The sequence below is a fragment of the Sylvia atricapilla genome, chromosome 7 (assembly GCF_009819655.1).
Source record: "Sylvia atricapilla isolate bSylAtr1 chromosome 7, bSylAtr1.pri, whole genome shotgun sequence".
Classification (NCBI taxonomy): Eukaryota; Metazoa; Chordata; class Aves; order Passeriformes; family Sylviidae; genus Sylvia; species Sylvia atricapilla.
In genome coordinates this window covers 18,003,505-18,147,683 of record NC_089146.1, presented here as the reverse complement: position 1 = coordinate 18,147,683, position 144,179 = coordinate 18,003,505, and the positions used below count along the sequence as shown (strand labels likewise).

General features: G+C 39.0%; 3 protein-coding genes and 2 long non-coding RNA genes across 14 annotated transcripts; 2 read left to right on the top strand and 3 right to left on the bottom strand.

Moving 5' to 3' along the window:
- Positions 1 to 35,022: 35,022 nt before the first annotated feature.
- Positions 35,023 to 80,791, top strand: ITGA6 (integrin subunit alpha 6). Of its 6 annotated transcripts, XM_066322809.1 has the most exons (27): positions 35,023 to 35,128; positions 36,779 to 36,902; positions 38,442 to 38,482; positions 56,633 to 56,760; positions 57,172 to 57,251; positions 59,017 to 59,272; positions 60,718 to 60,849; positions 63,117 to 63,327; positions 63,782 to 63,975; positions 64,110 to 64,198; positions 64,983 to 65,110; positions 66,790 to 66,885; positions 67,335 to 67,396; positions 68,663 to 68,820; positions 69,821 to 69,970; positions 70,353 to 70,468; positions 71,335 to 71,524; positions 71,609 to 71,692; positions 71,895 to 71,974; positions 72,125 to 72,202; positions 72,304 to 72,406; positions 73,371 to 73,544; positions 74,651 to 74,749; positions 75,126 to 75,236; positions 75,319 to 75,417; positions 75,749 to 75,874; positions 78,738 to 80,791. In XM_066322809.1, the coding sequence occupies exons 3-27, from the start codon at positions 38,466 to 38,468 to the stop codon at positions 78,894 to 78,896; spliced, it is 3,120 nt and encodes a 1,039-aa protein (XP_066178906.1). In that variant the 5' UTR covers positions 35,023 to 35,128; positions 36,779 to 36,902; positions 38,442 to 38,465; the 3' UTR covers positions 78,897 to 80,791. The 6 variants fall into 6 exon arrangements, with proteins under 6 accessions (XP_066178906.1, XP_066178907.1, XP_066178908.1 ...); XM_066322810.1 differs by lacking the exon at positions 36,779 to 36,902; XM_066322812.1 differs by lacking the exons at positions 35,023 to 35,128; positions 36,779 to 36,902; positions 38,442 to 38,482 and adding exons at positions 40,330 to 40,540; positions 62,030 to 62,146.
- Positions 41,032 to 41,673, bottom strand: LOC136363507 (uncharacterized). The gene is made up of 2 exons (XR_010744002.1): positions 41,341 to 41,673; positions 41,032 to 41,206 (listed from the first exon to the last, which is right to left on the bottom strand). It is a non-coding gene; the product is annotated as an uncharacterized lncRNA (long non-coding RNA).
- On the bottom strand, positions 63,500 to 90,129 carry LOC136363506 (uncharacterized). Of its 2 annotated transcripts, XR_010744001.1 has the most exons (5): positions 90,048 to 90,129; positions 80,009 to 80,065; positions 78,714 to 78,789; positions 65,535 to 66,278; positions 63,500 to 65,490 (listed from the first exon to the last, which is right to left on the bottom strand). It is a non-coding gene; the product is annotated as an uncharacterized lncRNA (long non-coding RNA). The 2 variants fall into 2 exon arrangements; XR_010744000.1 differs by lacking the exons at positions 63,500 to 65,490; positions 65,535 to 66,278 and having other exon boundaries at positions 77,684 to 78,789.
- On the top strand, positions 80,982 to 103,198 carry PDK1 (pyruvate dehydrogenase kinase 1). 3 transcript variants are annotated; one of them, XM_066322817.1, is made up of 11 exons: positions 80,982 to 81,534; positions 93,571 to 93,712; positions 95,167 to 95,238; positions 95,792 to 95,976; positions 96,276 to 96,365; positions 96,656 to 96,733; positions 97,336 to 97,412; positions 98,092 to 98,190; positions 99,114 to 99,224; positions 100,368 to 100,481; positions 100,609 to 103,198. In XM_066322817.1, exons 1-11 carry the CDS (start codon positions 81,378 to 81,380, stop codon positions 100,747 to 100,749), a joined length of 1,266 nt encoding a protein of 421 aa, XP_066178914.1. In that variant the 5' UTR covers positions 80,982 to 81,377; the 3' UTR covers positions 100,750 to 103,198. The 3 variants fall into 3 exon arrangements, with proteins under 3 accessions (XP_066178914.1, XP_066178916.1, XP_066178917.1); XM_066322819.1 differs by lacking the exon at positions 80,982 to 81,534 and adding an exon at positions 90,120 to 90,474; XM_066322820.1 differs by lacking the exon at positions 80,982 to 81,534 and adding an exon at positions 90,638 to 90,809.
- A 660-nt stretch (positions 103,199 to 103,858) lies between these two features.
- LOC136363501 (neurabin-2-like) lies at positions 103,859 to 143,707 on the bottom strand. Of its 2 annotated transcripts, XM_066322805.1 has the most exons (19): positions 143,614 to 143,707; positions 141,226 to 143,096; positions 130,394 to 130,526; positions 129,876 to 129,996; positions 129,263 to 129,367; positions 128,949 to 129,069; positions 128,369 to 128,518; positions 126,563 to 126,616; positions 124,634 to 124,863; positions 122,887 to 122,983; positions 122,618 to 122,807; positions 121,660 to 121,811; positions 120,568 to 120,901; positions 118,174 to 118,258; positions 117,508 to 117,579; positions 116,817 to 117,012; positions 112,378 to 112,494; positions 106,641 to 106,829; positions 103,859 to 105,258 (listed from the first exon to the last, which is right to left on the bottom strand). In XM_066322805.1, exons 2-19 carry the CDS (start codon positions 142,834 to 142,836, stop codon positions 105,091 to 105,093), a joined length of 4,125 nt encoding a protein of 1,374 aa, XP_066178902.1. In that variant the 5' UTR covers positions 142,837 to 143,096; positions 143,614 to 143,707; the 3' UTR covers positions 103,859 to 105,090. The 2 variants fall into 2 exon arrangements, with proteins under 2 accessions (XP_066178902.1, XP_066178903.1); XM_066322806.1 differs by lacking the exon at positions 112,378 to 112,494.
- Positions 143,708 to 144,179: the final 472 nt, after the last annotated feature.

Below are 144,179 nucleotides of genomic sequence, written 5' to 3'. Positions count from 1 at the left end.
TAAAGAATTGCATTAAACACCTTCACATTACCCATTTGCAGATAGCACCTGCATTGTTGCTGCTGTGACGTTTATGGCAAAGTAGAAAGTAGTTCAGTAAAGTCACCAAAACTCTGGTTTAAAAAGATTTGCCGCATAACATGTCATGTCACCAGACAATGCAATGAAAATTTGGATATTCTGAAGTGTTAAATTTGTCTCAAAATACTGCACTGTATTAAAATGCTGAAATGCAAAAATTTGCAGTATGTCTTGCTCTTAGAAAACTGATGCTGGTGAAAGAAATGTTTTCTGGGTTATTTAGATGCATGATATTGTATCACACACAGTTTAGGACTTTTAATGGAAAATGTAGTTTTTGTTGAGAGGATGTGGAAAAAACCATGGTACACTTTAAAAAGATTATTTTGTATGTGATTTTACAAACTATTTCCTTCAAGAAGAAGCAGGCTTAGGAGATTGTTAAAGAGTCTATTTTATATCCGAGTTGACTCGTAAACTGAGGTGCCATTGACTTTACAAGTGCTGTGCATGCTGTTTCTTTGCGGTCTTCTGCTGTGATAATGAAATAAAGATGAGGTGCCGTGCAGCCCATTGAGGTTGAAATGCCCAGTGCTGTTCTCTGTTTCACATGATATTGGATAATGGCTGCATCAATCCCTGCCATTGGGGAGGTTGTGGGGAGACCTGCACGGCAGTCCCTGTGGGAGCCTGCAAGGCTCAACTCACTGCAGAGCTGAGTGTCCTGGAAGGACACTCCTTCCCTGGATGCTGCAGCTGGCACACTGATTCCCAGGCCCTTGTGTGGAGTGTCTCACAGAGCTGGATAGATCCTGCTAGTAAAAGATTGCAGATCAAAACACAGATTATGCAGTTGTGTCACACAGTGAGCTCTAAAACAAGGATTGTTTCGGCTATTGTCTGACAAGCATATCCTGCAAAGCCAAGATGAGGTGCTGCCTTCTTTTCAGTGCTAGCTTTTATTCCACCTGTATAGAAAGCCATCTCCACTTAGACTAAGTTCTGTTTAAATCATTTGGAGATATGTTGCTACGGGATGTGGACTCCTAACTCCTGGGAGGATTACTGGTGCACGTGCATAGAAAATTATTTCCTTATTACCATAAATAAATAGAAACCCACCATGTATTGTCAGGGGTTGTATGTTAATCACCACATTTCTCAGGTGAATCTGGTCCATGGTGACATATCTATAAAGAAGTATTAAACCTACAGATGAAGACAAGGGCACATTTGATTAATGATGGTAGTGATTCTTTTTGTTTGTGGTTGGGATCTGGAAATGGCACACTGGTAGAAAATTTATGTAATACTCCTATACTTCCCTTCCTTGTCTTAGATGATTTTTCTCTGTTAAGAGGTGAGAAAAGCAGAATATTAAACTTGGGAATATAAGTCTGTGTTCAACACTTGATGTTATTATGGAATATATAGAAATTGGTCTTTGTTTTTTATTGTTTCAGTGGTCAAGTCTAAATTCAAAGCTCTCCACTAGAGATGAGAGATATGACTTACTTTCCCAGCTTTTCTACTGATTTGCCGCTTTGCCATCTGAAAGGTAAAAATAATGATAGTGGTTACCTTGGCGAAGTATTTTGATAATAATGAATGTAAAGAGTTATTGAGAGTTGGGTTTTTATTTTCAGATAACTATTACATTCAAATTATTTTTATTTGTCACTCAATTAATACATTGTATTTGTAAATTTTGCAAGTTTTCTTTCTCTTCTGATGGAATAATTTTCATTTACAGTTTTCAAAAGGTATTTCATTTTAGTAATTAGAATACTCTTTTGGTTTTGTTTTCTTTTTTCTAATTTGCCTCTGGTGCATTCTAGTCAGTACATGTTTTCCTCTACTTATGCTTTTCTTTAAGGAATAACAATGGAGACAGCAGGTGTGGTGATTGATTCTGATGATTGATTGACTAGTTAAGTGCTGATGTCTCTAGGAGGAGTTAAGGCCATTTTTATAAAATTGAAAATGAAAGAAAATTATAAGGGGTGGATTTTTTTAGTGATTGAGACAGCTTTTGCTTTGTATTGTTAGAAAATGAATTTCCTGCACAGTAGCAATTAGATTTCTTGAATTATATTATCATTCTATTCAGTTTAATATTATAGTTGTCACTTACATAATGAGCCTTCTGTATGGAGCTTTGATACACTGAGCCTTGCTATTTCACACAGGGAACGTGAAAGAAACAAGTATCTACCCCTAGGTTTCCCTGCATACCCAGTAGTCTGCACAGTATGTTTTCAGAGCCAAATAATGGCATCGGCATGATTTCTAAATGGTAAAGGATGTCCTTACTGTTGAATACCAGGGAGCAACCCCAGCTCCCTGGTGGCATGTTCTTGTTTTTGCTGCTTTATCTCTACTTAGAAAATTCCACATCCACACTGACTCATACTGGAAAATATCAGTAGTTTTATGCTTTTATTTGCTCAGATATATTTGTGCTTTAGTGCTCATTTTTTAAACTTAGATTGTAGACAAAATATGAATGTACTTCTGTAGCATGAAAATATATGGTCCCACTATGAAAAAAGGGCCATGAGACAGGCTATTATAAGGTAAACGAAAGAGGAGGTTTAGCAAGTGTCTAGTTAGTGCTGTGCTACCTGTGCCTTTAACTGCCTTTCCTATAGGGCAAGCCTCAGATTTGTTGCAGTTAGGAGTTTTTTTTAGCCTCTCAGCCATGTCACGCCATTGAAGGGAAATAAGTCAGTTCCAAATTGGTGCGGGCAGATAGCCCAATTTAATCTCAAAGCCGGATGGAGCTGTGTGCTGTGATACACATGAATTTCCAGGATAGCTGGGATCAGGGAACTGAAACTACCTTAGCAGGATTAGAAACCTTTTGGAAATGCTTTTCCGGAGCAGAACATGTTTGGTGCAATGAATAATGCCAGTGCCACTTGGAAAATTATGAAGAACAAACCTGTACATAGGACCAACCCAAGTCCAGTATCAGTCGTAAGTTGTTGAGGAGTATACCAACTGGCAGTAAAATGATCCCTTGTTCCATCCTCCAGACATTAAAAAAAAAAGGAAAAAAAGTTCCCACAAATGTCAAAGCAAATTTAGTAGTAAATTTGCAATGTAGTAGTTTGACAGAAAACTTCTTTGATAAAAGAAGTGAAAATTATGTACCCTGCGTGAATGACGCTACAATGCTCTCAGCAAGGTATGTGTATCCCCAGTCAGGTGCACTGAGAGGTGTGCATTTGCATGTTTATACTTATTTTTAACCATCCTTTAACTTGAAATATTACTATTTCTGTCTACTTTAGTGGAATAGTGGCATATTTTAAGATATGCATATTTAAGATCTAGATTGTTTCTGATCTGCTTCCCACAAAATAAACCAACCAGTCTCCTTGGTTTGGAGCTTTTTTGGCTATTATGCCATGCTTGCTCAAGGCAATCAGCAATATCCGTGTCTGATGGGTTCCTGACAATAGCTGACTTCCCAGCCAGCTGCAATTTAGGCAGGACTTTGGTGTGTTTCCTGTTATGACAGTGCCTGGTTATTTCCTTTTTGTGCTTATTAGGTCTTGCATGCTTAATGAAATTATGCTCTTTAGAGACTCCAAAATGCATACTAATCTCTATCTGGTATTGTTTCGGATGATCCACAGAGTTTCTCCTTGGTTTGATCCAAATGAAATTGTGCCAATTTTGCATGTCTGCAGTTGTGCAGACCTGGCTGCCCCATGGAGCACCCAAAAAACTTCTGCGTCTCCCCTCTGCAACAGGGGCTCTGTGGGAAAATGGCGATGGGGGGACTTTGCTGCCTGGCAAATATCTGAGAGTCTCTCTTCTCTGTTTGTGTTGTGAGAAGCTGGAGAAATGCTCCCTGAAGCGGCTGTACCTGGCCACTGGCATGTGCCATTGCAGGCACATGGTCTTTCACCAAGGGACACCTTTTCTCCAGCCAGGGGTCCAGTGGTGCTTTGCAAACTTCAGGCACCCACTTGCCCTCCACAAGCTTACCTTGGTTGGTTTCTTCCTCATGCACCAGCCAGATGGCTGGTGCTCAGAGATAAAGGTGAAGGATGAGTTCAGATGGAGCATGAGGGATTTCAGGAAAATCAAGCACTTAGTTTGAGGTTTTGCTTGGGCATTAAAAATAATGGTGTTTGTGCGTGAGGAAATAGGCTTGTTGGCTTCAAAGGCATCTACTTAGTCACATTATCTGCAAAATTATTTCTATGTTTGTATGAAGAGCACATGACTCCTTGGAAGATTGTAGTATTTTTAATAGAGAGTGGGACAGTATATAAATAAAAGGAGTAATTGAAAAGTCCATGGCTTATCTGCCAAATCAAATCAGATTTTTTTTTTCCAGCCATTATCTGAGAATTATTGGTAGATGTGCCTGATGGAGGGACACTATCTTCATGGACATGAGTAATAGTGACCACAAATGGAAGCAAGAGCAAAATGTCCTTCCATAAGTGTGGTGCAGAAATGATTTTCAAATAAAAAGGCCATTCTGTTAAATCAGCTAGTCTGGATATAATATTTCACAGTAGCTTCTTGTTTAGCAGCAGATTCTTTTTATGCTAAAATCATTGCTTCATTCATGACTCCTATCCTTATATGAAAAAACCCTTCCATTTCTCTTCCTTGCCTTGCACCAAAATCAGTTCATATTAGGTTTTTAAATAAATGTCAGCTAAAATGAGTGTTTAATTAAATAATAAGGACCTTGGTTGCTCAGCTGTTAAAGATCAAGCTCCATTTGGCTGCAAAAACTTTCCAAACATTGCTTAGTAAAACATACTTTATTTTTATAAAGGCATCTGGTCTTTCTGGACACAACATTCACTGCTAAATCTAACAGCCAGGGTTTTTTACTGATCTTTTTATTGTCTTTTAAGACATGCTAAGCTACTGCCTGACCTTGATTTATATCAGTAATGAAAACCAGTGGTTTGGAGCAATGTATAATCAGTCACTTTTTCATGCATCCCATGACTAGCCATTATCTATCTTAACTTACTCCCATCATAGATTTCTGAAGCAGTAAATCTGCTGAATGGTCTCTTTTTGAGCAGGTGTTGCCTTTGCAATTTTATCCTTGTTAACAATTAATAATTTTTTACAGTTCTTTCTATAGGTAACAATAGGGTGCATGTTTTTCTTGTTCAGAGTTTTGTGTATGTATGTCCAAGGAAGGAAAAAGGACATGCTTCAAATTTTTAAATGTGTTGTATGTTCTACTTTAGCTCACTGCAAACAAGGAATGATCTTGTAAATTCCCTACATGCAAGGAGCAATGAAAACAAAAAGACAAAAATCAGTTACTCTGTAGGATGGTGCTAAAGGATAGATCTTTTCAGGCAGAAGCATAGTTCTTTTGGTAATAAGACTGCAGTCTGGTTTTTTCCTTTGATCTTCATAAAAAAATTAAGAACTCAATGATGAATCATTGTTGCATAAATGAAATTATATGGTGCTAAGTAATATTAAGAAAATTGTATTTAGTTGGGATTTTTTTACAGGCTTGTGAAAATTAGACTGTAGCTCAGGTCTTTTGTAATTATTTTAGAAGTTAATACCATTCATTTCTGGAAAATATAGAAGTCCTGCAAGATTTGTGTCTCTCTTTAGCTGCCTATACAGAAACCACTTTGAATTCCTGGCATTTGGAGTGGGTGGATTTCAAATCACAAGGTTAGCATAAAAACCTGTACATTTAAGAGGCTTTTTTTGGGATCACAACCCTCATTAAGCACCTCTTGAGAGATGTGTGCCAGACTAGCTGGGTCTGTCTTACAGTCTTAGACTTCCCAAGACTGCTCTTGCTTGTTTTCCTATGTTTGATGAGTGACCTTTCAAAAGAGCTTTTTGAATCCTGTGTTATTTCCTCACTGCTTAAAGGGGTGGATCTTCATGGTCTGGCTGCATGTTTCATGGCTGCTGAACACCTTCTCCCCTAGGTTCTCGCCTCCTTGTGCCCTTCACCTCTCAGAAATTGTGCTTTACCCTGCAGCCCTCCGGGGACACATAGCATAGAGCCTGAAATATTTACAAGATCTTTTGTCTGCAGTTATTACAAGAAACCATGATAGATAGGAGTATTCTTGTTGCCTCAAGTTTGCCTGTTTTTCACTTTTTGCATTTTGTTCTCACACAGCTTCAAGTAAACTATGTATGTTATTAGAATTGTTTACATTCTTCCTCTCTAGGAGGAGAATGATGATTGATGGTGATGGTCACCAACGAGGTCGAAGAGGTGGCTACCTGTGTAGCCAATCTTGGCCTGTCTGTAAATTTGTATATATATGGAGTCAGAAAAATAAAGTAGAAGCTCTCCTGCTTGACCTCCTGCTGGCCTGCGTTGTCCTTTCGTGCTCCTAACAGCAGTCGCAAGTGTGACCCTCCGTCACAAGTGGTGACCCTGACGGTGGGAAAAGAATTCAGCCTTCTGTGTGTCTGACATCACATATTCTCATGCAATTCTCTATTTCAGTATCCTCAGCACTCTTGAGCTTTTTCAGGGCTAAGGTCAGTCTGCTGTTATGACTTGCTTCTTGGTTTTTTTCTGTGGTTGCCATCTGAGTCATGAAACAAGCCTGTGGACCTCACCTATTTTCTGATCTGAACTTCTTTAAAATTAGCCTATGAGACTACTAGACTGAACTTCATGTGATAGCCATGTGGCCAGCATTCTTGTTGAATGGCTGAGATACTTCATCCGGACACTGCTTAATTATCACTTACCTGAAATTCACACCTGAAAGCTTGACTGGTCCTGGATGTCAGTAGATTTACTAACAGATGATCTATTTTGAGTGACTGGCAAGTCTTGGAGTACACTTGTATAAACAGCTTCAGTTGGGCTCAAGCCTGTATCATGCCATTTGTCTTGTATTTCTGTACACACCCACTACACCTGTATGCTCTGAGTTAGACAAGGCAGGTAAGGAAATAATGGGTCGACTCTGCTGCTTAAGGTGTTGTATTCTGAGTTCAGTTTTCTGGCTTCTCATGGGAAGTGCACAGAATTATTTGCTTGGTACAGCTGCAGTGGGGAAAGCAGTTTGAGAAGATGATGGGCTGCCAGCTGAGCCCAGGGAGGAGGGACTGTGCACATTCAGTGCACACCATTAAGCATATTAGCAGGCACACGGGGAATAGCTGGGGAGAGCAAAATCACCCAACAGTAAAGCTGCATTCATAGTGCTGTCTGACACCAACTGGAGAAAGTTCTATTAGTATCACCATGGTATCATATGTTATTGGTATCAAAAGCACACTTTAAAATGAGCTTAAACCCACGGGAAATAAAAGGCATTAAGAACAATTCCAATGACCTTCCTAAAGACTTTGCTTTCTTTTGTGTAATTCACCTTTCTTTCTTAGAACCTGGTAAAGTCCTTGTATTTGTTCTTGGGCAGGTTTGTTTTTTTGTTTTTTTTTTTGGTTTGGTTGTTGTGGTTGTTTTTTTTTTTTTTTTTTTTTTTAACTGCCTTCAAAATCTATTACTGTTTGCTGAAGTATTTTATCTTGAGAGTAATTTAAAAGTCATGATCAGCAGATTACCAGGGACAGTGAATCAAGGACAATCAAGGACAAAAACGCCAACCAGCCCGCCTTTTCTGATAAAGGACTTTATCTGTAGTTCACCTTTCTCTTTCCCAGTTCAGATAACTCACTGCTCAGCTGAGTCATCCTCCAGCACAGCCCATTACCAAGCTGCAACTCGCATATACCCGTAAATCACTCCACCAGCTGCTTTTTGGTTTATCAGGCCCAGGAGTTGCTTTGGACACAAATTTTCAATTTCTTTCCCTGAAGTTGCATTTTGCATGTGTTTCGTTGCTTGAAATCTCATTCATATTACAGGTCTGTGCAAATGTTTGCATGAACATCAGAAAGCTGGTGGTTTTTCATTGCCAAAGCTGGAAACCAAGCCAAGTGGCAAGTTATTAATAGTTTTCCTCACCATTCCCATCTACTCTCCCATTCAAATGCAGGAAAAAAGGCACGGATGGGGAGAGGCAAACAAAACCCAGAAAAGATCCTGGATCTGGTCCTCTAGGAAGTGGAGGTGCTTTGTCAATTCTATTTAAAATGTAGTGTCATTAACTGTTGTTGTAGGGGAAAGTTTAGATTTCATCAGCTGGGGGACTGGGGCAATACAGTGCTTCTGTTAAGCCTTCTTTGCTCTGCTGCTTCTCTAATGCTGTTAGTAAACTCTCAGTACCACACTGGGAAACAATATTCAACTAAACATGGGCCAAATAACTTGTTTGATGATGACGCTCAGCATAACCTTGAGATAAATAGCAGGATGTGCAGCACTTTGCTTACAGCACAGTCTGTTTCACAAACTGTGGAACAAGTTACATCTATTCAGTCAAGATAAGTGGCTAAGTGGACTTATTTTAAAAAATTTAAGGATTTAAAGACAAAAAACCAGTTGAGAGAGTGATAAGCAGCATTCCAAATCTTTGAACTGAAATTTGAATTAAGGTTCTCTTAAAACTCTTCCTTACACAGCCACACCCCTTTCTTTTTTTCTTTTTTCTCCAAGGACTAGTGGGTCATGGGGAAAGCACAATCTTGAAACAGGTTTTCTTAAGTCGGTAGGGCTTTGGAGGACTTCTTTTTGCTGTTCTTGCTGTTGTTATCGGAGAATGCAGAGAATTGCAAATTGTCACAAAGCTCAGATGTGGATACAAACCCTCTCATAGTGTTCAACTAGTAAGATGTTAGACTGTAGTATCCTACTTCACTCTTCTTCAAGCCGCCTTGGAAGGCGTTTCTTTAGCTGACCTTAGTGCTCTAGAGAAGCAGATGTTGTACCAAAAAGGCTATTATCTTTGAAACAAACTTTACAGAAGTGTTTTAGACAAAACCCTAACTATATGGCAGCAGTGCTGCCAAGGTATTGATACATGTAATATGCCAAGATTTGGCTTCATCTGATTGGTGCTTGTTTATCATCTATGCATTTCATTTGTGTTCTGCAAGGAGCTCCTTCATTTCAATGGACTGATGGTCCAGGGTTGTCAGTTAACCTTGGGCTAATGCTTTGATAGCTGAAAAAAAGGAAAATGTTCAGCTAGCTCAAAAGGAAAAGCATGTTAACATAAAAAGAAATGAAAGTTGACTCTTAAAGCTGCATAGCTGAAATCTTTTAATGCAGGAGAGTAGTAGATATTATTTTCATCAAAATTAATACCTCTAGAAAAATACATTCTCTTGAGACTGACTCTTCTGGTTTGGCATTGTTTCAGAATTGCAACATTGTAGAAGAGTATGAAGTGCGCAGCGTTAGAGTGGTATAAACCAGCTTTTTTTATACTAGGGATTGGTTATGTGGATTTTTTTTTCCTGTACAGGGAAGATACTATTAGTTCTAAGAAGCCAAGGCTCTATTTCCATGAAATCAATGGTGAAAATCTCATGTGACTTTCCAGGGGATTAATATGTCACCTCTTGTTTGAGACTGTCCCAAGGAAAGACCAGTGCTTGACTATGTCTTTCTCTCTCTTGCTAACTTCTAACATTATTATCTGTCATGAATGTCATGGAAGATCTGCACTCAACAGAACATCTTTTGTTTCTCACAGCGAAGTATCTTTGTAACAAAGCTCTGGTCTTGGTTTGATGTCACTGTGAATTCTTGTTAATGGTAAATGCCAACATACACAACAGGATAGAAAACCATTATTGTAACATGACAGCATGGATTTTCCGTGCGTTCAATATGACAGAGTCCTGTAGTCTAAGACAGCTTAGAAAAATGTACAATGCCCTCAGTTTGGAACAGTTCAAAGAAAATGTGTGATTTGTGTTCCTTTTTTGCCCCCAGAAATCCATCCATCTTTTGCTGCTTTAGACAGACTTCAACAGTTTTGAACTGTACTTAAACCCAGCTTTGTTTGGTCTTCTGCTTTTTATGCTTCAGCTGCTTCAGGACATTGCCTTTGTTTATGTGTTCTTCACTTAACCTTCTTAGTTGAATACCTTTTTTTGTAAAGCTCCTTGTTTCTGGGTCTCCAACTACAAGGCAAATGTATACGTGGCAATGGAAGTTGAATGTGATTTACTGATACCATAATTTGTTTTGAAATATTTTCAGTAGTGTGTTGACAGTCTTCGCTATTGGTGCACTTACTAGGATTGCAGTTCTACATACAACTCACATAATGATGTTGTATTTAGTCATTCTTGTAGTTTCACAGGGCAGAAACCTTGCTCTTCTCTATGACTGTTGGGTGGGTTGTTCTGTTTTGAGTTTTCCTTCTATATGTATAAATTCGTACTGAAAGACTGCTGAGCCTAAAGCCTTTTGTAAAACAGAAGCTTTTTATTTTAAAGAAACAATCACACAAGTTTTTCACTAAAGGATGGTTTAATTATTCCTCAAGAAAATAATTTATCACTCAAGAGCCTATATTTCTTGGCATCTAAAAGAAATTGTATAGAACACATTAAAGGATATATCTTTATTCTTTTTTAAAATAGGGCTGTGTAAATTTCAAATCAAATACTGGAAAGTGATTGAGAAAGGTCTTGTCCTGATAAATGTTCACAAAGAGGAGTTACTAGGCTATGCTGGTTTCTCATATGCCAGCACCTTTGCATGTGACCTCATCCCTGTGAACTGCATGGGTCAGTGAACATCTCTCAGATGTCTTTTGCTGGTATCTCTGGCAACCTCACATTGGAAAACCCTGTTGTCAGTTAACAGTTCTGCTGAGCCTGGGACACTACATGATTTGATGCTCTCAACTTGGTACTGAATCAGGTTGTGCAAAAAATATTCAACTAGACATTGATGTGCTGTGAGTAAATCCTCACAGTGGCTTTGGTGTTTGATGGGACTCCTAGCACCTGAGCCTCTCTAATTTGGCTGCTCCTGAACACTTACTGTTGTTGTTTGAGGATCTGCCCTTCAAGTGGCACAACAAAAGCCTCTTGGAGAGAATGGGCAATACTTCAGTATGATCACACTGAGCCACAAAGAACAAGTGCACAAACAGGTGTTATTAACAAAATAGATTCTAATGTCTCTAAAGTACCGAACCCTCTTTGGGTAACCACTCCTTTTTTTTTTAGTGCATGGATTTTTGATATGATAAATCTTGACAGCTCCTGCAGAGTGATTATAACCTAATACAAAACCAAATGCTTTTATGCCAAGGCTCCAAAGACTCGTGGCACCAAAAGACTTGGGATGACTTTCTATTAAATATGGTAGTGGCGCGTGTATTTTTAAAATATGACATTTCCTTTTGAACTCCTCTAGCACATATACAGAAGCCACTGTTCTAAAAGTGATTATGCAGTCAGGATATTTTTCCTTTAGCGGCTCAGTCTGTATTCTATGAAAACAATAGTTGGTATTAGAGCCAATCTTGTCAAAGTCGCTTTCAATTTCAAAACTTTCAAAATATTCTAGGATGCTTTAGCATGCATTTTACCTGTTTTACAGTTAAGAAGGCTGAAGTACAAGCTGAATGGTTTGTCTGAGATCATAGAATACAGCAGTGGTAAACCTAGGACAAAAGTAACCATGTTAAAACCTGTTGTTTTCTGGCTTAGCCAATGCATGTTTTCCTGTGGTGCTGTATCTAGAGATTAAAATGCAGAAAATGCTTGTTTGGTTCAGAGATGCAGGACTAAAAAGCAGCATTTAAAACTAATGCTTTTTTTACTATTCTGACTTGACTTTGTACTGATGTCAAACCAAATTGTTCCCCTCTCCTAGCCCCCCAGCCCCCCCATCCCCCATCTCAAAAAAAAAGGTGGCTGGAGTGTTGAGTAAAATGCTGTTGGAGGCCACTCAAAAGAGACATGACTGAAGCTGTTTGGAAAGAGGAAAACAAAAGTTGAAACAACTAATTCTTTTGTGTAGCATTGCAAATAGAGCCCTCATGAGCTGAGAAAGGATTGTAGGACTGGGGGAAGGGAAGCAGCATTTCAGTAAGCAGCTAGGACAGAAGTGTTTCAGCAGATGGTTTTGGGGAGTAGCTGTTTGATGAAGTGCTATTTTACTAGCAACCTTCAAGCAAAACACCTATAAGAATCAACCTCCTACAATAATCAAACCTGTCCCCCTGCCTTCCTTTTTTTTTTTTTTTTTTTTTTTTTTTTTTTTTGATACTTTAATTACTCTTAAATGTAGGTCACTGATTTTGGCAATCTTGGATGTGGGTTTTGTAATTTAAAAATTCTGCACAGCTTGCTCACCAGGCTGCACTGAGTTCACTTGAGTGCATGGAGGAGTTGGATAGTCCAGCAGAAATGAGGAGAGGCAGGAGGGAGTCTCCTGGCGTGGCAAACCCGAGGGAAATGTGCATGGTGTTCCAGCTGGCCTGCTGTTACTGAAGGCAACTTATAGCAGCTGAAATGCTGTTTTCTGCTTTTGTCAAGAAATTGAGATGTTTCTGTTGCGTTTTCTATACTTGACAGTTTGTGAGGTCAGCACAGAGTGCTGCTGTGCTAGTGCTGTGTTCAGATATACAGGTCTGCAGCAAATCTCCTTGTTTTACGTATAGCTCTTGATGTTGTTTTTATGCCTGACATAAGCACTATGCATGAGACTGGGAGCTGCCACTCTCTGAAATTTCTGATCTCTGTGTAATTAAATTATTTGCTGTGATATTGTAATAGCTGTAGCAGGCAGGCATAGCTTTGAATGGGTAAGGATCTCTTGTCAGGTCACAGCATACTGTAGAGTGAGTCTCCAGGATACTTACACCATCAGGCTGTAGGTTTTTCTGGAGCACAGTAAAAAAATGGGATTAATAGGCTGGGATCATGCCACTAAGCTAATGCTCACATGTTCTTCCTCCATCCCAAATGGCTTAAGCTTTCCTAATTGAAGTATTTTCTAATTTGAAATTAATGGCTTCTCTGGATTATTTTCCATCTTTTATATCAGAGTTTAGCAAAATAATATAATGTTTTGTTGGGGTTTTTTTCTGTTAGAAGGGTGTTTTCATGCTCACACCTCAAGAATGGGATACAAGTAGGGACGGGTAGGCATACACTGTCTGTACATGTTACACTATTCAGCTTTTCAGGAGCCCTGCTATTCCCCTGCGGGAGGGTGAGTGTTTAGGAGTAGCTGTGTCAGCTGCTTGGAGCTGCTGGGCATGCTTGTGAGCCCAGGGCTATTTCAGCAGAGTTGACATAATTCTTATGAAGCTCCAGTAGTCAGGTTTTGGGAATAGGAGCTTGCAAATAGCTTTTTACAGGAAGCTGTGACTACTAAGTGGTAGCTTTGTGATACAAATTTAGAAAATACCTCTGTGCAAAAGACTTCTTGGAAGCTCATGCAAAAGATTGCAGAAGAGTGTTATTACCCATTCCAAGGTTTGTAAAGACGTTTGTCTCCAAGAGGTAATTTCTGTTCTTCAATTCCACTTCAAGCTGTAATATTCATTTGGAGTCTGACATGAAAGGTGCATTTCTGCTTTACTGAGCACATGTAAAGCATGAGGGCACAGCCATAGTAAGGACAGCCTTTGGCTATTAAACCCCAAGTATACTTAGTGTGTTTGTTTGGCTTTGCCAAATCTATATACAATAGCGTTTTCAGAGTATGTAACCTGAAGGGGCTTTCCTACATCATGCTGGCTACTGTTTTGATTTGAAAGGAATAGAAACATCAACATGCCTTCTAATTTCCTCTGCTCTGGTTTTCTTTAATATAATTAGCTTACTAAGCAGTAGAAGATAGGGTCATTAGCAGCAACTCCATTCTTTGTCTTGACATGTTAGCTGTCCACTTTTCCTTCAAAATCATCCTTAAAAATCCAGTTCATTTTAAACTATATTATAAGAGCACATTCAAATTTGTGTTTTTCTTCATTATTTCTGCATTGGTGCTCCATTTGAGTCTAGGAGAGTCAGGTGGTGACTGCTTTTGTGCAAGACATTGTCCCCTCAGAGACCTGTGATACTGTTTACATACAAGGGAGGAATAAATACATATTTACATATTTACATACACAAAGAGGGAAATATGGGGTAGATTCTTAAAAAAGCTTATGGGATCTGGAGTGATTAGCTGCAACTCCTAGAGCCTCACCAAATGAGGTGAATGAATAATTAAGTAATGGCAATGTATGAGAAACACCTGGAAATGAACACCTGTGTGATTTGACCCTCTGTTGTGTCAAACAAGAGAGACAGATTACTTGGTAATTTGTATGAAAGTAAGCACCACTTGGCCCATACTCTGGGCCCAGTCTGCATCGGAGTAAACAGGCTTTTTCTACCTAATTTTGCTTACTTATCCCTGCAACTGCACCTAGCGTTTTGGGGGAATGGATTTTGTTTCCAATCAGATTTTTCTTTCTGTGTATACTTTTCATTGCTTTTTCTTTCACAACTAAAAAGCACTGAAAGATGAAAGAAAAAATACCAGTTAGGACTTGTCAAATACTTTTTCCATTCTGTCAGATGTTTTATAAACTGAACTATGTACATAACTGAATTAATTTTCATTATAAATACGGCAGTTGTGTTTATCTGGGAAATACTGTGGTTAAAAATGACTCATGTATACCTTACACAACTATTCCACAGTAAACATTTATTTTCCATATAAGATAAATCCCAAAGGGAGAGTTCTCACTTCAGTCTCTGACTAGAATTTCAGACAGATTGTTTCAAAATAAGAAACCATTTGAATACTCTACATTTTTAGAATATTTCTTTTTTGATAACAGCTGCCTTGTAATGGAGTTTCTGGAGTCTTTGGCATCATCTTTTCTGTGTCAAGTAGAAATTACCACCTCCAAGTAATTTTACTTTTTCTAACCAAATAGTAATTGAAACATTTACATCTTCTATATTACAAAGATTTGCTGAAAATGCCATGTTTATGTAATTAAACAGAGAAATTCCTTGGCATTATGTATTAGGAGACAAAAGGATGTATTATATACCTTCTTATTTTGAAGGTACTCTGCATAGCGCTGTCTGTATTCTGTAAATTAAAGAATGCCTGCTTGTTTCTGTTCTGTTTTAGAACTTAAGTGCAAGTACAGGATGCATTTACTCAGGAAAAAATGATAAAGAATATTTCAGTCTAAACTGGAAGCTTGGAGTGTGGTGGTTTTTTTGAAATTGATGTAAATTGATGCATAATAATAGTATAGTTGTCGGAAGTAAGGTCTGAACCTGGCTATCATGCTTCATTACTCACCTCTGATAGAGAAATCCAGAATGCCTATACCTATATATTTATGAAAGCCTTTTTTTAAGTGACTAAGACTTTTATTCTACATTATGAAAGCTTACATTGTCTTGCATTGAAAACTGTGGTTACTATTGTTAATTTCCTGCTCTTATCTACGCAAAACATTGATTTTGCAAGCAATGATCCTTTTGCAACCTAGGAAAAACAACCAGACTCTTGGTAACTATCTTCTTACTTTCCCCCCCCACCAGCCTCATGACAAATATAGTGCAGATTTACAGCACTGTTTTACTGACTGATGAATGCAAATGTTTTCCTAGGAATTGCATTTCTTCCTATCGTGGCAGCTACTGCCTTATTCTTTAATCTCTTATAAATTAAGGTAACATTTCATCTTCATTAGATAAATAATATAATCTGTATATCTCCAGAGCTGGAACCATATGTGGATGTACTGAACTTAACATGATGCTTAAGAAGGCTTTTCTCAAAACTGTGGTGGGACTCTCCCTAGGAATCGCAATATAAGTGAAGAAGAGACAGGCTAGAAATAAGGTAAATAGATGTCTATACATATGCTTACCTAGCTAATGGTTAAACAAAAAAATTGTTTAAAAGTGACTTAGAAAGAAAGCATATAGTTGCAATTTGCTGTGATATTTAAGGTATAAATGCAGAAATAGTGACAGAAATGGAACTCTGAAGCTCGTTTGTCCTCATTTCCCATTTCCTTCAGTCTTTCAAAGCTGCCTCCTTGTTTTGCAAAAGCTGAGAGGAGGAACTCAGACCCAAATACTGCTGTGAAGAAACTGCTGATGAAGTGAAGGGTGGTGGTGTGTGGTGAGAGGAGTGAGCCATTCTCTACTCTTGGTCTGGGCAGTGTCTGGTCCATGTCTGCTGAGATGCCTTGAGCACTATCCTTCTGCAGGTCTAGTAGAGATGCCAGTGAATCTCTTATAAGGAAAAGATGGGACTGACTGACTATTCACCTCTTCCTAATGTGTGTTGCATGCAGCAACTGATGCATGTCTATAATGTGGATTCTTGCAGTGCCTTCTTGCTACCACAATTAATTTCTTCCTGTGAGTTACACAGGGAGATGTAAATTACCTTTGTCATACGTATTTTTATTAGAACAGCTTTCATGTTTCAACTTTTTGTCATCCAAAAGTATTTTACTTGAGCATCTGGATAAAACTGCTTTTCAGACTTCCCAGACATCCTCTAATTTTCTTCCAGCAGTAACAAGAGGAAGTATTCTTTTATTCTTCTTCACGGATTTGTAGAATGCAGGTATCAGGCAGATATGTGCTAATGAGTTACAGTAGTCTGACTCCAACATTGCTGATAGTTTGGTACAATTAAGTCAGACCTAATCTTAAAATAGGCCTAAATCCTGAATAAATATAGCATTAAGATTGCGATGAATAATTCCTGCTTTTTAAAAACAGTAATTGAATGCACAAATATTAAAGGCAAACCACATGGGGGCCCAGTACGTAAGTTTTCTAATCTACTTACCAGGATCATTTTATATGACTAGATTCAATTAAAAAAGATAAATACATTCAGTTTTCTCAGTGGAGAACCTGTACATACTTTATATTCAATCTAACTCATAGGGTGTAATTTTTAGCATTCACTGTGGCAGTGATTTGAATTTTGTTTTGACCCTCCTGAAAATGAATTTATTGCATTAATAAGAGTTGTGGAAGACCTGTCAAATCTTAAGAGGCAGCTTGACATTTTTCAGTCCAAGGTGTCTGCTCTCCTCTGTGTTTGCATCCTTTGTCAGAGCTGAAGGGAAATGTGTATTTCTGCCTTCCTTCTCTCATCCCCAGATTCCTGCACTTACTTAAGCTGCTGGTGAACGGCTGGGAAGGTGGGGTTAACAATGTTCTAAAGGAGCAGCTGCTGCAAACGCTCAGAGCTCATCTGTCAATGTCCAGAAATTTGTAGAGAATATTTCCTTGTCATGACCCTTCTGGCAGTTGGGTTCGATTTGAGTCCGGGAGATAGTAAGAAGATTCCCAAAACTCTCATACTGATTTAGATTCTAGGTTGTTTGCCTGATCTGGGTTGATGCTCTGGTCTAAAGTGGAAACTTGTCTGCAGAATTTCTGTATGATTACCCATTTGTCTATGATGAACGAGTAGAGTGAGACCATGCTATTAATAATCTAGGACTGCCAATACGAAGGCACTGAGGAACTATTTAACATGATGGTATTACTTAGACTGTAGCTTTGTCTGACCTGTTGTTAGGATTGGATCTGGCTAAAGCCAGAAGCTAGATGACTGAGCAGCATTTCCTGAGATGGCTGTAATTTGTGCAAGGAACCAACCATATACAGTGGTTTATTATCAGCATAGAAAAAATTGACCAGAAAAGTTTGCTCTAAATCTCAGCTTAAATTTTGTGTGTCGTTTATAAAGGTCATTGTGCTCGAGGCTCCTTATTTTCCACTTAATCGACTCCCACTTCCATGGCCCAGTTGCATTTCAGCAAACATAGTTTCAGTGTGCTGTGACACACCCAGAGAATTTGCACAATGTGTGCTTGAAGGAAGCCCTGATCTTTTTACATGTGAGGACAATGATTCAAGTGTTTAAAATTATCTGAATGTTCTGCATATCAATCCAGCATTGTTGTAATGCCTGAGTCTTTCTAAATGTGAAATTAGTAGATTTAAGACCCAGAACTCCCCTGGAGTGTCCCCATAGATAGATTGTAGGTCACAATAACATGAGACAACCTAATTACCATAGTCATTGAAGGGAGTGAATGCACAGTAGGCAACTGGATTATGAATGCTCAGTTCCAAGGAATCCATTCCCTGAATAGTTGCTGCTGGGTCTTTTGCAAGCATGTAGGGTTTTTTATCTGCTTAGGCACAAATTTGTTGTACAACCGTTGTGACAATATTACTACTTTAAAGTATCTGCAAAGCTGTGAAAAGTTAATCAGCAAATACAAAATATATATATGCAAATGCCTAATTATTTTTTTTTTCTTTTCACAATTGGGGCAGGCGGGGGGGAGGGTTGTGGTTGGTGGAATCTGCTGATTCTAGTTTAGATTGTCATGCATGACTCCTCTGTCCCATTTACATTTGTTTTCTGTATTCTATATGACATGGCAAATGTGGGGGGTGGTGCCAGTCGGAAAATCAGCAAAAGTTGAGGACTTCAGATTTTGACTGCATAGCTGAAGGCTTTTTTTGTTTTCTTCTTATTTTTTAATGACTTCTTTTGTTTGTTAATTAATGATAGTAGCTACAACACTGTTTCCATCATTAAAAGAATGGGATCCTGCTTCAAGCTGGGGAACAGGCACCTTTCTTTTTTCAAAAACAGGACCCAGGTTCACTTAGGGAACTGGAGTTCAATCTATTTGCTCTATAGAAAAATTGTTGTGTTCTCTGTTTATGGCCTACATTACTGATGTCTAAAACTGGACTTAGCACTATCTTACTCTCCAACAATATCTGATGTTGCAGTGCTCATTCTTCTCTTTATTTTAAAGTTTAAAAATTTAGAAACTCTTGGGCAGGTTCTGCTTGGCAGCACCCAAGTCAGATGGTCCGCATCCTTTCTACAATACGTTCAAGCTTTCTTCTTGTCACAACATGAGCATGCATGTGAACACTTACAACTCATCATCAGAAGGACCAATTTATGTCACCTGGAGAGACGCTTAGGTGAAAGGAGATTAAAGCAGATTTTTGTGTCACTGTATTGGGTGTATATTGCTAGAAAATCTTCAACGTAGATGGTGCCCTAGAGAGTTTAAGTCTCCATCCACACTCGTTCCCCTGTAGCTCCAGGAGCTGAGTTGGGCAGATTTGGCAGTAAGTTTTTAATGAAAAACTTAATACCTTGCAAGCTTTCGTCTTAAATTGGTTTGGTTACAGAACTGACTGGGACAAGAAGCTGGAAATGTTGATTTTGTTCTGTCATCTACCATTTCACCCCTTTCAAGTACTGCATTGAAATAGTTACACAGAGGCTGGTCTAAGTACCTGCACTTTTGTAGGTCACAAAATAACAACAGCCTTGAATGACAGCATTTTGTTCCAAATATCACTCTTCAGTGCCATGACTCGGTTCACTTCTGCAGCAGGACAAGGGCAGCCTACCTACACTTACCAAATGGAAATGGTTTCCACTTTGTATTTACTGTGGAGTTTAAGAGCAGAAGCTGTGCCCAGAAGTTAAGTGAATTGGGAGTGTCAGTTCTGCTAGCCCCCCAAATACTTTTTCTGGCCAAGCTTAGAGAATTTTAAAGATAGCTTGCACCAGCTCTAAAAGAATGAACCCAGTAGAAATATCTGTGGACTGCATTTTTTGTTAGTTTCTTAGTTTGTTTGATTTGTTGTGGTTTTGGTTTTTTTTTAAATATAAATTTAGAAAGCTGCATTCTGATAAATAATCTACTCTTTGAGCAGTGAAAAGATTCTATTCAATACTGTTTTTTAAAATAATAATTTGATTTACTAGTTAGTAGCATTTTAACTTCTATTATTAATCATCATTTTGGTGAGGGTACAATCTTCAGGGAAATAATGTTGTTAGAGCAAGAATTTAAGTATACAGCCAACACATATAGTACAGTAACACTACAGGGATGTTATATCTTCAATATATACAGGTGCTTAAATATGCAGACAGATAAAAAAGGTACATTTTACAACATGCCTGATCGTTTGAGCATCTAACTTTGATTTTAACATTACCTTTTTTTCAGTGGTAATTAAACTCTTTCCCTGTTTCAGTTCCAAAGGAAATCTCCAAAGAATGAATCAGATTATTTAGGCATGTAAAGATCCTTAAAAATACCATTTTTTCTGAGGACACATCTTCACAGGGAAGCAAAGTTGTTGCTGATGGTATATTTACCATTATGAGTCTCATTGAATTGATTTTTGAATGCAGCTTCACAGTTTGTGGCAAGAGTACTAGAAATAATTTTGTTCCATTACAGAATTTTTCCACGTCAACTACACTAAATGTTTCACATCTGTGTGATAAAAAAGATCAATTCCTCAAACTAGATCTTAAAGAAAGAAATCAAAATATATATTTCAGGACTTCAAGGGAGATCTCTTTATTTTTGAGGCTGTTGAGCTAAAAAACCTGCATCTGGTCTGTAAGGCTGGGAGAATATTTGAGGCAGGGAATGAAGTAGGAATAATTTCACCTTAAAGTCAGCACTTCAGGTGGTAGTAGGTGCCCCTGTATCAGTGGGTGAGGGTGTGAGCTGGTTTTCTGAGGACTCTGCAAAACAAGATGGGCTCAGCCCCAGGCCTTGGGGACAAAGCTGTTGTTATTTGATGCAGGTTTAATGGTGCTTTTTGAAATGAAAGTTGTGGAGGCCTGCATGGCTGTAGTCTTCGCTTTCACTGCGTGTTAACCACAGGGTGAGTAATTGCGTGCTCATCCATGTGTGATCATCTGCACTGCCGCTAGCTCATTATCAGCATTAATGTGCTGAAGTCACCCAAGATTCCGTAATGGTGCTCTATGTGGCCACTGAAAGAAACGCTGCTGTCTTTGTCATTGTCCCAACCAGCCAGCAGTTCCCAGTAGCTGTTAGAAAATCTCAGTTTATAGAATTATTATAATTCCTTTCTGTGCTCGTAAATCTGCAAGCTAGAATCCAGAATCTGCCAAAACCTTGCATGCTTGTGTGACCCAGCAGCTGCCTGCTAGTTGGATGCTGTGGCTCTAATTTTATTTTATTTAGGCAGAGGGCTGGGTGCAGCTGATTAAGCATTGCATAGAATGAGACTATAAAGAAAGAGCAGAGGAATGAAACCCAGAATACTTCATGTGTTATCTCAGGGTTTTCCATGAAACTCCAAGAGCTGTATCTGCTTTGTCCCATGGTGCTAGCAAAGGTGAGTAAGTGGGTGAACACACCTAGTATCAACAGTGAAAACCAGTAGTGAGGACAAAAAGGATATGGTAAAGTGTAGGGCTGCCATGGGGAGAGGTAGCCACTCCCACCTCTGTGAAGACAGGTTTTCCTGAAGATACTCTTGGGAGTTAAGAAAAACTTTTACTGATGTTTTCTACTGTGTTTTGGATCTCTACAAAACCCAGTCATACTTGCTAATGCACTACTCTGGGAAATCAGTGATTTTTGAGATCAACTGGCCCACTTTGATGAGCAATTTCTTGAATGTCCTTATTGCATCACTCCTCAATACCATGTTCGAGATCCTGTGACACAATTCCTACACCACCAGTTTCCTGCCAGTGTAATTTTTGTCCTCATGGCCCATGCCACTCCTTAAAAAGGCTATTCTTCTCTCCCAGAAGCACCCATAAACTCTGCTAAATGCAGTAGTGGGAGGAAAGTGAAACTTTTTAGCTGGAATGGGAATTGGATATTCAGAATGTTGTCTTCTACTGCCCAGGGGATCACTGGCTGCTGAAAGGGGATTGATCTGTGTCAAAGGTGAATGAGAGGATGGAGAAAACATACCAACTTTTTTTACATATTTACACATTTATTTGGAAAGGTGAGGAAAAAAATGTTAGCAACTATTTCAGGCAGCTTTTTTGGGTAAATGACAAAGCATTTTGGTATGCAGGAAACAACTGCTTCCCCTCTAGGTTTTTTGGCACTTGAAAGGAAACAAGCCACTCCAAAACTCTAAAGAGGAAAGCTGTTACAGAGACTGATTATTTGCCCTCTAAAGCTTTTTACAAGTTTCTCTTGCATCAGACAGAATGATGATTCTTCTACATCCCAGTAATATTACTGTGTTTCATTTGCAACAGATAACCTCCATGTGAAAATGGACAGTAATGAAGCTTTATAAAATTAATATATGCTACCAAGAACATTGTATGTGGAATATGCCATGTAATTCAGTCCTCAAAATAGCTAATAAAGTGGCAAAATAATGAAGAAGATTTATTGCAGTTTCATGAGGGGACTTGAAACTCTACTTATGCTTCAGAAAACAGGGAATGTTTTTAGAATGTTGTTGTTCTGTTTTGGAAACAATTTTCCTCTAAATCATTATTAGGTTTGGTTGTTTGTCTGTTGGTTTACAAGGGCCCTTGGCTGAGATGCACGTTTAGTGCATATATAGTGTTATGATTGTGGTTGTGTGCATGTTCTCACAGCCAGACTGCTTTATTCATGCAAACCCTGGCCTCAGAGATGGTCTCTGTAAACTTAGGAAGGAGGCTTTTTGTAAGTCAACTGCTCAGGGACTTCTCTAATGCAGAAAGGGGGAGTGTCAGAGCATCAAGTATGAAGTTATATTTATTGAGTAAGACTGGAGGACAGAGATGCAAAAACCTAAGAGGTTAGAGGGTGAGGTGCTGCTGTGCAAGTGCAATTTCCATTATATGTAAGAGGATGGCTTGAACAGCAAGAAACTTCCCTCTGTCAAATTCTCATACTGCCTAGTTTCTCATCTTGCTGTGGCTGTAGCACGGACCTTGCTAAGTCAGTGGGAATTGTATGCCTGGATGGGGTATTCCTGGAATCAGTGATTGACTGGATGGCTGGAAATAGATCAATTTGAAGGCTGAGTTCGGCCTTTTACAGAAGTCAAAGCAGAGGCATGTGGTTTCACTCTTGTATTTATAAATAGCTTTGTAATAGTGCAGCACAGTTCAACCGTGCAGCCCAGGGTCAGTAGGGATTGCCTCATGCTTTTACCAGCTGTCAGTGTGGCAACTGTGGGGTCCAGGCTGCAGCACCCAATTCCTGTGGATTCTCCCTCCCTAGCTGGTGCAGCTGGGAGCAGTTCCTCCGCTCAGAAGACTGCTATCACCTCTTAGCCACCAACAGGGCACTTAGCAATGAAGATGGGATTTGAGGAATAGGAACTGTTACTTGGCTTTCACTTTCCAGGCATCAAGGCTGCTCGGTCTTGCCTGTACTTCTCTCCTGTTCCATTATCCCTGGTCCACACCGCTTTGCAGACCATGAAGTCAGCATTTGAACTGGTTTCTGTCCCACTGCTCTCCTCCTGCCTTTCAGTATGGGGTATGTGGTGAACAGCTGTGGTGCCAACAGCCCCAAGGTCTTGTGCTGGCATTGGAACAAAGCATCAGGTGTTTTTACATGTGTATTGCTTTTGTATGGGAGGGAATACAAGTGTTGGACACCCTGACCTAAAGGCACAGTGTAGAGAAGGTCAGCAACATGTTGTTGGTATGTGCTGATGGTGGGCTGAATGCTGAGAGAAGTTTCCTGATGCACAGTTATTCAGGGGACTTCTGTACATGCAGAGTCAGTTCCTACTTTGCTCCTGGATTCAGCTCACTCAGGGGCAAAGTGGAGTCCTCAGGAGAGTCCCCAGCCCTTCTGCCACCCCGGAGAGGCACAAACAAGAAAGAAATCTTCAATTACTCTAGTGAAAGAAGTGAAAATTCCCAGTAATTACAGTAGTAAAAGAGGAAAAAGAAGAGCTGGTGATTCCCTTTAGGAAGGGATGTTTGTGTGGGAGGATGCAGAGCAGCTGCAAGGAAGAGGTTTCTCATACGATAAAGGGTCTGGTCGACACTCTAAACACGAGGGGTGAAAAGACCTTGTTTTCTTAGATTGCTAGGAGAATGTGACAGTGTGGGAACCTCACCACTGCCTATGATTAGCGAGTGAAATAAAGAGGAGAAATGGCTGCGTGTCATCTCCCCTCTCTTTTCTCCACTGAGTGCCAACTGGTGTTGAAAACTTTATTTTTAATTAGTTTCATTAGCCAAGCTAGGGGAGTGTTTCTTTTTTGAGCATAGTTACACAGAGAAAATCTGAGGTGGTCTGTGCTGGTTGTTCATGGCCTGGTGGGCTGTTGCTGTGTTTTCTTTAACCTGTACTTGTGACTTTTCGTTTAAATATTAAGAGTTTGAGAATAAACAGAATGGAAATTAGCCTCAGTGCTTTTTTTTTTTTTTTTTTAATATAAAAATTGAAGCCCTATGTACCCCTAATTCACAGCAGTCAAAACAATGTGCTGCTTTATACTTTATAGTTCAGTTTTATGACATGTGAAAACATTTTGTTCTAATTTGTGTCTCTCAGAATTATAAAAAGTTTTATTTATATTACAGCTCTCATTCTAGCTGAAGGTGAAATGATGCCTTTTAAAGTAAAAGTGAGGATGAGATGTAATTTTTGAAAAATTCAGTTCTTATTTTAAAGTAGCGTTTGGGATGCTCACAGTATTTCTGTGTTATCAGGACAGAAAGTAAGGAAACAATAAGCTAAGATCACTTACTTTTCACAATAGAAGGTTGGGGGGTTTTTTTGTATAATGGAAAGATAGTTCTTTTTAGAAGGTCTTCAAATGCATTAATGTGACTTTCAAATGAAGTTGTGGAAACCAAAGGACAATCATTCAGACACTATTCTAGAGATCAGATGACAAAAATGCAAAAATATTGTACTACTGTAAATCCAAACTCAGTCAGATAACAGAATTCAGTAAGGGTAAATCAGAGAGGCAGAAGGATGAATTGGATTCTGATCAAAGAATTGTTAAGTGTAGGCATCTGTTGTAATCCTAAAATAATGGGCCATCACTAACAGGTTAACATTTGAGGGGGTTTCATTGTAGCACCTGTGGAATAATAGTTGTTATGATATAATTTTATTCTGCAGTTTCTGAGGCATAAGTATTTGCAGTTACAACTGAGCAGTAGAGAACCAGGGCCCCTTTCATCCTTAGGAGATAAGCATATTTGGCTCCTGCACCCTTTTGTTCTGAAAAGGAGCCTGAGTAGTTCAAATATCAAAGGGCCAGCACTCTGCCCTGTTCAGAGGAGGTCATTCTGAACCTCACTCATATCTGAAGAGTAACAATGGAAATTAATGAAATAAAGATAAATAACTGTATGTGGCTGGGCAAAAGAAAGATAGTAGCATAAACCGAAGTCCCAACTGAAAATGCTTTTAAATCCTAAATTCTGGCTACCTGCTCATCCCCACAGGCTGCATCCCACAGTTACAGAAGTGGCAGTTACACAAGAACCAGAAAAGGTGACAAGAGAGTGGTAGTGTTGGGCTAGCTGCAGTATCCACATGTAGTGATACTGAGCACTTGCCTTGCATATTTTCCTGCCAGACTGGTGTTCTGGGAAAGAGCAGAGAGAGGAAAGGGAGACACAACTGAGTATTTTCTGTGTTAGTACAAGTACCACTCAAAAGATATGATGGACACTGTGCCGGAGTTGAGATTGCGTCTACATCATTCAGCATGCCAAACTATTTATCTGAAAGGGGTGTTTTGGACCATGTTGTCCAGAAATCAGGCACTGTCAGGCATCCACAGGCCTTGTCTGAGACCTCTGAAGATTTAATTTTGGACATGTTTGTTTCATATAAGAAAATGTGTAAATTCCTATATTTTGAAGAGGACTAGGTCCTCAGTTTTTGATGGCTTCGTTTATATGTCTAATTCTATTTCGACGATCATTTCCTTTACATTTATTCGTACTCCTAATAAAGTCAGCATATATGCATCTCCAAGAGTAGGGGTTAAATATCACTAAATTGTTTATTTCTCTTTCCAACTGTCCCCTCAGTTTTCAAGCTAAATATCAGAATTACTAGAAAAAAGTAAAATACTCAAGATGCTAAGTTTTATAACAAGAATCACACCAGTTACTGCTTTGTTAAGAGAAAAAGGAAAGAAGGGAGGGAATAGGAGTAAGAGGGAAACTTAGCTAATGATTCAAAACCCTGTAAGTATAGTCCTGTCACTGCCAGAATTTCATTCTTGCCAAATGTAGTCTTTTTGATTTTGACAAATGAAATATTGGAATAGGTTTTAGAAAACCAGGGTGGCTCTATCTTCTCTTTCAAGGAGGTCATATTTTTCAGAAGTTCTAGAACTGCAGTTTTCGGTAAAATAAAATATTTGAAGCAACTAGTAAAAAAAACCCCAAAATTTTAAAACTAGTCCTTTCTGTTGCCTCTGTCCTAACTAATCTTTCTTGTTATTCTTTAGGAACATACAAGCATTCTGTCTGTTTAGATCCACTTTTATATCCAGTACTAATTTGTGGAAAAACCTTCAGGTTTTTTACAGTTAAAGACTACTTTCTGAGCGATAGATTTAAAAATGACATCTTTATGTATTCTTATACCTTTGAATAATGAATTTTCATTCTACATAATGTATTTTTGAATGCTATGAAGTTTAAAAGGGTTAAATATGCAGTGTATGGAAGAGCAGTAAGTTGCAAATAAGTGGAGCTGTGCTGCTTCAAATACGAATTCCTTGGCTGGATGTGATTTCTGAATATTATGGATTAGATTACATGCATTAGAATGAGAAGTATGTTGACCACTAGATAAAAACACACTGGAACATCAGGGGTTAAGGGCCATCTTTAGGTTTTGGTGCAAGGAAAATACCTGCCTAGTCTTAGGAAAAGCAGAGAGTGCAACCTGCTTATGGAGAGATTACAGTGTGTGCTGAGAACCCCTTTCTCTTGTGGTGACAGAGGTTGATCCATTGGAAGGTAATTGCTCAGACAGGAGACTACAGTCTTCTACACAGTTTGTAAGCCTGAGAAGAATTCTATATCCATGAATGTGCATTCATATGAATAACACCTAAGGTTATGTCTCTCTAATGAAGGCATGTGGAGACAAGGCACACAAATATTTAGGTGTTGGCTTATTGTAGTCATGCAACTTCTTTAACATGAAAGAGATAGATCTTCTTGTAAAATATTTGAGAAGTGCTTTTGTCCTAAGTCACTACGTGAATCAGGAAAAAAAAAAAACAAGTAGGCACACAGGGGCTGTCCAAATTGTTGTCATGAAATAAGAAACAAGGTGACAGCATAGGAATACAGCATAGGAAACCATGGAGAATTCAGAAAATTAGTGTTGCTTGAAAAATTACTCCCTTTTACTGATGCTATTGTTGGAAGATGAGCATGAGCCTAAGAAAACCATAGACTTTAATGGATTCTTGGTCTCTAAAAGGATTCTCATGCTGCCAGTTGAATTGTAACAATGAGTCGGTTGCTACCAGCAGCCTGCTTGACAATAGTAGATGCATTTGGCAGCATTTATACTGGGGAGACTTACAGCCTGCCAGTAACTTGAGGGGCAAAGGGAGGAGCAAACACTTGTAACCTTCAGAAGGGCAAATATGACTTCTGGGTTCATGCTGCTCCTTCAGCTCCTGAGATCACAGCTTGATAAGACTGGGGATAAGGAACAGATAGCAGCCTACCTTGTTTTTTAGGCTCTGCTTTGGCAATTACACATGTTCTAACAGATATAATTGCATAATTATGAGCATGGAAATAAAGAATCTGTGTATGTTCATCCTATTTCCTCAGTTCATCATCAGTTGATGATGTACTTAATAGTGAGTCTTATATGGATTTACTGCTGTCCTTGAGATTTGAATGAGAGCATTTATGACATTTCTGAACTCCCTTAAATGTAGTCTTAACTGCTTTTTATCATGTGCCAGAGGAGTAAAGAGTACATTTGAGAAAGTTTGAAATAGGAGCAGGAACTAAGAAACTAAGCTGACTTTTAATTCAGGAACATAATAGGATTTGTAATGAGAGCAGTATTTGTGGAAACATGGAAAATACAGTTTGCAAAGGGACATCATGCCTCTTGGAATTTTTTCAAGCAGGCAATGAGCCTGTAGATAAAAAGATGAGTCAGTTGTCACTATCACCTTGGATTTTTCAAGTTGCTTTGAGCCCTCAAGAACTTAAACTAGTATGCAATGAAGAGAAGACTCTTTTGTAGATTAAGATATAGCTAAAGAAAATAAGAAGAAATCATATTTCTCACAGAGAGAAATTCCAGGGGAATTTATTCCATTTGCCATGTTTGAAAACCTAAGAAGGGACGTGAACATCAGGGAGCTAGCCTTTACTGCCTCTATACATTTTTTGAGGGTCAAAATTAAACCTGGTTCTAAAGAAAAGTTTTATAAAAAATGATTGAGAAATAAAATAGCAAGACTAAGGTTCATACTGTACAAAGAAACTTGCCTCAGTTAAAAAATGGACTTTGTACTAACTTGTTCCATTAAGGATCTTGGTCTCCCTATGGTAAATTCACCATCATCTCAATGGTTAGTAGCAATCGGAAAGGGAATTAGTAAATTAGGAATTACAAATGGCATAGCATATGAAGCAGGGCATATAATTATGCTACTGCTCTAAATCCATGTCTGTGCTTTATCTTGAATGTTTTGTGGTATTCTGACAATCCTGTCTCAAAAGGCATAATATAAAGGTACAAACAATGCCAGAAGTGTTTAAAAACGTTTAATGATATCTATTTGAGATATGAATTGGACAATGAGACTTCTGTGTAAAAAGAGATGATTGAAGTGGGATATGACAGAAGTTTATAAAATCATGAATAAGATAACTATGAAATGTTCATTCACATCTGATCATATAACAATATTGGAGGAGGGGAGTTTGAATCACAGTCTCTTTTCACAGAGTGTACAATTTATTTGCATGTCTTATTTTCACTGTGCTGTAGAGGTCAATAATATAATTATAAATACAAATCGGGTTATATAAATTAGAAACCGTCAATAAATACAGTGGTCTGGATGAAGCCATGTCTAAATAAGGTCTGTAATCCGCAGAGCACCAGCAGTAAATAGCAAGAGAAGGTTCGCTCTATTGCACTCTAATGTGAATACCATTGACAACTCTCAGGAAGAATATTGAGCCATCTGAACTTTTTTATGAGCTCATATGTCTGTTATTTCATAAAATTAAAACTGTAATTTTATAATTGTAACTGTTGGGGAAGGAGCAAAGTTGCAGCAGCTGAAACTCTAATAGTGTCTTATTGAGAATTTTTCTCAATATTGGTCTATTAAGAAAAGCAAATATTTGCCATGCCATTTCAATAAATCACAGCTCAAAATTTGAACTTCACAAGTTTGGAGAAAGCCAAGAGTTCACCTGTGAGTTCCTAAAACATTGTGTTGTCTCCTGTGGCTGTACTTCTAGAACTGTGTTGCCTGTGCAATGATGTTGCTATTAATGAGACCTCCCCAGCTGTGGCTACCTCTTCAATGCCTCCACAGCAGGAAAATCCCTGCAGAGGATGATTTGTGCTAAAGGTAAGGCAGTCTCTCACTTTTTTGGGCTTAATCCAGAAGCCTTTATTAGTGTCTTCACAGGCCATGCCCTGTCTTACTCAAAGGATCTTGATCTTTGGGATAAAAATAAAGAATGTTGCAACAGAGAGCACCAATGTCTTCCCCCTCTTGTGAATAGACTGTGGAGGATGTATGTGGGCATATGTTCTAATCTTGATTTACTAACCACAGAAAATATCATACTGCAGCTTTGTTGAAACTTGTCTTGCAAGATACTAAAAGCTGCTGCTGATTTACTACTACTAATAATAATGAAAAAAGATAGAAAACTCTGGCTATTAATCTCATACAAACCAGAGTAAAACATTCCTCGTAATGAGAACTTGAAGTCTTGTGTTTTGTGATGCCAGAATAATACAGGAACTTGACACTTAGATACTTTTTTTTCCCCTGACTCAAAGTGTCTTTGAAGTAAAAAAGGTACGGAAGTGGTTATCTGAAAACATTTTGTCCAGGAGGGTATTTGTAACACTAAGGTTTTCTTTTAATTTTTTTTGTTCTTTACTCTCCCATCCCTTCCCAGCAATGTCATTGCAAGAAAGTTTTCTATTGCTCTTACAAATTACTAGGAAGAAAAAAAAGTCTTTTCAAAAGAGTGTTGTGTTTGTTCTGCAGTGGAGTCTGACTAGAGATGATTATTTCTGTTGAATGTGTTCACACTGAGTCTTATGTTCTGCTGATACAACTCTTAGCTTATGCTGATCTGACATAATAGTGCTTCCAGTCTTCAGGTGTTTCAGCTCCAAATTATTGTATCACTATATTATTATGATGATATTGCAAACAGCTTGCCAGCAATGTCCCTGACATAGCCAAGTCTGGCTACATTTTGGAGCTCTGGAGATCTGAGTCACAGTGTTTGGACTCCTAGATTTTGCAGTGTTTGAAAAGACTTCTCTTGCAAGTGCCCTATTATGAGAATTGCAGTGTGGGCTTATGCAAAGCCAAGGTATATACGTTCTGCAGGAATAAAGGTTATTCACATATTCCAGAAAGGATGAGGAAGTGTTGAATAAAGAAAAACGTCAGGAAATGTGACAAGACTTGTGGCAGCCTTGTCAGTGCTGCTGTTTCTCTGCAGAGCACAGCCCCAGACTGTCTGGGGCACACCAGCAACATTCAGCTGACAGTGTGTTCCCATGTCCCTTAGGAAAAAGCACCTTTGGCCAGCAAAACAAGGAAAAAATTCTGGGGGATTCATGAAGGTCTGTTGTAGGGGGCAGATACTCACATGATTGAAGCACTGGAATAAGGGCTCACTGCTGCATCTGTAAACATACATACACACATATATAGCCATGGTCAGACTGTTTTTAGCAGCCCAAGTTATTTCAATACATTGTGCCATGTTATCCACAAAAGATGAAAGAATTCAGATACTTCACAAATGAAGTGTGTGTTAAAATAACTCTCAGTGGACGGTGGCATGCTGCTTCTTTTTTTCCCTTGTACCTCAAATAGCACTGGGCTACTGGTGGACAGGAGGCAGGGCACTGTAGTGGAAAGTAGCAGATCACCCTATGATTATTTAGGTGCCAAGAACTGCAGAGTGAATACACTGAAACTATGCAGCATTCCCTATCATAGACAGTGGCAAAAAGCCACTGGTCAAATTGAAGTAAATCACAAATACCTCTTCTGTTATGATGAACACAAAATTGGAATAAGACTATATACCAAATAATACTAAGCATTTATCAACAAATTTATGAAAAAGTAGAGCTGTTGCAAAGCAATGTGGCATTTTGATATTAACTGAATAATATGACAGGACTATTCTTTCAAATGAAATTCAAATTTTACTCTCTACAATAGAGTATTGTTATGTTTCTACTTTACCACAAAGATTTGGTTTCTAGATAGGGACAGTCTGTTACCTACAAGTCTAGGGAAGCCTATTTAATTCACTTAGATATTAATTCCTGTGCCTGATCCACACTTGTACTTCCGCATGCAAGCTATGGTTAATGGTTATACATGTCTGAAAATCAACTACCTCCTGTTACAGATTCCTTTTCTGACACCGAACAGATTGTTGAGTGATCCAAACTTTCCTCATAAGATTGATACCCTGATGCTTCCCTCTCAAAGCAGCTGTCATTTTGTTATCCTGAGGCTGACATAAATTTGGCATGCAGAATACAGGATCCAAACGCTTGCAGCCAGGCACAGGCTTGTAACCATGACCTGATCCCACCACATGGTGATTGTCCTGCCGTGTGCAGCTGGTCAGCAAATGCTTGTAACATCTGTTGATTGCTGTTTATTGTCTGCAGAACACTCATCTTTTCTAACTGCTGCACACCTGGTAGATCTGATGGTTGTTTATCCAAAAATACAGACAAATCAGTTCCTTCTCACAGTAATGGTCAGTCAGCTCCAGGGGTGACAATAAAGGGCTTGAAAACTGGTATGTTAAAGGCTGGAATGGAACAGAGAGATCTTGTGGAGTCTTTAAATATGGAGTGAAAAATGAAGTAATGAAGTGGAACAGAAGGAATTATTTGATGCTGAACACATAATCTGATAAGTACAGCTGCAATTCACACTGTACTGCAAAAATTCCCAGAGATGGAGAGTCAGAAAGCGTGGTGAGGGACATTGGTGCTTAGCTACAATGTCACATGCATTTTACTACCACAGTATGTTCCTCATTGGAAGGGAATTGTCAGCCAAATGTGCATATATACCTGTATCCCAGCTCAGCAGCTGTTAGCTGTGCAGCAGTGACCTTGCAAATTTTCAGGTTTACATGGGCTTTTTTTTTTTAAATAAGGCACAGGAGGCAGAAGCATTCAGAAACCCACTCTGGCTGCGGGTTCTGTTGCAGCTTCCCTCTGCGATACTGGGGCACTCTGTTGCCCTAAATAGATTGTCAATCTTTTCCACTTGTAAATAGAGATTGTAGTACTGCTATACATCACAGGGGAAACAAAGAGCAAAAATGCTTTGAGGTAGTACTTTATGTTCCATGTGGAAAACACATAATTACTGTAGAATATGTACATTTTATATTATTAAGGTTAAGAACAGTTCCACAGTAAAATGGGTTAGTGTACCTTTATTTGCAGTCACAAAGCAAATTATCATGCCTTGATCTACCTGCCAATTAGGTCACTCAATTGCTTAAAAGTGGACCTTGATCCTTGGAGATGCTGATTGACTTTAGAAGAAGCTGAGTAACAGGAACTGATGCATGTATTTCACTCTGTGTGATCAAAAATTCACAGCAGTTTAATTGTTTGTATGCTAGAAAACAGCATCTGCCTGGTGTGTGCTAAAAACACACACCCACAAGTAAAGAAAGTAATACATGTGTGCCATGCAGGAGATGATAGGAAAGGTACGGCCCAAGTGAAACCTGAGAGCACCTCTCCTGGACTGTCGATTGCTGAAACAAGCTTCCTCACTTGTTTGTATTCCCAGATGTGTGGAATGAGCTTGGATAGGTTTGGGATGTTGTCTTTGAGATTTCTTTTGTGAAAGACATGTATACAAACAAGGCAGAGCACTCCCATCACACCTACACACTGATGATTGCAGTTGAAGAAAATATATATAGTTTTATAATGTGTATATTAGAATAATTCCTCTTATCACATAAAATAAGACTGGGCTAATTTAAATGTGGTTACTATATGAAAGTGCAAAACCTTTTAGAAATCTCAGAAAAAAATTTTCCCCTGACCAAATTAAGTTGGAGAGTATGACCAATCCAGTGGTGCTCTGAAAAGAAACATTAGAGCTGTTACAGCATACTGAAATGTGGAAATGTCTTTGTGCCATAAATCTTTTACCAATTCATAATGTTATTGAAATAATTGCTTAAAACTCAAAGCATTAAATTTTGATTGTCTACAAGGCACAAGTTATTTAACCTTTTCCTATGAAAGTGCTTGAAATTTGGATGTATAGAAAGATGGGGGAATATAGTGAGAAAACAGAATACACAATGAATACAGAATTCAGAACTGCTTTTGAAACCTTTCCAGTGCTGTATAAAACTTGCACTTTCATAATTAATAAATGACCTTTCTTTCCTTGACCTAGATTCCAGTTGTTTGTAACAAATGAACAAAGGAAAAAAAATCACTTGAAGTCAGCAAAGCCAACACAGCAGCCTCTATAAAACCCTTTGCCAAACTGATTAGATTTGCAGTTCACTCACTAAGCCTGCCTGGCCATGGCAGCATCATGCAATGAATCTTTTCATTGAATAAAACTGGAATTGCAGAGGAATTAATTTTTTTGGTCTGAATACTTCTGTAGTGCTTTCTTAAACATGATATTGTTTCTGATTAACTCATGTGAGCAGCCTTATTCCGAAAAAAAATTCTTCCTGTTGAGCCTAATGCAGTTGTTTAATAATTAAACAGCAGTTAATTGGAAAATACTGCATATGCAGACAATCCTCAATCTTTTTCCTTTGATCGCTATAAATGGTTTGAGGTTGGATAAAGAAGTAGTATTAAAAAAAATTCTTCCTTGGATAACACATTGTCCTAATTTGTTGATTTTAATTTCTTAATTTTTTTCACTAAATGAAAAAGTTAAAGTATCTGATAGTTTTTTCATATTAAATGGTACAAGTAGATCAGCATGAGGATAGAAGAATTTTGTTTCTATAGAAAACTTATGAAGCTCCAGAAATTCAAGGTTGCATTGCTTAGCAGAGAGCTTATGAGATCTGCAGTGTGTCCTCAGCCTCCACGTAACTGCTATTCATATCTAGGCAAAGCAGAGAGAAAGAACAACCTACTTTTCCTTCTGTCAGTAGCTCAGATCCTGAGTGGACTGGGCCTTTACAGACTTCATTTAGGACTTTTTTTGTTACAGCCTTTGCATAATTGATATTTTCATCATTGTTAGTGAGTGTGTTAGCAAGTGACACTTAATATAACAAAAGATTGAATTTGCTTATTATAGATTGATCTAAAAGACTATGATTAATTAAAACAATATATTTTCCAGAAAAGAAATAGTTTTAACTGGTGGTGATCCAAAAAAGCTAGAAAAAAATCCCGTGGTGCTCCTGTCTGCCTTGTCCAATTCTTTTTCCAGAAACCAGGATGTTAATCCAAAGAGAAAAGTGAACAAATTTGTTAGATTCATTTTTGTTAAAAAAAAAAAAAGGAAAAAAAAAAAAAAAAAGGAGACTATTGTTTTGTATGAGCAAAAAAAAAAAAAAAAAAGTAAAGGAAGTAGAGGAAGCATCTTTCTGAGACTGCTAGCTTTAGACCTTAACCAGAGAAGCCGCCCCTGCTGGCTTTGTCTGCAGCTGTCTGAAAGCCATGGTTAAACATGTCTTGACCACAGGTCCTGTTGAATCAGTGGTGACACAGTTTGGTTAGCACATACAAATGAGGTGGCTCTAGTACCAAAATAGTAGAATTTTTAAAGACAGTGGCTATAGAAAAAATTAAATTTATTTAAAAAACAAACAAACAAGAAGTTGGATTTCTTTGCATGGTTCTTGTAAATCACTGGAAGTCTCTGTTCAGTGTGATGGAGCTTTACCTCCCCCATGGAAGCCAGACAGCCACTGGCTGGGTCTGATCCAGGACCTGATGGGAGGACAGGTGTAACAAGTGTGGAAATGACAAAGCAGCTGTTTCCACTAGTTTGCTGCCAGAGGCGCTTGGGGGCTCAGCTGTGCTGTTACAATAAGGTAGATAGTGACCTAGAGACTAGAGTTCTTGAGTGACTGGAGTTCCTGATCTTGTGTTTTGCAGGTTCTGTCCCAGGGCAAAGTCCTGTCCAGCACCAGCACCCAGTGCAGATCTTGGAGGTGAGGGCTATTAAGAGTGTGTGGAATTGTTTTCTGGGTGATGGCCAAAGACTCTTTAGCCAGGTTTCTGTGAGCTAGGAGAGTGAATGTGTCCTGAACAATAATCATCTCTTGATTGGGTTAAAATATGTCCTGTGAAGGACTGTCTTGCATTTAAAATTCCTGGGGAGAATCTCCAGGGAGATCCTGTGAATAACTTGCTTGTAAACCTTCTCTCTTCCCTCCCGGCCAACCCAAGAAATACCTTGTTTATCTTTAGATCTCCTTTCCTTGCTTATAAGCCATTGTTGGCTGCTTTGGTGCAAATTAGTTGGAAGATGTACATTGAGGGAGAGTTGGCTAGGACTGCCCAAAAGTTTGCATCTGGTATTAGGTTATATCTCTTTACACTGATGAAAAGCTCTACAAGAGAGGCAAGGTTTCATGTGCAGTTCATATTGCAGATCAAGACAGCATGAACAGTATAGATGGGTCTGGCATGCAGTCAGTGATACAAGTTTCAGCTGTGGTAATGTAAGAACTTTGGGGATATAAATGTGTTGGGGATTAGGTTTGTCCCTTTTTCAGTCTAAACAATTTTTTCCCCATAAGTTATCAAGGAGACCAAGTGTTGGATACTTAAGAGTATTTAATTGAAACCAAGAGGTGGCGGAAACCCCGTTGGGGAGATTTTTTTCTTTATGTGTAAAGGAGGGGTTAACTGCCTTCTCTGATAAGAAGCCAGCTGCTAAAAACGGGATGGAGCAGTGTTGCTTATCTCTGTTCATTCTTCCACTACCCCCATGGGGGTATCTTCTGTTAATGGACCATTAAAGCTCACCAATGACATGACACATTACATGCTACTATTGTAAAATGCTCTACCTAAGGAGGAGGAGCCAAACCAACTTCACCTAGATAAAAAGGAGCCACGAGTGTCACCAGACATCCAGTGTTCCATGTGACTCCCAGACGAAGACTGGACCCACCTCTGGACCCTTGGCTCCACAGGATCATCGCTGCTTCCAACAGGACCACATCTGCCACTCCAGGAGGGATTACTTTGGACTGTTTCCAGCGCCCTGACCAACAGGGTGTCAGGTTGTATTTCTGACTCTTTCAGAGCTTTCTAGGATTTCTTATTTGTTTGTTTGCTCGCCTATTCTTCTGTACTACATTTGTATTTTTTAATATCCCTAGTAAAGACCTGCTATACCTATTCCCAAAATCTTTACCTGACAGCCTTTTATTTGCAAATTTAGAATAATTTGGAAAAAGGGAGGAGGGGGGCTTATATTCCAAGAGAAGTTCTGATCTTCCCTGGCAGATACCTGTCTATCTAAACCAAGACAAAATGTCTCTCAGAGAGAACCACAGAATCGGGCTGCAAAGGTGCCTATGACGTGTATAATGATGTTTCATCTTTCCTTATGGTGGGACCAATCTTACATAGTGGTATGTGTTACTAGTGAATTAAAACACAGGCCTTCATTCAAAGTCACTGCAATTTTATGCCTTAGTTATAAGTAATTTTGAAGGTGCATCTTCCATAGAAGACCAAAGTATGGATGCTTGATTCCCATTTGTCACCAGTGTTTCTCTGATCTCTGCCCAGCTATGCTCGTAAAGTGCCTCCATGTATGTTTACATAGATGTTTACTCTCCAAACAGTTCTCCTCATTCTGAAACTACTTAAGGAATGTACCTGACAACTTGGGTGGAAAAACATTCTCTAGATGTAAAAGACTGAAAGAACTGCTGTATACACTGGTCTCAGTGTTCACCAAAATTCCAGGTCTGGACTGAAATATTTCTTTTGACTCATATTTTTATTTGTGTAACACTATGTCTACCAAGGTAAAATATTTTGAGATTACAAGCAAGTAAAGAATGGCAGAATGTTATCTCATTGTTTTAGATATCAAAGAGAAAAAAACCCAAAGTTATAGGAAAGTAGTAACATCTTCATTTGGAACTGTAGTTTAAATGGAGCAACTAGTAAAAAAGCTGCATTTTGGTAACCTTTCTGAAAAGATAATAAAGAGAGAGAGACTGAGACATTCTTCATCTGGTTATAAATTACATAAATACAATGAGTGTTAGTTATGTCTGCATAAGTCAGAATACCAAGTGTGTAAATATAACTATTTTAATGCTCTGGGTTTAGACTGTTTAAAGCAAAACATTTTGCTTACATGGTGCTGAGCAGTTTATTTCACTTAACATTCTAAGCCCCTTTATCTCCTGTGCTGCTGTTTGCTATTCCTAATGATTTTTAGGGAACCAAGAACAGCTATAAGGATATACTGGCAAAGATAGTCTGATAAACTGGCTGCGTAAAAATTCAGGTGTTTCTTGTAGCTGTTAAGATGCATCTGTTCAAAAAAGGTAAATAATTTTTCTAGAACATGCAGTTCTAGAAATGGTATGTTTATTGTGTTCAGGAGAAACCATCCAACCATTTATGCTACTAACACTTAAACCTAGTTTATATTTCTGAGTTGAAACAACACTGTATCTTTGGAACTTGTATAGTGAACCAAACCTTTTAGTGGTATTTTTTTTATTATTTTTTTTATTTTTTATTTTCATCTGGACTTGCATAAATTAAGAAATCAAGCAATTTTTAAAAAGGAAATGGGATGGGGCTGTTTACATATTTTGTCTTTCCAGGATCATTTGATGTGCTACATTAAAGCTGCACAGCTGAACATCCACAAATTGTGTATTTCTTTGAGTAGAATATTGTTGATATAAAGCATAGAATTTCAGAAATGTAAAACATTGTGCCTTGCCTTCCTTCTAGGGAAACCTTAAAATGTCTTGCCAAGCTCTAGCTTCTGCATTCCACCTCTTTTATTTCCCAGAAATGTGGTTTTTTAACTTTGTAATTAGCTACACAGTTGTATAGAAGAGGAAAGTATTGCTGGCAGTAGTGTGTGTGTCTACACTTTGAGCCCTTGCTCAGTGTGTAGACACAACATGCAAACATCTTGTAGCCCTTCAGCTGAGTATCTACACACCATTAATAAGCAGACAGTCTGAAAACTCAGCAATAGCAGAGCACTTGTTACAAAAAAGAGAAACTGCTTTGATCTGGCCATTGCATTTCTTTGAATCACTGCGTTATTATGCATAAAGAGTGCTAATGTTTAATTGGTCATCATACCTAATCTTTATATGGTCCCCCTTTATACCAGGATTGTACAAAAGAGGAATTCCTGAAGTATGTGTTAGCTACAGATAACTCACAGCATGTTTGTTTTGGAGGAAGAGCAAAGGAAGGAAACTGACATATTTGTAAAACCTTTTTTTTTCCTCTCTCCTCATCTAGAGCAAATGAAAATAGTACAGAGTGATGAGAGATCATCCAAGGTAATTCTAAACTCTTCATATGCAGTTTTGCTCCACCCTATATACACTCTATTTTTGTTCTTGCTGCGGTCCCTTGAGACAGCTATTAATGTTACTGTGTGTTAGAATGCTTGTTACTGCATCTGGAGATGAGAAAATTCTGTCTCCCCTCAAGAATCTCTGTGGATATCAACAAATAGGTACAACATGCTCAGGCAGTGCTGGTTAGAGGGAGGGGGAGAAGTCAGATAAACCTAAAGTGCCAGTATCATTCAGGAAGCTCTGGATGAAAATATTTCTGTGACTTCTTGCAAGTTATTGAGTACAAGCATCACTTTAAAAAGCACTATAGTTACTGTGAGAGTATTAGAAGCATGCAAATTTTTATTGTCCCAAACGGGAAACAGCTAAGACTATATGGTACAGATGTCAACACTGCTTTAAAGGACTTGTTTTCAAAAATCTTTACTAATTACTGCAAAATATGTGGATTGTAGTAAACCAGCTTGTAATTAGTCTGGGACCCTTCCCTCTTACGGGTCCTTCAGTGAAACTAGGGCAGTATTTATGCCAGTACACTTTTCTGCTGTGTGGCAGTGATTGAACACTGGATTAAGACTTTGAATGAGTTGGGCATGGAAGAGTAAGTGGGGAAGGACTCTATTAGCAAAAAAAATCTGGGAGCCTAATTTAACAAAATGTTTTGTTTCCACATTAGATACACATTTCTGGTGCGTTTTCTTGCTCTCTTTTGATCAAGGGTGTTTTGGATTTGAGCCAAAGACTTGTCTATACACGGAACTATCCTAGAATAATTGCCCTGGAAAAAGTAGCTTGGATTAACTCCATGGGAGCAGAGTATTGTTCCAGAAGGAGTTATTTGGTGTATCAACATATTTGAGTGCTCTGTCTGAATTGCTCTTTTCTCAGTTTCTTTGGAATCTTACCTTCCCTCTTCATACTCTGGATATTGGTAGAAAAGAACAACTGAGTATTGTCATGCTGCTTGGAGTTTGTGAGGTTTTAAAAGTTGCATCTGCTTTCCTAAACCGGAGCACTAAGCCAAGATTCTGTTCAAAACCCAAAACCTCTCGCTCTCTCTGGAGTGGGTAAAGTTGATAAGGTATGTTTGCAAATAATCTTTTGGAGTTATGGGTGAAAGCATCGTAAGAGAAAATAACCTGGGATCCAAACCCCCATATTGTTTATGAACAATTAAAATGTAGGAGTAAGAAATTTTCAGATGTGTTCAGAGATGGAAAATACTGGAGGAGGAGATTCAGGTAGTCTTCAGTTTCTGTTCTCATGTGCTCTGTGAAGAGTCCAGAAAACAGATACTTTTTCTCCTTTTTCTCCTTTTTTTCTTCTTCTCTTGCATGTGTTCTTTGGGGAATACAGACTGAATACTGGGTCATGCCGTCCATAGTTCTGTATCAACCTTAGCACACTTGAGCAGTGTGTTATGGCCGGTACCGGACCGACCCGGTGCCGCTGAGCAGACCGCTATCGGCCGCCCAGGGGGCCTGGGTTTGGTGTCTCGAACGCATCCCGGCCCCGCCGTGGGAGCTCTCTGCCCTTTTCCCCAAGGGCCTGCGGCCCGGCCCTCACCTGCGGCCGTGACCTGCCCGCGGGAGGGCTTCATTTCGTGTCGTTGGCGCAGAGACATCCCAGCCCGGGGGCGCGGCAGGCGGTGAGCTCCCGGGGCCCCGCGGGGCGGGGGGCGACTGACGGGCGGGGCGACGCCCTGGGCCGCCCCTCCCAGGGGCAGGGGCCCGGCCCCGGGGACATTTTGTGCTGTGCCGGGCACCCGCGGAGGGCGGGGCGGGCCCGGGCGGAGCCGGCGGGGGCACCACGGGCGCGCTCAGCGCGGGCAGCAGCGGCGGCGCTGGCGGCAGGTTCCCGGGCCGGGCCAGAGCAGATGGCGGCCCTGCTCCTCCTCTACCTGCCCGTCCTGCCGGGGCTGGCCGGCGCCTTCAACCTGGACACGGACAACGTGATTAGCTGGAGCGGGGAGAAGGACAGCCTCTTCGGCTTCTCCCTGGCCATGCACCGGCAGCTGCAGCCGCAGGAGAAACGGCTGTAAGTGCACCGCGCCCCGCCCGGCCCCGTCCCGGGCCGCCTGCGGGTCCCTCCTGCCTTCCAGCGCCGGGAAACTTCCCCCGGCAGCGGGCCGGGGTCGCCAGCCCCCGCGGGGTGCCCGGGGGCGGCGGGAGCCGGGCCTCGGAGGGATGGGGCAGCACCTGCCGCGGGGCGCTGCGGAGCCGGGACAGCGGCATACACGGCGGAGCGGGGGGCCGCCCCGGGAGCTGTGGGGAGCCGGGGCTGGAAAGGGGAAGCGAGCGGCGGCCGCCGCTGGGAGCCCTTCCCGCCGCAGCGCTCTGGCTCCTGTGCGGCCGCCCCGGCAGGCTGCAGCCCGGGCCGGCGGCGACCTGCTCCGCCCGACCTGCCCAGCCTCGGGTTTGTTCTGCCCGGGCAAACCCGGCCTCGGGTGGCCCGGGCTCTGCTCTTCAAGACGGACCCTGCCCGGGAGCGCGGATGAGAGGTGATACAAAGAAGTCAGAAAAAATAGGTTGGTGGTAGTGGCATATGCGTGAAACTTATTTTGAGAAATTACGAAGGCAAAATAAGGCTCCTGTGTACATCTTCAAGATCCTTGCGGCTTTATGTCCATAGCCGAGTAGTGCTGAACCCCACCCTATCCAGCAGTACTGGATGGAGTGTGAGTATAAAGTATAAAGAAGAAAGCTGAAAAGAAATAATGTTCTTCATAAAGTTAGGCGGTAAATTGAAAAATCCTGTGGGCTCATTTTACTCAAACTTGCATTCTTGTGTGATTTCATAAAAATTACAGTGTGTGAAGGAGTATAAATCACACACACCCGTGTTTCATCTTCCATCCAGCAGATAAAATAATCCATAGCATCCTGAGGAATGAAAAGCAGATCTGTGAGCTCCTTTCCAGAGGCCTTTGTCTTAATTCTTGACAGGATACGCTTGCATAGGTCTCATTTTAGTACTACCAAGAAAGCAGTGCCTGAAGCTTGTTAGTCTCCTGTTGTATTGTCAGTACTGGCAGAATGAGTGTGTAGGAATATGCAGACAGCCAATTACTGAGAAGAAAGAAACAGCAGAAACACAAGGACAGTCACAGTATTCAAGCTGGTATGTACTATTTGGCTGAAATGCCTCAGAGATTATAGGCATGAAAGTTCTGTATTGTATGTCTAGTAAGTGCTTCCTCGGGCAATCCAGTGTGGGGAAAGAGCAGAGCCAGATGCTATCTGCCTTGATTTGGCTTTCTGAATCCAGGCTTTCATGAGAAGCAAGGGTCTCTATTAGAGACAAAACTAGACTAGACAAACTGCATTTTATGGTGGTATGTCCTTCTGAGTGTGAGGTGTCTTGGCCATTTTTCAAATCCATGGGTTTTAGCATAAAGAATTGGAATGCTACCCTGGGTAGCTGCTGGGTAGTATGCTTGGAATGAAACCTTTTATGTCAAACAGGCATGTTGTAGTCACTTTGAACATCATTTTTCTGTAAGAGTAGGAGTGCATGGCTTTAAGAGAACAAGACATTAAATGTGCTGAACTATCTTTCTTAGGAACTGAGCTGTGTTTAGCTCACTTTGTGAGTTCTGTCTTCTGAAACAGTGTTTTAGTGGGGAGCCTTGAAGAGAAGCCTTCCATGCTAAGCTGCATTTTTTGTATCAGATAAAAATGAGCTAGGTTGAGCTAATACCAAAGGAATTGTGTGGTCTTTTCTGTGGAAACCTCATGCAATTTCTAAATTGATTGACTCTTCATAGATGGAACAAATGGTATCTGCTGCCCAGATAACTGGGGAAGGTAGAAAGGTATGGGACCAGAGGTCATACTGAGGCCTGCTGCTGAGAAACAGGTATGTCTAATGCCTGCATGCTGCCTGTTACCTCTAACAGCAGGACTCAGGGGTGCAATACCTCTGCATTCCCAGATGTATTTTGGTCTGTCTTACCTCTGCTGCAAAAGTGGATTTATGTTCAGCTATCTCTTAGTCAGATAGAAGTTTTTATTTTACCCCTTCTTCTTGAGTGGATGCTAGTTTCAAAACTTAGTTACATTTAGAGTGTGAACACTGTTAAGTAGTTGCCAAAAATAGAGAAACTCCAATTCCTACTGAAACGTAATTAAAAGTGCTACTTGGAATCTCATCTGGCAGGGACTGTCATTTTAAACAAAACTGTTATCTTGAGTACCCATCTCCTTTTACAAAATGAGAAACACTATCATAGACAAGTTCAAAATCAGTCCATCTTTGGAAAAACAAGAAAATGAGAGGTGAGATACATTGATTCTATACAAGGCCTAATGACTTGGAGCAAGGCTTGGTAAAACAAACAAAATTATGTGTAATTTTTCTCTTACCTCACTTAAGCATTTGTTAAGTGAAATGGTTCCCTCTTTCTCACACAGAATTATTCAGTGTTAATCATTACAATAATCCTCTATAAAGATGAGGGTGGAGAATGTCTAGGAAGTGTGACAAATAAAGGTACAGCTGAAATAGCCTTTGATTAAACATGGTATTTGCTTTTGATTATCTTTTTTTCTTAGTCACAGAATACCGTGGATTGCATATTAGCTTTGAATGGCAAAATAATTTGTGTTAGCTACAAATGCCATGTTTGCTAATGAGGAATTACTTAACTTTCAACATTATGAACAGGTGACTGTTCAATTGCTTTGACATTTGTTGTAAATGATACTGAGAATAAAGGTATGGACTAGTAACAAGATTTTGGTTTTGAGTATCCTCAGGTTAGAAAGTTTGTCACATGGAGATGAGGAAAGCTGTAGTTTATATGACTGAAAGAACTGCTGATGGTATGTGGGTGTGAAAGACAGCTGGATGCAAACTTTATGTGCATCAAAGAACATTAATGTTGGAGGTACCAAGGCAGCCTCCCTGGATTTGTATGTATGGTTCTGGTTCTTTGTCAAGCGCGGTGAATCAGGCAGCAAAAAAGGCTGATGGAGCACTAAAGGAGCTGGGCTTATTGCCCTATGTTAGTTTGTTTTGTTTTTTATCTATCAATATGATGTAAGAGAGTTCTGGTTCTGCAGGGGAATGGTGGCACAGCAGCAGTGCATTTCATCTGCAGACTGGAAGAAGGTTGTAACATAGAGGTGTCTGAGACTGGGGGAAGGCATAGCTATAGAGAAATGTGGTTAAAATGTAAGTGGTCCTGAAAATGTGAGTGTATTCAGCATTTCTAGATGGGCACTACACTGATTATGCATATATTATCTACTATATGTTATAAATATATTACTATTATAATAAAAATATAATTATTAGCTACTCACTATATATGTAGGGCATGTAGTCACATACATGTAATTTTATAGAATATATAGAGATATGGTCTATATACTATATCTAGAGATATAGACTATGTATGCATACTCCATGTAAGATGTTCAGCAAGTTAGTATTCCAGTTTGGTTGTAATTCACAATGATTTAAGCATCTGGAATTAAAACACAAGCATCAAGAATATCTAAATTTGTATGTTACTTTCATAGAATCATAGAATCCTGGAATCACTTGGGTTTGAAAAGACCCTTGAAGTCAGTCCCAGTGTAAACCTAACCCATTAGCCAGTTTTTATTTGTGGTTTAGAATGGTACAATCACAAAATATCCTGACTTGCAAAGCACCCACAAAGATCTACTTGTGTAATTCTGATACAATTTTCAGGAGAAGTATAGAGCTGAATTCAGGTAGGCTTCTTGTTATAGTGTAAGGTGAAAAAAGGGAAGATACTGTAGTTACCAACATTCAGGATTCTCCCATCAGCTGAAAAGCTGCATTGAAAGCTGTGGATAGGCACTTTATATCAAGACTGCACTTACCATTACCAGCCATAAAATCCTAAAAATTGCAGTGCCTTATTGAAATTTTTACTTGTCACAGGTTTTGCTGACACTGCACGTCTCTACTGTGAGCTATTATATCAATACATAACAAAGTTGCCTTAGGTCAGCAGGACTGCTGACATTGCTGTGCTGCTGCAGTGCATCCTCAGTGGCATTTAGCCAGTACTTTTGTGTTCTCTGAGGGCTTGGACTCAGAGACGCTTTGCTCCTGCAACAAAGAACTGGATTATGCTGGTCTGCAGTGGAAGATGACAATTGCTGCTTGCAGAGGTGTCACTTAAAAAGCTTATTTGCTTTCTTCGTGATAGTAGAGGAGTTTGTCTATCTTGAGTGTTCAAGATAGATGTCCTGTGGCAAAGGTCAGGATCAAATGAAGTTGGTGAGGAGGAGGGAGGAATAGTTGAAGAGTTTTCCTGTAGTGGTAAGGAACAGATTTTCACAGAAGATCCATTGTGCTAATATGAGTGAAAGAAGTGAGACAAATTTACGTAGTTTAAGGGGTGTGTAGTTGTTACAGGAGGAGCAAACTGCAGAAGGCTGGCTTTTTTCCCAGTACTGATTTTGAGTTATGTTCTTGGTTATCCATGGCAGAAGCCAGGCAGGTAGGTTGGCTTCTCATAAGTGGTTTTTTTTCATAGCATCTAACAAGCAGAGAAGAATGATTACTGATCTAATTTGTTGCTGTCTGATTTCTCCACCAAATAAATGAAATTAGCATATTGGGTTGCCTGGCATGTTACAGCAGTAAATTGTTCACCAGCCAGCATGAGCCATTCTTTTTTCCTCTGTTAAATTTCACCTGCATGTGCCAGAGCAACTGTAAGTTTTGTAAGGAATGCATTTTGGTAAATTCTTATTGGAGGTACCTCAGTCATTTTGAAAGAATTGCATTTAAAAACAGTTATTGTTTAAATGTTTCATAACCAGCCTGGGTCTAAATGAATCATTCTAGACATAACTGTAAAAATGCAACATTTTGAGGACATATTGTGTGGAAAGGACAAGACTGAGATTAGACTATTGGGCAAATGTCAATTTAAGGGAAAGTAAGTAAAAATCCATATTATTGGATGAGCAGATGGTGGTCTGTACTGTGAAACATTAGCTGGAAAAGGAACACCTTATTGTGGTATTTAGCAGGGGCAGGTAACAGCACAGGAATATTTGATGAAAGAACTATGCAGAATAGTCTGGAAAACACTGAATGATTCCTTTATTAGCACTGGATTTTTTGATTGCAATATACATAAGCAAGTTACTGCTTTGAAAGTAATGGGAGAAGAATGTAGCTTAGAAAAACCAACGCGGGAAAAAAGGTTTTACTTCCATTTTTAAGGGAATCATTCTGTACGTTAAATAAATGAACTATACCATAGGTTAATATTTTGCAGCTCTAGCATAAACCATATTGTATTCTTGTTTAAATGCACTTTGCTTTGGTTTAAGGTATGGCGAGTATCATATTTTCTATGATTATTTTGAGAATTCCATAGCAGTTACTTTGGAGAAGAGACTTTGGAAAAGTGCAGTTATGTTGGTTTAGCTTAAAGCACAGGCTATGTGTATTCTGCTGCGAAGTACCTGAGGCAGATTTTTTTTTTTTTTTCAAAGTAACAGTGAAAGGCAAAAGGTGTTGCTTATTGCATTATGATTTTTGGAGCATTTACTCCATTATGCATTGATCTTTTTTGGATCTGCTGGAGCAGTGGCTGTTTTTCTTGTTCCTCCTACAGAACTGCATTTTAAAATAAGTAATTTCCTAATGTTGATTTCCTTTAAGAGGTTGAGCTAATGTGAGTGAGGACGATTTAGACTGTGTTGAGAAGGGAGGTCTGCTGAATCAAGGAGAAAAGAAAGAGGGGTTTATGGGATGGGCCCTGTCAAGATGGCATCTACAGCATAAAAATGTACTCTAGTCCCTTCAGGGTAACGTGGACAGATCCTGCACTGGATTTCACTGCCAGCTAGTGAGTTTCTAGGGTACTCTTCAGCTATATTCCTTGCATTTGTTTTCTGTTTTCAAGAAGTTTGGAGATCACTTAAGAAATAGAGAACAGCAGATAGGAATGGTCAGCATTGTTGAGTTTGCTGATAGCTAGTGTCCATAGGAATGGTAGAATTTTCTTAGACTGAATGTTACTTCCTTTTCAGTGAAGATGACATTTTTTTTTAATGGAGCTGTATGTACTTAGTCTCTATATGTTTCATCTGTCACTGTCAACTTCCTCAAAAGTAGGTCTATAAAATATATCTTTAGAAAACAAAGAGTTGCAAATATGCTGCGAACAACTCACTCCTGTATTGCCCGGGGTTGTTTGCTCAGCAGCACATGCATGGGTCAAAGGTCTGAGGGAAATGCATGTTTATCCTGGAAGTGGTCAAAAGTGGCAGCCAGCTGTTGCAGATAGCAAGGACAGCATCATCATGTGAGGCTGAGTTTTTTGTGTCCTTTTCTTACTGCTCTTTTCACAATACTCTGCTAAGGGAATGACAAAGATCAGTTAACCTTGCACTTTGTCATCCGTGCAGCTGAAGCTGTGTAGTGGTTCAGTCTGCTGGCTCTCAGATGTCAGTGATGTCTAGCAGAGTGTGTGGAAAGCCATTCTGTGTAGTGTGAAAAAAACCCTCAAGTGAAAACCACATTTTCTTGGCCAAAGATGCTAAAATAAATTTGGTGTATTTTTTTCATATACAGCCAACTCCTGTAGATGCGACTACAAATATGGTGTAATTTTGCAAGTCCCTGTAATCTTTTTATCCACTCAGTTTATTTTTCTGTTAGAGAAATGTTTGATAATTATGTAGTGTGGTCCCAGAATATTGCTGAAGATGTAAGTTTCTTCTCTTCCCAGCCAAGCTGTGATCCTGCATATAGTGGAAGGATACTTTTGTTCTTAGATTAGATCCAGTCCTAGAAATAGCTGCAATACCACTTGCACAAGTTGCAGCTTACAGGAACATAGGATGTTAAAAATAACCTAAAAAACCAATTAATTCTAGGTTCTGCTCAAGTGAGCATGTGGGGAGTGGCAAAAGAAAAAATTTATGTATGAGGAGATGGATGTAAAACTAGGTATGTGTGCATGTGGAGGAGTAGCAGTATACAAAGTAAGAGGATGCAGTAGGTTTCTTGGCATAGTCTCAAACATAAGTAATTTTGCAAAGAATCTTGTTCTTAAGTTTTTAAAGCTGGTTAAAATTCTCAGTTTATACATTCCTATTCACAGTAAAATATAATGACTTCTTCCACAGATATGTATAAAGAGCAGTTTCTTGTGAATGTATAATTTAATTCTGTTGATCTGTTTGATCAGTGTTTGAGTATCTGCATGGAACATAAAAGAAAGGCTCTCTGAGCATCCCAGCTGCACAGGCATTTGTATAACCTGTTTCTTCTAGGAAAATACCTTATTGGAGCGTTGTCTTCCAAGTGATTTGAGTGCCTGTGTTTTCAGTTAATTTGAAGGCGTGGGGGCATAATGCGTCATGTACCCAGTGACACATCTGCTTTTGTCATTAAGTTCATGGCTTGAAGAAAAGTTTTACTCAAACTGTGGATTATAGGCGTTTAGCCCAGGGTGGCTTTAAGACTTGAAGGAATAATTTGAACAGTGCTTTGGCATGCAAGTGCCTTCAGGCTGTTGGAGCATGTGTTTGATTGCTGTTCCTGTACTCCTTCTCTGACTAAGGATTACGTATCAGGAAGGTCCACGCTTTTTTCACATGTGCAGAGTTCTTTTGCCCACTCCCACAGGGTACTCCTGTAGTCCACAGGCTTAGGCTGACAGCTGGGCAGGGCACAGCTCAGCTCAAGGAAGCCAGTGTTGCTCTGGTGTGGGTGAGCTTCCTTCTCCCTGGGGTGCTGCTTGGTATATTTCAACTAAATGTGGTCAACTTCTGTTCAGATGGTGAATCAGCCAGAATTCATGTTGCTGTGTATGTAGGGCAGGAGGTGTCTACCTGTCTTGGTATTCCCTCTGTAATTTTGAGGGAGATGGTGGTAAGTCTGGAAAAGGAGGAGCAAGGGGGAATCTCATAAATTGGATGTATGAGTGAAGGAACTATGGCTTGGGTTAGCATGGGGAGCAGTTGCTCTTCAAATTCTGCAGGGCTATATAGTGTGTTATATTGCCCATTGATTCTACAGTAAAATGTTCATCTTTGCTGTGCTTCTTTCATGCCTTTTAATAGTTTAATTATGGTGATAAATGAAACCGATGTACTTCAAGGAAATAGAGGAATGACATTTCAACCCAAATATTTGTTTTGTGCTGAATTAGAGCTGCTATAATTTTTTTAAAAATGGCTTTCAGCACATTGAATGAACAGTATATGCCTGTTAAGGCTGTTGCCTCTCTTAACAAGTAATGCCTTCAAGTACTGACTGGGTGCACTGCTTTCAGATTTTTCTTTTCCTCACCCCAAAAAAAAGAAGAGAGTGAGCAACTGTTTCCATATTTTCATTGCTTTCGTGTTTGTTTTCTAAAACATGTACATAATGTATGATGTGATACTTCTTTAACTTTTCATGAGCTTTATATAGAGATGCGATATGTTAGTGGCGATACAAGTCCTGCAAATGTGAGGAAGTTTAAATGAGTTCTGGGGTTTTCTATGGCATGAATGGCCAGCAGCCCAAGTGCAGGAGACAGTAATTCCTAATTTCTGTTATGCACTTGTTTACTCAAGCCTGTAGCGTGAGTCACATCCAGAAGACAGCGATCAGATGCAGACCCGGTGTGTTTCTGCAGGGCCTGTTGTGCCGCAGAGCGGGCGGCCCCGGCGGAGGCGATGGCCGGGGAGGCCCTGCTGCTCCTGGGCTCTTGGCAGCAGAGCGAGGCTGCGCTGGTGGGATGGGCTCTTCCCTTCGCTCTGCTTGTAGGTAGCTGGGGACTGCTGCTTCACTGCGGCTGGCCTTGCCGGCTTCTCCTGCTGCTTTCGGGACCTGCAGCTTGGTACATCTGCAGTGGAGAGTAGCTGGGTTGTGCCCAGCTGGCTGTGATGGGACTCCTGTAGTTCAGTCCTCCTGCTGCAGACAAGGTGACTGTGGGCAGGGGATGAGCCAGAAGTGCCAGGACTTCAGCTCCCAAGTTAGTTTCTTGAGATGGTGCACTTGTCACTTCTTGAGTTAAACTGCATGTTCTTGTAAGAGGATTTCATGCAGGACCAGGCACTGCTATGTTAGAAAACCCGAGTGAAAATCCCTTTAACATAATTTCTTCCGTAAGTTTATAATAAATTAATTATAAAACTGTCTAATACATATTTTACAGTACTAGTTCATAGTCAGGTCTGTTCCTGGCACGGGTGTTCTTCCTTTTAAATCTGAAAAATGTATAGATTGTAAGGGAGGAATTAAATTTGTAAGTAGCAAGTTGCACTTGCTATTTGACAGTATGAAAACTATGAGGTATCTGCTGATTAAAACCAGAGAGTGGTGTCTGAAATGGGAAACTGATTTTTGAAACATCAATTTGGAGCAGACTGTACCATTTCTTCTAAGAAAAACGCTTTGTACCAATGGAAATGTGATTTGCAAAACCTGTTTCAAATCCAGACAGGCTGGGCTCTAGACTATGATGGAAAAGTATTTATTTTTCCATGTGACTTTCAGAGAGTCAATAGTAAGTGGCCTTTCCAGGACAACAGGTATCTTTGTAGTTCCAGTTTTGCTTTGTAGTAGCTTGTCCTAGTCCTTGTGCTGCTTTTGGCTTCTTTTTTCAGCTGCTATCATAATGTTTCCTAAAAAAGGCTGAATAAATAAAATGAAAATTGCAATCCTTCAAGTGCCAAGCCTCCAGGCAACAGAGATTAATGATGTACTTGGCCACAGCTTTGCACTGTTAGTTCCAAAATGTAGCTATGGAGTAGCAGATCAGGAGAGTATTCAGTCACTTAAAATAGCTGTTCACAACATACTGACCATGATGGGTGTCTCTGTAAAAAGCATCACAAACAAGCTCTCTGCTGATGCAGTTACTGGTTGTGTTTTGCTGGGGAGGGGATTTTTTTTTTTTTTTGGAGGAGCCCATGGTTCAGCTCCAGCTCCCATTAGCAGCCTGAGTGTGTGAAGGACAATCTCTGTGCTAATTTGTCTGTGGTGTTCTTGTCCTGTGGAATGCCAAATCCAAGCATGAAGCAGGGGTGGTGCTACCAATATTCACAAACAATGTCTGTCCCACTGACCAACTTCAGTTATGTTGAAATATCGTGGTGGTTAAATGCATCCATCCTCTGTGTTTGTTAATTTTAGAAACAGTTGAGACCCAATCAGTGCTGAGGGCTGAAAATATAGCTCAGGTGGAGGGCTGTAGATGCCCACATTGTGATCAAGGGTCTCTGCCTGGAGGTTTCAAACATTTGATAGATGATTTCTGACTGGTGATTTTGTAGCAAAATTTAGAGTTAATGCTAGTTACACTATTTTCTTCATTTCACTAAATCTAGTGAAACTTGTTCCCAAGAGGGCACTGGAACTGGGAGAGAGAAAGGATGTAGGGATCTAACTGTCCAGTCAAGGGTGAGACATTTCATGGCACTTAGCGTTGTTAGTTTCTGAATTTGCTCCCCTTGTGGAGTCTTTCAGGAAACATAATGAAGTGCAAAGTCTGGAGTGGCAGCATTGTTACCTGAGAACAGCAATATCAAATTTGAAACTTGTCTCAATGGAACCTGCAAAATTGGAAATTACTTACACAAGTGACTATTTAATTCAGCCTATATGTGGAAATGGTTAATGGTTTCTTACCCAGGAAACACATTCATGATTTCTACTCCAGTCTATTAAGGCTCAGAGCAGGCACTACAGATGTGTTGCTTTTACTTTTAAAGAAAGGCTGGCAAAGATGTGGTGCCTTGTTTGGGTAGAAGGATACCATGGAAAAGGAAAGAATTTAAGGAATGAAGAAAACTTTGGGAGATAGCAGAGTATCTGAGTTCAGTGCAGACTGTCATATTTTTTGTATTTGTTTAAATCAAAATGTTATTTACTCAATGAAAGCCTCTTACTTTGAATGGGATTTACTCTCTAAAAACATGGAAGTTCTTCTCCCTACTTTTACTGATTTCCTTTGAGTGTTTATTCCAAAATAGAATTGTAATGAATTGCTGATCATTTTTGTTCTCTGAAGTATGTTGCAAAAATCATATTTTACTCTTGGACAGTTCCAAGCTGTAAGTGAAGAAAAGAATTTCACTGTGGAGTGAGAGAATACTTCCAGGAGCTTGGAGGATTTCTGGATTTCTTTTGATATGGTTTTCTCATCTTAACTTTCCTTGTGGAAGAGACCAAGATAGTTTTATGAGCAGTATTGGAGGGAGTTCAGATAGCTGTGAGCAGAAACCACTCCCAGTTCTCACTGTTGTTTTCATTAGCTGAGAAGGAGCCACAGCTACCTACTAAACATTTCAAGAATTACCAATTAAAGCAGGGAGGGTTTTAAAATCTGCCCTCTGCTGCTTAATATTCTGTAGTATATGTTGAAATGGAAAACTTGTGTACTTTGCTTTGGATTTTAACAACTCTTTTGGGCCACATCTGATTAAATGAAGTTATACCCTTTCTTCTCAGTGTTCACCTAACTGTTCTTGCTGACTACTGGTTGTTGGAAGCATAAAGTAGTGAAGAAAATGCAAAGGGCAGCAGTATGCCATGGTGCCTCTAGGTGCAAGTGTGGAAATCTGATGGAGGTCTTGTGGTCTGTGTTGTTGTGTCATTAGGGGTGTGAAGGTGTAGGCCACTGGTCTTGTTTGTCTGCCTGATACCCAGAAATGTTCTGTGCTAACCACGTACACTTCCTACCAAGATACATTCTGTAAATGTTCCCACAAAGGTTTGACTGCAGTCCGACCCCCAGCACTTAGCATGGTTATAGTGAATAAGGCGTAGAAGTACCCCGCTTCTGCATCCAGTGGGGGATGAGAATTTGAGCAAAATTGCTGGGACAGATGGATGGGTTTGTCCTCCTCACCCTCCACAGAAGAGACACTGTTTGGTAAGCCTTGTGTCCTCAGCTGTGCTGAGGGGTCACCTGGGATATTAAGCCTATGATTGCAATGGCACTGTTGTGCTGTATGCAGCTACTCTGCAGTTAATTCTCACTCCCAGTCCACAGGAATGTTGTGTGTTGCATTCAGTAAATTGTGCTGTTCCAGAATCCAACTGGCTCTTCTAAATGGAGCCAGACTTACAGTTCATAGACTGTGCGTCTGGAACTGGACTTGTAGACTCGTACTTTCATATTTGTGACGCTGGTCAACAGCAGTTGACAAACTGAGGCCTGGTGACTACCTGAATGTGGGCAGTGAGTTCTCACCACCTTCTGCTTCTTGGAAATACGTGGGTTTATGAAGCATGTTTTCTACACACACTTATCCAAAGGTCTGCTCCAGATGTAGATAGAGTCTGTGAGATGTCTTGATACCTTTCCTGAGACTTGAGTAGTGCTTGGCATAAGTGGTGGAATGGAGCATCTCTTGCCTCAAGCTGTTGTGTTCGGGTGTAAAGTAACAAACACCGCAGTGAGGTAGGGTGGGTGTAGCTGTACTGTTGTGTTCCGTGGAGGGCTGTGGGGCTCTGCTGGTGCCTGTCTTGAGAGCGTGGGCCAGCTCTCCCTGTTGTGCTCCAGCGGCACCTTGCACACGCAGGTACAGGTCACTGGTGTCTGTGTGGGGCAGGCAGCGCCCACCTGAGCCAAGACTGCGCCTCAGGAAGGTCAGTTAGTTAAAACGGCACTGTGTGCCAATCCTGGAGCCATAATCTCAGGGGATTATTTTACATTGGCTATGAATCTGGGGCTGTAAGGGAGTAAATCTGTTCCTGTAAGTCAGCAGATGCTCATAATTGGCAGTGGGACCTCAGTTATTATTATGCATCTTCAAGAAGTCATTAGGAGAAATCAATAATTAAAATAATTCTAATCAATAGAGCAACTGGACTGATTCATTTGGTTAAAAATCAGAATTTCTGTTTGAAATTGGAAGACAAATGTTTTAATTATAACTAGAGCTAAAAAATTTGCTGTTTTATGCCAGTTTTGTGAGAGAATTCAGGGTTTTTTTTCCCCCTAGCACTGTCACTTAATAGATGCTTCTTTTAAATTAAATTCTGTTAATAGTTTACTATGTTACATTTCTGTAGATTAACACCTGTGCAGTCTGATTGGCCCAGGGAAATCCTAGTTAGGTTATAGTATGTATTAAAGCAAGGTGTATGGAGGAAATCAGGATTCAAGTAGTTAGAAGCATCTGTTTCTGTAATTTACATGAGGAATAGCAATACAGCTTTTGTCTGACATTGGACTCATGGTAAACATTAAATACTAATTCATCATAACTCAAATAATAAAAAGCTAAGTCTCTGACAGGAACTGGTGCTCAGAGACGTTTATGTTCAGAGTACTGTATAGCTGAGCTTCTGTTTTCTGTAGAGTAATAAGGCAAACCTGCCATGGGATAGAAAAATCAGTAAAATTGTCTGCATGTTGGAGTGTTGGGTTTTCATCTCCCATTCTGTATTCTTGACATTGGGGTGTTATTTTGTTACCTGAATATGGATTCTGGAACATGATTTTGGGCATTCAAACTTAATTGAAAGTAGTTGCAGTAGACCATGTCCACATACCTTCAGGAAGAAGTCCCAGTGAATAAAATGAATCATACTGTGAGCATGGGTGAAGAGAAATTAAGAATTTGTTTTTGTCACTTTCCATTTGCAGAAGAAAGGTTCCTAGGTTTTAAGTGTCCGTGTTTCATCTGCCAGTATAAGGAGATAGTGATCACTGGAAGAGCATCCCCTCGCTCTCTCCTTACCTCTGACCTGCAGAAAGAGGTTTTGTTTGCCGATGAGAAAGCTAAAATGGAACGTGCATAGCTGCAGAAAAAGCTAACCTGGTTTTGGCATAATGAGCTCAAACTTGATTAAAATTCTTTTATTAAATCACAGCTGAGTAAGTAGCCACAGAGTAATGACTGGAATGTGTCCTCTCTCTGGAAGGACTCTGTTGAGCACGTAGCACAGATCAGTATATGAGCTGATTCATTTGTACTACTGCAGTCATACCGAAATTCACACTGATGCATGGTTCATGTCATAATTCCATAGTTCTGTGCACACTTTATATTTTTAAATTAAGCCATTTGGCTTCTATAATAGAATTTTGATTTTTCAAATGTACCTTTTAAAGGGTAGGCAAGCAGAACAGCAGCTCTGTTGATCGGAAGTGGCAGGGTATTTGCAAGGAATTTTTTTGTTTTGTTTGATTTATTCAGCCAAAGATTAGATGTGTGTGGCTTTCTTGCTTAGATTCCTGATAGCAGTGAAAATCCTTGTAACATTTATAATCATCGCCTTCAGTAACCTGTCTTGCAGGACCCAGAGGCATAGGTGTAGTCTTCTCTGCTCTGGTCTTTAAGGCAGAAAAGTAGTAAACAAGTACAAAAGAGTTGTGCCACTTTTTAATGGATCTTTAGTTCCTACTTGAAAATACATTTCAGGATTTACCATAGTATTATACTTGAACTGATCTAATCCTTTGTGAGCACGTACTCACTGTGTGCACTTCTGTTGGCCTATGTTGTAAGGAGTTGCAGTGAAGTACCTAAGAGAATTCAAGTTTTTGTATTTGGTGAACCTTTAAGATTAGTGACAGGATTCTTGGTAACAGTTCTTCGAAATCTGGAAGGTTTTAATTAAGTCTGCTTTGAAATTCTTTGTTATAGTGGAAAATAATGTAGACAATATTTGGATGGGAATATGGGCATTGGGAAGAATCTAAGGTCGCCTGTTTCCTTTGAGATTGTGTTGGATGGGAACATGACATTTTTTAAGAAGGCTGAGCAATTTCATTTTTCATCTGGTGACCTCAGCAGTGTCTGAGATGCCATTGAATGTTTGGGGCATTTTACGGCAGGTGGCACATCCCGATCTTCTCTTGCCATCAGGATCATGGTGTGCTGTAAAAGGTCATTCAGCTAGAGAGAGGGACACAGTCTCACTATCCTGTAGAAAGGAACAGGGTTTATTTTCTTGACCCAGTACTGCCAGTATCAGTAGTATGCACATGGATGAATTAAACCTAATTAGGTATTTAAATTCAAGAAGGTTTTAGTTTTGTTTGCAATGTTGAAACAAAAGGTTTTTGATTTCTGTAAGTTAAGTTCAGTACATCATTTTTGCTCCCCCAGGCTTTGAATAAAAAAGTAGAAGTAATAAAAATTTCTGTAAGTTAGGAAATGAGTACCTCTGCTTTCTTAAAATTATGGTTGTTAATTTAAAAAAAAAAAAGTCATCTGTCTTTCCCTGGGCAACCAGAACTGAGGAGAAAATGTATCTATTCTGCCATTAGGATTATCTCAGAAATAGATGCTTTGCAGAAGACTTACTCTTAAGAGATTACAATTAAATGAACTGTTGCCAAAATTAGAAAATTTAGTTGTTGATGGTCTTTCTAAAATCACAGTTGTTTACAAACTCTTGTGATGACTGCTGTGTTTCTGAAAAAATGTTTGACAAAGATGGCAGATGGACAAAGAGAGAAAAGCAGAAAACCTTTTAAACCCAACACCACCCACATGGTGTGTCCTGTGTATGGTCCAAAGCTGAAGGTTTCAACATTCAGGGGGCTTGCCTTCATGAGGAGGATAAATTATGGATTGTGGGAGAATTTGGTCCTGTAGAAGTAGTGAAAATTCGGTTGTTTCACAATACAGATAAAATTTTGTGGTTTAAAAAAAGCATGGTTTCTGATAACACATCAACTTCATTAAATTCAGGCAAACAGTGGTATAGGACTGGTGTAAAACTAGAAGACAGCCTGAGAACAATTGTATTTACTATTGCAAGGGTTTCTGGTCATTTTAGTGACTTTTCCCACCTTTATCAAAGATTTATATAGTAGGGCAAAAAATCCCACTTGATGCCCTGATAAAAAGATGATTTTCCCAAAACTGTCAGACACCTACTTTTTATCAACCACTCTCAGTGAGTATTGCAACAATAATAACAGTACAGGTACTGGCTTGCAGGTCCAGTAATTGTAATCTGCATTACTGCTATACAGCTTCTCTTCTCCCCCTCCTCACCTTTGCTGTTTTTAAAAGAGTCAGTGCTGTGGTGTAGCTCTTCATCCATCCTCAAATGTTGGCATGTCAAACCTCTGGCAACATGGTGAAAACTTCCTAATTTTGTTGCCTTTCTCTTTTCTAATATTCCTTCTATATATTCCTTTAAATCATTTTGCTTTTCCTGCAGGTTGCTGGTTGGAGCTCCCCGGGAAAAGGCCTTTCCAGCCCAACAAGCCAACAGAACAGGAGGGCTGTACAGCTGTGACATTGCATCTCCAAATGCAGATTGCGTGCGTGTCAAATTCGATGAGGAGAGTAAGTTCTTCAGCGCTTTGGTTTTGAATTGAAACAGTTGTCTGATTCTTGTTTGAAGCCCTTTTCTGAGGCTGTGTATCAGACGGTTGCTTCTAGGGATTTATACATAACTATGTTTTGCATCAGAGTAAGTTGTAACTTAATTGCTAAGGTAGTATGAGATACTTAAATCTTGGTAGATTTTTACTCGTTTGTAAATTGATGTAACATGAAGTAATAAGCTAGAAGTTTAATCAAATGGATGCTGTTAGTGATAAGATGTACAGACACTGCCACCTGCAGACTATCTGGTATTCTGTCTGAAGAATCTCTCCTGACATGGGCTTCAAGAAAAAACAAACAAAAACCTCAGAAAAAAATGAAAATGTAGTGAACTGTTAATATTTAAAGCTGTTTTATGATACTCTGCAGCTGACCCGAAGATGGAGAGTAAAGAAGACCAGTGGATGGGTGTGACTGTCCAAAGTCAGGGACCAGGAGGAAATGTGGTGGTAAGTGCTAAAGCACTAACTTGCAAAAACATCTGGGGCCTATACAGTACATGTTCTGAGTGGTCTGTGTTTCTGTGCAGCTTGCTGAAAGGCAACTTGCCCAAGTTTACTCCTTTGATTTCTTGTAGGTAAGGACTTAAATGTGTCCTTAGCAAAATGGGCCATTTGTAAGAGCTTCAAATAATTTTTCTGTGAGTTAGCCTCTCTTTGTAACCTTTGTAACAATCTGGGATGGACAATTTATTTTCTAGAGGTACACTTTTTTTGGTTATATATACATTTTTTTTCTTTTACATACTACTGGCTGCTGTATTTCTACTTCATAGAAATAGGGAAGAAGAGTGTATAAGGTTGTAAGAGCAGCAGATTATCACCAGCCTGTTTTCCATGATGATCAACCTCCCTTTAGCTTTTATCAAGGACATCCACTGAGTAGCTCCTGTGAATTAATATGGTCATTGCACTGCAGTGGATTGCACTGCAGGAAGACTACTTGCTATTCTTTATTTTATACAATACATAAATACTCATTATTTTATATTAAACAGAGAGAAAAAGTTTTTGGGAGTTAGAGAGAAAGAGTTTTAAAAGTAACATTCTCAGTTCGATAAAAACCTCTCATGGTGCTGCAGGATACCAGATACATCATAAAATTGGTGTGCAGTGAAGCTTCCTCATCTAATTGGAGGTTAATGTCACTGCTTCCAAACCTGGGGGCAGGCGGCTTCAGGATGTGGATCTGGTTACTTAAGGATTTAGAGGCAGTAATAACTAGCTTTGGTCTGCTTCAGAACCCAAAATGGGAAGGACCACATGGAAACAGGCCTGTTCACTGAATAATCAGTCATCATCTAATGCTGTCTGGTCTTTTCTTTGTGAGTGGGGAGTGCACTTAGAGGGTGTGAACCAGGTGTGAGCAGCCTGGAGGTCACTGCAGCAGGACCCTATTGCCGTGCTCTAATGTGGAGCAGCTGTATGTTTGCCTAACATGTAGGCCTTGATAGGAACCACAGAAAAGGTCTGTCAGCCGAGAAACCTGACTTGCTTGTGCTCTTCACACAACCTGCTACATCTTACTCTTCCAGAAACACTGCTGGCAAAGGCATTTGATTGTTCACATTTTTTTTACAATGGTTTGGTGGTTACACTGCTTAGCCAATGGCTATTCATCCTTTGTGTTAAATATTTGATTAGAATTCTTTTCCCAGGGGATAGTATAAAAGGACAAGGAACAGGATGTGTTTAGTGCTTCATCTCTGCCCCAGTGACAGTTATCCTGTAAGTGGAACATCCAACAGAGGAACTAGGAGAAACTTCACTTCTCTTGACTGGAAAAGCTTTCAGCCTCTGCTTAGTGGCACTTTTCTGTAAGGGGCAAGTTCTGGGTAGTCTTGGGTAGATAGTAGTTGAACCAGTTTCTTGTGTCCTGCACAGGTGTGTCAGTCCTTTAACTCTGAGAGCTGTTGGGAAACAGCCACTTCTTTGAGAAAGAGGGTGATTTTCTCCATACTTCTTGGAAGAGAGGGATTTGGTATCAGGAAGGGCTTTAGGGATTTAACCCTATGGTCTTGACCACAAAGCAGTCTGCTTTGGCTTGTATGTGCAGGTGCCCAACCTTTCCTGTAGGAAACACTGGACTCTGCCCTTAGGTGTGTCTGCAGGGTGACACTGGTAGCAGGAGGGACAGGACTGCCTGATGGGCCCTGCCTTCTGTGGTGACCTGCGTACGACACAAACATCACACATTATTTCTTCTGTCTTGCAGACGTGTGCACATCGCTATGAGAAAAGGCAGTATGTGAACACAGTGCAGGAGACCCGGGATATCATTGGAAGGTGCTATGTGCTGAGCCAGGACCTCACTATTAAGGATGATATGGATAATGGAGTATGGAGCTTTTGTGATGGTCGTTTAAGAGGCCATGGGAAGTTTGGTTCCTGTCAGCAAGGTGTTGCTGCTACTTTTACTAGAGACTATCATTACATTGTGTTTGGTGCCCCAGGCACTTACAACTGGAAAGGTATGACTTGGCTTCCCTCCTGCCTACACTTCCCATTTCCCCTGAGACTGCTCTCAAAGGTTGTGTCCAAAGTTTTATTTTTTTAAGGGGAGAGAAGGTGATAGGGATGTAATGATTTTACCCTGTTTTTACAAAATGCTATGCTTATGTATCAACATTTACTGAAATTTCTTTAAATATCTTTGTGTGTATTTATGAATAGATAATGGAACTTTGCACATATGTACAGCAAATTTTCCCCTTATTAGTCTTAATTTTACAGTGGGATTGAGAGCTTACTTAGACACTTGGATACAGGAATGAACTACTAAATTTGTATGAATTACTTGACCATCCCTTTTTCTGTATTTGGGCAAATTTTAGATAGCAGCTGAACTCTTTGTTTATTCTGCAATATTCTCCCCTTTATTCTTTGTGAAGTTTGTGGAAACTAGTACTTTCCAAAATAAATACTGAAGGGTTGCAGGAGGATAACAGCAATACTGCATATATTCATGTCTAAATCCATGCATGTCCGTGTAAAATTTCATGGATAATCTAAGAGCCAAATTACTCTGTGTCATCTAGAAGATATTCCAGAACAGAAGGGGAAAAAACCCTAGGTACTCTTTGTTAGTTTATATTCAGAAGCGTATAAATGGCCAGTTCAGTCTCTTGAAGTGATTTTTCCCATCACACTTCATTACACCAACAGCTGTAAATACTTTCCCCTTGAGAACATCTGATCCTCCAAGCACTGCGTTTTTCCACCTCGTACACCTGTGCCTGGTGTATGAACCGTGCAAAATCAGTGCGTTCAGCTGTGGCACAAGGTGTACTTTAGTGAAAACCTAATCTTCACGGATCTGTCAACAAAATCTGACTGACCTGAAACAGCATACTGAGCGCAGACACCATTTTACTTTAATTGCAGAGAAGTGCTAGGACAGTCCTAAGAGTACTCTTCTGTATAATGGAAAAACATGCTTGTGCTTGCCAAAACCTTAATTATGCCAGTTGATAAAAGGGAAGCACACCTTATGTTGAACAATGGCTTTTTTCTTCTTAAATACTGTTTCTAAATATATTACTGGTGTTTGTCATAATGAAATGTAATTTTTTTTTAAATTCTCACATACTTACCTCCTTTTTAAAAGAAGCTTTATAAGGCTAAGAAATACAGGATAAGGGTGGTTTATGACCAAACCAGTTCAGTTTTTTCTTTGAGAATTTCCTTAGTATCTCATGTTTTCCAGATCATTGTATGGCTTCTCTGTAGAGCAGCATGAGCTTTTGGCACACAGAAAGGAGACAAAACACTAACCCAGTGCACTATTCTGTGTTGGTCCCATTTTAACAGCAGTCACTATATCATTCATCATAATTAATATAAGTTTGGAACATTTATTTGTTATTTTTCTCACTTATCATTTGTTTGCTTTTATTTTATCATTTCATTTTTTCAGGGGTGGTTCGTGCAGAGCAAAAGAATCAGACATTTTATGATCTGGGTATCTTTGATGATGGGCCTTACGAAGTTGGTGATGAGAGCCTCCAGGATAATAATCTAGTTCCTGTTCCAGCTAACAGTTACTTAGGTAGGATTAAGTACATGTGGTAAATCTCTTTAGGTCTCTTAAACATTTGTGATCCCAGCTTGGTGTGATGATCTGAAATGGGAGCAGATGTTCCATTATGGATCCCTGTAACACATTAACTGTTCTGGATAATTCACAGCCTCTCTCCACATTTATGGGCCAGTTTTAAGTGTAAGATGATACTGCCGAGGTACCTAGAAGAGCTGCTGTTGTAATGTGAGATTCAAGAGCTGTGCTGAGGGCCTACGGAATCTCAGGGAGTGATTATAATCACTGTGATGGGTCAGTACAATGAGTGGGTCTGCAGTCCTTTGTCACAGAGTCTCTGTTATGTAGTATCAGGAAGTTTATCAAAATTTGAGTTTCTGGATGTAACTATTAAGGCTGCAGATTTTCTCTCCTGGTAGGTAAGTGCAATTCTTCTTCACATTTCTAAAACTCCAGTGGCTTTTAAGAGACCTTTAAAATACCATAAATACTGTTTATATTTTACTTGTGTGTGTGTTGCAGGAGGTGAATCTCTTGCTCTTTGTGCAGTCAGGAAAGCAGGAATATGTCGTCAGGCCGGTGACCTTTCTGTGCACCAGTGAGATACACTGGAAAGGCCATGCTGCATTTTTGGAAAGGCATTAAGTGTAAAGAATCCTTCTGTTCCAGTGCAGATTGCTGTGGTGTGTTGATCCACTGCTTTTGGTGTGAGTGATGGAAAGCAGAACAGATGGGAAGGGCATTGCTAATGTAAAAAGTTAAAAAGCAAGTCAAGAAGATAGCAAACTTAGAGCTACATATATGTTAGGAGAAAGAGAGCATAAACTTCTGTTAAATATCAGCAGTAATTACTGGGTGTAGAGGTAACTAGAAAAATCGTCCTAAGAGCTTATGTTAGACAAGCTGATAGCATCTTTTGGTGGAATAAGAATTGCTAAGGTGAGGAGTACTGCAGAGGCTGGTGCCTTTTGCTGTGAACAGTCATATAAACTTTTTCCAGTTGCATAACCAATGCATTTATCTCCTAAATGTAAATGCTGCCTTGATTTTAAGTAATCAGAACCACTTCCAGGCAAGCCAGCTTATCCCAGGCATTACTGTTCTGTCTGTTTAGACCATAGGCAAATGTGGTTATAGGTGCTTTGTTTAACTACTATTTATTTTCTCTTCAATCTTTCACTCATATTTATAGGTCTTCTATTTTTGACAGCTGTATCTGATACTCATCCAGATCAGTTTGTGTACAAAACATTGCCTCCCAGCATACAGGTGGACAAGTCAGTGGATGTAATGATGAATAGCTACTTAGGTTTGTGACCACTTGAGGTGGCAGCATCTGGTCAGACATAATCTCCAGACCTTTGTCATGATCCTCCCCTCTATTCCCTCTCATATCAAATACATTGTAAGTAAAGCATGAAAAAAAAACTGATTCAGATAAAGGGGAGACAGCAAAGTAACAAGGCTTCAGAGAAATGCTGATTTGTCATGCATTTCTCCAAACCCTCTCATCCCTCCCCCAGCTGGGACTCCCTAAGTTTTTTCTGGAACTGTCTCATTGTGAATTGCTGTAATTGAGAATTTCCATAGTAGTGGTGAAGTGTTTCAGAGGGAGACTCCCATCTGCTGGCTGGTATCTTCCTTCCTTGCAAAGTGGGCAGTTTTCTACTTTTGCTTTACTGGCTATATTGGTATATACAGTATAGTCTTTTAACTTGGTTTTTCATATTTTAAAATGTATTGTAAGACTAAATTAATTTGAACATGTTATGTTTAGGGCTGCATTAATTTAAAATTGCCCATTTCACCATTACTGTGTAAGCTGATTCTCAAATACTGCATACATGATTCATTTGTGAATGCTTGTGCAGTACAATTGCATGTTTGAAATAAAACAATACTGACTTGACTTAGGAGGTTTTCTGATAATTTTGCCAGAGGTGAAGTACTCAAGCTATATTCAAGTGGTAAAGCTATAGTTGTGTCAAAGCTGTATGTATCCTGTATTTGCTGTCTGTGAAGAGCAGGACCAAATGAGCAATGAAATACTGTGTTTTGTGGGGAAATACTAAATGTGATGTATGGAGGAGTGTTAACTTGCAAATACACATCCACCAGTGCAAACATTAATGGGGAATGCCTAGCCATAGCACACTGTTTTAGACAAAACTTGTATTCCATATACCACTTCAATATAGCAGGGGAAATGTCTATTTTTTCATATTAAGATACAAGCTGTTACTTAGTTAATTTATATTTTATTTCTTTCTCTGTTAAAGGTTTCTCTTTGGACTCTGGTAAAGGAATTGTCTCCCAAGATGAGATGACTTTTGTGTCTGGTGCTCCAAGAGCAAACCACAGTGGAGCAGTTGTTTTACTGAAAAAAGAAAAAAATCAGAGAGCACTTTCCCTGGAGCACATGTTTGAAGGAGAAGGGCTGGCCTCCTCTTTTGGCTATGATGTTGCTGTTGTGGACCTCAATAGTGATGGGTATGACTATGGTTAACTCCTGCTGCCTGTACAATAAAGGATAATGATCTTGTTTATTTCTGCTTTGGTTCTTCACATTAGAAATATAAGGAATGACAAATCCCACTTTACATGCTTTCCTGGAGGAAATGGTGAGTGTCTTGAGAATCAATCAGGACAGACTGTAATGATCTTTCTGATAAAGAGTTTTATTTAAATAGTTATTGTAAACAGAGAAACAGGAAGCCAGTCTCATATTCCAAGTAGGCCATAGAAGGCCCTTGTATGCCGTCAAGGGAATAAACCAGCTTGCAGTGTCAGTGGGGCTGTTGATGCCCAACCAGTTTAATGCACATTTCAGTCTTTGTTTAGCAGTTCTTTGGGCAGCTCTTCGAGCCCACAGTCTGAGCAGTTATTTTTCAGAGTTGTTCTACAAAAGCACTGCCTTTATTTCTTTTTTCTCTCTAATTCTAAGCTGGCAGGACATTGTTGTTGGGGCCCCACAGTACTTTGACAGAAGCGGGGACATCGGCGGTGCCGTGTACGTCTACATGAACCGCCAAGGCAAATGGGCAGGGGTGAAGCCTCTTCGCTTAAATGGAACCACCGACTCCATGTTTGGACTTGCAGTTGAAAATGTTGGGGACATTAATCAGGACGGATATCCAGGTAAATGGAAAACAATGACAGTAAAAACATGTGAGATTGTTTGGCCAATGCCAGACTTGGAACATCTTACCCTTTGATTGCATGCTGCAGAAAGAGCAAGGATGATTTTAGATGTTGCAACTTATTTTCACCAGATATCGCGGTAGGGGCTCCATATGATGGTTTTGGCAAAGTGTACATTTATCACGGATCCAAGAACGGAATAAATACTAAACCAGCACAGGTAATCAAATAACCTTTACTGTATGATTATTGAACTAAATTAAAGGAATGTCAGAGCTATCCATCTTCCTTTCCATTGCTATTATTGGGGTAGTGGGTATGCAGGAAAGTTACAGGGCTCTTCAAAGACTGCACTGCTGACAGAAAAGATTAGGGATTCTTGATATTAAATATGTATTTGTATTTCTGGGGCCATCCATTGGCACCAGTAATATATGCAGAAGGAAAAAGATGTGTAGATAAATAAATTCTGGGTTTTTAAAAAAGAAATCTGGTGATTTGAAAACAATTAGTTTCTTTGTTTTCTCTTTCATTACTACTGTTTCACTTCCTTTTTAAGTAATGTTTGAGCTTTTGTTTTTGAGGGTCAATGTGTCCAATTTGCAGGGTGGGAATGGAACTTCATGATACTCCCTAGAATACTGCTTTTATACTTTATAATAATTTATGGAATATTTTTGCTATTCAAAGAAATTACATGTTTGTTTATAGTCCATAAATACTGTAAATAAAGATGAACTAAGCTCTCTGCAAATCAGTAGTTTCTGGTACTCACTGCTATTGCCAAGTAACTTCTTGGAAGAAGAGCAACTCATCTTGGCACTTCAGTATCCTTTAGCTGAACAGAGGTCCTATTTCACAGGTCCTACATCACTGTATCTCTTCCTTCTTTTTTCTCAGGCCATAAGACAGTTATGTTCACTTGTTACTTATTTCACCTTTTTAATGTCTTATCACTTATCACTTTTAAATGTCTGAATTCTCTCAATCTGTTTGCTTTTTAGATTCTTGATGGTGAAAAAACAAACACCAATTTCTTTGGTTACTCTATTGCTGGAAATATGGATCTGGATAAAAATTCCTACCCTGATGTTGCTGTCGGTTCCCTGTCAGATTCTGTAAATGTGTACAGGTATTATATATTGAAACTTAATTAATTGCACCAGGGCTTTGTTTTTAGTTTCTTAAAAATAATTTGCTTAGAAGTAACAAAAAGCTGTTTGGCTTTGAGTGTAGTTTTCCTACCAGAAATTGGAAATTTGAGGGAAGGGGAAGGGCAGGAATTCCATAAATTGATTTGTTACTTTATCCCCCTCCTTCCCTTGAGAACCTGCCTTACAATGAATACAGGGTAAGAGGGTGAATACAGACAGTTCCTGTAGAGTGCTGATATGGGCACTGTACCTGCACCTTAGTTTTGCCCTGTTGTAACTTGGATGTCTGTGTCCTTGAATGGAATTTAAAGGTTATAAGTAATTCCTTAAGGAGAAGTTAACTAATACATTTGCTACACTAATATAATCTAAAATTGTGCTTTACTGAAGATAGAAGAAAACAGAACCAACCCCCACAGCTGAGGATCCAAACCAGTGAGACACAAACAGCTTTGCTGAGCTTGCATGGGGGTCCAGGAAAAAGTGAGGAAGGCCTACAGCTAGGATCCTTTGGGATTTCTGTAGCACATGCCTTAATTAGGGATGGAGTCACAGTCTTTTGCAGACCTCTGCTTTTTTTCCAGTTTTATGTACTGCTAAGCTGAATCACTAGTAATGGGCAGGTCTGTCTGTCTCAGCATCAGAACTGAGAATGCTGCATCGAGCTCAGGTTTTTATTGGTTGTTGTCAGGTCTCAAAGGAGAAGAAGCAGAAATTCTGAAACTGGTTATCTGAGTTCTGGGACAACTTTACTTCTCAGGCAGAACAGCATTTCCTACAATTTATGCTCCCATCTCTAAGGTGTATAGTATCTGTGCACATAATTGTAATATTCATAAGTACACTGGAACAGTGCCCAAGAAAAGCAACTCATGTGGCTTGTGGAAGAGAACAGAATAGGTGGTAGAGGAGTTGGTCAGATTATTTAGCATTCTGATTACTCAAAAGGAGCTTTAATCTTTTGCTGATAAAGGCAGGACAAAAACTTTTACCAAGGTGAGAACAGAAACCCCTTATGGTGACAAAGTGAAAGGAGTGGCCCAGTTAAATGGAGCAGGTGGCTTCCCAGCTATTTTAAACAACCTTTGGATGCTTTAATGAGAACAGGATCAGCTCATTCATTTGTTCATGTGAAATGGCTTCTCCCTTCCAGAAAAGGAAGAGCAAAGACAAGTTGTCAGGCAGAAGTATGGTTACAGCCTACATGCAGAGGAAGTAGGAAATGAAAACATTTCCCAACAGCGACCAGGCTCCACATTAAAGCTCCTGTGAACATGAATCTGAATGAACTGCAGTACCTATAGTTGTTCACAGGGGTGAATTACTACTGGTGGTAGAAACCACTACTGAATTTTCTTTTTTTTTGTAGGTGTATAGAATGACAACAACAATATCACATTAGTGTAGCCCGCTTCCCCCTCAGGATCTGCAGTTGTTCTTGGTGACCTTTGCTTTGCTTAGCTTTTAATTAGTTTTCAGGGTTTTTTTTTTTACCAATATGGAAGGGAAACTCTGTATTTCTTCGAGTGTCTTTGTTGCAAATCAATGCAGGTGTGGAGGGAATCTGATATTCACATTAATTATTTCATTGACCTTAACAGAAACAACTACTTCTTTTACATCATCTTTTTATTCCCTATTTTCCCCCCAAATGAAGATCTCGGCCTGTTATAAGCATTAGAAGAAACATTACAGTACAGCCTGACAGAATTGATCTAAAGAAAAAGAACCCTGAGGACCAAGGTGAAATAAGGTAAATGAAAAAGAAATTATCAGCACCCTCAGTGTATTGAGCTTTCTGCTATCAAAATTCATTCAGTGATTATGTTTAAGTGAAGGGATATGACAGTCATGCAGGTTAAGCAAATGTATCTGCATATGTTCATTTTGACTTCCTGAATTTCTTCAGGCTACTGTACTAAGGGAAAGATGTGGAATATGTCCTTTTAATAACATTCATTTTTGAAAATGTCACATTGCCTCTTCAGACTTTTAACACAAATATCTTGGTTTGAACAGCTTTGTCTTGAATAGACACATAAGAGCAAATGCTTAATTGCTTATAAACCTTTTTTCTTGCTTTGTAATTCAGTCTAGTAAGCAGCAAATACCACAGTCATAAGACTGATCAGTTAAAACTTTTCATTTTGTTGGACCATGCCTTGCTGAAAGTTAATACTAATTTCTTGGCACTTCTTACAGGATGGATGTGAAAGCATGTTTTAAATATACTGCAAACCCCAGAGATTTAAATCCAAGAATAAGTAAGTTCTAAAGATCTGTATTTTTGATCTGTTTGTCACATGTTTGGGTTTTTTTTTGTTGTTGTTGTTGTTGTTTTTTCTTTAAAGTTTATAATGGAAAAATATTACTCAAATTATAGTGACTCATCTCAGACAGAGACAGATTTAAAATGTGACTCAGTGCTAAGCTCAGCTGTTTCACAGTCTGTATTTAGAGTCATGCTGGTGTGTTAAGCTGTTCTGTGGATGACAGACTAAAGCTTTCTAAGTATTAAAAGTGCCAGTGAGCGAATGGCTGCTATACAGACCCAGCCCATTTTCGTCTCTAGGTTAGTGCCGCTGTTGAGAGTAATTTTTAAGGCTGATTTTATACATCCTTAGTGAGCATTATTTCTTATTGGAGGCTTAACCTATAAACCTATCCTGTATTCATGAAAATGGTTTTTTGGAAATCATTAACTGAGATTAAAAAATCTGCATTAATAGGAGAAGACTGGAAGACGGTGCAACAAAAATGTAAAACATTTGTTACAATGCTGCTGTTACTACCTCTTGGTGTAGGATTTTGAGAGGAAATGAGAACTTTCAGCCCAATGACCCTTTTTCTCCTCTGTTGACTTGAGTTTCTCAGTTACTTTTAAAATGCAAAGGCTGTGCCTGAATGAGGTGCTGGTCCTTCAGCAGGTGAAGTGCTTGCAGCTTGCCTTGGCACACTCAGCGCTGTTTCCCTCTGTGCAGCACTCAATTAGCTCGGTGAAGCAATCACTAAAAGATGCACCAAGTTCAGATCTAGGGAAACATGCCTCAGCACACAACTGGACCATTCTAGTCGCACTTCTGCTTTCAGTGTTAAAACTGTGAGTGTCCCTTGGCCTCCGAATCCTGCTGGCTATCAAGTGCCATTTGGGGCCCAAGGGGAATCCCCTACAGCGCGGTCGGGGTATTCACAGTGGGTAGCTCAGCCCTCTGCTGGCTCCGCACAGCAAGTACAGCTCCCCCAGCCAGCCCCGTATACCCGTAAGGGAACGGTTTACGTAGGGAAGAACGGGATCTGGTTTAGAAGTCTTCTTTAGATTCACACACAGGGTACCTGGCTCTCAGCTGTGGTAGGACAAAACTGACATGGAGAAATTTTTTAAATGACTGAAAACAGTTTGTGAAGCCTGGCGCTGGCTGGAACAGTCTTCTAGAATAATGCTTAAGATCATACAGGGTGAAATTAAAGTTCTTTTTAATATGGCAATGATTTTTTTCTTTCATAGTTACCTACTTTATTTTGTCATGCAGAGATCAATTACACGTTTGAAGTGGAGAATGAGAGGCGGAAGCTGGGCCTGCCTTCCAGGGTGCGCTTCAGTGACCACTCCTCTGATCAGTTCACTGCCACTACAACCCTCAGGGGACAGAACTCATGGGAGTGTGTGACTACAAGGCTTATACTGCAGGTAAGGGAGAGTGTTTTATTTCTGTTTCAGTTAGATCCACTTAAAACAAAAGATTGTTGGGATTTTTTTGCAGCCTCATGGAAGGATTATATACATATATATAAAACATTGTATATAACTTTTTTATATAACATTGTATATAATTTCAAAATCATATGCAATATAAAACTTTAAAAATAGAAGCCCACCATAGTTTACTATTCCCTGCACGCATGCTGCTTCCTCCTGTTGCCTTTCTTGCAAAATATGAATAAAAACTGTAGCCACTGCAGTACACTGTGGAGGTCAATAGAACTGAACTAATTTAGAATAGAGAGGGAGTAAGTGCCAAAAATGGAGAGCTGCTTCCAACAGAAATAACTGTTACAGAATTTTATAGTGTGACTGAACAGGAAAATAATTTTAACCCATGGGGTTTGGAGGGGATAAATGGGCAGGGCAAGGAAACTTGGTTTGTGCTCTCTTGACATGGCTGCTGTGGTGGCACTTAGAGGTAGTATTGCTCCAGAGGATGAACAGATTCTCTCTCCATGGCTCAGCAGGAATGAGTCAGCCTCCAAGGCTGTTTCTGACCAGAGCACATTAAAGAATTTTAATTCATGAATAGAATAGACTCACAGAATGGTTTGAGTTGAAAGGGAGCCTAAGGATCATCTGATTCCAACTCCCATGCCATGGGCTGGGACACCTTTCACTAGACCATGTTACTCAAACCTGTTCCAGTGTGTTATTTTACTGCAGCTGTGTGAATTTCACCTTCCTGAATTACCTAGGAATTCATAATGGTGAGAGAAATCATTAGATTGGGAAGCCAGAGGAAAAAAAAAAGACCATAGGGCTGGGCTCTTTATGTTCCTGCATGTTTAGAAAATGCTGAATTTATATACAGTATCAAAAGCTCATCTTTGTGTTGGTGGTTGTTGTTGTTTTTGGTTTTTTTTTTTCTTTCTTTTCTTTTCTGCACTGTACACTAACTATGCAATTTAAAATACTTTAACAGGAAAAAATTAAAGATAAGCTACGTCCCATTCCAGTATCTGTCAGTGTTAAAATTGCTGGCCTGGAGTCACCATCCAAGAGAAAAGAGCGTGCACTTCCAGATCTTACACCAATTCTAAATTCAAATGAATCTGAAACAGAGACTACAAAAGTAAGCCTTTGATATCACATATTCACATAAATCTGCACTTCTACAAATAACTTAATTTTAAAGGCAAATAGAAAACTAAATTCCAAAGGAAATAAGTGGGATAGCACTGGACATGTAACAATTGGATTATTATTTTATATTTTGTTCTGAACTTGTCAAAACATGTTATGAACTATGTACTGTGGTTTTTTTGCAATGAAAGTGAAGATGGTATAGCTCCTCGGTTTCTTCCCTCACCCCAGTATAAGTTTAGGAGGAAATTACTTCTGATTAAAAATGGAAATTCATTATCTCTTGCTGGGAACACTTGTCCAACATAACAAGTACTCATTTTAAGCTACTATTGTGTGTCAGTCAGTAAAATTACTTTGGTTTTATTTAGGTGGAGTTCTTAAAAGAAGGATGTGGAGAAGACAATGAATGTCACAGCAATCTTAAGCTTCAGTACCGGTTTTGTACGAGAGAGGGAAATGAAGACAGGTTTACTTATTTACCACTGTAAGTCTTGATTAATGCACTTCTGAAGTTCAAATTATTAACAAGTGCTTAAAAGAACTTTTAGGAGAGAATTTTGGGAATGAGAGCAGCTTATTTCTGTCTGGTAAACACAGCCCTTGGTAGTATGTCAGGGTGAGGAATGGGGACAGAAGGGAAGAGCTTGAGAAAAGTGGTTCAGAGTTGAATGGATACTAAGAGGCCACAACAGTGCAGGAGTGGGCTAAAAGAAAAAAACCAAAACTATTTAGAACCAGCCTTGTAGTAGTTTATTGTGTGACACTGTTCATTATTTTGCAGATGAAACTTGACTCTATGACAACTCAATAGAATATAGTTTAATAGCCCAAGAGAAGTAGTTACAGAGAAATGGATAATGATTTCATTTTAACACATGTCCCAGCACCCTGCTGCATCCCTCTTTCCTGAAGGACCAGTGAAATTAGAGTGGGGGTAAAACAAACAGAAGGAAGTAAGTTTATTTACTGCCAGCAGTCAGACATTTTTAGCAGCGAGTGCCACACTCGGAAGCCAAACCCATGTAAATGTTACAAGAGAAAAGCAGGTCAGTGGATTGATTTGGAGAAAATTCATCACTACATGAGTCAGATGCAAGTGCTGATCTGGAAATACTCCTGATTACCTGAGGGGTTTATCAGCCTGTTCTGTCCTCTTAACTGCTGGCCACTGTCAGATGAAATACTGATGTGGTGGAATAAACCTATGACATATAAAACTATGTTCACAGTTTTACCATAATTCTCCCCTAATAAGAGGAAATTGTATTTGAATAAACCATCATAAGAAGCAAACTTGCATACACATTTGTTTTCCTAATGCACAGAACCCTGTACATTCTGTTTCTCTAGTGAAAATGGCGTGCCAGTGCTTGTTCTGAAAGACCAGAAAGATATTGCCCTGGAAATAACAGTGACAAATAATCCATCTGATGTAAAAAATCCACAAAAAGATGGTGAAGATGCCTATGAAGCTAAACTAATTGCAACTTTTCCAGACAGTCTGACATACTCTGCATTCAGAGAGATGAGGAGTTATCCTGTAAGTATTTTTAAGAGAAAAATACTGAAAAATTTAAAGTATTTTCAGCATATTTTTACTTGTAAATGTATTGTGTTTTATCAGGAAAAACAACTAACGTGTGGTGCTAACCAAAATGGTTCTCAAGCAGAGTGTGAACTGGGAAATCCTTTCAAAAGAAACTCTAATGTAAGTTGCACTTATTTTACTCAAGTTGTAAAATCTTGTTCTGACTGCAGTCAACCAAAGTTTCTGTGGGTTGCAACTAGAAATTTGATTTGGATCTGCCTTTTTAACTCTAGAACTTAATACTGAAATTTTCTATAAAATGTCATGTATCAGTATATCTTATTAAGAGCTCATACATTTCATTATCTTCTTTCTTGTTTAGGTAACCTTTTATCTGATCTTAAGTACCACTAAAGTTAATGTTGATACAACAGACTTAGACATTAACCTGAAGCTGGAAACGTAAGTTTTCTTTGTGTGCATGCACCTGAACTTTGCTTTGATATACAGTTGTAAACATTATTAATTCATTTGTCTGATTCACAGAAGTAACAGTAGAGAGAAACCTACTAAATTTGTAAAATAAACACTGTTGTTCCCTTTTCATTGCAGAACAAGCACTCAAGTTAATTTGACTCCAATTATAGCCAGTGCTAAAGTGGTTCTTGAATTGCTTTTATCACTCACTGGGTAAGTGTTGATAGCATGACAAATTGGGCGGGTCTAGAGACAGTTTTGCTTCAGACTCATTAAAATCTGATTATTCTTCTTTCCCACCCCCACCTGAACAGAATTGCTAAGCCTTCTCAGGTATATTTTGGAGGTAACATCATTGGTGAGAGTGCTGTGAAATCTGAAGATGATATTGGAAACCTCATAGAGTACGAATTCAGAGTGAGTAATTTAGATTAATGCCAACAGCTGCTTTTAAGCAAATGCATAGCTTCTTGCTTTATGAATACTTAGGAAAGTTGCTGCATTGAAATTTGTTTTCTTTGTCCCAAAATCCTGACTTCCTGATCAGAACATGCTGTTTGACTGCGGACTAGAGCTTCATCAGGCCTTGATGTTTTACGATCATATTTGAGGAAGTGGCCCGAGGCTGCCTGCACACTTTTGTTCTGGAGCAGTTCATGCACATTCAGTTCTATGGTATAAAAGCCCCTGCAGGGAAGGAACAAAGTTAAAGCAGACCCTAGCTGGGGCCTGCCCAAGAATTGGCTGGTGCACACAGGCAGCAGAAACGGGCTGAGCACAGAGTCAGCACAAGGCAGTGCTGCCTGAGCCCGAGTGTGTGAGTCTATTTCACTGCCTTGGTCTTCAGCATAATACAGCAAGGAGGAGACTAATAGAATTTTAAGTTCATCTTGGTCAGTTCTTTACTTCTTTCTGTATCTGGTCCATGTATTATAGCAGCAGCAGTTAAAATATCAGATTTAAAAGTGTGATCAGTAAAACTAAGTAAAAAAAGAGGTTGTGAAAAAACTTTCAGACTTACAAGAGCAAGAGCTTGTTTTCTGTGTCAGAGTTCCTCAGAAACTTGCAGTTTGCCTCAGTTACACAACTGACTGATTTGTTAACTCTAAAATGAAGTTGTCGTTTCACGTGAAGATTAATTTCTAAAAATCAACAACTAAAAGTTCATGTTAGGGAATTCTAATCCTTCTATGTATTTACTTGCTATTCAAGTATGCTAGTTTTAGTATACACTTTGTCTTTTTACTATTTTGACTGCCTTTCATCTGATCTAAATTTCCTGTTACCTGCATGCTTAAAGCTTGTCCAAGTCATTAAAGTTTTCAGGAAGAAAATCTTTATGAAAAGTATTTCACAGTTTAAAGAACGTTTGTTTTAACAGGTAACTAACTTGGGCAGACCATTGAAAACATTTGGCACTGCTTCCCTGGATATCCAGTGGCCAAAAGAAATTAGCAATGGCAAATGGCTGCTTTATTTGATGAAAATAGACTCCAAAGGCTTGGAAAAAGTCTCCTGTCAACCTGAGAATGAAATCAACAGTTTGCATGTTGTGGTATGTTACCCTGACTTCTGTTCATGAATTGGTACAACATGAAAGCACCCCACAGCAAATGAGTGAGGCATGAGAGCTTGCCTCTAGAAGGAGTTATTTTTATCTTAGCTCACAAGCACAATACATGACCAGTATATCAGTGAATAAGCCTATCAGGAGACTTCCTAACAGCTAATGAGGCTGACATGCTAAAGGATAGATGCTATGTCACGAGGACTGTTTTTGCAATGGGCACTGCTGTCATAGGCTCTCATACAGGATCAAAGTGCTGACTGTTCTAACAAATTTCATTGGTATTATTGAAAACTGCTCAGTAATAAAAACCACTTGAGTTCTTACTCAAAAAACAATTAATAACTATCTTCCCAGCCTGGGGACATTCCATGTACTCAAAAAACAATTAATAACTATCTTCCCAGCCTGGGGACATTCCATGTACTCAAAAAACAATTAATAACTATCTTCCCAGCCTGGGGACATTCCATGTACTTTATTTGAAGACAAGGAGTTTGAACTTAAATTTATTTATTTACAACAAATATAATAAAACACAATTTTTCATAGCCCTGGATTGTGCCTATCTAGCAAAATCTTTTTCCTAAAACTTGAGCTGCATTTTTTTCTTCTTCATATAATCTTAAGGTTTTATGGGAGTTTTTATTTTCACCATTGTTTTTCACCATTGAAACTGCATGCACATACACCTGTTTTTGTCAGATCATTTTATTAGTTAATATAACTTGCACTCAGTGTAATTAGTATGCAGTAAAAAAACCCCTGCATCTACTGACCGTAGCACATTCTTACTCTTTTAGCACAGTACCATTAATACCCTCTATCTAGAAATAAAAATGGAAATAGCATTGAAAGCTTTATAAATCTAAACTCCACTTGCCCTGTTAAAGATAGGTCTTTCTTTAGGTAATCTCAAATTTTATTCTTAGCAGTAAATGTAGGTAAGTAGGGATATATAATGCTGTTAGTCATGTGGTGATTTTGAAAGAAGAAAACACTGAGCTCTAGTGTCTCTGCTTGTATGAATTAAAAGATTCTTACGATAAGCTGCTTTTTAGGTTTTTTACTTTTTTTTTTTTTTTTCCTTTTAGGAATCCCATAATTCAAGAAGGAAGCGTGAAGTTGCAGAGAAGCAGATTACAGACAGCCAGGCATTTTCTTTATTCTCAGAAAGAAAATACAAGACCTTGGTAAGGATGTTGCACCAGCTATATTCTTGGCAGATACCTCCCTCTGCACTCGGAAGAGGGTTTTCCAAGTTTGGCAGAGTGAAAGGAATGCTCTTTGCCTTCTTTTTTATCTTATATCCAAATATCGATGCTTTTAAAATTTGAACATTGAGATTATCTACTGTGAGAAAGAACTAGGAAAGAATATCTGCATACTTACATTAAAATAAGCAAGTAATAAAATCTTCATTGTATTTTCCCACTGCTGTCAGTACAAACAGATGCTGGTTCTTGCATGTAGATATGATGCATATAATCTAATTTTTAATCTTGGGGTGAGATTTAAACCATCTGTGAAGTCGCGATCCTATTTACATGTAGCAATGTGTCATTGCAGAGCTGCGATGCGAATGCACGGTGTGTGGACATAAAGTGTCCCCTGAAGGGTTTTGACAGCAAGGCATCAATTGTGCTGCGTTCCAGGCTGTGGAACAGCACCTTCTTGGAGGTGAGTCCTCTTACCTGCTCTTTTGGGAAGGTCAGAGTTCTTTCTGTTCTGTGTCTAATATTCATGTTTTGTTTTGGAACAGGAATACTCAAAAATGAATTACCTTGACATTCTTGTTAGGGCTTCTATCAGTGTTCCTGCTGCAGCCAAGAATGTTAAACTCACAAATGAAATTGCTCAGGTAGGTTCAGTGTTTAATGCAAACCACCTGTTATGGTTGTGATTGTTCTAGCGTATCTCCAAAGACCAGGAATGAAACAAATTTAAAACAAAACTAGCTAAATGTTTAACTTTTTAACTGAGTTTTGAATTATTGATCATTTTTACCTTTTAATGGGGTTGAAAAAATTCATTACCATCCTCAAATGATACCAGTGGGAACTTTTTCTTCAAAAGCATTTTGTAGAAGACATTACGTTAGAGGAGAGAGAAGACTATGTAAGTTGCAGCTTTCTAATTAAACATGTACCTTCTAAAATACTCCTTCCACCTGCATATTTTCCATCCTGTAGGTGCGTGTGACTGTATTTCCTGCAAAACCAGTAACCCTTTATACAGGAGTTCCGTGGTGGATCATCGCGGTGGCTATCCTTGCTGGAATACTCATGCTTGCACTCTTGGTATTCTTACTATGGAAGGTGAGCTTTTAGTTATCTGGTTATTTTTTATTTTCTGGTCTATAACTGACAAGATAGCAGACTAATTAAGTAAATGATTATGTATTTGGGACTCAAAATAGGGCAAAACTGCACAAATCATACATTATCAGTTCCTCAGTTTTGCAATACTTGGAATGAAAATGGTTGTACGGGCACAGACTTGTTACATAATTTTTCTGTTTTCACATCCTCAAAAGGAAGTATTTTGAGCTCAAGATGACACTTGAGACAAGTGTTCAGAGGCTGTAGTTTGATACAGATGGATACAGCTGTTGGGAGCCTCTGCAGTTAAGTGTAAAACTTCATGTGAGCCATTTACAAATGTTTTAGTAGGGCTCTGTTCTCATTACAAAGGTTATTTGTTTGTTAAGGAAGAGGAGGTGAAGAATATCTGTCACTTTTTTTCCCAGTGAAACTGCAGCAGGTAGCTTTGAGGAGCTGTGTGCTGCAGGTTACTTTCCATGGGATAGTTCTGATTTCCTTGATTTCTAAAAAATGCCCAGCTGCTCCTGCAGATATTCCTCATGCGTGGAGTACTGTGTGGGCTGTTAGATTCTACTAGTGTTTTACTTACTGTGCATGAAAATACAAATATTTTTCACATGCACACACAGTGTAAAGTGCTGTTTTTGATGACACAGACTGTGCTGCTCTATGAAGGACAAACATTGTACTGGAAAGACAAGATACATCATTGGCTTAAGACAAAGGCTTGCACTGAAGGGGTCAAAGCAGTAACTGGTTTTGTTTTACACCTTGCAGTTTTGTCTGTCCCGTGCACTAGTCCACAAACAGGTTTCTGTATAGGCTTCTTTCTGCTCTTCCCAGCCACCTTCACTTGCTATGGACATACTTTATTGTATTTAGAGAAACAGATTCTCTACAAATTTATCAAAATGCCTCTGAAGTAATATTCTCAGGTTATTAATTAATAACTCAGGTTGTTTTATTCTGTTATTGTATAGATCAAGTTACCCCAAGAAGTTCTCAGATCTAAAAACAGCTGAGTTCTTTGGATGACTTTTTTTTTTTACCTGTGAAGGGATAATGAAAAGACAGTTGACAGAGTTAAGTCAGTTTTAACAGGTTTGACTTCTTCTGGTCCACAAAATTGACTAAATACCTTGCTTCCTTGTAGTGTGGTTTCTTCAAGAGAAATAAGAAAGATCATTACGATGCCACATATCACAAGGCTGAGATCCATGCTCAGCCATCTGATAAAGAGAGGCTTACTTCTGATGCATAGTACTGATCTACTTCTGTAATTGGTAACTGATGATATTTTTTAATTTCTAGCTGTGGCACATGCTATGGTTGCAGTGGCTAACTGTGAAGCTTTTTCTGCATAAGTTCTATTAACTTGTGGATTTCAAGCTATCATACTTGCTTGCTCCTTCTCTCAGTAGATTTTCAGCTTTCGGTGCATGTGAACACACAGAGGTTTTACCCTGGTCTAAAATGCTTCTTATTTATTTTTTTAAAAAACATGGTGATCTGTTGCAATGGGCTTTAGTATTTTTTTAAATTATGCTTTAACATTACAAGTAAGTCTTTAAGCTTGCAACATGGGAATCAGCGCTGTAGAGTTAAGATGCAATGATAAGACTATATGGACAATACATAAATTTGCTTTACTAACCTTTAGTGCATGCTGAAAGGCACATGTTGCTTACATGGGAGAAAGGTTGTCATAATGAGAATTTATTGCTGTGGAAATCTGTTCTACTTGAGTTCCAAGGTGCACGTCTGTAGGAAAACACTTTGCTGAAGTCACAAGATGCATGATGATTTATGCTTCCAGCAACCTTTATTCCACTTCAGATATTACATGCATGTACAATGTATCCATAAGTGTGCTTGGGATGAGGGGGTGGGGAGGAATTCTTTAGGAATTATTTCAAAACATTGTTTAATGAAACTATGAGATGGCTAAAGATTTGGTCTTTGCTCACTGTAATTTTTTTAAAGTTCAGTTACATATAAGTTCTAATATTAAAAAAATCCCAAAGCATTGACCAAACAGGCCAAAAAATCCAGCACCCTATGAACAAAACCTTGCCTGCTTTAGCATGTTCTTACCCCAGGCAGTATCTAATGACAGCTGGATGGCACAATGTCTCTTAACCTGAATCTTGATCCGTAAGTGATCCATGAGGATGTACAGTTCAGTGTGTACCTATCATTGTCTTTGTAATATTGTGGCCATAACTCCCTTTTGTTTTGGAAATTATTTTAGTCCATTCCTCGATATTCAAAATCAGTTTTTACAGCGGCTTTGAACAAAAAAATGCAGAACACAAGATTTCATCCAGGATGACATCCCATGTCAAACTAAGCAAGACTCCTGTTTCTAATACAGCATATGTGTAGTTAGTTCAAGTGACTGCAGTGGAAATGGTGCTTTGAAAACCAAGGCCCTTAGGATAACTTTTCTTCAATGTTCTGGAAATCCTTCTGTACGTTCTTAAGGGTAAATCATGTCACAGGAACACACTAAAGTACACACCTACCTTTGATTCAGGAGAATGAGCTTTCCTCTGTGTAGCAGTAAATGTCCTCATTAGATGAATGAACAGCTTTGTAACTGGAGGGAATCTTTTTAAGGTATTTGGTTACCGTGGATAGTCAGAGCATGCCCTTTGTTTTAACTGCTGCTGAACAGCTAATGCAGACCTCTTGGCTCATGTTTTTACAGCTAAATATGCTACTTGTTTGGCCTACATACTTTTGTTTTCAATTTTCTTACATGCGTATTTGTGTCAAGGAAGAATTGACTGCCCCTACAGTTGCAGTACTTTGGCTGCAACTTAGACCTAACCTGTTCTTTCCCTTCTGCACGCAGTGCGGGTTCTTCCGGCGGTCCAGGTACGATGACAGTGTCCCCCGCTATCACGCTGTAAGAATTCGAAAAGAGGAGCGACAGATCAAAGATGAGAAAAGCCAAGACCTTGAGACAAAACAGTGGTTCACCAAATGGAATGAAAATGAAAGTTATTCTTAGGCAAAAATGTTTATCTGCAAAGTTCAGATAGAGGTTAAGGTTTTCATTCATGAAATACTGATGGAGTTAGACCTGTGAACACTACGGACATTCACTATTTGATTGTAGATATTACTACTTATATTGAGGCTTTTATTTGCACAGTTAAAATGGCTTCAACAGACTTTATTTGCCTTATTTAATTGCCACACTGCCTCTTCATCCCCCTTAAATCTAACCCACACTTTAGAAAATACTATGCTGATTTGGGATCTTTTCTGCAAAATAAGCAAAACCACTACAGCAGACCTTTTGATCCTCCTGTGATCCTGACTTTTTTCTCAGTTATTTAAGGAATGCATGATTAAGGTCAAGACCAGTTCTTCACTGTTCCCTCAATGCACAGTGCTTTATAGACACGCAGTGGCCTTATCAGACTTTGTTCAAGTATAACTGAAGACCTGGAAGTTTGCTTTAGTCATAACCTTTGCCTGCTGCAGTAGTTAGGGCTTAACAAAAAGCATCATCTTAAATTACATGTGCAATGGGGTCATGTTGCTTGATTTTGGGTTCTTGTTGTTTTTTTTTTAAGATCAGATTGTGTGATTCTTGCTCACAACAAATATACACAGGTTTTTTTTAAGAGAGGCTTGAATATTAGATGTACTTTCTGTATATATATTTTTTAGTCATTTTTGTATTTATTTTTATTACAAATCATTGTCTTTGACTAACTGGTAGGCCAAAGACTACTGAATTTTTAAATCTACTGTTCTGGTTTGTGTGTTTCTGTTTTTGAACTCCAAATTATGAGACCTGAGGCTTTCACTGCATTTTAATAAATCACTGAAGGTGCCAATGCTTTCTAAAATGTAAATATTTACGCAAATGATGTGTATGGGTGCTTTCTTTTCCTGATGCTTGTAACATCAGGTACTATGGCATGATTTGTATATTACTGTGGACCGTTTATCAATTTGGACACCATGCTGAAATAGTGTTTTAGTGTTAAGATACCGAAAGTCCTCTGGAAAACTCTTGCCAGCTTTATAAGGACTTCCTGGCTGGCAAAAGGCATTGACTACTGCAACTGTTGTATAGCACTTGAAGGAGGCTATAAATGCCTTACTTACCTTAACTGTCAGGATCTGAGCTGATCCATGTTGAGACTACTGAATCATCTTGAATACCTGAATGTTGATAAAAGTAGAACCATGTTATTTGTAATCTGGTAATTGTAGCATAACTGAGAAAAAAAAAAGAGTTTACTTTTTTACCTATATTCTAAAGCCTTGGTACTATTTGAGAACAAAGATTTAGCTCACAGTTGTGTATTCCATGTGAAACAAAATTCTGCTCAAAAAGTATGCATGTTAATTGCTTGTAATATGAACTATGCAAAAACCTCTTGGATACCCTAATAGGGTAAAAACCTGCTAGGAGGGCAGTTGTCAAGTATCTTATTTTTACTGCTAATTTGAATGTACCTTCTTGGAAGGTGTAGTCACCTAAAAAGTTACCTTTAGTGTTGAGAAAGATGAGTCTATTAAACAAGATAATTTCAGTATGTTACAACCCTGACTTTATGAACGCTTATGTATTAATACAGACATTACTAATTTTTGAGCTTCTAGAATCCTAGCTTATTTGCTTAAAAGCTCAGCAGCATCAGAAGCCAGGCTAATCAGGGGTTAAGAAGCTTGAGAAATATCTATGAATATAAAATCAGATTGTGGCCCTCATCTAAGAACATGAATGTCTTAGCAGTGTTAAAGTTCTTAAAAAGTAAGTCATGTAACTGGTATATTTTTATCTCAAACTTTTGTTATACCAGCTAAGAATGCTACATCATTCCATGATTAGAAATTACCTGTGGATATTTGTATAGAAGTGTGAAATAAATTTTTTTTAATTAAGATGGTCTTGGTAATAATGATTTTATCATACTTAACTGAGGTGGCCAGGTAAGTTCCCTAGAAGAACAGCCTAAAATTGGCAGGCTTCAACAAGTTCTCTCTCAGCATTGCCGTGGCTCTTGCTGCCCTGCTCCATGCAAGGGGCAGATAAGGAGCAGCAGGAGATAAGGCACAATCTGACACTTGCAGGCTCTCTCTCTGCTGCCTGCTGCTCTTGCCAGCACGGTAAGAGCCAGAGCACCACGTGCCAGCTCCCACCGGGACACTCCTCCCCTCTCCATGCTTGCACTTGTGCTGCCCTGGGGCCCTTCCATGCAAGCAACATCCTAAAAATTTTCTTACATAGCGCCAGACGAGTACTTGAGGAAGTAGTGGAGATGGATACATCCCCCAAAACTGGCCAAGGACTTTGCATACCTATTTGTATTTAGCAGTGGAAATATAATATTGACAGTCAATAACACAATTGCAGGGTGGTTTTGAGTCCACCAAAAAGGCCCTATGGAAAAGCCAAAATTATGCAGGGAAAAAATCCCACCAAACAGAGAAAATGTGGCTCCACCCTTAAGATGTCAGCCCTCACTGGATGCTTTGCTTATTGTTGTTGAAAGGCCTTTTGGTGCAGCAAAGCCCGAAGATAAACGTTAGCTGGATATATGTTAGGCCACTCTGTGTTGTCGAGGCTGAGAAGCTTCCAAAAGTAGAACCAGAAAATGCCGCTAGACCCTTCAGAACATCTAAAGGTAAGAATTCAACCTGCTTTTTTTAAACAATTACTCTCCTTTACATGATGGCCATAAACTTTTGTCTACAAGACAAAACATCAACTGGCAGAACAGTTAAATAGCTGATCACAGTAACTTTTGTACAAATCTATTGTATTTGGCTTTATATGTATGCTCATTTATACCATACACATAATAGCAGATGTAGTATATACAGTATGTAGTGGTATAGCATTATAATAGTGTATGTGTACAGAATGAAGGCATGTATGTGATATATGTAACTTAATGTTGCTGTATGTAGTGTGTGGTTTATATTTATATAAAAATAAACACACTCTATATAGTCCAAGGTACAGAAACAGAATGTTGGTAAACTGTAATACTTTCCCATACCTTTAACTGTTGCAGCACAGCAGACATAGCTTTTGAGAGAATATACCTTTCAATTTAAGGGACCACAACTCTCTTTCAGTAGCCACTGGGGCCGTTTTTGTAGGCAGTGGCCATAGGAGAGGAAGATATGGCAGCCACAAAATCATTATAAAATACCTACATGGTATTTTATAAGAAATTCGTTTAAAAAATTACAGTCTGCTGAAGGGTCCGCAGCTGCTGCGGCAATACCTCCCGCGGGCTGCAGAGACCTCTCGGTCAGTACCTCCTGTGTCTGCAGGTCCTTTTCTCTTCCCCCTCCCCACGAACGACGGAAAAGTTAGTTTTTAATTCCGCTTTCCGTGTTGAAAAGACTGTTAAAAATGTGGCAGCCGCTGTGAGGCTGGTTTCACCGTCAGGCAGGCGAAGACGCGCGGGGGCGGGAGCAGAGCGCCGGGAAATGGACTCTGCTCCCGGCGCCGCTGTGAAATGGCTCCGGCGGCACTCGGGGGCCCCGGGCGGTGCGGGGCGGCCGCTGCCGCTCCCCGGGAAGCCGCGGGGCTCCGCCCGGGTGGGTTTCGTCCTGCAGAAAGCCCCGGGCCCCGCTCGCTTCGCAGCTCCGTAGGGAACGGCGGCTCTGCCGGCGGCAGGCGGCGGACACCGTTTCCTGCTCCCCGCTCCTTTCCGGAGCTGAAGGCTCCGATGCCGCTCCCCCATCCCCGCCCGCCCTCGGCGCGGGATTTTCAACAGCCCCGGCGGCTCTGCCGGGCGCGCCCTGCATCGGCGGGGCTCCGGAGGCGGGAGCCACCGGCGCTTTGTGCCTTTTGAACCTGTTCTCTATTTGGTCTCGGTATCCTCTCCCTTTGGCTACATGCGGCCTTTAGAGGTTTCAGTATTATTAAGTTTAGACAACGTTTCATTTCAATCTTATATAAATCACAGTAATATTCAGTATGAATAAGTGATGAACTTTTGAGGTTTTTTACGTGTACCTTCTGTTTTACTGAGGTAATAATTGAATTACATTTTATCAATATAAAGTGCTTTTAGGGCAGAATTGTATTGAGTTCATTTTGTTACGCTTTATCGCTATCACAGTTAGTTTATACCACGTTTGAGTGTTATTCAATCTGAGTTATTACAGCTTTTACTAGTAAGTTGTTCAGTATTTCCTTTTGTTTCATTTTACTCTTATAGATAGATACATGAGTGTTTGGGAAATATCATCTCAGCTTTTTCAGATAGTTACCACTGATGCATTTTTAGGAAAAAAAGTTACAGACGACATCACCCCTGATAAGTCACAGCTGTGTTATGAGCATGATAAAAGAATGAGTTAGCTAATCGGGAAGATCCTGAGGAAGAAGGAATGGTTTGGGAAGACTAGAAGGCTGACCAAATGGGAGAGACACTCACTGCTGTGAAGAATCTGCTGTGAGGTCAGTCTGGGTCTGCAGCTGGGCCCTGCACTGAGTTTGCAGTCAAAGCCGAGCTAGGTGAAAGCCTACGGTCAGAGGCAGCAAGGAAATACTTGCAGTCATATTCTAGCAGGAAGTAACCAGCAGCCAGAGTCTGCAAAAAGAACCCTGCAGTGGGAGTTTGCTGCAGTCATAATCAGTGAGTAGTTAAGATCAGGGTGGCTGAATTATAAAGAACAAAAAAACGGGACCTTTTCATGTTATTAGACAGGAGTCTGTGGCTTGACCCATCTCCATCTGAAATGTGAGGTCTCCTGTAACAATATTAATTACATAGTGTGAATTTACAGATATGATAATAGGCATTATTCATAAGTAGATATTATTGTCTTATAGCCAGCTTTACCATCTCTTTGTGTAATTATCTACAAGACACATGTCGTTCCAGGATCCTTTTTTGTTCTCTAGCTGCTCATGCATCTCTTAGACCAGGCTACCTCTAGAGGCAGTCTCTGCACTGGCTCGGTGGTTTGACCCAGTGCTGTCCCATGATTTTTAAGTACTTTTGAATTCCAAGAAACAATATCTGAGCTTTGTGGAAAGCCTCTTCTCAAGTAATGGTACTGTGTGACCTTTACTCCCAGTAAGCAAATGCAGTCCCAGTTCTTGTTACAGAAGCGCTCCAACAGTTTGCTGTGTTTAAAGCATCCCTATCCTGAGGGAATTTATGACGAGACCAGATATTAGATGGTTCAATTAGTCTTTCACCCCAGAATTCTAAAGAGCCTTCTTTTAAAATACGTCTAGGGAATTCTCTCCCAGTCAGAGCTTAGGTGATGGCCAGGCCTTAGCTCTACCTGGATGAGAAAATTGCCAACAGACCCAGGTGTTTTCTGCATCAAAACAATATTCCAGTTGCTTTGACTTAGCAATTTGAACTGATTGATATGACAGCTGGACCTATTTTTGAAGTGAGCTTGAGAATCATTTTCTAGAGATGATTATCCAATTCTTCACTAATTTGAGGTTTATCAGCTGTTTGCAGACTCTGGGATGATGGTACAGTATTTCAGAGATTGCTAATTACCTAATTTCACATGTGTTATTACGTCTGTTATCTGAAATATTCCTGATGGTTCTATTTGAATTATTCCTGATTGCTGTAAGTTGTGAAAACTATATAAAATAAGTGATGTGAATAAAGAATTGCCTTTTCCTACATGAAGAAAATGGTGTCTTGGCTAACTTACTGTAGTAACTTCTCCCAGCACAGAGCAGGCAAGTCTGTCAGCAGTCGGTTTGCAGAAGCCAGGAGACCAAGCTGTGACAAAACAACCAGCAACTGCAGCCCGTGCTCTGAGCCAGCAGAGGCCTGGGGACGTGCTTGGACGTGCCTCAGCTGCCTCCCCAGACAGCCTGGCTGTGTGGCAAAAGGAGAGTGGGAGCAGCGTATTTCCCAACAGCAATTGTGTAACCGGTTGCTTTAGGGTTTTTTTTTATCCCAGTCCTCAGACATTTTTCTATGTCTGTATTTCCAGGTCCCAGAGTCATAATTCTTACTTATACACCTTTTACAGGCTCATAAACCTTGCTGAGTCCTAGCCTTGTGAAAAAAAACACAGAAAAAACTTATCCCAAAAGACTGCTGCTGTAATGGGCCTTAAACCCCAGTCAAGGTGTGACATTGTGACTGTGAAGGGGTTGGGGACCTGCAGTTTGCCTTTTTCATATTGTAAGAAAGACCCCTTTCTTTTCTAGTTCTGCAAAATGGTTGTTTGCAAGCAGCACCTCTTCAGGGCCATACCTGCCTCAAATATCCCAGAAAACACAGAGAATGGATTTTTGCAAGCAGAGATATCCTTGCTGCTGCAAACCAAGATAAATTCCCCTCATCACTGATACATAATGCTAACTATGTATTTTATCCCTCAATCCCAGCATCTTGGGGGGATAGGGAAGGAAGGGACATATGAAAAACTGGTAAGTTGATTAAAATAAATGTTTTCAGGATACTGCTTGGTTTCTTGACATGGAGGGGTACAACATTAGCCCAGTACAGAGCTGAGAAGGGCATCTGCCAGGCTGCTCAGGCACTCTGACTGATTCTGGCTGAGCAAGGAGGAACAACACAAAACCAGCCATCCTGGACCTGACCATCCACCCAGACCAGCATCCCACCTCTGACAGCTGCTGAGAGTTGTCCACAGTGTCCACAAAATACTCTGCTGTCCCTGTTCACTAAAAATGTTAATGGCTAACTTCAGTAGCTGTGTAGTATATTTTTCCTGTAGTATATTTATCCTGTATATATTTCCTAAGAGTATCTCAAATTGGAAGAGACCCATAAGGGACATAGCTCCTCACAGGACTACCTAAAACTAAGCTGCATGACTAAGAGCATCCACGATTATCATAAAACTTCTCCAGCTGCCTCCTGTTCTTGAATCACAAAGCTTCACATGGCAAAAATTCACAAACTCCACAGTTTAATTACACACTGGATAAAAATAAACCCATCTATTCTTAAATCTGCTTTAGTTTGAAACTCCTATAGAAATCTCCATATTTTTTTACGACATTTTAATGTACTTTTATTTCTACCTCGAAAGAGACCAAAGCCACATAAACCAATGTAGCCATAAGGATTTGTCTAGCATTGCAAAAGCTCAACTTACCCACAAAAACTTAATAGTAGAAACAAACCTAGGAACAACAAACAATTTGTGCAGGTTAAACACAGAAGCTAAAAAGAGACATGGCTAGATAAACCAGGTGACTGTGCAGGTATTGCAGCCAAGTATATAAACCACTGAAAGAAAAGAAAAAATATTCTAACGATATTCATACCTGGCAATTTAAGCTTTTTTTTCTTAATCTGAGCTGCACTTACTTTGGAGGACCTTAAAGAAAAGGAAGAAAGCACTAGTACATGCAGCACCCAAGAACTGACGACTTCCAGTGTCACCTTAATAAACAAGAAAGTCTTTCATTAAAACTTAAAAAATAAATTAAATTGAAGTTCAACTAAATGTTGTATTTTCAGTTCTTCTGAAGTCTGAACTATTCTGTCCCATTAAATTATTGATCCAGATGTATTAGAATTTCAAGAACACCAATAAGCATGAATATGAATGGGGAAAAATGCAAAATAACAAAAATAATGCATTTCTACTTTTTAGTTTGCATAAGAATCTACAGAAATTAGTACATTACAGCTCTGGCCAGTGTCACAGTGGATCACATCAGAGCAAGCCCCTAGAAAATCACCAATGAGAGAAAGAGGTTTTAGGGGAGAAAGAGCATTAAAATGTTTTCTCCAATATTTTAACAGAACATGTTTACATGAATCAGGATCTGATCAATTGTTTAGACAAGAGCAGGAAAATACTGTTAGGTAAATAGAGGGGTTCACTGAACACAGCATTTAAAAAATCATTCACCATTCTTTTAGCCAGTTACTTCTGTGACTGCTTATCCTGCACAACTTTTCCTGAGAAAAGTGCTCACTGTTTATGTGACTGGTTATAGTCTCCAGCTTACAATGCACAATGATTTATTTAACCTCTGGCAGCCTTTGCCATGTCTTGTGGCAGCAGGGGGACTGCTGTCCAAAGATAACTTTAGGGAGAAGGCCAGTTTTTAAGGCATGTCTGTAAAGTTGAAACACAAAACAGCAAAACAGTAATGTATACATCTAGAGGATTAAGCCAATCCAGAGCCATCATAAGAAATTGCAACAGTTTACAAAGACTCCATGTAGTGCTTTAAACTAGTGCTGGCTCACAGCTGAGAGACCATCATAAAATGGTTTTGAGCACAGCAGTTCTCAAGTACAAGTCCCAAACTATTACAAACTTGAGCAGCATGAGCTACTCACGGTGTTCCTGGAGCGGCCTACAAGCAGCAATGAGCAAAACCTGCCCACAAGCTGTATTTGTAGAAGGCTTGCAGAGACAGACAAGCTGCCTGTTTGCCCAATTAGCCACCACTCCCTGGCCAGAGAAGAACAAGCCAGTCAGTTTTCAGCATAAAGATTAAAGCATGGTTGGATTACAAACCTGATGAAAACAGCAGTCTAATCCTGCCTCATTCTCTACTATTGGTGCAGTTACTGCTCAGGAAACTGCATCTGGAGGCTGACTGAATCAAATTCTGTATTCTGTATTTCAATGCAACATTAAAAAGAAGTAAGACAACCTTAAATGGGGGAATCCAACAAAGCTCTGAATGGATCGATGTGATTGCTGTATTGAAACTGCTCTAGTGGATGCCACAGGATATCCATCCCCACTATCATGTCATAGAAAGTCACAGGTACAAGGTTTGTTTAAAGGAAACCAAACAATATTGAAAGTTGATTTAATAAATTTATGGGGTGAATACAAATATCCACAATAAAAAAAGCTATGAATGCAGAGCATAATCCACTGTTGATATTGTTGTTTTCTCTTTTCAGGAACAGCACTGGGAATGATGCCAGCACATTTCCCCTGGAGATCAGGTTAGCCATCAAAAGACTGCTTATCCTTCTCACAGGAGCAACTATTGCCAGCACGAACCAAATTTGATTCACACATCAAGAAGTTCCCCACAGGCTGGAGATGCTCACTTCTTTCCTTTATTTTAATCAATATGGCAACTATAGCACATTCCACACTATATGTGTTCCTGCACTGTGGGTACAATTTACTGTTGACAGTATTTATGAGGGAAGGTCATGAGGGCACCTTGCCCACTGAAATGCAAAAGGTAAATTGGGATAATGCTTCTTATTGAACAATATTTCAGTATGGTGTAGTGTGCAGAATAACTTGATGGATGGCACTGTTGCAGAGGCCTTCCTGATGCATATTATTAACATTTAACAAAACCATAACGATTAGGTAACCAAAAATGTCCCTCAAATTACAACTGGAACATAGCATTATTCTGTTTACAGGCAGAGAAGCAAGAGGTGACCCCACTGTCGCTCTGTGGAGCACCATGACCTGACTTCAGTCACGGGGGAACTGTAGCACTGCATTCCCTCCCAGGCCTGCTCTGTGGTTTCAGCTGTTACCTCCCTCAGCTGCAGCGCAAATGAAACAGCACCAATTGTTGCTGGACTTTTCCCCCTAAAAACTTCTGGTAGCTACAAACTTGGTTTACAACTGACATGGAGACATATTTTTGACTAAGGCCAAGCATCTCCTGACCCAATAAAGAGCAGTGCCAAGAGAGGCCCTTTGAACTCTCCCACACCCCAGCAGGCTGTGACCAGCACCTCTCCAGGTGCAGGGACACCACCTGGAGCTCATGAATCCTCAGGTCTGCCATACTGGAAAGACCATCCCCCCTACAGCCCTCTAGGAGCAACTCTTGCCTGTTGAGAAATGTAAATGGATTTGATGTATTCCACTAAACTCAAGGGAACTTTCCTAGTAACTCTGTACACAGGTACAGGGGAACACACCTCTGTGCCTGTGTCTGAATTATGCCCTATATAGTAACTAACAGAGTGAAGCCTGCCTTCAAACTCTGCTAGGGCATGAGGTTAAACTCATATCAAATACTGAATTATTAAAGCAGGTATGCTTACCAAAGCAAAGGTAGGAATTATTGAAAAATTCATATTACTTGAAACTAGCTAAGTGCTTGCTTGACATAAGTAGCTAGAATTGTTACAGCAATTCTGAGCTACATGGCTATGTTCCGTAAGTGAAAGATGGAACACAGTGAAACCTGGAACTAACAGCCTACACATTACTAATAGTTAGAATAGACAGAACTGTAATTTAAGTATTACTCAAAAATGAATAGCTGGAGCAACCACATTGTAACATGGACTACAGAACTGACTGAAACTACCACAGAAGGAGACCTAAGAGGATGTGAGGATGCACCACGTGCCAAACACTTGGTAACAAAACAGCAAAGCAATGAAGGTCAAGAAGGGCCCAGACTCTAACATGGCTATCGATCCACACTGTTGCCTGCAGAGTTTAGACTGTAATAATAATTGCCCAGAAATATCTTTGTCTGGGGGCCCCTCTTTTGAGGCACCTAGCTCAAGCTACCAGGTATCAAAATTTATCTGTACCAGTAGATCTGATGGAGATGAGAGCCTAGTGTCAAAATTGTCTTTAACATCTATACTGCAGTAAGTTTATCAAAATGCTTATAATCACTCTTAACAGCTTGTTTTTGGTTAGTATTCTAGATATTTCTACCAGAGCAGGACAAGAAACCATCCAATACAGAGTTTGGTACCTCACATGTTGCATTTTAACAGGCAGTAAAGTGATTGACTGCGACACACGGTCCAAGTGCTTTTCCACCAATATAGACACATATTGCGCTCACTGCTGACCGATCAGGAGTGCATCTGTGAAGGCAGAAGCCCTATTCTTCCTCCGTGTTTTCTGTCTGTTTGATTACCTTTTGTTTGGTAACTAAGAGGCCGCAGCCCACCCGGCAGCTGGGCTGACACAAGTGCGATAGCGAGAATACACACGACTGGCTGTTTCAGCCCGGCCGATGGCCTCAGGTGAGGCTCTGCCCTCCCGCCGGCGCTTCTCTGAGTTCCAGCCCGCGGGTCACGGGCCGCTAGCGCACGGCGCCTCTCGGCCTCGCCGCGGCCCCTGCGGTCCCGGAGCCGGCTCCCGCGGCCCCTCCGGCCCCCTCAAGGCTCCCCGCCCGTGGGCGGGGCGCACCGCAGCCCTTCGCCGGGCCGGCAGCGGCACCCGTAACGCCGCGTACCTGTCCGTGGCCGGGCTCCTCCGCGAAGCGAGCGCCGCCTTCTCCCGTCGGGCCCTCGAGGCTCTGGGGACAGCGCAGCTCCGCACACGGCGGCCCCGCTCCCACGGAGCCGTGCTCTCCCCCGCCCCGCGGCGCTGCGGGGCTGGGCCGGGCGGAGACACCCAGCCCCCTCGGGCACCTCCTCCCGGCGGCGCGGCGGAGGCGGCCGCGGCCTGGGCAGGGGCTGGGGGAGCGGCGCGGCGGGAAATGGCGGCCGGGCCGGGCTGAGCTGAGGGCTCGGAGCGGAGCTGCATCATGAGGCTGCTGCGCGCCCTTCTGCGCGGCGCTGCCCCGGGCAGCGCCTCCGCGGGCAACATCCCGCAGCAGGTGGACTTCTACTCACGCTTCTCCCCCTCGCCGCTCTCCATGAAGCAGTTTCTGGACTTCGGTGAGTCCCCTCCGAGCCGCCCTTGACCGCTGCCCCTTCTCCCACGGGTGCCTGTGAGAAGCGGGACGGCCGCGACCCCTCACCCTGTCAGCGCTGCCCGGCTGTTCTTATCTGTTAAATGCTCTGCTTTCTAGCAGAAAACGGCCTCTGGGGCAAGGGAGCCCAGTTGGCTCATTCCCAGAGACCGCAACTGTGACAAGGTTGAAATTTAGCTGAAAAGTCCAGTTTTTGGCACCACCAGAGTAGTTGGGTGTTTTCCTGCAGAACCCGCCGTGTTGGGGAGAGGGTGGGAACAGCTGTGACAACTGGTGGCGTTGGAGTAGTGACTCAAGCAGGTGAGACTGGTTAAGCCTTTTGCTCAGCAGCATGGGGCCTTTTAAAGGCATCTTCCAAACACATGAAGCGTTCAGCCTCAGCTGGCAGCAAGGGGATGAAACAGTCATCACTTCTCAGTCACTTGCCTGTTCCCTGCAGAAACATTCTACCCAAATGTTGCTGTTTTAGAAGGTGTGTGAGAGAAGGAACAGGATGCAGACACCAAGAGCTATCCTGGAGGATTTGGAATTTAGTCTTTGAATATGAGTAAATCAGTAACAGCATACTCAGTACCAAAACCACTCCTAATGCTTCCAGGTTTGACTGTCAGCTTGGAAACAAAAGGGATCACAGGAATTGTTCTATTCTCCGTCAAAGCAAAGACCACATAGAGAAAGGTTGTGTAAGTCACACTGAGAAACCTTTTTAAAGCCTGAGGTTGGAGCCATTCTGTAATACGTTCTGTTTCTGTGTCCAAGGCACTTTGGTATGCATACATGTTTACATGTTATATATTTAACCAGTTATTAGTTTCATGATTTTTTGTAGTTTGGCTGGTAAAACCTTAGTGAGAACTAATCCTAGAACCCCAAACTTCGTGTAAGCAGGAAGACTTACAAAGACGACTTTCTCAAAATTATCTGCTGTCACTTCATCCATCTATTCAACATTTCGCTTGTGGCAATAAAATGTATCTGACATTTAAAACTCCAGATTCCTACGAGAACTCTACCATATGTTCTGTTGCTACTGTTTTTAAGCAAAGAATCTTGCAATTCAGAGTTTGCTTTGAGCTGTATTATTTTACCACTACTTATAAAATGTTTGCCATAAAATCAGTGTTTATTTTCAATGCACACTATCTCCTTGTGTCAAAAGATAGGTTACTTTTTTGCTCTTAGTACCTGAACATAAGGTAAAAATAATCTTGAAAACTTCTACAGCATTTTTTCCTCTCTTTTGCTTAAGGATTTAATTACAGAGAGTAAAAACTAATAACAGAAATAAAAAAGAGTGCAAGACAGACACAGTATTTGTCTGTAAGACATTCTTTAGCCATTATAATGTGGTAGTGTTTTCATTAAGGATTTTTTCCCTCCTTTTGCAAGAGTGAGACCAGTCAAAGAGTAAATAATAAAATCTGGCAAAGCTAACTTAAAAAAAAATGAATATTTTATGAGCAAATTTAGGTCTGTTCTTGAGTTATAAGACTACAGTATTTTCTGTAGGAGTTTTGACCATTCTAGATATTGACTGTAGCTGCACAGGGGAAGTAATTTGCCTGTTCAACTTGCCTGCCCTATAGTGCCTTCCATATTAGACCCAAGATTGCAAAGATAAGAACTTCAGATACAATAACTATTTTGTGAAATGTAATTTTTTGAGACTATATGAGGCATTTAAAGATTATAGATTTTAAAGACTTGTTCTTGGAATTCTACCCCAGAAAAGGGAAAGGCCAGTAACAGTCATACCGGGAATGTAACCTGACTAGGGAGAAGAATGAAAGGTTTCTAGGCAGAGGTCATATGTAGACAGTGCATAATGCTGGTAAGTGCCATTGTGGAGGAATTTCTTGTAAATTATTCTCTTTTTTATTAACTGACATTCTTTCATCTGTGTAGTTTATTATTTGTCTGAGTCTCCATGCTTTAAAGTAAACTGCTCTATTTCAATTTGGTGAAGAGTTTTCATGTTTAAGGGACTCCCAGCTTCCTTTTTTCTTTCCTCATCCCCTCCTTTCCTCTTCTTTCCTAACTTCCCCTTGCCAAATGGAAGGAGTGAACTGAGCAGTAACACAGGAGTTAATTTCTAGGAGATACCTGCTGTTTTGAAACAGCAGACCTGAAGTATGCACTTCAGTGCAGCAGATGGGCAGGTTAGAAGTTCAGGTGCTGTTTATGTGACAGTCTTTAAGTCTAGAAAGAAGTCTGGCTGGGAATGAAGTACGGCCTTTCTTGGTCTGTTCCCCACGCTGCACCCAGGAAGACAAGCTTTGTGGGAGTAAAAGCAGGTCTTGATTTTAATAACCACATTTAATTGCCACCCCCACAGATGACACTTGTTCTTACAAAAGGACAGGTTGGTTATCAAAAGAGGCAGTATTTTCACTTGTAGCTTTTGAAAATGTAAAAAATTAAATATATTAGTATCCTAATGGCTAAGCAGAATAGCTGTCCTACTTTCCTTTCTTTCTCACTGTTCATGTGAATTCATTCACCTGACTTCTGTTCCTGTAAGACTGAATTTAAACTACAAGAGATTTAATTGAAAATGAAATATTACTGAACTTATTTTCTGACAGTGTTTGAGGATGAGTTATGATAATTCACTAAAATCAGTGATTGACATGTAAGGTGTATGGGACTATGAAACTTTCTCAAGCATCCTTTTCATAAATAGTTTCCCGTGCTAGTTTCATTTGCTTCTCTGACATGCTCAGAACGACGTACTGTTCGATCAGTGCTGGTTAGTGTCAATGTTTGCTGCAAATAAAATGAACAATGTACTGGATAGAAGCCATATTTAAAGTTGAACAGCATAGGTCTGTATCTGTTGCATTAGTTTCTCTTCTATTGAAGATTCTCAGTACTACAACAGTAAGGTCTCAGTATGTGATAAATTTTGAAATACAAGTGGGCTGCTGCCGTGAAAGAAACACTGCCTTACCAGCCTGGCTGAGTGAGCTCTGAAATCAAGGTGTAGGCCTCTTATGCAAGAAAGTTTGTGTAGTTCTCTACCGTAAATATTGACTTCATTCTGATGTCATATTGGTCTTAGGATCTGAAAATGCTTGTGAAAAGACTTCGTTTATGTTTCTGCGGCAAGAGTTGCCTGTGAGATTGGCAAACATAATGAAGGAAATAAGCTTGCTTCCAGACAACCTCCTAAGAACACCTTCAGTTCAGCTGGTGCAGAGCTGGTAAGAACAGTGACATTCCATTCCTTGAAGGGTGACCTTCTGTGTATACACAGGCTGGAGGAACTCACTCTCTTCTACTGAAAGAACATTCATAGGCTTGTTACATGAACACCACTTACTTATACTCAGATGTTAAATATACCAGTGTGATTAGAAAATAAATTTACAGATGTGGGAAAAAAACATTTAGGAGCATTAGCGAACCCACAAGGGAATTAAAAAGTCATTAAGTATTTCACATGCTCATGTATGAGGCATTTTTTTAAATCAAAAATCTACCAGAACAGCGCTTAATAAGGAACTTGCCTAAAAGTGAAGAAGCTAGTTGAAGAAAACAACACTAGCAGACTAATACACAAAGTGTTTGCAAAATACAGCAGAAACCATTTACAAGACAGGTTATGCAGATTGAGAGTAAAGGTATAGAAAATACGAAGAAAAAGCAATAGGAAATTCCCAAAGGCAACACATAAAACAACAGAACATGAAGGTATTAAAGTAAAAAAGACATTATTTCAAAAGTAAAGTTTGGTTCCAAGTAAACAATTTAGGCATAAACTTTTTTAAAGATGAAAGCAAAACAAAGAGATTGCTTGGCAACTGCTGAAGGCACAAGGATTTCTTTCTGTAAAGGCTTTTAAAGGTAAGATACCTGCCAAAATCTGCCAGCAAGTGGGATTGACTAGATGACTGAATATGAAAAGAGCTATCAATGAAGATGAAGGCTCTTAATAAAACAGAAATGCTTACATCCTCACGATACTACATGACACTGATCAAATGGGACATTAATTCTATTTGGGCAAATGCAAAATATAACACAGGGAAGAACCTCCTCTCCCTGTGTGCTTGCTTCCTCACAATGGAAAAAGAAATTTTGATGCTACTGGGAATATTTTTCTGGATATGTCAGTTGATGGCAAAAAGGAAAATAGTGTTAGAAACTAAATAACAAATGGGGAGGAATATAATTGTACCACTGTGTTAGCCCATTATTCCCCTGAATTGCATGCAGCTCCATCCTGAACAGAAAAGACCAAGAGGGATAATCAGAGGGTTGGAACAATTTCTACGTGAGGAGAAACCAAATAGAATTCTTCAGCTCGGAAAATACGTATCTAAGGAAAGGGATGGCAGAAATACTTAAATCATGAACAAATGGAATGATTTTTCTACTAACAGGAACGCACTGAGGCTGCAAATAAGTGATCACCTACTGGGTTTTAAACACAAAGATGATATTTTATGCATTCTAATCAAACTGTGGAATTTATTGCTCTGGAAAGTTTGGAAGAAAACATCATAAATAGATTCAAAGGAATCTAACAAAACTGACAGGGAGACAGGTAGAATGACTTGGGAACACGCAACATTGGAAGACCACAAACTGCTAACCAGAGAGATCTGGGGAGGGGTATTAGAATTGATCTTTATCCTGTTTGTTTCATTGAAAGGTATGTCCAAAGTCTTCAGGAGATTCTTGACTTTAAGGACAAAAGCTCAGAAGATTCAGGGGCTATTCACAGGTAAGGCTTTGCTGTTACATATTTTATCTTGTTAATATTGTATGGAAGAACTGGCAGGAAAACAAGAGCTGAAAAAAAATTTCCTATCTCAAATCTTTACAGAAGAATTGCAGCAATGTCATTCCCTGTCCCTAAAAGGAGGGTACATTAAAACAGGAAATTAGGCACTTCAGCATAATGTCATTCTGTAGAATGCCCTGGTCAGTGCTGGCTCACCATGGCTTGACAGGCATGGGTCATTCAGCATGAAAACAGTTGGCAGTTTTCTCTTGGTGGATACCAAGATAATTATCTCTAGATATCTTTATTTATTATCTTGATTCTTGGCAGAATCAAGATAATAAATAAATAAAAGTTTTTTAAGCAGTCAAAATAGTGGATTTACTGATTGTTTCAACACTAGTCACCTGAAATACACTCTGGAAACTGACCTGCCTTCTTACTGCAGTAGGCAGACGTATTTTTGTATGTAAGTCTTCATTTCTGTAGACAGACACTCTGTTGGCCAGAGTATTAAATTCTCTGGAAAGTGAAGTACTAACAATGTATTTAGTTTTACAGATACTGTGATAAAAATCCGGAATCGCCACAACGATGTAATTCCTACAATGGCTCAAGGAGTAATAGAATACAAGGAGAGCTTTGGCATTGATCCAGTGACCTCACAGAACGTGCAGTATTTTTTAGACCGCTTCTACATGAGTCGCATTTCAATCAGAATGCTCCTTAATCAGCACTGTAAGTTCCAGTGTTGAAAGGAGGGGAAATGATATCTGTACCGTGTCAACTGTATTTTCCTTTAATGTTTAAGTGCTTAATATATCCTAAGGTGCCACTTAAGAGTATACTATTTGCCTTGCTATTTATAACTCATTCTTAATACCATTCCTAAAATATTTATTCATAGTAGGCTTTTCAGTATGGTGAGGACCGAAATTATAGAGTGCCTATACATTTTTTATTTACCAAAACTGAAGACACAAACTAAAATTATTAAGTTATGCTGGATATTAAATGATGTTTTCTTTTTTTGGCAGCTTTACTGTTTGGTGGGAAAATTAATCCAGCTCATCCAAAACACATTGGAAGCATCGATCCTAACTGCAATGTTGTTGAAGTTATTAGAGGTAAATTCAGATGATAAGAACAGGAATCCTGAAAGCTTACATAAATGGCTATCCTAAGAGCAAATACACATCCTGGTATGCATGTATCGTTTTGTTCTTTCCTTCCTGGAGCAGAAGTTGTATTTGACGTGAAATACAATTTTGTTTCTTTTTCCTGTAAGTGCAGTTTTTCTGAAAAAATACAAATCTCTCTGGCAGTGCACAGTAATTTCAAATTTTGTTTTTTTTTTTTCAACAGAAGCTAAAGACGTGGGAGGGGGAAATATAACTTCCTGTGTTTTTCATTATAGATGGCTATGAAAATGCCAAGAGACTTTGTGATTTGTATTACATGAGCTCTCCAGAACTTATCCTTGAAGAGTTGAATGGTAAGTGAATGTGCACAAGGCATGCTCCTGAACATCATGATGGCTTCTTTTTAAGGAGGTGGTGGTGAAATATTCTGCTTTTCACACAGTTCATGTGTTTTCTGTATCAATTGTCATAAATTGATTTAAGTCTCACAGAATGCTTTCCCCATTCCTCTCTTCAATCAGAAAACTGACATGGGTAGAAGTTTTTGATTCTACTCCTATTCTATATAACAAATTTAGCAGGCTCCTTCCCTTACTAAAATTACATGTTTCTTCACCTGACATTACTGCATCACACCCTCTCTGCATTTCTTGTGACACGTTAAAGATTTATATGAGACATTTCATTCAATCTTCTTGATACCTGTGAGGTTATTTGAAAGCAACTATGATATGCCCTAGTCAGTGTTCCCATAGTGGGTTTTAAGATTAATTTCTAAAGCAACATTTGAAAATCTTGATTATGACCTTCAATTAAGATACAATTTTTCAAAAGATTTCTGTTTAAATTTTCCTTCTTGAAATTTAACAATACAAGTTTACATTTTTAATTACTCTGGGAATGAATAAAAGACGTCTCATTTGCTATTTAGTTATTCAGACTCTCTCTTCTCCAGCTAAGTCACCAGGACAGCCCATGCAAGTGGTGTATGTGCCATCACATCTCTACCACATGGTTTTTGAACTTTTCAAGGTCTGTGCACTTACCATTAATTACACAATTCTTTCATACATCTTTGTTTACTGAGATTGTATTGCTTTGACTTTTTGAACCGATTCTAGATGACAGTGTGTTTTTGCAAGCACAAACTTCCTGCCATTTGACTGCAGCAACACAGCTAGCCTGTACTATTAGAGAAACAGTAATTGCATAGAAAATGAACAGTTTTGGAAGATGTTTACCTAGCCACTGAATACCTTCTGAGTAGACATCTTAAATCTTAAAATGTATGAAGATACTAGTTAATAAAGCAAGTGAGAATAAGATACACAATTTATGGGCTATCTTCAAATCTGGTAAAATGTGTAACAGGTCCTACAGAGCTTTCCTCAAGCAGTTTAGTTCTAGATTTTTCTTGGACTTTGTGTCATATTGCATGTACTATGTGTATCATAGAGAATTCTAGAACACAAACACTGTACATTAAACTATCCATGTTTCTTTCAAAACGATTAAAGATTTTTAAGTCTCTGTATTCTAATAAACTAAATGTGTACTGATACTGAATAAACCAGGAATATAAAAACCCCCATTTTAAACCAATAATACATTTGTTGTGTTTCTCAAATACATGATAAAAATAACTGCTAAATTGATATTTTAAGGTGATATACAAAGTGAATAGGATTTAAGTTGTACTTGAAAATTACAGAATGCAATGAGAGCCACCATGGAACATAATGCTGATCGATGCATTTATCCTGCTATTCATGTCAACATCACGCTGGGAAATGAGGATTTAACTGTGAAGGTAATTTTTTTACTATTCTTTGAAGGTTATTTTGATTAGATTTTTTTTTTCCTGTCATGAGCAGCATATTAGTAACCTGAGCTGGTGATCTGGTTCCATTAATAGATTGTATGTGATGACGTATGTAAGTAAAAAAACCCTTATGGAATTTCACATACTGCCTCATGAAGAGGCTGCAGTCACACTAAGAGCTCTGCAATAGCATCCTGTACTTCCTTGTGTCTCGCCTAGCTTAGAAGCAGCGATGACTAAAAATGAAGTAGCATCTTTATGCAACTGTAGCATCAACATTTTCCAAGTGACAGTGACAGAGCTATACAGGTGTAAAATAACTGAAGAAAGGGAAATATATATTGTATATTCCACACAAAACAAACCTCCTGAAGTACTTTGCAGTTTCTTCTTTTTCTGTACAAGATCCACGTTTGATTTCAAAGACCAATTGCAAGCACCAGGTTTTTCATAGGTCTAACTAAACTGTAGTAAAACGACTCATCTGACTTACTCTTTCAAGTAATAGGTTTTAGTAAATCATATTTAAATGGCAGTATTCTTGAGGAATAAAGATAAAATACACAGAGAACCTAGCATTTGCTAAAAGGTATAGATAGTGACTTCAGACAAAAGTGTGTTATGAACAAGATAAAAGTAATGCACAATTCAAGCAGAATTTCCTTTCCTCCAAGAGATTATGAATGCTTCTTATGGTAGTATTTTATTTAATGGTTTGGATAAGGGATGAAAGGGAAGGATTCATCTCTATTTGGTCATTGTTGAAGACAAGAATTAAAGAATATCTGTAAAGTAGAGACAGCTTCAAATAATACTTTACAGGAACTTTCTCTGGCTTATTGTTTGAGAGAAGCTGTCTTTTATAAAAATGTATTCAGGGATATTAAGCTAAATGCTCTTTCTTGTTCCAGATGAGTGACCGTGGTGGTGGTGTTCCTATGAGGAAAATTGACAGGCTGTTCAACTATATGTATTCAACAGCACCACGTCCTCGTGTTGAGACATCACGAGCTACACCTTTGGTATGCAAGTCTTTTATATCCTGGCATCATGGACAGACAAGTCTAATTGTCATTGAAACCATTTAGCCATAGCTATGAAATACTGATTTTATAGATACTACATGGAGTAATATTTTAATTTTACTTAATTCAAACTTAAAATATTTTTTCAAAAAACAACTAGAAAACAGCATAAAATACTAAAAATTATTTAAATTTGTTCACGATTCTCTTTTTCTCTACTAAATCTAAAGACCAGCCACCTCAAGCAGAACACTTAGATATGCTGCACATACTGCAGTGAGAGCAAGATTCACAATTACTTTCATAGCCACTCAGTGAAAGGAAGAATAATTAAAGCGATGACTTTAGATGAAGGCAATAGTTCATTTGTATTGTGTAGTCAATTGTACCAACCCCAGCAAGGATGAAGGTACATAAATGTGACAGGGCATATGAAGAATCCACTTTCGTCTCATGTGATTGTAATAAGTGCCAAAAAATAAGGCCTAAGCTCTCAGAAATTAGACTTTCTGAACAGCTTTCCTGTATTTATTCTCCCACATTGCATCTTTTAAGAATATATGTAGTTCTGCATGTAGATGACCCTGCAACTCACTAAACATGAGATCTTTACAGAGGAGTGTTGTGTATGCTCATTGAGGAATTCCCTCTAAAATTCAGTATTTAAACAAAAAATCACACCTAACCCTCTGTCCTGGGCTCTGTCCTGCCACTGCAGCCAGACCTTGGCAGAATTTCAGTATAAGCTGCAAATTCATAGACATTGTGTCTTGAACGTTTTTTATACATACTGACAATGAAATGTATCTTACTTAAGAACATTGAGCACTTAAGATTACTAGATCTATGAGGCCTGATGCAGACACAGCACAGTTATCTCCAATGGCATCTCTTAAAAAAGCTCATAATACAAGTGTTACCTACTCAGCCTTGCCTAACAATCAGTTTTCTCATAATCACAGATCATTCATGCATTCTTCTGGTTTTGGGGTATGTAACAGCTTGGGGGGGCATAAGAGTTAACACCTGAACTCCTGTTACTCTCAAACGTCATGCTTAGTTTATTTTACCGATTAAGTTAAAACAGAAAATGACACTGATTAATGCAGTTAATGGAAGTGTACTTTTTCTCTCCATCAGGCTGGTTTTGGTTATGGCTTACCCATATCACGTCTATATGCACAGTACTTCCAAGGAGACCTGAAACTCTATTCCTTAGAAGGCTACGGTACAGATGCAGTTATTTACATCAAGGTATGATGCAACACACGAGCATTTCACATTATCAGCGACTCTAATCTGAACTGCTAATGGACCTCCTTGTTCCATTATGATAACTTCAAATAAAAAGAATCATCAGTACAGTCTTTTCTCTTTACAGGCCTTATCAACAGAATCAATTGAAAGACTCCCTGTATACAACAAAGCAGCCTGGAAACATTATAAAGGAAACCATGAAGCTGATGACTGGTGTGTGCCAAGCAGTGAGCCAAAGGACATGACCACTTTTCGCAGTAGGTAGCTTTTTCCTCAGCAGCTCTTAAGAAATAGATTAGTCTAAAGAGAATTTAGAAGACCTAATTTATACCAAGATGTTGAGCCACTCTGATACGTGAAAGTAATTTTAAGTGGTGTAACAGAAAGTTCAGTGTATTTAGGCTTTTCTGAAATTAAAAAAGCAACAGCCACCAAAACTCCCAAACAAAGGTCACACTGCATTTGTTTCACTTTCTGTTTATGACTCCTTAAGTAAAGGAGCAACATTCTGGTTTTTATAGGGATCAATGCAATGGCTATCACATCTGGTATTAATTTGTATTATTACAAAATTTTATTAGAAAAACTATGGAAAAAGCTCACTGGAACATTCTTCCATTATACAATTAATTCTACAGATTAATGAAAAACTGTGTAAGAAATATCAACCTCACTGCTATACCTCTGCAACTGTATGGCACTTTCTTTTATCTTAAGCATGCTGAAGCTTAATTTTGCGAAGTTAGATATGTTGCCTACATCCACTGCCTACATCAAGGGGGTTTTTTCAGCTGTAGAAATCACACATCTCTGTAGGGATAAAAAATTCTAAAAAGCGTTTTTAACTGCTACTACTGGTATAATGTATCTCAGGTATGTGGCATCGGTTGTATTTCTTTGGTTGTAATGTGAATATATAATGGATGTGAAAAACTTACCTTGCCCTGATCATTGTGAATTAAAGAATAGCATGGCTTGTGTACAGTAGAGAAATGTTGTCTTGCATTTACCTGTATTTCTGTAGGTCATACCAAAATGCAGTATCAACATTCTAGCCTTCGTAAGATCTCAGACTTGGTTATGTCAGGTACAGCTGTAAATGGAAACTATTTTAATAAACAGATTTTTAAAATTTGTCTGTAATAGGGCATCTCTATTACTTCGACATATAGGTAGCATAAGCTACCTTCTCAGGAGTAAGTAAGAATAAGTGGAATTAACAGTTTTTGAATATACCTTTGCATTTTAATATGCTTCTGGCCTCGTTTTTGTAGTAACTGGAAGTTACACTATAACATAAACATGATAAACAGAATATGTTAATCAAAGACAAATCAGAACATACAGGGGGAGATTGAGAGGGGAGTGAACCTTACATTTCAGATACAGAGTCCTTTTAATAACGAATGCAACTTAATGCCTACTGTACGAGCTTTGTTCAGATCATAGACATCTGTGTTGCACCTTGATCCCTGTCACTCCTGAACATTATTGGAGTGATGCAGTTAAAGCCATTGAGAACTTACCTTTTCTCAGTTTAATTAAAGTGCATGTAATACTGTGGGTTTTGCTCTGTAGCAGACATGCATAATCCCTCTCAGAAACAATAAGCCTAGCTTTTGCTAGTTTACTGTCTCTGTGCAGAACAGAAGGTGAGATACCACGAGTGAAGGAGATAGGTGGGATGTTGGAAATTGACGTCATGCTACAGATTCAAGATTTATCACCCATTACCTCTCTAGTCAAGTTCTGCAAAACAATGAATTGGTTTTATACCCTGGTTAAGCTAATGTAGATAACGTTAGCAGCAGTGCATTACAGACTGGGCTGTATACACAGTTAAACTGACAGTCTGAGGGAGGATTATTGTATCTTAACTGCCATCAGAACAGTAGGGTTACCTATTCCACTCAAGCCTGTGGGCACTTCAAGGCCCCTGTTTTTCTTCCTTACAAGGATGCAAGGTGATAACTGGCACTCTTTCCATCTGCATGGCTACAAATGAGAACTGAGAGCTGTTCTCTTCTTTGGCACTACAAGAGTATGTGAGGAATGCCACATAGTGTAAAATGGGACCTGTACAAATGTTGGAAGGGACACTTGCAACTATTGCTTTTGCTAAACTAAAGCTGAAAATTACAGCAAGGGCTTTTAAAAACTCAGGTCTGAAGCCAAGCATTCTAGCCTTTAAATCTTTTAACTAACATAATTGATTTTAGTAACATTGGACAACTACAAGTGATGTTTCTGAAGAAAAGCTGTTTTCTACAAAGTCCCTTAAGTATTTTAGATATTACTGTAACATCTCTTTCATGTTCTCAGCTAACTCCCAGTTGAATTCTGATTACTAGAGCAACTTGCTGTATAATTATATTTGCAGTTATCTCTTCACCTGCCACCCCAAATGATTGTGGTGAAAACACAAATGCATAGTGTTTTGATTTACAATATTTAATCTTTGATAACTTTTGGTTTAAATAGAAGTGCAGGAGACAACTTATGTATTTAGTATTTTCAATACTATACTGAAGTCACTGCGAGCACACTGGTTAAGTTGAAGTGAATCACTACAGAAAAGTAGCATACTGTCAAAATGCTGAAATTAATAGTTTTGTATGCAAATTAGCTGTCTGGCACTGTACAATTAATCTTGGTTTGTGTTAATTTTTGAAGAATTGCTGGATTTATTCATTAAAACTGTTGTAAAAAGGAAACTTTGTGATTGTGTAGCTTGGTACTGAGCTCATTCTGTGCAGCCAGCCACCTTGTTCAACAGCGGCCAGATGTGAAACGTTGTGGGCTGTGATAAATCAAGTGTTCTCATGCTCAGGTGCCAGGGGAATTTATCATCCCTGCTATGGCCCCTCCTTACCTGTGACAGCTCTGCACAAAGGGAAACCCTCTGAAACCATTATTTCCACTAGTCATCTTCATAAGAAACCTCTTCCCAGCGTGCAACAGTAGGCTTAAAGAGAAAAGGTAATACGTGGTTCTAGCAATATTCCGTATTCTAGCTCTTAAAACACTCAACTTTCTTGACTGAATTAATTAAAGGGTGGCTTTACATGGGAGCAGTTGATGATTCTATACTTCTAATTCCTTTCTCTTACATCAGTAGAGCAGTATTCCTCTTTGGTACAAGGTCTGTAAGTTTGGCATACAACTCAAAGCTACTGTGAACAAAGTAAACAAGTTAAATCTTGACCAAAGAACGCATTAAACTAAAATATAATCTCTTTAAAAAAGTCATTATTACAAGATTTTCAAACTTTATTTTGGAAATGCCCAGCGTGCAGAAGCATTTCCACACAGTCCTTTTGCTGAAATTCTTAAGACATTTATACAAAAGAATAATAAATGTGAAACACCAACAGTGAAGTTCATTCATTTAATTAAAATGAAAAACAGTCCATAGATTTAAAGGAGAACTTGGTCCACATAAACGCACTATGTAAGTTTTGTTCTAGTCCATTCTAGGGTGGAACTGATATTTAATCTAGTCTATGCTTCTGGAATAATCTAAATTAGGAAGTGCTCTTGTAGTATCTCTAGAAAATAGTATGTAAATATACAAAACACCAAGTCATGTCCTAAGCTATTTCAAGAATCAAATCCTCCTTTAAAGAGAAATAATCTGTAGTCTACAACTGAACATTTAAATACAAGGCAGAAACCAGTGCGTCAGTGATAATTTTTCCTACAATTCTTCCTTCAGTATTTGAAGTTTGAAAAACAGTATTGTTTAAAATTAGCAAATATATAAATTTGGTCCACAAAAAATCTTGTAGCATGTAGAAAAGAGAAATACATGTATTGCAAATTGATCTTATTCATAGCATAAATCTATAAAACTATGTATTATTTAGGAAAAATAGGTTAAAAAGGATCTTATTTATAGGCTTAAACCTTGTCCCAACACCATGGGTAGTGTACAGAAAAATTAGTATTATGCTTAGGATATGCAGTTTGTGAAAACTTAGTATTTCTTGTTGTTTTCTCAGTAAATTGCAACACATAGAATTAAAAAAAAAAAGTACTACTAAAGTGACCTTTGAATGAAGTTCCAGAAGTACAAGAATTAAAATAATCCTAAATTTGAAATACATGCTTTCCTTTTAAATTAATTTGACATTACACTTTTCTTAAATTTAATTTTTACTATACATCTTTAGTTGCAACAGATAAATAGACTGTAACAGAATGAATTTGTTGGCAGGATTTTTCTGTTGTCCCTCTATCAGCTTCAGCTCTATCAAATGCTAGTTGATTAATACTGGAATGATTTTTAATACAGTATTCTACTTTTCACAAACATCAATTTCAATGAAAAGGGCACATGACACCTTAGAAGCAGAAATGTTACTTAAGGCAGAAAGTTAAATTATTGTCTATTAGTACAGGCAGAGTCAACTAGAAATAAAAATACTGAAAACATTATTTCATTTTATTGGGCTGTAATGGGGAAGGAACACAATTAAAAAGAAAAAAACCACCTACCACGTTGAACTGTTGCATTTTCCCTCCCTCCTTCAATTGTACAATTATATACAAATCTGCTGAACTTCCTCAGGATTAGGCAAGTCTGCACTAAAATAAAATGGTCATTTTAGCAGCTTGATTCCAGAGTGGCCACCACTCTGCCAGTCTTGCGAACTTCTTTCTCCTTCTTTTGAACCTTTTCCTTCTGCTTTTCCATTTTTTCCTGTGTTTTTCTAATATCCTTAATCTTTTTCTTTATTGTTGATCGGTCATTTTGACTGGAAACTCCCAAAGCCTTTGGAGGAGAAAACAAAACAAAACCTCATCAGTCATTTTTTTTCAACAGCACTGTCAACAGTAGTTGTGCATTAACAATGTAAGAAAGTGTTACTCACTTTTCGACAAGATAGTCTGTTTATGTGAAAAAACAACAACAGAAAAAAACAACTTAGGGCCTCAAAAACACTGTAAATAAACAAGGTAGGTAAGGAAACCAAGGCCAACTGTTCAGTTGTGAAATAACAGTTTTGTGTTGCATTTTACAAACATGTAAAGCCCTGAGAATCTCCAGAAAATAACATCATAGGTTGTAGTCTCCAGATATTTTCTAGCTCTTTTCATCCACGAGGAATTTTTACTCAGTGACTGCTCTTTAATTGTAAGGACTTGAAAGAGTATTATTAAGGAGCGGCTCAGGAAGCGGACGGTGCACTTCGACTTGCGAACGGCAGGTGGCAGCACGGCATTCCAAGTGCCTGCCCGCACTGGCGCTGTGTCAGCCCGGGCGGCGTCAGGCGCACTCTGAGCTGCAGCATCAACCCGCAAGGTTCCACAACTGCCAACAGCCATGTGACAGGCCAGCCACTGTATTTCTCTGTGCCCATGAAACTTTATAAAATACAGGCCATTTAGTGCTGCGTGTCTATTTAAAATGCAGGCATATTTTGGAGACTGAGGTTAGAACACCTTTTCCCTCCCAAAGCCCCTCAAATTCTGCTCCTGATCATTATTATTTGCCTTATGCCATGATAGACCAATGAACCTCTTCTAGCTGTACATCTTGCCTGTTCATAATGCAGTCTCATTATCTAACAAGAAAGAAAAACTGCAGGAATTTTACCAACACCATAAGGGATACATACACACTGCAGTTTCCAGGTGTAAAACGGCAAGAAGAGGCTCAAAAGATTCAGAACATTTCTTTCCAGCAGGAGCAAGAACTTGAAACATTTAAAATGTCACCAGATGGGATTTTAGCCTTCACATTTGAAGAGGAAATGTCAAAGAAATAGATTTCTAAACTGAATCCTGCAATTCTATTTGAATTGGCAAGAACTTTTTTTTCATATGACCTTATGTTAGAGTGATAACAGATGTATCAAGACTCCTTGGACAATTACGCTTCCTTTCATTTCCTCAAAATACAAACAAAGAAGCAATAATTTGTTATTTTTCGGGCTATAAACAGCCTGGCTTCAATTCTCCACTCAATGACTAATTACCATCTAACTATACAGTCTCCAAGGATTTCAAAAGCAACTCAAAGTAACAACAGCAAATAACTCTATCCCTTAAAAAGCCAGAAAACCAGGAAAGTGGATTCTGTCGGTTAAAAATACGTCTAAATAAGCAATGAAACCTATACAGTTACAAATCTATCCTGGGAGTTTCACATACCTTCAACTTCTCACTGTCGAGCTGCATCAACTGCTGTCCATCTACATTCATAGCTGTGAACTCTGTAATATACTGCTCCATGTTCATTCCCATTAACCAGTGGCATACTTGCTGCGTGGTCCATTCAGAAATAGGTCTGCTGTGCCATTGATTTTGCTTTCCTGTTGTTGTAAATTCATCATCCAATGCCTAACCAATTGAGAAAAGTCACCATAAGCAATATTTTACTTGAACTTATGTTGAATTCCAGTTGTCAGGTGAGTTTGGTTAACCAAGTGCATTTTAAAACATGCTCTACTCCAAAAGTCAAGTTCTTGAGATCAGTTTGCTTAGTTTATTATAAGCAAGACACTTCAACATTCAACACAAACCAAGTCAGAAACAGAGAACATAAATGATAAATTGGACCTACTGAAACAATGAACACACACTTCTTCAGTTGGCTAAGGTAGCTCTATCTTAATACTGGCTGCTACCTTACAAAGCATGAAGAATTATCAAGCACTTCAACTCTATTATTATTGCTAAGTGATGGAAATACAGAATAAAAGCAATTCTAATAGCCAGTAAATCTGGTTCTAGTGTTACATTTTGTACATTTGTAAAGAGAAGACCGTTCATTCTTTGAACTAATGCTATTGCATCAACATTTTAAAAGGTCTGCCCAAATAGAAGATGACCATTTCAGAAACATAGCAGCTTGTAGACTTCCAGTGAAAATACACTTTGCCAGCTCACAGAGCTTTTGAGGCACCCTGCTTCAATTTCATTTTGTTTCTGAGGGGAAAAGGTACTGCTGTTTGTCCTGAAATACTGTTACTTCATCACAAACGAAAAGCTACACAACAGAGCTCAGTGTCTGTAGAGAAGAAATTCCAATGTGGTACTTGAATCAGTAACATCAGTTAACTGAAGCTTTTTTTAACTATCCAGAATCATCTCTCATCACCTCATCACTGAGCACAGGCTGCATTAGACTCACAGACTGCTCCACTGGGCAGCTTCCACTACTCATCCAAGATACCTGCACACAGCAGAAAATATGCTGCCTTTTTCCAGCAAGCCTTACAAGCATTTGTAAACAGAAAACATGGGAAAAAAGGAGTTCTCTAGTTACAGATTTGAGAGATGGCCCTGTTAAGTCGCATGTGAACAACTACAGCTGCCAGCCAAAGGGATCTCACAAAATCCAGCTTATTTGATGGAGTATTTGGGAGAGTTGATTGATGTAACAAAATGATTGTGGTGATTACAAGTCAAAGACAGTGAGATGCAGGCCTGTCACATGATCTGATCATACAACACAATGGATCTGAGCACGCAATATGGAAGACACATATGAAGGGAAACATAAAATTTTCAAATTTCCAATGTAGTGAAGGACTATACATAATTCAAAATTATTTTGCCTTTCCTGGTCTGTGAAACAAGAAAGAGTGGCTACATTAGGAGGCAATGCAGATAAATAGGAACAAGTTTGTAGAGCTGAACAGTTTGTGCTTAGGTCCTAAAATCCACACTACAGGCATTTCGAAGGATTTTCACTTCCAAATAGCTCTAGCCTGATCACAAAGACTCAATGGCCACTAGCATCTGGAACGTAGCAGGACCACCACTGGGGCACATCTGATTTGATTTCTGAGATAAATCAAAGTAAGACAAGTGGGAATAATCAGAATATTTATGTAAAAAATGAACTCTTTATCCAAATCAAAATGCTTATGATATAACAACTGTGAACACATCTGCCTTACTGATATGCAAAAGAAGAATAGCAATTTGCATAAAATAACAGCAAAGGGCTCTAGAAGAGGTTAGGCCTGAAGTGCTCTACAGAGCATCTGTATCAAGTCAACTGGAGCACTGAGTCTTCTATCGAAGCTATCAAGCTTGAGATGCTTCATACAGAGAAGATTAGTTGGATAAATTACCAAAGGAATTTTAAAATGCACATTTATTTTGAATAACTTTACAGTACTCCCCAACCTGATACTGCAATACAAAATATATATTGGCAACTTTGTCTCATACTAGCAAGTGTTCATGCATAGTACATAAAAAAGGGGAAACACTGCATTTTAAGTTGGACCTGTATCTCAGGTGTGGTCTATCAGCCACAAGAAATACTAAAATATATACTGTCACATATGTATTTTTTAATATATCTACATACTTTTATCATTTGAGGTGGGTGTGTGTGTGTTTATCTATATATCTCCTTTACATGAAAATATGTGTGAAGTGTTTTATTCCAGTTGGAACTCACTGGAGATTTACTGAATCTGTGCAAGCCATGCAAAAACTTCCTTCTGTAATTTCAGAGTGCAAGTACCTGAAGATGTATTCTTGGTAAAAACAGAAAGAGACACAGATTCTTTCACTTTATCAGAGAATTGCTGTCCCCTGACACAATCTTGGGGGTTCTCTGAATCAGTTTGTCCAAGCAGCAGATTAGAGCAGCTAACAGACTGCACTATATGGAGGAGTCCTCCAGGCTTAGCTATGAACTGCAGTTTAGGGTTTCAGCATCATCAGTTGCTAACAACCAGAAGTTGTAGCAACACCTGAATCTGTGCTAAAACACACAGACATCATCTCCTCACTGATATTTAATACTGTAAAATTTGACTTTTTCACTATTACACAAGGGAAAACACCTGTGACTATTTTTCAGAATACAGGACAGTGAAAACTGTAGAAGGATAAGATGATGAACACCAACTTCGGAGTAAGGCTTATCAGTCATTAAATAACACCTCTACCTAATTTTTTTTCTCAAATGCCCATTCAGAGGCAGAAGGAACACGCCAGGCTGTGTTTGTACAGCAAAGTTATTGTCCCCAAAACAACCACTACACACACAAGAGATCAGCTGCAAATTCAGAAAGTAGAATTAGAACTCCTTCTAAGGTACAGAAGTATGAGAAAGCCATATGCTCCTGCATAAAAATTGCATGTGATTCAGAAAGCAAATAAAGGCTTGGAGATAAAAATACAAAGCCCAAGAAAAGACCACTGCCATCACACCATTTAACATATTAAGAACATTAGAGGGATTACCCAGCTAGCTTGCTAACCATCTGTGAGTGAAGTGAACTAGCTGGCTGCTAACAACTGAACTCTCACCAGGCAGTCACATTGCCAAACTGCCTGTGAGCGCCTGTCCAGCAGAGAGGCAGGCTCCTCAGTGCTGCCCCTATCTATGTCTCTAGAAGGTGCTTCCATCTCCAGTTTCTCAAAAATTTCAGGCAGTGTGCAACAGCCCACTCCTTTGAAAGCCGGAGTTACACTGGCTAGCACAACTCCTGCTGCATACTTAGGAACCCATCCAGACAACAACCATCAGGCAGAAATCATTAAGAGCTTAAGTTAGGGATACTGTTCAGTATCTTTATTGGTGATTTGAATGAGGGGACTGAGTGTACCGTCAGTAAATCCATGGACAACACCAAGTTTAGTCAGAGTGTTGATCTGCTGGAGGGTAGGAGAGCCCTGCAGAGGGACCTGGACAGGCTGGATTGATGGGCCAGACCAAGAGCGTGAGGTTCAACATGACCAACTGCTGGGTCCTGCTCACTGGCCACAAGAGCCCCATGCAGTGCTACAGGCTGGGGGCAGAGCAGCTGGAAAGTGGCCCAATGGGAAAAGACCTGGGGGTGCTGGTGAACAGCAGCTGAACATGAAGCAGTGTGTGCCCAGGTGGCCAAGAAGGCCAGAGACATCCTGGCCTGTATCAGGAACAGTGTGACCAGCAGGGCCAGGGCAGTGATTGTTCCACCTTTACTGGGCACTGGTGAGGTCACAGCTCGAGTGCTGTGTCCAGTTCTGGGCCCCTCAGTTCAGAAAGGACACTGAGGTGCTGGAGTGTGTCCAGAGAAGGGCAAGGAAGCTGGTGAAGGGTGTGGAGCACAAGTCCACTGAGGAGCAGCTGAGGGAGCTGGGGGTGTTTAACCTGGAGAAGGGGAGGCTCAAGGGGACCTCATCACTTTACAACTCACTGGAAGGAGGGTGTAGCCAGGTGGGGATCAGCCTCTCCTCCCAGGCACCCAGTGACAAGAGGACATAGTCTTCAGCTAGCCAGGTAAGATTCAGGTTGAACATCAGGAAGACTTTCTTCACAGAAAGGCTGATTCAGCGTTGGAATGGGCTGCACAGGGAGGTGGTCGAATCACTCTCCCTGGAAGTATTTAAGGAAAGACTGAATGTGGCACTCAGTGCCATGGTCTAGTTGATAAGGTGGTGTTCAGTCATAGGTCTGATAGGACCTGATGATCTCAGAGGTCTTTTCCAACCTCATTGATTCTGTGATTTGAAATACCCCAAACTGCTGTAAGATTGATTACTTTTTTTTTTCCCCCAAGCCTAGTCTACAAACTTTAAAAAAACCCCACGGACAAAACTGTGTATTTTCCTCCATACATACTGTTTTCCAAATGAGAAAACAGTTCAGAGTTTGTTCCTTGTTTTCCTCAGAGGAGAGCCTTGATACTCAATGTAATTACTGAAAAGGTACAAACAGCTTTCACTAGTCATGCAAAACCAGGACAATAAGCAACATAGGAACTAGACAGAACACGGGAACTCATCTATAACAAAAAGAGGCTTATATCATCACTTTACACATGGACAATTAGTAATAGACTGCTTTCATTTGAGTTTTAGAACCCGAAGTTTCATGGCAAGTTTGTAACACTGATCAAAGAACAATAATCAAGAAGACATCTTTAATAAAGCCTTACAATTTATACTGCTTGAAAGTTTTAGAAACACATATTCCATTCATGAACCATCCCATTCAAAAAACTGCAGGGAGTACTTGCAAAGACAGATTATTAACTGGAGTTCCTCTGGTTTTCATTAGATCCAAGACTCTTATCTACAAAAAAAACCTGCACAAACTTAATCCACTACTACAACCTGTTAAAAAGTATGATTTTCAACACCTCAGATTTTTATGTTAGTTAATGTGTAACACTGTTTGTAAGACTGCACTGACTTTCAACATATTACTTGGATATTTTAAGATTTTTACCAAGGACTGACTTAAGACAGCTAATAAAAATCCTGTCACATTCATTGAAGTCTAGCAAGCCCTCTAATTCATTTTATGTAAGATAACTATGTTCAGTTTTTAATGAGCTTTCCTCAACTAAAGGATTTAATTTATTAAGATGTCCATCTGTCAAACACTAAATGAGACAGTATTTCAGAATGCTACCATAGTGTGGACTTTAGGTTTCAGCTGTAGCCAAAGGAACTGGTTCTCCAGGGAAACAAATACACTTTTAGGCCTCTAATTTCTACCTATATATCAGAACAACCATGTTCAGACTTTTTTTCCTTTTTTCTTTTGTTTCTTTTTATTGAGATTTAATTTTATTGTAAAACAAACCTGCATAGACATCAAGGTGAGGTCAAAAATGTTACAGTTTTCATTCACCCAGGAAGCTGCTTTAAATTAGTGGAACAGAATGGAATTATATTTTAAATTAAAAACTTCTATTTGATCAGTGAGTTCATTCTGATTTTTATGCTATAACTAGGATCAGAACACATAAGCTGATCTGTCATCCACTAGTGCATGTCCTTAGTGCATTAACAGCTTCTTTACAGTGCTTTTCAACATTCAAATATGAAACAGCCATCTAGTTTCACATTACACACATTTGTTTCTATTAAACATGCTGTAGTGTGAACAACAACATAACAACACACATGTACACACTTTGAAACTCACCTCATTTGAAGAGAAGGTTAAAGTGTGTGAACGACCTGACAGATTTGGTTCTGTCACTAACCCTGAAAGTTCACAACTTGGCTTGCTATGGTATGTATCATCTATGACAATTCTACTCTGCAAACAAGTGGAAATAATGTTTTATTAACTCACTTCTTGGAAAAGCAGGTCATTAGGTGACATTCTAGTAATTCCGATTTTTGTTTAAAAAAAATAGTATGACTCAGTTACCTTCAGAACTCATTTGAAATCTGCTAACTACATCAAGCATCTGACTTGTTTTTGTTAAACTTCTGAGTTCAGAAACACAGTAACAGATTTAAAGCAAAGAGCAACTTGTCTAGAGAATCAGTCATATCTGAAAGGGTGTTAAAATACACAAAGAAGTGCATCAGTTACTTCTTCAGCAGGCATACCACACTGTGGGAGAAGCAATTTAAAATGCATTTGTTGGACTTATTAATGATGAACTTTTATTAAAATGAAACCTCTACAAACACTCTGTGTATCAGAAGGTAGTGTTCTGTTGATTCCTTTGATTTCCAACTCAGTTCGTGACCTTGAAAATATTTTTCTTTAGTGAGTAAAAAATTCTGCCAAAAACATGCCTCCTACTTTCGCCTTTCCAAAATTTTTGCCTCAGCACTACTCTTTGCTGCCCACAAACAGTAAGCAATTATTTACCAGTATTTTCTGTAATGTTCCCTGAATCTCTAATCCACTAATTACACTTTGTAAGGATGCCATACCATATCTCTATGTCCATAAATAACCTGAGATCCTAAATTAAGCTGATCTTTAGGATATTTTTCTTTATGCTCATGTAAGAGAACTACATCTTGGCAGTTATCTTCATTTAGCACTTCTGCATTTGTGTTCTGATTTCAATTTCACCTGAACTCTCTGTTTTCTGGATTATTCTATTTCTGTTTTGTAAGTGCACTCCCTTATACTCTAAATTACTGATATACATTTTCATTCTTAAGAACACCACACCAAAGCTCAAGAAAAAAAGCCATCAACATCACACCACAACAAACATAAAACCCCCAAACCACAACTTGAGTTTTCCTGCTACCTCTGTGTAGTACTTCTCTTGACTGAGTAATGGTGTTTTATTTACCATGTAGATTATTTTATTAATTACATTAAATTTTAGAGTCTTCTTCAGTCTTTTAGATATAAAAATTATTACGAGAAACAATGTAATTACTTTGCTGATCAACCTATGCTCCAATTAACTTCAACCCAAACTGAAAGTCTAGGAGCTTTTCCTTTAGCCACCCTCAGTTCACTCTACAAAGAAAATCAAGAACAATTCAGGCAAATGAAACTAAAAAAAAAAAAAAAAAAACATAAAAAAATAGCCCAAAGTAAGCATCTGAGCACCAGTTGTAATGTTTCCTCCTTCCCTGCTCCAAATCAGTTTATAGGAGTCATTTCCTTTTAAGCATTTAGAGCCAGTTGCAAAGATTTTTGACTCCTAGAATAGCAGAGAATTTGGACAGAAGAGGTTTTGTAGGTATGCTTCCTATCATTTAAGGTACTAGGATAGAGTTTATATCACACTGCTCTTCCTTGCATTGAAAATGAAAGACTGCATACATGCTTACAGAAGCTAAGCAGTATTCTGGAAAAACAATGAGTATAAACACAATATATGTGTGTATATTGTATCAAGAGAATGGGACAGATTTATGTGAAGGGACTAATTTACGAACTGTCTGCAAGCACACAGGATTTCAGTTCTGTGTTTCTTGTTTCCACTAGGATCAAGAAGTTGACTCACTACTTTGTAAAACTGTAAGTTTAAAACTAACTTCAGAACCATTTTAAGAGAATGAAAACTTTTAAGTGCAGTAACTTTCAGAGTCAAATTTTGCAAAACCAGAAACCAGGTAATAAGGAATGTAATTACATTCCTTACATCAATGCTAAAAGCCAACAACAAAAATTATATGCAATGCAAAGGACTCGGTTTCACAGAGATTTTTTACATGACCAAGTTCTTATTTTAGGCTTTCTACTTTTACCTCATGTTTAAGAAATGCTGTCACATGATCATATGGGATACTACAAACATAAAAGGAATGAATGCTATATTTATTATATAGTGCTTTATTTTTAAATTTTGAGTTAATAACAACAAAAAGGAGTATTCTTCCCTTGAATTCTGGGAAGATGACTTTGTCCCTCGCTTTTGTATTATTTTAGTAACAAGACTCACTTCTGAGTGGTCAAGCACATTTCTTACTCAGTTTTAATGTCTTTTCATAGTAAAACAAGCCAAAGCCTTGTTACTATGCAAATGTAATTATCAACCCTAAGTTCAGATCTGCAGCAGTTAGTCATTCATCTGAAGCAGCAACTACTGTCACATTACCATGTTTACAAAAGGCCCCAAACTATGGAAAGTGTAAACAGCCTGACTTTGGAGAGGAAGACTATGATTTTATGATTAATGAATGTATGAGAATTTGTTCTTCAATGGGATCAGCTTTCTACCATTTTACAAAGCAGGAATATAACTGGAGACTTGCATAATCTTGCTGGTTTGCAACTGGCACTAAGGAAAAGAGCAGCAACAATTACATACTGGAGCATGAGAAGGAAACAAAAAAACCCTAAACCAGTAGGCAAGAAACCAGCTGGAAGGCTGAAGTGGTAATCATCTTGGGTAAGTATAGTCCAGTAAGAAGAAAAGACTATTACTTCAGAACAATGTGGAAAGGAAGACAGCATTCAATCTGGTAAGATCTGTAACTTTTTGATTGCCAAAATTAGGTGTATATGGTAGGTACATGAAAATTTTAAGAGCTGCTTAAGCACATTATGGGTGCTTATATCAGAAATGCAGCAGTGGGACTTCTACTAGGTTTACAAAAATTATTCAAATCTGATAGAAAGGAGCAATGAAGAGGGGACCAATGGGTTCTCTGAATCAATGACTTTGAAAGACAAACCCACTTATTGCTTATCTATGCAGGAACCATCTTTTAATAGGTTTACTACAGCCTATTAGGAGACCAACTACAGCCTGTCAAGAGACCAACCTATTAAGAGACCAAGCATGCATTCCCATTTAATCAAAAATTGTATCCAAATGCATGTACCTTCCAAATCCTTGGGTTATTTACAGAAACATCTTTTGGCCACTGCATGCTTCAACAGAAGCAACCAATGCAGGAGCTATAAATACACAAGACTGACGCACACTGGGCAGTATTTTGTGAAGTACTGTTCCACTTCAGAGATTAAAAAAATTCCTATTCTTATTAAGTTCCTGTGTTATAAAAAAGATGGCATGGTTCTAAAACCACTTCTCATAATTTTTAAAAACTATGTATTCAGACAATTTACTGCTATCACAGGGACTGTGGATTTACACTAGGGAAACAAAGCATTTTAAAAAAACGGTGTTACAACAGCATTTTAGTGCAATCACCATCTGTAAACATGGAGAGCAAACTTCTTATCTACAATCTCTGCAAAGTATCAGTGACTTCATGGACTACGACCTGACAAGCTTCTCTTCCAGATATACAGCTCACTTCTTTCTAACGACACAGAATAAAAGCAAAACATGAAAGAGTATTTTAGCCATCCAAAGTGAAGAAAAAGTGTGAAACTCAAGAATAAACCCAGCTTACTCAAATAACTGTAATTTTCAATTTGACAAAATCCAAAGGAAACGAGAATGAAGTCAGTAAAATTGCTGGGAACAGTTTTAAATTGAAAAATGTTTTACCAAATATTCAGACAGCGCACACATTACACCTTTTAGTTTCTAAAGCTGTTTCTTTCAAATAGTTTAAACTGTAAAGATGGTAACTATGGTTATAGACTGAATTGTGTAGCCTCACTGTCAAGATCTGGTTAAAATGCTCTAAATGATTAAATTATTAGTTACTCAGAAGCCTGGAAGAAAGTGTTCCATAGATGTGTTTCTTGGCTTTCAATACTACATTTGTTAATGAAAACTGGGATGCTATCTTCCTCCACCTGTCTGGTACTTGAACTCTACATTCCAGTATGGTAAGAACTGGCTGGCCAACTGTTTGGACAGCTGACCTCTATTTATGCACAATTCCTCCACAAACTACTCTGGAAAACAGATTTGACCTTTAAAACTATGATGAAACTAGCATTACTTTTAGCATTTCACCAATCAGTGAAAAAGCATGCCCTGTGATTCTTCCTTAGATACTACTTCAGCCCTGAATAGCCTCTACTGATGCTTCAAGTGAAGAGGAGAGAACAGGAACACTCACACAAATCCTGCTTGTAGGAGCTGCAGTATCTCAAACTTCTCCAGCAATGTTTGTAAGAGGTGATGTGGTCAAGGACTAAGTCATTAGGCTTCCACATACTAACCACTGATATTTTTACTTTATCAAGATGGAACACTTATATTCAAAGCACAAATTAGTCATCTTTACCTTGCTTCTGTTCTTCTCTTGACCATGCTCACAACTATCCTGCCCACTCTGAGTAACCTGCAGACTGCTACTTGAAATCTGAGGCTCTTTGTGGCTGTCTCCAAACCAAGAGAAAGGCATGCAAGTAGGAGCTGGGGAATCTGAATCTGATGCAGACAGATTGTTGCCAGAGTCATCCAAAAGTTCTCGGGAGCCTCTGAGATAAGCAGATTAAATTAGGTTTAAATAACAACAGCAAAAAAACCCCATGCCACCCCTCAAATACACAACGATCCCCTTAAAAACAAGAAAAAAACTCAAAACACACCAATTATTTTTACCAGTTTCACAGTACAACTGACATGAAAACTGATACTTGCTTTTAAATATCCATGCAAAATAATGACTTATTTAGTAACACAAATTCAAGACCTTTTGCTTTACCTCACACAATTTAACAATTTCAAGTAATTGCTAACTTAGTTCACTCAACATTCATCTTCCTAAGCAAAATACAGTTTTAGTGTTGTCTCTTCTATTCTCTTCTGTGAAATTAGAAGCTCATCGCTGTATCATTAAATCTTCACAGAATTTTGCCACTGTTATACAAGAATGTACTTTAAGATCAAACATTAATGACAGTTTTAAAGAGATCCTTAGGTTACAAATTTTAGGAATGCAGCACGTATGTATAAACTAATAAAATAACTACCTGCTATCCAGAGAACCTCTTAGATTTTCTTTTTCTTGCTTCTTACCCTTGCCCCCAGATTTCCGCAATCCACTGAAGTGAAAAAAACACAAATTTCATAAAGCACTTACAATTACCTGGTGCAACATTTCTTTAAATCAGCAAGTTAGTTTTTACATTGACTTCAACAGTTACAAAAAGCCACATTTAAATTGTTACATAAAACATAATTCTGCAGATTATGCACGCAACTAAAAAAGTTTTAGCATTAATATTCTACTTAAGAACCACGACAGTACCCTTTCAAAAGCCACGGACTGCCAAAATAAATACAGAAAGTGCCTAAAAGAAACCTAGCATATAGTGGATACAACCAGGAGAAAAAACAGAGTTTTATTGCTACATTAATGCTCCTAAGCAATGCACAGCAACTTGAGCAGAGTCACTAGCTACACTATCACTGTGTAAAATCAGCTGATTTTTATGCTATACATTATCATGCATTTATTGCAATACCAGTCTAAGTCTTCAATGTTAGCTGGCTTCAACAAGCCTTACCCCTGTCTTCAAAGGTGTTAGGAAGTAGCATTACTGGACTCCTCAACATGGTTTATCTAGAGAACATAGTATTCTCAAAAATAACACAGAACAACACTTATTTCCAGAGGAACACATGTAAAATCTTACCCAAAATCTGGAAATCTCCTTTTGGACTTCCCCAATGGTATTCCTTCATTTGTTTCTGCTGTCCTGTCTTCATTTTTCCTTTCTTCTGTTTTTCATAGAGAGATGAAAAATAAAAATGTTTTTGTAAAAATACCTGCAATTTACAGCTACTAATGATGATACTTCTAAGTCAGATACTAAGACCTGGGTGACAGTGTTAAAACTCCCATTTCCACACATGGACAATAACTGAAAATACTACAGCCTAAGTCATTCTCTATGGTATCTTCCCATCATTCTGGCTGTACCAGGCCATTGAAAAATGGCTGACAGCTATTCAAAAACATTCCTTTTGATAAAGAATAATTCTATATCGTATGCAGAAAGTTAAAACATACCACAGTATTTTGAATTATGAACAAAAATTAGTTTCTGACGGCTTTAGAATAAAGTACCTCTTTCTTTTGCAAAATGTCAACTTCAAAACACAAAACTACATAACCAGTATAAGATTCAAGAAATGAATTTTTAAGGCGACAGTTGAGCAAATATAGCATTTAGTATTTATTTATTTATTACTCCTGAAGTATTACAGATGCTCCTTTAGTATTATTTTTGGTTCAGTAGCTAGTCCAGGTCAGCTGCTGCAAACATGGGCTACATACACAACCTGCCAGCTCCAGAAGGTGTGCCTAACCAACATGATGGGCAGGACCTAGAGAGCAGACAGCTCTTGACAACTGAGTTCACTGGAAATGGCACAAAAACTGTGACTATTCCAAAGAAACAACTGGGACGCTGAAGCTCCTCCAAGACTGGAATACAACCTCTTAGGACCCAATTTTTTGCCAAAGGAAGCATGTTCAATACCAACTTTTCAATTATTATGCAAAATTAAGTGACAAGCACGGCATGACCTCTTCTCAGTGGACTGTGATTAGATCACTTCAAGTCCGAAATGTACCTACTTTTAAATTCTCAGGCTACTAGACTTTTAAAAAAAACCTGAAATATATTTTGTATTGAAAATCAGGTGTTTCCTAACTTAGCTACCCGTGAAAGAGATGCAGTTCAATTTTTTGGGAGACAAATAAATTTTAATGTCTACCTTCGAAACGACTCCTGACATGATATACACAGACTCCTTCAAGGAGCATAACCCCCAAAAATCCTGTTTAGTGCACAAAACTAAGGTCAACTACCCATCACTCCACCAGCAAATAACCATTATATATTTCAGGAAGGATTATTTCAAAGCTTACATACCTGACAGTCAGGATAGTCAAGAGTTTTCCCTTTTTTTTCCAGATATCTGATCAGTAGTTTATGATCAACATTAGAACTTCAGCTACTTAGTTAAGCACTCTTTCTAAATATGTAACATCCAATAAACTATAACTACAGTTACACTGGTTATTTTTCTTGTCAACTTGAATACAAAACCAAAGGAATTACTCTTAATACTGACATTTGTTTCCATCTCTATTTCCAGAGGTAGTATTTTAAGAAAAGAGGTAATTTCTTAAACATGGCACAGTAAGTTAAAATACAGACTGATACATGAATGGATGAAAGGGTAATAGAAAGGATTAATTCAATAAAATAATAGGCAGACTTTTAAATACAGTCAGAAAGCAACAATCTAGCAGAAACAGCATTTAGTGTCATTTTGACACTCTCACAAAGAGCAAGCTTTCAATACTAATCCTCACGTACTGCATTAATTAGCAATTCCGGGGGCCAATATAGAAAAAAAAGTTTACAATACTTCTACCATCACAAAAAACTATAGAAAAGAAAGCAAAATCATGTATGTATTAGGTATGTGTCTTAATAAGTGGGTTTTTTTAGAGATTATTTTTGTTTGAAACTTCATAGAAACACACAAAATAAGGAGAGTATAAAACAAATCCTGTTTCAGGGTATTAAAGTAATGGTTTTGTCTGAGCTGTATGGCAAAGACAGCAAGTCATCTGTTTTTATACAATTGTACTAGCTGATTACAGAAAATATCAAATGTTTAAAAGATTATATTAGATCCCTTTTTCAATTATTCATAAGAAAAATGCCAACTATTCCTATCAAATAATCATTAGTAATGACTAAGCGGATTATAACACCTTTAACCTTCTTCTAGTGACAAATATTCTAAGAAGGCATGACGAATAATGCAGTAATTCCCACAACACTCAGAATCTGTATCTTATTTAAACACTTGGATAATGTCTCGAAGTGCAAAGCCAACAATGAATTTTTCTGGGAATCAGGAAATCCGTCAGACTTACTCTCCAATACATTGCCACTTATGAGGCTAGTGCTTTGCAAAAATGTATTCGGACCTTTACTGATTACTTCTAAAATCTGTAAAACTCCAGTCCCAAAGAATTAAAATAATAATAAACACTTAAGTCTTACCCTTGGCTTCCTTCCCTTTCCCTTTTGCTTCTCTTTGCTTAACATTCTTGAGATACCCTTGAGGAGAATTTGGAGTCATCCCTTCAGGAGGAGGTGAACGAGTGCTGGTTGTGCTATTTTCATTGTTTGGTTTGTGTACCGGAGAAGAGTGTGTGGAAGCAGAAGGACTTGACTCCAGAGGACTTTCTGTGCTTTCTCTTTTCTCAGGCTTTTCACTCTTTTGATTTGTGTCATCCAGGCAGGGGAGAGGTAATTTTTCACTTGTTTCTAAGGTCTTAGTTAGGTACATAGTGGAAGATTCTCTGTTGAGAACACTGTCTTCTGAATCCTCATCCTTCAATAAATTTGAAAGTTATTTTATGATAAATATGATATATACTCATTTATTTTCTGTTCTTTTACCAGGGAGGAAGGACTTTCTAAGCCAATATCCTCAGTTCAGGAAATTTTCTGAACTTACATACTTGTGGACACCATCTGAATCCCATTTTGTAAGCTATTACCCACCTCTATACACATCTTTCTGCACATCCCAAATAATCTTTTTCTAGACAAATCAGAAATCTTCTGGTACACCTTAGCAATTCCAATTCAATGCAGCCAGTCTCCAGACTAAATTAGTTCAGTGCTCTTCTTCTATGACAGGCTCTCTCATACATTGACTACTTATACCTCAGTTCTTCAGCTGTTTTCCAGAAACATGAGAACATTTTACTGGTACACTTCTTGTGAACTCAAACGACGACTTATGGAATAATGAAGCATTTCAGAACTTTTTAGTTTTCGAAGAATTTTGGTAACTAACTTGTTCCAGATGAAGGAACAAGATAAAGTAGTATATTTCACAACACATCACTGAATCAAATCTATCAGCAGGCAGAAGTATCACAGAACAAGCTTGCAGAGTACTTTGCTAACTTCAAATTAACTGTGTCACAAAAACACCCAGAGTTCACATACATGTTATGAACACTTGATGCAGCATAAAACCACGATACCTTGGCACAGCTTGAACAAAGAACACTTACAACAACTCCAAATACAGATAACACATGTTCAGCATCCAGAGCACACAATTCTCAGTGTCAGTACCTGAAGATTTGCAGTCTGTTGTCCACCCACAAGAGATTCTTTCAGCTTGGATCGAGAAGGTGGCTGGCGTTTTACTTTCAAAGCAAGCTGAGCTTTTGCTTTGTGGGCACTGGTGTCTAATCTGGGAGTATCCCCAACAAAAGCATCAAAATCTGCAACAAATACATACTTATAAAAAAGTAAACAAAAACCCCAGCAACAACTGGTAGGCAAGTTCACCAGCCCACTGTCCAGAAAAATATTCAGAATTTAAATCAGAATTATTTTACCTGTTAACCATTACTGTATGAATTACTTCCTATATTATACTACATTATTTTATACATTGCAATAGCAATTTCTATTTAATTTGAAATATACCTTTACCCAACTTCTTCCATTAAAAAATAATAAAATCCAACAGAATATCAATCTTATGGATTGAAAACTGTATTCTGTTCCCTAACAGATGAAAATTTGTGCCCTACATGTGCTTTCCTAGCTTAATTCTTTAGGATAGAAACTCTTTACAAAGTAAGAATTTACCAAATATTTTAAAAAATTCTCATTTGAACCTCCATCTGATATTTTGTAACATTCTGTGTATAAAATTACAAGACCAAAAAAATTTGCAAGTTTACTGTAAATTACAGATTGAAATCAATTGGATTTTAACTGACATATCTCAGTGGTTTAGTCCCACTAGTAGTTTCACTAACAGAGAATCTGAAGAACAGTTAAAATAGCTGTCTCTCCATCCCTCTCCTCTTTCTCACAGCATTTCATACATACATTACAACCATCTCGAAAATGTTGGGGAAATCTAAACTCAAGTATCCACACTGACTCAGCTAAAACATTTACCCAGTCAGTATGAAACAGCAAATGCTTCACTTCTTGTAACAACAAAAACCCCACAACACATATAACTCCTCCTAATTTTCCATAAGTGCAAACAAAAATACTACAATCCACTTACCAGAAAGCAGCATATCTAAAGAATCTATTCTTTCTTCTACTGATTTGTTTTCATTTTCATTGTCTCCTTTTATCTTGGACTGTTCATTAGATTGGCCTGGACTCTGACAGCCATCTTCCAATAAACTGCCACCTTCAAACATATAAGGCATTTTCTCATAGGCTTTTAATTTATTTTCAAGCTCTGAAATCTGCAAGAATTAAAATTAAAAAGTGAGATACAAGCCCTCAAGAATGCAAAATTAATTTCAAAACATAATACTGCTTTACTTTTTCCTGATATATTTTCAGTTGTTCTGCATATTTCTGGTCTCTCTCTTCAAGTAGCTTTGAATGATCTTCTTCTTTCTTCATAAATTCTATTTCTCTGGTGAAAGAAATATATACATGTCTATGAAACAGTAATATACAGAAATGTAGAAAAATACGTTAAATCAAAATACACACGATTGCATTTACTAAGCATTCCAATAGTGAATGGCAACAAAAATCAGTCTGTAAGGTATAACTGATTCATTAATCTTATAATGTTATAAAATGATGTGTTTATTTGTATGCTTCTACTGTCCTCAAAAGAAAATACAGATGACTGTAATTTACTGAGGGCAGAAAAAGGTTGTGTGGCAACACTTTTTCTGCAAAGTTACAACCATCTCTCATTTTAAAAGTGGCAAGCTGCATATGCATTTAAGCCTGAAATACATGCATGACTCCAATAATTGCATCTTACTGTCTTCCACAAAGATACATGCACACACAGTATATTTTCCTTCCAAAAGCTATGGCAAAATTCTTTGTAGGAAAATAAATTGAAGTTCAAGTTTCTACTTGGTTCATCCTACAGCAATTGCAATGGCTGGGTTTTATGAAAAGAAATGACGACTACAAGAAAGAAACAAAAATAAAAGCTGCTTTTGCCTGTGCCATATGGAATGACATACCAAACTAGAAAATAAAACATCCACAACAGATGCAAAAGCTTCAGGTACAATCAACGAGTAATAGGAATTTGCTACACAGTGAGGGAATGGAAAGTAGCATGTCAGCAGTCATCTTCACGTACTTTTGAATTTCCATGCGGATAAGCTTGGGAGGAGAGGGGAAAGGAGACCTTTAAAAAGCTCACCAAACAGCACAAAAACGTACTGTGAAAAGGAACATTTCTGGATGAGGACTACAGAGCAAAAGATCATAATAAATTGCCTTTAAAAGTAAGTAGCAAGTGGAGAAATTTGGAACAAGGGTATTATACATTTACAGCAACTACCAAAAGCAACAGTTGTGTTCTGTATTATCAGGACACATCTACAAGTATTTTGCAATTACCTCTTGTTTAGCTAATAGGGAAGATCTTAGAACAATTAGACACTACTGCATAACAACAGTGCTGGAGGCCCCCAGAGGTGTAACCAATAAAAAATATTACTTCTACTAAAAAACCCAAACCATTGAACAGATTGAAAATACTGTTTTCATGCTGCTGTTTTAGTGGGCTAGATACATATCCTCAAACTTTCAATTCTTCTCAGAACTCTTTTTATTCTTCCTACAACTAACTCAGATTAAATCACATGTACCTGGCTATTACTACATATCCTTTGATGCCTACTCCACTCTCTCTGGAACAGTGAAGTCAGTCAAAGCTGAGGGTTTTTCATGAAGAGGTATGGCCCAATACCTCATATCGAATTTCAAGTAGTCCTTCCAAAAAGCATAGCTTCATTACAGCATTTAAACTAAGTTGTTTTTAAAAAGTTGTCATTGAAACTTTAAAGAATTTTTCCTTAGCTATGGAATCAAAAGCAGCAACAAGATTTTCATAGAACCTTTCCAGAAGTTGGTGACATAAGGTATGGAATAATACAGCATTTATAGTGCACAGTTTTCCTGCACTCTAATAAATGAAAATTAAGTATGTTAAGCAAATCCTGTTCCCCTAGGTATTGCTGGCAGCTTTCCTCAAGTTGCACAAAATATACAAGCAATACATAGAGACCTGGTATTTTGGGGTACTTACTTCTGTTGATAGTCTTTAAGCAATTTCTTGGCCTTGTTGTACTTCTTTTCAAGGGCATCGCATTGTTCTTGAGTCTCTTTAAGACGCTCATTTACTGTTTTGCATAAATTTTGTGCCTCTAACCAGTAGGTCTCTAACTTTTTAATTTTCTCTCTGCTTTCATCCAAGTTTTGCTGTAGTTGGGCTCGATTAAATTTCCATTCGTTTTTTTCTGCTTCAACAACTTTTAACTGAAAAGATTAATATTTAAGGAATTAATCTAAACTAAAAGATGAAATAAAAACAGTTGTTTATGTTTAGGTAGAGAACAGCCAGTAATAATTACATACTTATCAGTAATATTAATACAGCACACAACTTCTAAAGTTATCACATCAACTCTTCCAACTCTTGCTAATCTAAGGAAGTTTAGAACTGAAACCCAGAGTCTTCTACTGCTTCCTCATTGGTATTGCATCTTTCTAGACAGATTAAATGAACATACCAACGAAGACCTGTATTATTAGCTTATATTCAAGATCTCACCGGATCTTAATATCTCTGGAGAGGCCTATTTTGAATACCTTCAAAGGCAACTGCAGATAAAGAATCTTAACCTGTATAAGACAAGCTCCCTGTCCTACTCTTTTGTCACCAACAGATTTTTGAATAAAGATAACATGACCAGCAGATCTGTCCTGGTAACTTCATATGACATTGGTCTTCCTAATCAATGATGGCATGTGCAGGGTTTCCTTTTCTTGAGCTAATGTACAAAACCACTAAATATTCTCTCTGAAGAAAAGAGATGCCACCCCTCCAGCTAGACAGCAGCCACATTACACACAGGAATGTTAACGTGAAGCTCCCCAGGCCTTGGAGGAGTGAACAGGTAAGAGACAGCTTAGTTTGCCCATGCCTCATTCTTAGGGGACACCACTTACACCAAGGAAATAAATCCCTGCTTTTGAAGCCAGTTAAGATCACCTGCCAATGGAACAAGGATGTTGAAAGGACCAAAAATTTCTTGAATTTAAAAACAGCTTTTTAAGTTGTATTAACACCAACATTTTTAACAGCTTTTGTGCAATCCAGCTGGGCCACATACCAGGAACACTTGAGAGAGGAGGAGCACTGTCAGAAATCAAAAAGGGAACTGTCTTAAGTAGCTTTGTCTGCCTCGCCTCAACAATTGCAGAGTGCATAAAATACCAGTAGATACTGCTACTGAAAATTATTGCAGACTGAAGCACTATGCCCTCTTCACTTGCTACCTGTTCCCAGCAATGTGCTGCAACTTGTCCTAGAATATGCATTTCTGAGCAAGGCAACACAGAAGGGCAATGGAATAAAAGAAGCTGCTCGCTCACACACAGTATTTTCAGAAAAAAAGCCATGTATAAACATGTATCAGCGGAAAAAGCCAAAACTACTGGAAAAAACTCTCTGCCCAGACCAGTCAGAAATTTGAGGAGGGAAAGAGGATAACTTTCCAGTAACAGAAAGACAGCCACAAACAATTGTTTGCCCAAATCTATTCTCGAATAAGACAAGTTCTATCCACTGATAATGTTCTCATCTTTTTTATGAGCTGTTTCATACAGCTCTTCACACTATATTCAGTTACTCTACACAGTAATGTTGAAGTGTTCATTTTAAAGTGGAGGTTTTGGGGATAGGGTTTCTTGAGGTTTTTTATGCGACTTTTGGGGCTTCGTTTGGTTGATTTATTTTTTTACTTTTAATTTGAGCATAGCTCTTCAGCTCAGAAATGTCTGTCTAGCATAACACCTGAGGCATAAACAGATTGCTGCCTCTTGCATTCAGCCTATTCCTGGTAAAATCAGTAGCCCTGAAAACAAAACAAAACAAACCCCAAAATAAAAAAAACCCCAAAACAAACCACCCAACAAGAAACCCTACCAATAATTATATTCTTTGAAAACTTACTTTCTCCTTCAGTTGATTCACTTCAGCTGTTGTTACTGCATGTTTTAATTGTAGCTGGAGGAGATCAAAAAATTGTATAAGCACACATAAAATTACATTTGAAAATGCTAGTTCTAAGTATTTCTCCATGATTCCCTGTTTCCCCAAATCACTGAGTGAGTGTCTGAGTGACATAAAGTCATGTAACTATTTGTCAATTACAGGACAAGTAATCATGAGCTTTTACTTAAAAAAAAAAATAAAAATCACTCAAACCTCAAATGAGTTCCACAGTACCTAATCACCCCAAGAATCTCCCATTGTTGCCCATATGTAAGGAAAGCTGAAAAGATTACAGTAATGTTTCAATGTGCCAGGGTAATGAAAAGGCAGCAATGCACTTATGATGGCAACTGGTACACAGAATAAAGGAAAAACTTAACAATAGTTAATATTTTTACAATCAGCACTTAAAATAAATGTGCTGGCTTTATTTTAAAATTAAGTCATCTATTTTTTCACCACAAATCTTCAAAGGATTAACAGAAATCAGAAAGACTACACTTAAGCCAAATGTGAAGATTTTTTTAAACAAGTATTAATTGTTCCTTGTGTCTTGCTTTCCGTCTGTAGCACTGCAGAGATTTTCTTTTTTGTCAAGGCACATTGCACCAAATCCAAATTAAAACTAGTGAATCCAGGACTATTCTTTATTAGGTTATGTTAGTAACAGCACAGTAATGATTCTACATGAAATTATAACTGTGTCTCAAGTAAGTACAGCACTTAAGAAGCTTCACCTTGCTGCTATGCTTCCAAACCTAGAAAAATTGTAAATGTTCTCTAGAGATCAGCAGCTTAAAATTCCTACTTCCTCAATGACATCAGCAACCTTATCAAGAGAACAAACTTAGGAGATCTGCAAAATACCAATTCTTCACAAAAGTAAGCTGATGTAGCAGCAAACAGCATCTGATAAAATAGTTTCTTTGCAGTATATTTTTCTCCTCTCAGACTGAAAATGACAGGCACTTAAATCTACCAGAGAAGCCTGGACTCCTAAATGCCAAAGACTGTACCATTTAAGTCCCTAACTAAATCCCAAAGCCCTGAATAAAGCAAATATGCTCCTTTATAAAAACCCTGGGAAAAGAGAATCGTACTATTTCCAATTATGTTAAGTTGTGATTCAGAGCCTGGAATGCCCTACTGGGTTTACAAATTCATTCCTCCCAAAAAACACACCATAAAAATACCCTCCAAGTCAAAAATATGCCTATCTACAGAATCACGTGCTTTTATGTACACAGATTTTCCAGAAGACTGCAGGGACTAAACTAAGAAATTAGATACATATTTCTTGTCTTCCTGAAAAACATCTCAGAACAACACTTAAGACCATTCAAAACAGGCGTATTTGCAAAGCCTTCATGCTCTTTGCAGGCTAAAGTCATTCTACTGGGCAGCAAACATGCAAAGGCCAATGGGCCACAGGAGAACTAAAAAATCCTATCTATCTAATGCAGTGCTCAGACATAACAAGGACAGAGCTGGGGCTTGGTTCTACTACCTGTTTCCAAGAGCTTTTAAAATCAAATTTAAATCAAACGATTGTTTAATGTAAGTATGCATAGGGAAACTGGATATAAAAAATTACAGAAGACCTACGTTTCAATGGACATTTATCAGAGATGTTTATTGGTGACTCTGGGGAAAAACAAACCCAAAGCAACGAAGGGGAACATGAAGGAGATTATATCCAAGTCCTACAAGGTTCAGATGTTCCCCAGTGCATCACAAAGAATATTTAAGAAACTGCTACACCACCTCTTTAAATTTAAGAAGAGACTGTGCTGAATCCATATCCAGTAGTAAACCAATATCTTCATTTTCAGGAAGATCAAAAACTTCTACAGATTTTCCATGTAAATGTGACTCATATGTATCCTCTTCCTCCTCATCATCATAGTCATCATCCTGACAAAATGAGAGAATCATGATATTCTGTGACACACAAACTCTTTTGCATTATGGTATATGGTAGTAGCAATAACCAAAGCATACAATCAAGGAATCCAACCAGATGCAAAACTTCTCTTGACTAGTTACTATTCCTTTTTAATTTTTTATACCTACAATAAGTGTTTAAGATGACTTGCAAACATCTTCATCAAAATTCTACGAAAGAGAGCTAAGAAAGACATTCACAAAACTATCATACAGAGCTGACAGTTAAAGGTATATTTTGGATTAGTGATAAAGCAATAATCATGGGCCTTGATAACAGTAGTGCATGAAGTGCTTATTTTCCAGTTTTTAACAAGTGGCCTGTGTTATACCTTTTTTTGCTTCAGTTTGATTAACCTCCCTCATTTATCCCATTAGCAGAGCATGAACAATGTTCTACCTGCTCTGTATCATCATGAACATAGTGCTGCTCGTACAGACATCTCTCTTGCTCTAAGGTCTCACTAATCAGACGGGCTACTTCACTCTCAGCCCCTGGCTTCTCTCTCCCAATCAGAAACCTACAGGAAAAAAAAAAAAAACAACAACAACAAATTATCTAGAAGCAAAAAAATCTTACCACATACTCAAGAAATGAGTTTGCTACACTGTTGCCTTCCACAACATCTTTGTAAAATTTTCATACTATGGTTTCACTCCCCATGAATGAAAAATGACCAAAACAAACTATTATTTCAGAGAAAACATACGTACCTCACTGTGCCTTTGGTGTTCTTTAGTACAGTGGCCGCGAAGAACTGAGTAACTCCTACTAGACTTATGCCATCAACCTCAACAATCTGATCATTTACTTGAATTCTGCAAAATAAATGCTTAGCTATCAGTTAAACAATAGCATTTTGGATTGAAACACCTTGGACATGACAAATATCACTTAAAACTCACTGGTATTTACAATGACAAATTCTGAGTCCACTTAAATTCATTGCTTAAAAATAGTCTCCTCAACCTCTGCTACTGTGCAAATCACCAAATAAAATTTACACAGTATTTGACCTGATGTATTTTTATACTCTTTACACATTGATTGGTGTTCTGGGGAATCAACATGATTTTGTGGTCCTTCTACACATGGGCTCATTTTTAACGTTTCTCATATGTGCTGTAAGCAGATCTACAGTTACTTAGCAAAAATGTCCTATAATAATTAACTTTTGGTTTAAATTTAACATAAAGCAGGAATGTAATATTCACTCAGCTGCATTCAGCTTTTGTACCTTTATTCACAGTATTTAGCATATCTAATGAAAGCAACTGGGCTCAGTTGGAAATTTGTAAAAAACAAACGATTCAATGAAAAACTCACCGTCCATCCCTCTGAGCAGCTCCACCATCTGTTATTGTTTTTACAAAAATACCAAGTTTTTCCAATCCCTGATCAGCACCAACTCCCATTCCAATGATACTGATGCCCAGACCCCTATCACCTAAGGGATTCAAAAATCTAACATTAGCTTATTACGCACAAGACATATGATCTAACAGTTAGCAGTACTGAGTTGTTTCAAAGTATTCCAAGTGCTTCCACACAAAAGATAACAGAAATTCAGTTTAAAAAGAGAAAAAAATAGAACATATTTTATACATAGATACTACTTAAAGCCTTTTTGCCCTGTAGCCTTCCTAACTTCAATTCAGCATGACAATCTGCACTTAGTAGAGGCCTGTCCAGTTAACGCTCACAAAATTTACCAGAACTAGCCACAGATCTAACCCTAGACACACATTCAAAAATTCAAGACCTAAATTCAGGGAAGATACAGTTACAGTTTTATTTTTTGTTCCCACAGTATCTTTTGCAAATGTTCAAGGTTTGATTTGCACCTTTTTCAATTTCCACAGGAAACACTTCCATCTTTTCCACCCTTTTCTCGAGTTCATACTCAGCTGAGGCTGCCACAGGGTCAACATCTTCATTACGTCTATCATAGTCTTCATTTGAGTAAGTACTGAAAACCTAAGAAATGTAACAGAAAACTGTTTTAATGTCTCTTCATCCCCTTTCAAACATCATATAATTGAAAGAAAATCTGTAATGAAATTAAAGTGGTATCTTCAGAGATCTCGTTTTCTAAATTACCATCAATTTAATAAATATTGCTCCTGTCAGAGACTTTCCAGCTTGCACAGAAGTAACATTTTAAAAATTTCAAAATAATTACTTTAACAGATTTTATCTTGCAAATGCACCAAATAGTTAAAAGAAATCAGTCAGCTTCTCTTTGATATCGTGTGACTTTTTTATTAGGACTACATTCCACCAAATCCTTCCTCTCTTCTTCCCTCCCCCCACACCATCTGCCAATTGCAGTGTTTCAAACAGATGTAGTTTTCTGATTCTGCAAGGGAATCACGCAGTTTCCCAGGAAAAGGAAGTGCCTTGCTACATACATTACTATTTTTAGTATTCACTCCAGCTGAGTTTCTGAATTGTTAAAAAAAAAGATAAACAAACACCACAAATTAAAGACAGAAATGTAGAAAGGAAGAATAAACTATATGAAACAGGGTTAATCTTACATATCAACGTGTTCATTAATTGTATTTAAATGAGGAAGTTAGGGAATAAAAGGAAAAATATTGCACCCCCATTTATCTTAAAAAATAAGGTTTATCTGTTAAATGTTTTGCACCGGGTGTTTTATTCAGCATCACCATAAGACAAAAAACACGCATTACAGCTGCAGCAGCATCTCCCTAATCAAGAACATGCAGCACTGACACGAAGTTCATTTACGCTGCTTACTAAATTTTTGCAACTGCTGTATTTTCCACTAAGACTACCTAGAAACGTAACTGCAATCATGTAAATACCACAGCATTAACTGTAATTAACCTTTTCCCTGTGAATTTACATTTACTAGTATATAGCTTTAGCTCTGCAGAGCAGTAGCTTCAGACACTGAAATATGGTCATTGAAACAGATTAGCAAAAAGCAACCAACATAATTCAGTATTTCCCAGGAGGAGCCTACTGGATCACCTGCAGATTACAACTTCAGATCAGCCTCACAAACTCTTCCCAAACCCTGCAAAACATCTAATGTGGTATGGCCATACAGTCAGTCCAGTAAGCAAGCAAGATTAGATCCACTTGGCTGAAAGGGAAGGAAGAAATCCATTCTCAGAAATCTTATGTCCCCCACCACAAAAGAACCTTCCTTAGAAGCTGTTCTTCCAAAGTCTTGCATAAAGGTTAATAAACAAACTCCTTGTGACTATCATACAGATACCAGGAGGCAACCACTGGACACAGAAAGACAACAAAGGTCACACTTACAGTATGTCTTCCATGAGCTTTAGAGAAAAAATCCGCAAAATAGACAAAGAAAACCATCTAAATGGTCTTATTCTACCACTATCAGAAAAAAAGGTGGCCAAGTTCTTTAAATTTATCACCCTCCTCAGTCCCCAAATCACTAAATAGGATATGCTGCACAAGAATTTTGTGCCGCATTATTCACCCTTTGGAACCTGAGCAGCCTAGTTTGTTTACTTTTCATCCCAACAGAAAAAACAGCAGCATCTCCAAAAACCTAGTCAAATAAGATGAATTTTAAACTAATAATAAAAAGGAAGTTCATGAGTGAACAAATGATAACTTGTTAAGTGAGAATATTTGAGTTCTTGAGGACAAATCAAATACCAGGGCATGAAAAAAATGTATAAATTCCTACACGTATAATCTAGTATTAACAGTATGACTAAAATGTTAAAAAATGGTTGAATGAGCAAAATGTGGAGAATGGCAGTAGTTCATTTTGGAGATAGTGACAAATGTATTTTCTTAGTTCTTTACAACTCAGTGGTCTAACAGAGCAGAAGATGATGCAAGGAGTTACTATCTACCAAAGAATGACATTACCACAGGCATGACTAGTTCCTTGCACAACAATGTATAAGATGCTAGAAATTTGGGAAAGCAAAGTTGAACCCTAAAAAGAGCACTCTGTACGCTGTGTATGGGCCACTAGCATTAAAATATCTCTGGAATTTCTAAAAATGATTTATTATTTTTTCCAGCCTAAAAGTAGCAGAATGGTACTTGAGAGTCGCATGGAATTTGCTCATTTTTATACAAAACTGATCATAGGAATTCTTCATCTGCAGGAGCAGATAACAGAATTTAAAACTACTGGTCCCTTAAATTCCAGTGATGTTCATAATTTCTATTAATAAAATAAAAGCATAAACATATCTAAGCAAATGAAGATTATTAATATTTATGCATATTACCTTTCTAAGAAAAGCCTATTTGAAACCAATACTGAGTAATTCACTAAGAGAAAGAATTCATACTTTTGTCTTAAAGTGACAACAGTTGACAACTGTATGAGAACATTTGGGTAATATTCTAAAAATCGTAACTTCACAATTTAAAGAAGAGAGCCCCATTTCAAAATACTAAGAACAACACATCCCTCTCCAAACTTTAGAAAAATAATTTTGAGGAAAAACATAATTCTACAAAGAACAGAGGAAAACTAATAACCAGAAGCCAAACATTGCAATAACAGAAAGAAAAGCAAAAGCACACTACAAAAATTATGACTAAAGAGTCAAGGATGGAAGACAGAAATTTTTATTGTGTACATGTGGAATCATAACATTGTGTTCATCTTTTATGAGAGAGAAAAAATGTTGATATTAATATAGAAAATACAGAACTGGTCAGCAAGTTGTTCTTACCAAGTAGCAAAAGAAACATTTAAATACAGTTTAAATATGGTTAATAAATAACATAAGTTCACAGTTTAGAAGACTGATGAGAAAGCTGAACATGTTCACCCCTGCACTGTGTCTGGCAGGGTTTAGTCATTGAATCAAATGCATTACAGACAAAAGAAATTCTAATCTTACTATTCAGAAGCCACTGCTAGCTAGAGATTGTAAAATTATTAGTACTGCAACTAGTATTTTTAAAAGATATACTTTAGCAAACACAAGTTATTGACTCAACACAGGGGAAACAGGTTCTTTTTCTGTGGAAACCATGTGAATTTCACAAGCCTTTTACTACAGCTTGTTATATATTCAGGATGTTACCCTAACATTACTAACTTTTGGATCCTGTCAAGCTAACAAATGGCAAAATTCTATATGAAAACATACCTTTTTTTTACTTAAACCCCCTTTCCTTCAGAATCAATACCATTAATTTGAATCACAAAAAGTTGTGATAAAGGGCTGAATTTTAAAGAATTATTTAAATTAAACTATTAAGACACAGAATGGTAAATTTTCAAATATACTTAGTGCTTGAACACCATATCTATTTATCTGGAGAAAAAACTAGTTACATTATTCACACCAGAAAAATTAATCACCTTTTGAATGCAAAACTAGGTTTTGCATCTTCTATGAAGATGTCAGTCTAGACATCCTCAAGACCAGCACTCAAAAACCACCACCACCACATCTTGTCTAAAAGATCCTACCATTCAGTTCCTGTAACTACTAGAGAACTAAAACTTTCTTGTATCATCTTAGTGCTAACATGGAAAATAGCATTATCGCAGAAAAACGACGACTTTCACATACTTCAAACTCCTCACAGCACAGAAGAATGTCTACTTAAGTATGATTATTAGTTTTAGAAGAATATTAATTACTTAGAGGGCAAACATTAATTTACCATCTGCTTGCATGAAAGTGCTGCAGAGTAACAAAACACAGTCCGAAGACCTCTGCTCCAAAATTCATTTCTAGTGTATAGATTTGTTTGTGCCTAATGAAAAGCAGAACATTACAAAAGTAATTAAACAGTAAGATTAGGAAATCAGGAACTGCCTGGAAGGGCTTCCAGCTAATTAGAATGGAACCAACATCAACATCACTTTAAAGTTGTCATGTAAGCCTGCAGTGTTTGCTGGAAAGCCTCACAACACCTGCGCAGGCAGTTGAAGCAACGCTGAACATCTGAGAGAGGCCCTGAAGTGTCAGTGACGGTGCCTGGAGCACACCCAGGCAGCACCACACCCCTGGTTCACCTGCCTCTGAACGTGCCTGTTTGCTGACACTCCAGAAAGCCAAACATCCAGAACACCAGCTAAAGCTCAGGGAAAGCTATCCAACAGCAAACAGTTTCAGCCTTCCAAACTGAAGTCTTTGTGATGCCTGGCAAAATGTGAAGTGCCAAATGAATAATCGTTTGAAATAGTAGCACTGAGGTAGGACTGAAGCATATTGTACACCTTACAGTTTACTATTACTACCTCCCTCTTCTGTTCAAGCAGACATCTTGCCACTGCGATCCTATTCTTCCCTCTACTTCCAAAAGCTACGTGGTTAGAATTTCATTAGCACTACTTAACAAACAAAGCAAAACAAATAACAAAATAAACCTGTCAACAGGGAGTACCAGATCAACTCAATTAACTAATCTGCATTTATACTGTCATTAGCAATGATCGATACCCGATGTCTAAAAAGAAGGGTCAATTCACTATGCCAAGTCACATCAGAGGGTGATGAAAGAAAATGTCTGAAAAATAAGGAATTTGACATATTGTGTAATACTTTCCTACTAAATAAAAATGTAAGAACCCTGAAAAAACTCTGCACAATCCTCATGATCTCAAGATTACAAAATATACTCAGATAATGCAAGCAAGCATCTTTTTACTGATGTCCTTCTTAGTGTTTACCTTCCTTTTTGTTAGAATTATATGGAAAGAGACAATTTATTTTTCCATCTCTCTAGAGGTAAATTACAAAAAGTTTCAGCTACTGCTGGTTCATCCTTTACCTGGCTAGGTTATGTATTCTCACAACATGCTAACAACAGTAATCATCATCAAAAAGACACTGAATCTTCCAGCACTTTAACTGCTGAGCTACTCAACTTGTCTCCTATAAATTTGCTTATTCTTTGTTTACCTCCACCACCTCCCCAGTGTTTCTTCTAACCCATCTCCCATGAAACCCTGAAGTGCCTCACATTCACTGCCTTTTCTCCCTCCTGTTCCCCACAGCTATTCTGACAGTAAAAGACAGCACAGGCTGGGCATACATAGTGATCAGCTAATACTAAGCCAGAAAGAACAAGTAACTTCAACTAAAGCTGCAGCCCTGTCATCAGTGAGGCCATGAATATGCATCTCTGATACAAGTGCTAATTTTCCACAAGCCAATCAGTACTTTAAAAATACCTTTTAAACCCCCTCTCTCCGTCCCATTAAATCCAGGTAAAACCGCTAGAAGTTAGAAGCTGGAGGGATTGAAAAGAGAATGAGGATAGGCAGGTGGTAACCTCATCTGATCTCCCTAACCTCAACATTCTCTTATTTTTTTATAGTTTTCTAGCATAATCAAATAAATTAAGTAGGTCAGTTGGTATGTTATCATCTAACTGCATCGACAGAATAATTCAGTTAGAAATACACTGAGATATTAATGTAAAGAGTCAAGCTGCTGCAGCAGTGAGCCAGGATATAAAAATAAATTCTTTACTTTTTCTGTTCCAATTTAGATTTCTGCTCTACAGCCCCATGTCCCAGCACAGGACTTTCATCCAAAGACTCTTGAAATGCCAAATCAATCCATTATTGTAAAACTTACGAATCAACCATTTACTAAAAATCAAACCAGATGATATATGAGTAAAAAAAAAAAAAAAAAAAAAAAAAAAAAAAAAAAAAAAAGGCCAAAGACAGCTTGAATTGAAAGAGCTTCTTTCCAAACAGCTGAGTAACCATCTAAAATGTAGAATCAAAAAACAAGGACCATAGAGGCACCAGAAACATCCGACACAGAACTTTGTAACACAGTAAACCTACACACAGAATTAAATGCATTCAGGCTTAAGAAACATTTCACTTCAGAAATATTTTGCTTATATGAAAACTGAACTTTCAGTAAGGGTTTAAAGATTATTTTCTCACAAAAAACCAAAAATTTTCACATGTGTGTGAAAACATACACCTTCTTCCTCCAGTTATTATCCATGTTCTTAACACTGCTAACATACTGTTAAGTTGCAGGAATGCCATATTCTCAGCTGTAGATAGAACAAAACAGGATTATTTTTTGTGAAAAGTCACCAAAAAGCACCTTGGAGAAACTGAGATGAAAAGATGAAGAAAAGTTGTTTTGATGTTCAACTACAAACATCGTAATGTTGATAAACAGAGCTTCAAAACAACTAAAATCTATGACTTTAAACAAGCAAATTGTCACTGGAAAAGATAAGATGAATTCCTACATATCGGCCACTTCTGTTTAAATCTACTCTTAAATCAAATCTCTATTTGATCATCACATGCTTGTTTCTTAATGCCACAGAAGTACTTTACTGAAGTGCTTGAGCCATGGCTGACAACTGAGCAGCCATCAATTCTCTAATTAGCAAAGAAACAAGGATTTGGGTATCTTCAACCAGTTAGTATATTTCGTGTATTTTGTATCTCTTTCTGTGTAGGACATCTTAAGCACACAAGTGAATGGTTCAAGCATCAGAGGCTGGATGAAGGTGAAGCACGATGTTACAACATTGTGTTAAAACAGTATTCCAGTCTACACCTTGATCTAGAAAATCTGTGCATTTCCTAAAAGCATTTGCTGTCATACAGGAAATCTAATTCTTATCTCCATTAAGTTCTTCATTAACTTCCACAGCAAGCAGTTTTGTACTAAAAACGTTGAAGAGCAGGACAGGCTGAACAAGACACCATCTGTGCTCAGCTATACATAAACAGCTTTACAGTGATGTGCAAGACAAGTGGCAATATTATGAAGCATCCCTATATTCTCAGAAGCAGCTGAAACTTGACTGATTAGAACAAAACAAACTATGAAACTGCTTTCAGTTTCCTCATGAAATAGATTAATGCTCAACTGTGATAAAATATAAAAGTAATGCCTTTATTAAGGTTTGGGGTTTGTTCTGTCTACTTTTCTAAACTGTTTTCTTGACTAAACCATCTCAAAATATTATTACTATTCACAAAAAGCACGGAACAGACACTCCCATGCAGCATAATCTAGATAACACTGATCATTAAACAGAGGCAAACAGCAGCAGCAGCTGTACTGTCTTTTCAGCTTACCTGAGTTACAGAATTTCTAAGGACCATATATAATTGCAGAAGTTAGTCACTGTGCTATTAAAGGCTTTGAGGACAAAGTTTGACACAGTCAGAGGTGAAAACATCGCAAGAAATCAATTTGAAAACAAGCATTTGTTTTCCCAACAGAAAGTTTCAAAATTACAAATGTCAAACAGCAGTCAGTCATTACGTTTATGTTAATTAAAGCCTTCCAAGGCAATCTCATCACAGAAAACAAGTTAATGTCAATATTACAAAGGCAAAATGAAATGTAAAGGGATGACAGAAGAATTACCTGATGTTATTTGCATTGTGTGTAATGCTGATTGTTTACACAGTTTACTCAGAAAACTTCAAGACAAAGACAAGTTCAGTTCCCTTGCAAATACCTTGGACTGCTGAGTGTGTTTTACATTCATTACTGGCTTCATATGTGGCATCAAGAGACGGAAAATTGCTCATGTACCGTAACACAAACCCAGGCTGTGAATTCTGCTAATAACCATACTGTATCACTCTCTAAACTTCTCCAGGAGAAACAAAAACTGAGATAAAATGTTCCCCAGGGTCTGGAAAGATCAAACAGCAGCAGGATTTAAAAGAGTCTGGTCACCTACAACAAGTAAAAAATCCCATGTCTTTTACCAACAGCTTTTACGGAATTGAAACACTTCTTTTTAAAAGTCTCATCTTGCTTGCTCTTGCAGGCACAGGGCAACATAAAATAACAGAATATTTGTGTAATTATGTTCCATCTTTCCTGAAATTATCAGATCAAATTATGTTCTCAAGGCCTGCCACAGATGTCAAGAATTATGGACCTCCATCACAGGTCAGATGCAGTGCTAACAGTGTCAGCTACCTTATACACCCCCTGGGAGCTCCACAGTCTCCTTCTGTTACTCAAAGACCTTGCCAATCTTACAACTGACTAGAAGCCTTGAAACAGAAATATTAATCAACTTCTCTTTGCTGCAGCAGTATAAATGCTACTTTCCAGGTGTCTTTTAAGTTCTATCCATCAGCTACAGACATATTCAACCTTCCTTTTGCATATTTCAAATACAAACGGCCACAGCTCCATCACTGCACAATCCTGAAGATCTGAGAATGCACTTTTTCTTGCCCATAACATTCTGAATTCAATACACCCTGAGTTGAGTTCTTCAACTCTACCAGATACCTGCTATGCAGCAACTGCCAGAGACACAGATGGTCTGTGATCACTAGAGAGGTGCAGAATGAAAACAGCAAGAATGCAAGGGCAGCCTGGCCTCTCTCAGGAGCATCTCTGAGAAGAATCACAGACCTTCTCTAGTGGCTATGCAGGTCTGGAAATGACACTCACATTTTAGTCAAACTTATTAGTCTAAATAAAGCTGAAAAAAGAAGTTACTAGGATACAGTTCTTACTATGGCACTGCTCTAAGCTGTGGTGGGAGCCAGGAATAATCTTTCAGCCACCACTGAGATTTTTTTCTTTTCCAATTTAAGATGCACCAAAATCTATGAAGAAAGACAGAGATTTCCTTCCGTGAGGTAAAAACAGGGATTTTCTAAAATGTTATTGAGATATTAAAAATATACAACTAAAGAAAGTTCTGGGTAAGCATAAAAAAGTTGGAATTCTTTATTTTACAGAGTACAAATCCCCAAAACCATATAACCAGGACTTATGCCCACTAAGTATCATAGAAACATGAAGCAAAAAGGCAGACATGGGAACAGAAATCATTGCTTAGGCAAAAAGAACAAAGAGGGAAAAACCTATTGAAAATAACATGCAGAAAGAGATCCCTATACCCAATGTAGGAAAGATACAGCCAAGTTTCACTGAAAGGGGATAAAGGAAGGCGACTACACAAACTTCAGTTTAAGGGCCTTAAAAAGTATCTCAATAACCCTATTGCTATTAAGTACAGTTTATTCTGCCAATCCAAGTGGGGCTTATGGCAAGAACTATGTTATTTTTCATAGGAAACTGCGAACAGTTGCTTCTAACCATTCATCTCTTGGTTGTGTAAATGATAATCCAAGACAGGTTGTTTCCTGTGGCTTTCAGAGAAGCAGCTGTAACTTAACAGTGCCTGTTACCAAAACCTGAGTTCTGTCTACACAAGAGCTTCCATCACAGTTGGCACTGAGGTGCCTACTAGTGCTTTCAAACAGGTCTGGCACAGACATAGCAGAAGGCAAAAGTCTGTTAACAGCCACTGCTTCAGCAGGATATCAGCAATGATCAGTAAAACCCTGCCTACAGCAGGAAGTCACTCAACACATTTACAGCAGACTCTACACGGCACTTTGCTCACTTACTGAGTGCACAAATGCATGTAGAAATGGACTGCTGCCCCTCCGGCTCTCTCCCAGCCCTCACCAGACTCATTATGCAGTTTTCAATAGCTGCACTCTCCCCTTCACTGCTCCAGGTCACCACTAAAGCAACATCAACCAGAAGAAAGCCATATAAAGTCAGCCTGTCTATGGAGAGACTATAAAAAAACCTCACATGCAACAAAACTCAAATTTTGCCAAATTTTTTGCAGCAATCAAAACATCTTCTGGGGTACAGCACTGGTGTGTGCTAGCAGACTGGGAAATTACAGCTCTCTGCTGCGGGAAGTTCAGGAGTCAAGAGAATTTTTACATCCCTCTGACCAGTAAAAATGAGTCCTGACTGTCTATGAACAAAGTGTAAAAGCTGTTCATAAAAGATGGTATCTTTCATTCATGTGATAGTAGAAGAGAAGTATGCTGAAGAAAGTCTGTACGGGCTCCCATTCCATCCTCGTCCAGGTCTCCCAATTCTCCTTCTGAAGTTTAAGAAAGACTAGAGTAATTCAAGTCGGCAAGAGACTATGGGTAAAACTTGTCTGAGTTGTAACTACTTATTTTGTGGGTATTTTTGGTGGGGGAAGATCAGACACATTAACCTTTTAAATTTGTTGAAATTGTAACTTACACTACTCCTCAACTCAGTCTGCCCTCTAACTTTCACTTCTGCAACTTCTAACTCCAGAAAACTCATGTTAACGCTCCTGTGGCTCATTCACTGATCAGTATTAGAACCAAACAACATATAAATGGTTATTATTGGAGAGAATTCTATAATTTTAAAATAGAAGAACCAGTCATTTGATATTTTCTTACAGGTAATTCCATAAACAAGTCTGGAGTTGAATATGAAAGTTTTCTGGGGGGGTGGTTGTTGTTTTGTTTGTGGGGGTTTTTTTTCAAACTTTTGTGCCAAAAGGAAAACTGAAAATAATCCTTCCTAATGCAGTGCCTCAATTTTAAACAAATCCAAGTATTAAAGGTTAAACGTTTGTATCTACTCCTAAAAGATTTGCGCTCCTGAGTAAGTCCAGCAAGTAAAATCTCATGTGCTTCACTACACTATCTTATGAAGCAGCTGTATTTAAGAAATCACCTGAGACTAATTAATAAATTTTCTGAAGTGGTAACTTCTCTCATACTTAGCTTTGAATAGAAGCTGTACACTTACACTTCTTAAACGGTTTTCAGAACTTAAAAAACACAACCCCAAAAGTTATTTCCCAAGTACTTTTGACTGCAAAACATTTTTAAAAAAAACCTCAAATGACTTACTTTGATAGGAGCTGTTGAGAACTTGACTTTTCGGTCTGGCACTGGGTCTTCCTCTTCAGAAAGTCCAGGAAACTCCTCATATTCACTCTCATACATGTAGTCCTCCTCTCCCTCCAAAATTTCTTTGCCTTCAGGCTCTTGGTTTTCTGGCTCTGTGTCCCTGTCATCATCAAAAGCTGCATTCTCTATTCCAAAATCACTGAAGTCCTCACTTTGCTTTTCCAACACTTGCTCCTGTTCTTCAGGATCCTCTTCCTCCTCTAGAACTTCCTGTACTTGCGTGACTGGAACATCTCTTACAGACATCCCATCTCTTTCTTCTTGCCAAGTGGTCTTGCTGCCATCCGTAAACTCCTCTACCACTTCCAAGGCATAGTCACTTCTCTTCCCTTCCTGCACGTGACATATGAGCTTTTGATTCTCTTCATCAGCGTTATCTTTCTCCAGCCCTTTTTTTTCATGCCCTGAGGTTTCATCTTGTGCAATGAGCTCTGTGCAAGTCCCCTCTGTGGGAGAAACCCAGGAGCAAACACTATCAGATGTCGGCTGCACCTCCTGAGCAGGCACACTGCCCATATTCCACGAGCTTTTCTCAAGTACCAGTTGCTTTTTTTTATCTTTTTCAAGTGCCTTGCTTGGCTCATCTCTGCAGATCTCAAGCACTTTGGGGAATGCACCCTTCTCCTGGCATCCTTCAACAACAGCAGATGAATTCAAAGTCTGCTGGCCTCTCAAAGGGTCCTGATTTAGAGAACTATCGTTTTTGCAAGTTTCTTTGGATTCTTCAGTATCACTGTCACCCAGAAAGCTTTCCAGCCTCCTAGAAATGGGCCCTGCATTCAGGAAGGAAGATTTGGAACCACTATTAGCATGTTGCTGCTTCAACTCCTCATTACTTTGATTTTCAACTTTCTCCGCTGCAACTGGAGGACTTGCTTCTGTATTAAAACTGAAGTGGTCCACCACACTGCTGCAATCGGAAGCTGAACCATGTCTCCTCTTATCTTCACTTCTTTCACATTTGCTGGGGGAATATCTGTCCACTGAGCTCCGCTGTTTTATATTTCTCTCAAAGAGCTTCCTGGTCTCTGAAAATTTTTCTGCCAGAGCAACTTTGTCCAAGTCTGCCTCATCGCTGCTACGGATGACTTTGTCAGCAGCAGAAGACAAGGCCAATGAATCCACAGGACCACCGCTGGGGCTGGTAGTTGTATTAAGAAGATTATTTTTTTGGACAATGAGATAAGATGGACTACCTGGAGAAGATCCATACTCCGCTGCCGTGGTCCGGCTGATTAATTTGGTCTCAGCAGGTGGACTGCTTTCACAAGAGGTTGTGGAGGAAGAGCTTCCCATTTGCAGAAACATATTTTTGATCTTGTGTACTCTGTTGCCATAAGTGGCAGCTCTGCCTCGCCTGTGTGGGTCACTTCCCCCTCCATTGGAAGAGGTGCTCAGCTTCTGATGCAAGCCTGTTTTGTTGGAAGCGTTATCAGGATTGTTTACACCATCAAAAGAGCATTTGATAGCATGGAAATCAGATTTGTAAGCATTTCGGTGTGGAGAAGCACTTCTTAAAGTCCTTTCCCCCTTGCCTTCGGTTTTCATCATTGTTGAAGAGATGAAAAGCTCTCTCCGCTCCTTAAGAAGAATGGGAAGAACAACTCGCTAACACAAAGCTTCCACCCTCCAACACCGGGCAGTAGATCCCACACAAGATCCCAAAAGCAGCCTTTCACTCAGTCAGCTTCCCCGCTCGCACTGAAATGGAACGCAGGAGACCGTACGTGGAGAGAAAGAAATCAAAGCGCGTGAATGGCCGGAACATCGGGTGTTATCCCCAGCGCGGATCGCGGTAGCCGGAAAGCCATCTGCAGAGAGACAGAGAGTTTCCATTAACTCGAGGCCTCGCCGGCGTGTGACACGAATCCGAAACTCGGGGTGGGAATCGCAGCCCAAGACCTCCCCGCGGGATAAAGCCCATTGTGTCGGCGGGGACGCGCGGACCCAGCTGCTCCCCGGGCACCGACCTGACGGCTCCGGCGGAGGATGCGGCGGTGGGCGGCCCCCCGCCAGCTCCGGCTGCCGCCCCTGGGCTAAGGGCCGGCCGTTCGGGCCGGGCCAGGCCGGGTCGGGCGGCGGGGGAGGGCAGCGCCGGCCCTCGCTGCCGCCCGGGAGAGGCCGGGCCCGGGCCGGACCCCGCGCACGCACCGCGGCGGGGCGGGACACGGGCGCCCCTGCTCCCCGCGCCGCCCGGAACGGGAGAAGCCACAAGTTTCGGCCCCAAGTTGTGGCTTCCCCGCGGCGGCGCTTCTGCGCCGCGGGGCCTGTGGGGCGCGCAGCGGAGCTGCCCCGGTACCTCGCCCCAAACTTTCCGAGCCAGCCTACCTGGGGGCGGGGGTCCTGCCGCCTCCTTCCCCTCAGCGTTCTCGGCCGCCCAGCGGCCGCACGCACCACGCCATCATTATCCGCCGCCACAGTCGCCCGCCTTTCCTCCCTCCCTCCCTCCCACTCCCCCCCGCCCTGCCGCCGCCGCCGCCCCGCGCTCCTCACTCCACCTTCCTCCCGCCCCCGCGGCGCGCTCGGAACCGCCGCCCGCCCGCGCCGCTCCCCGGCCTCACGCTGCTCCGCGCCCTCCTGCGCGCTGTGTCTCGGGCCCGCCCGCGCGCTCCCTCGCTCGCTCGCACACAAAGAGAGGGAGCGGCGGGCGCGCCCCTGCGCCTCTGTCTCAGCGCCACGGAAGAGAGGGGCTGGGGCCGGCGGGCGCGACCGGCCCGAGGGAAGCGCCTCCCGCGCCGGGATATACCACGCCATAGCGGGATGCGGGTTTCGAGTAATACCATGTCGGCGAGGCGACCGGGCGCGGAGCGCTCACCGGTCCCTCCGCCGGGGGGGCTGGAGACGGCGGGGCGAGGGACGCTGGAGAAACGCGAGCGCCGAGCGGCTGTGATGCT

Bases quoted from the DNA above. Each gene is read 5' to 3' on its own strand.
- ITGA6 (XM_066322812.1), top strand. From the start codon at position 40,380: ATGGCGGCCCTGCTCCTCCTCTACCTGCCCGTCCTGCCGGGGCTGGCC. The intron at 57,252-59,016 runs GTAAGTGCTAAA...TCTGTCTTGCAG, and splicing joins GACCAGGAGGAAATGTGGTG to ACGTGTGCACATCGCTATGA. The intron at 75,418-75,748 runs GTAGGTTCAGTG...TCCATCCTGTAG, and splicing joins TCACAAATGAAATTGCTCAG to GTGCGTGTGACTGTATTTCC.
- PDK1 (XM_066322817.1), top strand. From the start codon at position 81,378: ATGCTTTGCTTATTGTTGTTGAAAGGCCTTTTGGTGCAGCAAAGCCCG. The intron at 93,713-95,166 runs GTAAGAACAGTG...TTTCATTGAAAG, and splicing joins GTTCAGCTGGTGCAGAGCTG to GTATGTCCAAAGTCTTCAGG. The intron at 95,239-95,791 runs GTAAGGCTTTGC...CAATGTATTTAG, and splicing joins GATTCAGGGGCTATTCACAG to TTTTACAGATACTGTGATAA.
- LOC136363501 (XM_066322805.1), bottom strand. From the start codon at position 142,836: ATGATGAAAACCGAAGGCAAGGGGGAAAGGACTTTAAGAAGTGCTTCT. The intron at 130,527-141,225 runs GTAAGTCATTTG...TACATTTCTTAG, and splicing joins TCTCAACAGCTCCTATCAAA to GTTTTCAGTACTTACTCAAA. The intron at 105,259-106,640 runs GTATGTGAAACT...TCTCCTCCAAAG, and splicing joins TCGACAGTGAGAAGTTGAAG to GCTTTGGGAGTTTCCAGTCA.